This window comes from Strongylocentrotus purpuratus, unplaced genomic scaffold (assembly GCF_000002235.5).
Source record: "Strongylocentrotus purpuratus isolate Spur 01 unplaced genomic scaffold, Spur_5.0 spur5_contig_832, whole genome shotgun sequence".
Taxonomy (NCBI): Eukaryota; Metazoa; Echinodermata; class Echinoidea; order Camarodonta; family Strongylocentrotidae; genus Strongylocentrotus; species Strongylocentrotus purpuratus.
This window is the reverse complement of record NW_022145538.1, coordinates 387,504-531,682: the sequence shown is the minus strand read 5'-3', so window position 1 is coordinate 531,682 and position 144,179 is coordinate 387,504. Positions and strand designations below refer to the sequence as shown.

The 144,179-nt window shown below is 36.4% G+C and overlaps 3 protein-coding genes across 6 annotated transcripts; 2 read left to right on the top strand and 1 right to left on the bottom strand.

Moving 5' to 3' along the window:
- Positions 1 to 13,511: 13,511 nt before the first annotated feature.
- Positions 13,512 to 24,790, top strand: LOC100889187. 4 transcript variants are annotated; one of them, XM_011666631.2, is made up of 15 exons: positions 13,512 to 14,132; positions 14,785 to 14,832; positions 16,055 to 16,123; positions 16,569 to 16,613; positions 17,788 to 17,871; positions 18,527 to 18,634; positions 19,245 to 19,521; positions 19,942 to 20,218; positions 20,602 to 20,838; positions 21,159 to 21,235; positions 21,475 to 21,582; positions 22,080 to 22,282; positions 22,753 to 22,821; positions 23,478 to 23,573; positions 24,206 to 24,790. In XM_011666631.2, the coding sequence occupies exons 1-15, from the start codon at positions 13,912 to 13,914 to the stop codon at positions 24,486 to 24,488; spliced, it is 2,202 nt and encodes a 733-aa protein (XP_011664933.1). In that variant the 5' UTR covers positions 13,512 to 13,911; the 3' UTR covers positions 24,489 to 24,790. The 4 variants fall into 4 exon arrangements, with proteins under 4 accessions (XP_011664933.1, XP_011664932.1, XP_030839858.1 ...); XM_011666630.2 differs by having other exon boundaries at positions 16,566 to 16,613; XM_030983998.1 differs by lacking the exon at positions 17,788 to 17,871.
- Positions 24,791 to 26,345: 1,555 nt separating this feature from the next.
- Positions 26,346 to 31,054, bottom strand: LOC105438610. The gene is made up of 4 exons (XM_011666632.2): positions 30,974 to 31,054; positions 28,584 to 29,012; positions 27,913 to 28,140; positions 26,346 to 27,318 (listed from the first exon to the last, which is right to left on the bottom strand). The coding sequence occupies exons 1-4, from the start codon at positions 31,052 to 31,054 to the stop codon at positions 27,046 to 27,048; spliced, it is 1,011 nt and encodes a 336-aa protein (XP_011664934.1). The 3' UTR covers positions 26,346 to 27,045.
- Position 31,055: 1 nt separating this feature from the next.
- Positions 31,056 to 137,177, top strand: LOC574636 (sorbin and SH3 domain-containing protein 1). Its single transcript, XM_030984031.1, has 28 exons — positions 31,056 to 31,067; positions 43,802 to 43,953; positions 44,609 to 44,706; positions 60,988 to 61,053; positions 62,588 to 62,689; positions 65,585 to 65,683; positions 68,752 to 68,951; positions 69,436 to 69,826; positions 71,680 to 71,754; positions 74,643 to 74,833; positions 75,468 to 75,543; positions 76,615 to 76,653; positions 79,074 to 79,133; positions 80,862 to 80,886; positions 81,715 to 81,826; positions 82,668 to 82,708; positions 83,255 to 83,394; positions 94,959 to 95,273; positions 115,687 to 115,760; positions 116,829 to 117,035; positions 120,710 to 120,762; positions 121,966 to 122,080; positions 122,848 to 122,967; positions 123,225 to 123,342; positions 124,488 to 124,816; positions 125,839 to 125,876; positions 127,811 to 127,977; positions 132,914 to 137,177. Coding segments are annotated over exons 1-28 (3,417 nt in total). The 3' UTR covers positions 132,916 to 137,177.
- Positions 137,178 to 144,179: the final 7,002 nt, after the last annotated feature.

The following is a 144,179-nucleotide window of genomic DNA, read 5'->3' as shown; positions in this document are numbered from 1 at the left end:
TTTCTTTGCTCTTATCAAACTACATTGTTCAGGGTCTGGAATTGGTTGGTATTGTTAATAATTACAAAAACATATTGCGATGCGTCACAACTTGGAAGTTCTGGAAGGAGATTTCAACAAAATGGCAGCTTCCTTGGGGAGCAGACAACGTCTTAAATATGGCAAAGTACGGTCTCTTGATTATACTCGCAAGACGATTTTATTTAGCCTACAGCAATGCTTTTTATCTAACAAATGAAACATTTTTTTACTCTCTATCTCATGATAATGCTTCACAGCCGAGAGGTTAATTCCCCTTTAATAACAATAACATGTATTTCAAATATGATGGCATTAGCAAACCTTTTCAGGGGACATTTCATGATAAATCTTCCGAACTAACATAAAAAGAATGAAAAAGCTCACAAATGTTTTTTCATCATAAAGGTATAGACCAGTTTTGGAAACGCTGCCCTCTCAGCTCTTATTACCAATCATGTGAAAGAATATGTTTTGACTAATACGTGATGACACAAATTTTGCCGAGAAACCGCCTAATAATTGATATATTTAGTAAATTATCATATCATTCCTGCCTGGATAGATATCGCGAGTGCGAATCGCGAATGAATGGATATTTTGCACCCAAAACCCTTGAACCGCAATTTTACCACTACCGGTCTATATCTTTAACCAAAACTCAACCATCTCTTTAAATTGCTCTCCCGTTATGCTCCTAAGGCATGTCCCCTCAGCTCAGTGACATTTCATCCATGGATGGATCAGATTAACACCAGCTTTTAAAGTTTATACACCTTCTCCTTCTCCTATATCCTGATTGAAAGAGAAGGCAATGACCTCAGATGACCTTTAGGTGAATATAGGCTTTGCCATTCAACCATCCTGCTGTGCTTGCATACATCAGTATGATATATCATGTGTCATACTTTGTAAACTAAGAGAAGTTGGATACCTGAACAATTACAACATTCATGATGATTATTTTCACAGGAAAAAAAATGTAATTATGATATATCAATATTCAGGGTTGTGATTCATCTTCAGGAATATTTTGTATAGATAAAATCACAACAGGGAAAATAAATCTTGAGATATTTGGGATGAATAATAATAATACTTCAGCATTTGTAATGCCCCATCGATCTAGTAACCATTCTGAGGCGCAGAGGGAGATTATTACCCTGGCTTTAGCATGGCTCCTAATTCCTTGTTCGGGAAATGAGGAGGAGCGGGTTCTGTGTAATTTGATTTTTTTTTCTTTAAATGAATGCATGTAATTTGTTCTCTTGGGTTATACTTTCAAAATATATTTAAAAGGTAATTTATCTGCTAGTACATGTATGTCATAAGAAAATTGAAGTTAGCAATGACTCATATTCTTTTGTACTACCAATATTGTAATGAAGGTAATACATGTATGTTGTGCCTCCCATTCAATCTCTTGCCATCTTTCTAGTACCGGTATGTCTGATTTCCTCTGGTCATTTTACTCTGACCATCCAGCGAGAGTAGGGGTGTCAAGTTTAACACTGTGGGCTTGTCATCTGGACAATGTGAAGAATGCTATCAGTAGCTGTGTGTCCCTTCTAGTCCCATCAGATCTCGGTTAATTAGATCTATCACACTGGTCCTACGTGTTCATGTGGTCAACCAATGGTGGGGGGGGGGGGGGGGAGGGGTCGTCATGGCCCTCAATGTTACTATTTTGTTTAAAATCTGATATAAAAAAAAATCAGATAAATCTGTTATGTGTGTGTGTGTGTACCAGGGGGTGTTTCACAAAGATCCTAAGTTGAACTTAAATCTAAGTTGGACTTAAAAATTATGGAGAGCTATAATGTAGTCTTGAAATAAAAATATATTCAAAAACGAAAATTCAAATATTTTAGACTTTTTTTTATAAATTCCTCATCAAGAACATGAAATCTCCTTGATAATAGAAAATATGAATGACTTGAATCAACATTTGATGCATTTTAAAATAACTTTTACAAAATATTTTCATAGATGCTAACAGCTTTTCTTAATTGTTAAGACCAACTTAGAGATAAGTTCAACTTAGGATCTGTGTGAAACACCCCAGGATTCCTTAATCTTATTAAAAGTCTGCAAATTAAGAATAGATACAGATGATGACATTTTCTGTTAGGAGCAGTTTGTAGTTGAAACACTAGACATCTGGACTACAAGTATATCTTCCTTCATTTCATTTCATCTCATTTTATTTTATTTCAACACGGATTACTTGCTTCAGCCAATGGCTGTTCTTCTGCAAGTCCGTGCATACATAATAAAAATCACATACAAAATATATACGGCACAATTCAAAATAAGACGCAATACAAATTGGTAAAATAGAGTGCATAAAACTGCTTGCACATACATTTGGCTTGAGGTATTATAGTGTGATGGATTAATTGGGATGGTAACAAGATGATCTCATCTTGGAGAGGTATCTATGCTAATGAGCTTCACAGAGAGGGATGTGATCCGATTAGGATGGTAGCATAATAAACAGAGTGAAGTATCTCTCCCGGCCTGGCCAGCCAAAGTCAAGACCATACTGCAGGTTTGTTTGGATAGATTTGTAAATGTTATTAACCCTTCTGCTGCTACAAAGTTTACAAATATCCACAGCCAAAATGTGATAAGACAAAATATTATTAGGCATATTTGTTGCTTATGTTAGGAAGAAAGTATACCATGATATCCAATTTTATAATTTATAAGCCCTAATTTGGAGTTCAAAATGGAAACGAAGCTTACATGTAAATACTTAGTCGTAGGTCACAAGATAGTACATGTAGGCCTATTATGTATTGGGTATGTTACTGTATACAATGTTATTTAGATTTTTAGAAATGTCTACATATACAATATATATATATATATATGTCAATCTTCCATATATTTGTATTTATATGGCACCAAAAACCTTCTTTTTTGTCTATTTTATCTGAAAATGTTAGCATGGATTTTCTAAGACATTTATATTGATAATAGTTTGATTTAAAGCTTATCTGTACTAGTTTATAGGAGGGATTAGACCACTCTGCAAGGTCACTGGACAGGTGGATATCTCATCAACTCAGCTCTCAATTAACATGAGAAAAAGAGGATTATGGGGGACCAATTCAGTTCAGTTCAGTTCAGTTCAGTTCATTTATTTCAATCATAAAACCATAACATAATATATATACAAAAGTAACATGAAACAATCATAATCTTATAATATTGGAATTAAGAAATTGGAGACTAAAAAGGAAGTTTGAAAAACTTGTAAGTAAAATAGTCCCCTGACATAAATAATAAATAACGAGATTACATGGTTGTATACGTTACGACAATAATAACAATATATAAATAATATACTACACATTATAGATACACACACACACACACGCACACACATGCATGGTACATTGCAAGAAAAAGAAAGAGTTAAGGGAAATAAGAAGAGACCAACTGTCTCTTCAATAGAACTTTAAAGGATGATATAGTTGTGCATAATGTTAGCTTATCAGTTAAATCATTCCAAATCCGGGGACCATTATGTCTAAAAGAGTAAAGCATTAACTGGGTAGAGACCTTTGGATAATGATATTTGATACAGGAACGAGTATTATACGAATGAACAGATTTATTAAGGATAAACATTTGACAAACTCTTTTAGGTACATAATTATTATAAACATTATACATCATAATAGCACTTTGAATTTTATGTATATCATAAATATTGAGTGTTCTTAAGCGAAAAAACAGGGGACGTGAAATGGTCACCGATTAGGCATTGTTTTCTATATAGAGGGAGCAAGTAGCTACAAGTAGTACAGTAGGACTTTAAAGCAATGTTTTAGGATGATGTACAAACTGAAAGAAGGATATTGAGGAAACCGATACATACATTTGAGAAAGTTGAACCTTGAGGAATACTCTTGTATTTTAGATACGCATGGGAAAGTGACAATGATAAATGGCAGAGGGAATGATTGAATTCAAGTTCATGTAGATGTAACTGAAAAGCGCATGCCTTAATTAAATTTGTGCTGGTAAACACAAGTTTTAGAATAAGATACTGACAAAATGGGTAAAACAGATCAGGACTATGATGCATTTTAAATCTATCAAATGTGAAAAGTGCATTATTAACCCTCTGCCTATGTGAACCTGAAGATCCCTGTATTATGTCTATGGGAATGAGATGATTTAGAAGTAAATGGATTAAGTGTGATTGTATACATTAAATAGTACTTGCATTTACGTAAACTCATTGATCTGAAATATGTCACCTTTACACCCCTTAGATAGAACTTTTCGGGGTTATATTTTGAAGTCTCATTTTTAGCCTGTTTTTCATTCTTAATTTAAATTGCAATATGAACATCGAAATTCAAGGAAAGTTTCTCAAAATATATTTCTCTGAAACATGGGTGTCGATCCTTACGTAATACCTATTGTTCAGGGGGGATGAATGGATAGATCATCCCCCCTGAACAATAGGTATCAATTACAGATCGACACCTATGCTCTGAAAGTACATAAAATGTCAGTTTTATCAGGAGATCTATGCCTGTACTAATTAGACATGAAATTATAGATATTCTCAAAATACCTGTAAACCACAAAGTTTTGTTTCTATGAAATTTATGATTTTCTTTCTTCAGAATACTTGAATAAATATAAAACTTTTGCATGGATAAAACTTGCATAAATCTATTTGTGTGTAACAGCTTCTAGAAAACTTTGAACCGAAATGTCACTGAATCACGCAATGAAATTTTTACCTTTTTTCAAAAACTTCTTGATGCCAAAGCACACATTAATGAAATAAGTTACTAGTTTTATGAGAGATTTTTTAACTATAAAATGTGACGGATGTGTATGATCAGTTATGAGAGAAAAAGAAAGTTCTTGTACGGTACAATGTATAGAAGATGTAGGTCGTATACACTTGAATCATGGACCCTACAGCTACTGTATAGGCTAGATGAGAGATGAAAGAGAAAGAGAAAATGTCTGGATGAACAATCACAGCATGAGATCAAAGATAGAAATAGATCACCTACCACTCATCATCACTATCCTCATATGTCATCCATGTTTTACTCATTAACAACAGGCATATATGAGGATATCCCTCCCCCATTAACTAGTCTATATATTCAGCCTCTTAGAGGATGCAGGATACATGTACTTGTGATCATGAATGTACGCTGTACATATACATGCTACATAATTACACATACATTTTCATGTACAGCTAGATATTTATTACCTTTAGTATTTGATGTACTATTGAATTTCTCTCTTGTAAGTTGTTGCATTTCAATTGCTACGATGCTCTCTGTTGAAAAAGTTAGTAATTGGGGAAACATCTTGCAAGATTTAAATCTGTCAAGAAAATATATGAGTTATTTCTGTTTTTCTCCAAAGTGCCTTCTCCCTTGAGCCTTGGGAAAATACTCAAAATACATTATGAATAGCATGTACATGTACACTGTATAATTATACAGTAGTTCCTCTAAAAGAAGAGACCCACCTCAGTTATACATTTTGACAAATTATCATTTTATTCATTTTATGTCTTGAAAACAGTTATCTAGTAGTGTTTTATTTTTCTTTAAAGCCCCACTGCACTACTTATAGCTACTCACATCCTCTATAAAGCAAACAATGCCTAATTGGTGACCATGATTGGTCCCCCATGATCCTCTTTTTCTTATGTTAATTGAGAGCTGATTTGATGAGATAACTACCTGTTGGTGACCATGCAGGGAGGTCTAATCCTTCCTGGCCAAACTAGTGCAGACAGGCTTTAATAAATGTAACAAAATATCTGTGACATTTATACTTTAGGATCAAGACCTGTAGATTTACCAATATCAAAGAGGCCTGTAATCATAGACTATATACATGTACACACCTCTTTAGTCTTGGACACTGAGATGAAAAGTCTTCATCTGCTTTAGATTGCAATGAACCAGCATATAGCATTCATGTGTATTTGATTGTGTGTATATTTACAGGAATAATCAGTGTTGTGTTAAAAGTTTGAAACTTCTGCTTACCATCACAACTGTCTGTGTATACATCCAGTGTTTGTGCAAATTCTATAGTTTGTGTTTGAAGAAGTATTTATAGATTAAGTGATTATGGTAGTTTGGATTTAAGAACTGATTTGGAAAAGCTCCACTCTGTAACCTGTAAGTATTTGAACACCATCTTGAAGCTATTCATCTATATAGTCTCACCTCCCTGATTCTATTCAGCCAATTTGTATTTATTCAATGTAGAAATTATAAGGCATGTCTTCTTCTTCTTCGTTTGGCTATTAGTCAAATTTGACTATTGTTGCCAATTTCATCACATCTCTTTCTCTTAATATCTTGGTACTTTTTCTTTCTTTTTCCAATCTCATTTTACTATATAGTCATAGTCTACCCAGTGTTATGTTTCAATACAAAAAGGGAATCATTTTCAAATTAAACCACGATCCGCACACAGTTCTAACTCACCTGTCCTTGTTTTATGGCATCAGATGAAAACAGGAAAATCATATGAAAATAGAGAAAACAATTACAGTCATTGAGCAATGTCAGATGTGTTGATTGGTGCTATTAATTCCAGTATGAAATAATTGATAGAAAACCTTTTGAGCTTTTTAAATTTTTTCCTTTTCAAAGCTCTTTGTAAAGAGAAGCACATAGCCTTCTTATTTTATCATTATTTATTCCTTGGGCAAAACATTCAGATGTGTACAAAGCATTTTGAGGTAAAATACAAGGTTCATTAAATGAATTCATATAAAATATGAAGAATAAAAGAGCCATCATTAAAAGCTTGTTGAGGCTTGGCAGGTTGACAGTCCCAAGAATGATCAAGTTTAATAAGATTGATATTTTGGCGGAGAAGAAAAAACAGGTCAAACAAAGTTGTTGGGGTATATTGAGTTTGAAAATTGAATTTAAAAAAATGATAAAATAATGATAACCTACAAGGCCAAATAAAAAAACAAACATGTTTAGCGTCCTGTTTTTTTGAAAATTAAGAAGGAGGAGGCCCTTTTTTTTTTCTTTCAAAATGGCCACTCAAAATGGCCGCTCGGTACATTTTTCTGGACAGTCTGGCTATTTTTCAAGATGGCCGTCGGTATTTATTTATTAATTTTTTAAAATCAGAAATAGATCATTTTAGCAGTATGTTTTTTTTCATCTGTCAAAGGCACACTGTCCTACTTGTAGCTACTTGCTCCCTCTATAAAGAAAACTTCCCCAATCGTTGCCTGTTGGTCCCCCATGATCCTCTTGTTCTTATGTTAAATGAGAGCTGAGTTAATGAGATAGCCACCTGTCACAGTGACCTCGCTGGCTCGCTGGGCGGTCTAATCCCTTCTTGCTGAAGTAGTACAGCCTACCTTTAATTCATCAAAGAAAAAAAAAAGAAAAAAATTATTTAAAAAAATTATTTAATTTTTTTTTTTTAAAAATAGGAGGCCGCCCCCCAAATAGGTAGCAGACGGGGACGCTAAACATGTATATTTTTTTACTTGGCCTAACAGGTATAATTTAAGCTGTCTTTTAAATGAATTTAGAGACAAAGAGGGGAAGGAATTTCATGCAACACTTCAACAAATGGTGATTTTTTTTTTTAGATGAGTGGATGTTACTTTTCATTCAGAAAATTTCATTATGCTACGAGTATTATAATTATGAACTTGATGGTTCAAAGAAAATATGTTCATCAAATAAGGAGGAAGACAACAAGAGAAATAGCGATGCATACCCTATGGTTCTCGATAACACTCCAATGATCGTATCACTTGTTGATAAAAATCAGGAGAACGCACAGCTTTAGGGGAAGCAGATCAAACTCAAGCAGGACAACGGAAGATTTGGAAGAAATCACTTTTAAGTGAGAGAGTTGAATTACCAGTAAGTCTCTGCATGAATTACAGGGGGGATAATCCTGGACTTTATTGCCAATTTAATGATCTTCTTGAGTAAACAAAGTTTAAGATGACCACTATATGCTAATTTTCACAATCTTCCCAAAGAAATAAGTCCTATATGATTATAGAGCATGCATCACCTAAGGGATAATCCTAAAATTGTGTAACCATTCTAGTAATCTCCTTGAGTAAACAAGTATAAAGTAGGCCCATTTACACATGTACATCTTAATTCTTAATCACCATTTTGATTTTTTTTTTACACTCCTGGAAAAAAACCCATGGTGAGTAGTGCGCATATGTGCTAGCACGGAAGCTAGGAGAGTCACTAAAGCAAAAATCGTTATCTTACTGAAGTTTGCATTTACACTCCAGAAATCGATGAAATTGTGGCAGGTGTTTGAAAATACCACACTCCAAGAGGTGGATTTTTCAATTTCCATTTTTTGTATGAATGTTTGCCCGTAGTTGCTATGCAACGACACACCAAAACATTGATGTGATATAGGTTTTTTCCAGTATTGTAAATGATATTTATTTTTATTTTTTGCTATGCAACTTCCAGTGAAACACCTGAACATGAGAAAAATCAATGATCTTTTTTTTTTAGTGTATTAAACTAAATGCAGCTTTAACCACTATTATGCTAATTCCTTTCTACTTATCTGAATCAGATTATCTCGATCAGATTTAAAATAACAAATCCCAGAAGATATAATCCTAAGAACAGATTGCTTTACAAAAGCATAATGACTTAACGTGGGTAAAGTTGGTTTTATTTTATAACTGTATTGTTTATGGGTTTATCAGATAGTCTTGTGTGCAATCGCTACAGCATACATTTACCGTAGCTGCCATTTTCCAAAGACTTTCACGGACCGGTTTCTCTCATTTTTCTGCTTCTGTTAAAAACTACTGTAATTAACGGTGTATAAACCGCACCTTTTTGCCACCGAAAAAAATTCAAAGTCGGGGGTGCGGTTTATACAGGGTACACCAAAAAGTTTCGATTTATGCCCCTCCATCTGGCGCTATGCCTGGCAATGTCTCCCAGCTCAGTAGTCGGTGTGTTGAATCACCACTAGGAAACTAGAACAACACTCAAATTTGTCTGTCAACTTGGTTTGAAAGTAATCTTTCTGATAGATCTCAATATGTAGTTTATAATAATAATTCCTACACATGGTGTACCACAAGGTTCTATACTAGGTCCTCTACTGTTTTTTAATTTACATTAAGGATCTTACACATTCAGCTGCACCTCGCAGTTAAATGTAAGGCCTTCCCACGTGGGTTTTATTTAACACAGACCTTCTTTTTTTTCTTTTTTTTTAGGGCGAAAAAGAGGGTTGGGGTTAATACACAAGGGAGGTTTATACGTTAATTACGGTACTTTAGGCCAAATAAAAAAAAAAGGTGTGTTTTTCGTCCCCGCGTGTCTCCTTTCTGGCCGCTGCTATTTACTATTCAGAAAAAGAGCCCCCCCCCAAAAAAAAAGCCCCAAAAGCACCCCCATAAAAACTTTTTTGAAAAAAAAGTGTAACAAATAATTTTGTCATACATTGCATCAGTATACTCACATACTACAATATCTGTGAATAAATAGACTTGGCTAGCTAGTATAATTAGCATGGCAGCCATCTTGGAAAAAACAGCAAAATTATAAAAAGTAATGCCCTGCCTCCTCTTAAAAAAAATTCTAGACGTGAAACACGTTATATTTGTTATTTGGCCTAGTATCAGGGTGGACTTCCTCTTTAATTTGAATATATTGAGGTCTAGACATTGATTTTGTAACTGTGTCTGTATTATAAATTGGTAATAAGGAATGGGTAATTATTTAGTCTTTTCAACAGCCTGTGTCTTTATAGCTGCAAAAAAAAAAAAAGACTTACAGTACATGTTACGTATGAATAGTCTGTCTAGGTTCATTGCACAGACATTGTATGATCATCTTGTCTGCAGTAGCATCGTTTCAGTTGATACCATTGATTTGGTTAAGTAAGGTCTGGAAGTAAAGACTATAAGAGGGACTGGTTCTCACTTGCTGGTCCCAATGTTTTGGAGGCATTTGCATTCTTAAGATTCCAGCCACCCATGCGTTTCACCCCCAAGTAAAGCATCACAATAGACCCTGTGGGTCAAACACACACTACATGCACGTACTCCGGCGCACACACACAAAACGCACCATCTCCACTTTACTATACAACAGCTGTGTTTTTGTGTATACCCCACGCTTTCTATTCTATATGCACTCAACACACACAGCCACACATTGATACTCCGTATTATGTACACACGGATTGCTCGCTCTCCCCGAGAGTAAATGGATTCTACAACGCCAATTTCACCTGGTTTGTGCTAGCTAGCTATCAAGGCCTCCGCACATGTATTTGGAGTCATCCTTTTTACTTTGTACCTCCCACTCTTTAACCAGTACGTCGTCGCACACAACTGCTATAGGCTTCCGTGCATGCTTTGCCAGACTCGTTAGATTTCAAACCAACATTTCTACATCAGCATCTCAGTCCAACTGATTTTGCAGCAAATTTTGTCTCTTTATTCAGGATTTATTTGTATAATTTGGATATATCCCATCAAAAGGCCTCAGAGAGGTGTATCTGTATACGAAGGTAAATATGAGCTTTTCATCAGTGATTTGAATCTGTGGACCGGTTGAGCTGTGGTATAGTAGCAACAAGTCTTTGATTCTAGGTCAACGTTCGTTGGTTCGTTCGTTGAGATAATTTGACAGTGGGGTTAATTTTGATGTCATGGATTCATTTGGAGTGGTGTTGTGTGTGATGAGTGATTACCCTTAGCTTTAATTGCTATATTTACTTTCATGTCTCTGTGCGAACACTGAATTTCTTTCAAAAGAATTATCATTGGTCCTTTAATACTTTATAGGCCTCATGAACTGTAAGAGTTTTGTTTTGTACATGTAAACTCCACTCTAACTTTTCTTAGGGAGGGTGATCAGAATGACTTTTTAGGGCTACTGAGTGTGCTGGAACCCTGTGGATAACACTCGTACAATTCATGAGATTCATGAGGTCTAACCATAAACAGTATGAATCTCATACCTGATCTTTTAAACGCTAAAGAGTAACGATAGGTATTTTTCACACACATCAAACACATAAATCATACGGAGCAAAACATAAAAATCGTTCAAATACTCAATTTTTATATAGCGCTCGAAAATAATAATCTTGAATACTTCAAATGACCGTAATAAATCTAGTTTGAACCTGACCATAAAGGGCAAAACAAGATCAACTGCCGAAAAAGTTGGTTCCGATTAAGCCTGGAAAGTGGAAACCTGTATGATATTGGTGGGATTTGACTTTTATTTGGGGTAAAAAAAAATTACTTATAATAGTGCAGTTGCAATTTCAAGGCAATGCTATATAACAAACATTGTGATATTGTTGAAATATGAATAACTGGTAGTGTTGATTGTTCAACATTTTTAACACATCTTTTTTTATTTCGTTTTTTTTTATTGAGCTTCATGTTGTACAATCATTAGAATGTTTTATTTGATTTCAGTTGAAGTATATACAAATACAAATACAAATCAGAAATACAGCACAGATGCAAATCATTATACCAGTACATGGAATGAACTTCAAGGGTAACTATTCAAGGGTACCATAAAAGACAAAAGCTTTCTCGTTGAGATAGACCCCTTATGAAAACAATGTGAAAGTGCTTGAAAGCAAGAGAAGAGTACGGCTCAACATATTTAATTATTATCTATATAAAAGGCTTCCAAGTGGTACAATAAATCAGTGTATGTAATATCTTTAGCGCAGTACCCGGATGACAGATCAAAATAGTTTCTCGTATTGCTCTGTCATCTGGGAACTTCAACCGTCGGTACAATATTGCTTGATTATCAAATTTTGTTAATTTGTTAGTCAACCTGATATAGATAATAATAATAATATTATTGTATTGTTTTGTTTTCATATGATACAAGACAAAGAAATAGCTCGAGCAATATTTTCTGGTATCACACTCAAAGCCATCCAATAAAACATTTCCTTACATGAATATGCCAAACAAACAACAATTTAAAGGTGTGGTAACACATAGAATAATATTTATAAAAAAAATAAAGACCTTAGCAACCTACCGGTAAACAAACTTTGGAAACAAACATTACAACTTTAGACTAAAAATTCAGAAAATAGAAGGAATTTTTTAATTTTCTCTTAAAACTATGGTAAAAAACATTTTGAAAATGATTGAACCTGCTGTTTTATTTGCACACATAAATAGAAATCAGTCAAATGCTTGATATGTTTCTTTCAATGAAAGTATGGTTGACACACACAATACATATATATTCAAATCACCCAGTGGATAGTTAAAGCAAATAATGGGTTGGTGGTTTATAGAAGTAGTCTTTTTGATGGGATGGAGCAGTCTTTCTCTCTTGTTACCTCAATAGAGGAGCTCTAGAGAGCTAATGGTCCATGGTAATTGGGGTATGTTTGTAGGCTGATTTGGAGTAAACATCTCTCAATATATGACTGACGTTCATTCAGATTTATACTTGCAAGTCCTCTTGATACTACAAGTAATTTATGTCTGCTGAGAGCCAGAGGAGTGTTAACTCATATCCTTAACCCATAGTTAAAGGCATCATTTAACAATGTTAAATCTAACGTTTAACAATTTTAAATCTGAGATTCATGGCCCTAAGTGTTATCAGTGTCTGTGATAAATTATGGTGTAATATTGAAGCCCTAAAAAAATTGCGCTTCAAAATGATCATGAAGTGCCTCAAAAAAATGGAAATCTTTGAGTGACTGGTTAACCATACTCATTTCCCCCAATATAGTGTCATAAAAACCGATGGGACAACGAAAAAAGCAATTTCGATTTTCAATCATAAATATCTTGATAATCAGACAGTATATCAGCTTGTAAAAGTATGAGCTAAATCCAGGATTTTGTTTCAGAATCTGAGGCAATGTTATCGAGTCTCTTTAAGACCCTTCTGATCTTCGGGGAAACAATATTTTCTATTTATTTGTGTAATTTGGCAAGTCCAAACCATTTCCCCTACAAGTTAATGACCTACATGTATTAGCTTTGTTAGTAAATAAGCACATCAACACAGCCAAGCATTCCTCTCAGTTTCACAATTTTTTTTTTTACTTTCCACTGACTACTGTATATAGCCTACATGTACTGACCTACATGTACTAAAAATAGCGCCATTCAGAAAAAAAAGAGCTTTATTTTCCTAGTGTTTGGTATACCTCTTTGTGAAAGAAACATTCCTAAAATTGGCTTTCCCTGTATGCATTCTGTGATTCCAAAAGTGCTATGAATACCTATTGTGAATTTAAATCGCTTGGCATCTATCAATGCCCTTCTCTTATTCCCTTCTCTCTCATTCTCTCTCTTCCTTTATCAATCCCTGTTTTCATTCCTTTTAAAGGCATCGTTTAACAATGTTAAAGGTAAAGACCAGTATTGGTAACGCCCCAATTTCAAAAAATGAAATGGAAGCTCTCATTACCAATCATGTGAAAGAATATGTTTTGACTAATACATGATGATAAAAAATTTGCCGGGAAACCGCCTACTAATTGATATATTTGGTAAATTAGAACTCTCTCGTGGTCCGGTGAGAGAGTTCCGACGGTTAGATTTCGAATTGTTTTAGGCTCTGAAATTTACCGCTCTGCCTCCCTCTCGTGGCCGCTAAATGCGCAGGCAAGCAGCATTATTATTATCGATCCACGGTATTTCAGTGTACACACTTTGTTGCCTCCCTATCGTTCGCGTTCATCAGCTGTTGTTCATTGATTATATCGTCGTTGCTCGCACTCTGGTTCTACTTTTGCCATAAGTATACTATCTCGATTTATTTAGAGAGTGACATTTTAACGGTTTTAAACGACTGGCTTTTCGACTGGCTTTTCGATATAAACATGGAAGGGAAGAAACGGGGACCGAAGCCTGCTTCTCCAGCGACGAGGAAGGCTCGCGCGGTAGCATCACAGGCTAAGTATCTGAGGAACCGTGTGCCACCGGCAGGCGGCCCCGGGTGGCGTGCTTTCAAGGTCCGGATTGAGACGTTCAACAAGTGGCGCACGGCACAACACGAGATGAAGTTGACCCACACTGACTTTGCAAATCATCTTCTTCAATTGTGAGTTAAATTATTTGCAGCTGCATGTGTACCATTTAAAAAAAAAACTATGTTTGTTGATTTAGATGATAGACTAGATCTACTCTAGGCCTAGCTACTAGTAGTCTACTAGTAGTAGAGGTCTACTTGAAGTTGAAGGCTTGGAATGGAACATGTTAGAAGTTGAAAAATGTTTGATTAAAATTGTCTGTTCAGAACTTCTATTCTAGATTAACTTAGATCTAGTATACTAGTCTAAGACGAAATTAAAATTAACAACAATCCCACTATGGTGATGACTGATGTGACTTGTCTACTTGTCATATGCGTTGTGAGGAGAATTCAAAATTATTGACTAAAGTAAAGAGAGCATGATGCATTGCTAACTAGTCGTGGCAATGGCGTGTAGCGGTACATTCATAGCTGTTCTTCGCACGGCAGTGCCTATCCATGAGTGGCATGACCTGGTTAGTTTAATCCAATTATAATTAATGTTAGTGTAAGTAACATTGTGATATGATTTCACAGTTTACGAGACTGTATTCTGGAATTTGAAATAAAGTTCACGTAGCGAATATTTATATTAGTGTTCATGCCATCGTCTTTGATCATTATTTAAAAGTTTTTGACCCTGACAGTGACAGTGCAATAATTTTTAATTTTTTTTTAACAGGCATGAATCCAGATCATCAACTCCTGATCATCATAGGCAGAAGAAGAGGTAAGTGCATGGCAATTTTTTTTAATGTGGACATATGGAAACACAGTTTCAACAAAAACTTGGCCCCCAAAAAAAGAGTGCATGTAAAAGTAGAATTGTAGAGTAATTATTAGGAAATAACGCACACTTTATCTTGCTTGCTTGTAAGTTGTATATTGATTTACTATCTAGATTATTTCTTCTTTTTTTAATCCAAACTGAGAGGAAACTTAATTTTCTGAAATTGAGATCAATGTATTAAATCTCAAATTACTATTAAACATTTTCAAGCCATGAAGGGCCATCTGCGCATATTATGTCCGAGATGCGTAAACATATTAATACGTCACAATTAGACACCTTCAAAATACAAATCCATACATGTTTGTAATAAACATGCGTATGAATTTGTGCATCTACATGCTGCATTGAATATCGGCTCCATGGAGGGGTAATATTAAGGATATATTGACTGCTTTGAGAGGCATAGTGGTTTCTATAGGGTCAAGGGAAACTCACAACCTGCTATGACCCCAAGGCGCTTGCGCCGCGGGGTCATAGCAGGTTGTGAGTTTCCCGAGACCCTATAGAAACAACTATGCCTCGAATATTAAAAGCAGTCAATATATATTTTATATACCGAAAAAAAGGAAAATGTTGACCTCACCCATTTAGGTTTCCATCTCATCGCACAAAAGAAACTTATACGGTAACACGTAAACCAAAATGGGGATCGCAGCAAAATGACGTCACGTTTCACAGCCATGGAAAAAGTGCTATGAAAAATGGATATAAACCGGTAGAGCCGGGAAAAATGACTATGAATTTCAATTAGCGGGCATGGTTGGGGATCGCAGCAAAATGACGTCACGTTTCACAGCCATGGAAAAAGTGCTATGAAAAATGGATATAAACCGGTAGAGCCGGGAAAAATGACTATGAATTTCCATTAGCGGGCATGGTTAAGAACATGACTGCATTTTCAACCAATCAGAAGACAGGATTAGTAAAGAATCTTAAAATGAGGTATATAATGTCTGATATATATTGACTCGCAAATACACATTTGTAGAGCTGTATAATACATGATACGATGGTAATATCATAACAGTAATGTCGCTACATGAAAGACAAACCTGAAACGAAAACAAATACTTGTTTTATTGAATCAGAAAACTGGTCTGTATGTGTAATTATGTGAAATGTTTGATTAAAAGAATAATTTTTAATTATTATTTTATAGACAAGGAGTTCCTTTGCTTGCGTCAACCCCATCCCACCGAGGTGCAAGAGTGCCTTTACATTCAGACAGGTATTTACCAATTACATGTACATCTCAATTTAGAAAGTTGTTATGGCAAGCCTAGATTCGTATCAGCAAACAACAGTTTGCCAATTTTCTGTTTTGATTCAATCTCCTTTTTGGAATATTGGGTTTCGTAATTCTTTTCAGTATTGGTTGCATATTATCAATTAAGCAATGATACTTGGAACATAAGATAATTTTTAACTAATAGTTCAGAATGCTAGTAAACAGAATATGTGTTGTCAAATTTGGATGTAATTGCGTGGCACTACCAATTAAGATATAACATGAAAGTAAAATAAACAATATTTCTGTTAACATATGAGTGAAAGTGCAGGAGGTATTCTTTTTTCACACATTTACTCACCCTCCCATTAGCTTCATAATGTTTGTAACTTGTCATTTTATCTTCTGTTTTCAAATTCACCTTCATATTCATTATCTTAAGCAGTTCATCTGATGTAGCCTCTTTAGCATCAACGATACACCCGGACAAGTAAGTTTGAAACTTTTAACTTTGAATATTTATGTTTTTAACATTTGTGAAATCAAATTGTATTAAACACTGAAATGCCCTCATAAGTTGCAATTCTCAACAAAGAATTGTACTTGTAGGCACTCACAAACTGCAGGGCATAAGTACTCCCGTAATTCAAAATTGTTGACAGACAAGTAACATTTTATGAAAAGGTAAATTCGGTTCCCCAACCAAGCAACTTAAAATTTCTTTTGACTACAAGAGTAAAATGCACATAGTCAAGTGAATTGTTTACAGAGGAAAGTCCAATTTGAACATCCGTTAATGATCTTTTGTATTACAGGACAGGTGAGAAGAAAAAAAGTGTGAGCTTTTGGCAACTATTATGTAAATACATTCCATTAAAACATAGAGAAAACTGTCTAGAAACATCTGTAGATTAATAATAAATAGAATATAGTAGCTCAGTGGCCTCCTGTAAAAAATGGCCAACCTTTATAAAATGGCCAGAACGTGCCTTCACTACAGAGAGAAAACAAATTTTTTGGGCCCAATCTTAATAGTTAACCTGTATACAGTGGCCACTTTTCTGGTTTCTTTGGGTTGTCACTATACACAGGTATTATATATATGCATCACTGGATCTTGTCCAAGAGTGTGGACTGTCTTGTAGCTGAACAATGATATGCTTTGAGGGTATAAGAGCAAGTACTTATTATGTGTTACCTAATCCAGAGCTAATCCTATTGTACTTCCTATTCGTTGATAAATACTAAACAAAAGGCTGCCTACAATTTCAGAGGCATTATTGATTTTCTGTTGTAAACACCAGGCAGTTTATCAATGGGTCACTGTGATTAAGCAGCTACACAATGATGTGATGTATTATCCAGAAACGGAATATAAATAAATTTGCCTGAAATATTAACTCATATACAAATCCTAGGCAAACATATGCTGCATGAAATTGAAACAAAGAAATTCAGTTGTAACAATTGAAGCATTAAATCATGTCAATGTTTGTGTACTTTTCTGCTGAAAAAAAAACAACAGTTTTTTTGGTAATGGTTTTTCAATTATTTGCAGTCTATTTTAAGAGCCGTCAACCATTTCATTCACTCCAGAACTTTTTGAAATTGTAAGAATTTTATTCCAAGTAAATGAAATGTTTTTTTTGGGGGGTCCCAAATAGGTCAGAAGAGAATGCTCCTGGAACAGTCAGCTCAGTACAGCAGGCTACAGTTTCAATTCCCCAAGTTATGGCTGAAGATTTAGAGTAAGTTTTGTTTCTTTTTAACATTTTTAACCCCAATCAGGATAACCTATGTTAACCTAAACACTTCAAGTTCAATTCATGTCAGTAAATATTAGTGTCGCTTTCAAGCTGCACAACTTTTCACTGGATTTGCAGGACACATGCAATAAAATGGTGAGCTTGAAAACGACAAGAGGAGAAATAGCTGATGTAAAGAAGAGAAATAGACAATTAAATTATCCCATTTGAACATCAGAAATAATTATCTTTCTATCGGTGGCACTCTGATGAAACAGGCAGCTTGAATTCAGTTGGAGGGGGGGGGGAGGATAAATATCCATGAAAATGGTCTAAGGTCTGTATCTTGTGAGCGCCAATCAACATAATCAGCTAGCAAGCAGTTGCGCAATAATTCTTCACCTCCTGCCGATGCTTGCACACAGTGATTAAATTCCCCAGCAGTTTGAATGTTACGTAGGGGAAGAAGTGATTTCACTGTTGTTTACATAAGGGAAATTCTATCTGAATTTTGATCCACAAGTTTTAGTCCAGGCTTATCTCAAACCTGGGATTAATCCAAATTTATTTGCCAATTTTAAAGCCACGACCATAGCTCAAGCTTCAATCTGCTTAGTGCATTGCGCTAAACTATGTTTTTGTTAATAATTTCATACAGCCTCAGTGTGAGTTTCATGGAGAAGGGAGATTTTGTATTTCCTCATGAAAAGGAGGAAGAGGATGCCATCGATGATGACTTTGATCCAGAGTTCCGCCTACAAAGAAGGTATGTTTGCATATTTTATCTACTTGAATTCACAGTATTATTATGTAACCCAATGAAATGGTTAGTCAGAAATGCTTTCAAAGACATGGCAGCCTTATGTGTTTATTAAAATCGTTCATGTTCATGCAAAGTCTAAATCATTGAATTGTTTAGAAATGAATATCAATCATATTAGATAAGTCTCCACACAAAATGTGTCAATATTCTAAATATTGTGGGGGCAAAATAATTATTTGTTGTGTTATCTAGCTTGGTCTACATTCTGCCTTGTTTCTAGATGATATTGACAAAAAAGGAAATATATTATCTTGTAGTTGGAACAGAAACTTCAGTTGGTTGATTAGGCAATTAAATTTGAATTGCCCTCGACAATATGGCAAGTGCTTGTGCTAAGCCTCGTATGGGGCAATCTGTTTTTTTAACATGATCATCTATAGCTTCCTCCAAACAGCATAAAGCATTATTTATTGTGGAAGAACTATCTTCTTCTTTTAGTTGGCAAATTGATAAAAACAAACTGTTATGAAAAGTGTAATATGCGTTTTACAGGCTATTTTTTACTGAATTCATTGTGATGAGTATCTTTTTCATTTTTTGTTTGTTTTGGCAGAGAACAATTCACAAGAGATCTCCTAATCGTAGGGGAAGAAGAGGAAGAGGTGTTAGGAGACGAGACGGACGGACAGGACGAGCCAGAGGACTTCACCCGATCAGGTCTCCACAAAAAGATTGGTGTAGAAGAGGCAGCAGAGGCTGATCTCTTCATCATCACTGGGAAGAGGCTGAAGGCCCTTGCCCAGGAGGCAAACCCTGTGTGCCAGCAGTGCCAGGCAGCTGTATATCTAACTCTTCGGCCAGCTAATGGTACAGCCGCCCACATAACATGGGTATGTTCATTTTCTTAACATTAATACTATTGTACTGAATTAAAGGGACTTGGCTACTGTACAAGCCAGTGCCGTAGCGTAGTCAGGCAGATCGTAGGGGGGGTCACACCTTATTATTATTTTTTTTTTCTCCAACAAATGTTCCCTTTTGTTTTCTATTCTATTGTCTTTCATTGACACAAGTATTTGTTTAAATGACTGGGGAAAGTCCAGAATAAGGCCAAAATCTCAAAGCCTGGGTAAATCAAAGTAACATTGGCGAAAATTGGGACGTTTGTTATGAATAAAGTTAAGAAATAAAATTTCTCCAACCTGGCCTTGAATAAACGTTTTCTGTTTATGAAAACAACATATGTAATTTTCCCCCTCCCTTTGAATCCAAACATATCTTCAACCCATATTCTTTATCCCTATGTATAGGTGTGTCCTGAAGGCCACCAGAGGGGATTCTGCTCCCAGGAAATGAGTGGCAGGAGCCATGTGGGAGACATGATGATGTCTTCAGCGATTCTCCTCTCCGGGAACAATTTTGATAAAATTCAAAAACTTGCAACATTTGCAAGGTTGAATTTTTTGTCGAAAACAACCTTCCAGCAGCAGCAGGCTAATTATATAATCCCAGCTATAGAGAGCCATTGGGAGAGAGTACAAAAAGAAACTCGTGAGAAACACCACGCTTCCCCCGTTGTTGTGTGTGGTAAGTGAGCTTTAATTATCAATTTGCATTAGGCAAATAACATTCTAATGATAAACAAAGAAAAGCATTGCAATCAGTTTATATTGATTTCTCCACCCAGGTAATGTAATTAAGCCACTATCAAATTTGGTTGACATTAATTAATTGTTATTGGCCTTGGCCATTGCTAATTTCAAGAATTGTATAGTGACTCATAATGAAGACTTGGAGTTGGGTTTACTTTAAAAAATTGATAAATTGGGATGACTTTGTGAATTTATTTATTGTTATTTGATTTCTGAATTTTAACCGGTTTCGTAATTTTTTTTTTACAGTTATATCTTTCGGCACATGCAAGGTTGAGATATTTAACACATGGCTATGCTTTTGTTTTCCTCAACCAGGCGATGCAAGGAACGACAGCCCTGGGCATTGCGCCCAGTACTGCACATACACCTTCATGGAGCACACAACCAACGATGTGCTCCATGTTGGTTTTGTCGACAAGCGACAGACGGCCTCCAAAAGCCCTAATATGGAGCTGAAGGGATTCAAGGATGGACTCGAAGCTATGACAGAGAACGGCCTGACAGTCAAGGAGGTAGTCACCGATGCCCATCCCTCCATAGCAAAGAACATGAGTATGTATATTATTATTATTATTATTTTATACACAAATTACACAGTGATTATTTTTACAAGGAAATGACATGATAAAAGATTGAACTTTGGAAACTGCATTTTAGATTTACTTCATATGTAGAGAAATCAGTAAAGATAAATGACAGAATGTGTATATCTATCTACGCATACTTACAAGTATTTAGTAATATTTTTTCCTAACACATAATAAATACAGAATGTACTAAATTAAGAAATCTAGCAAGAACATGCTACATATATTTTGTCTTTAATAAAAAATGTTATAATTTTTGCTATTTTTTCCATTTCTGTTCCGTAGGAGAGACCAGACCGGACATTGTTCATTCATGGGATGTCTGGCATGGTTCGAAGAACCTCAGCAAGAAGCTGGCGAAGGTAAACTATATATTTTTTTAGTTCCTATCAACCTTTTCAAATGCACAAGTAATTTTGAAAATAAAGTTTTTACAAATTTGTTTTGTTCTTCCTCAGAATATAAGATGATGTTTTTTTTGTGTGTTTGTTCATAAAGGGTTGGAAGCTCAATTACTCATCGCTTGTGACAATTAAATAGTTTATGAATGTGTTTTCCTTTCTGAAAATATGTATCGCAACTTTTGTTTTTTCTTTTGAAGGCCTCAACAAAGGCAGCAAGAAGGCCATTGGTGTACTGGGTCAAGCACATCATTCGCCATTTCTGGTACTGCTCAAAAACATGTGGAGGGAGTGTTACTAAATTCAAGGTTAGATTCTTTAATATCCTTTGACAAATGTAAGAAGTTTATACATATGATAGTGGCCTAGGTTAATTTTTCAGTATTTATTGTGTATGCATACATTTTCAAACGTGATTCTTTGAACCCTGCAGAGAAACAGACATTTTACTGATCCGTTTGATTAGTTTGTGGTCCATAGGATGCACTTCCTCTTTTGTACTCTCATTGAATGGAGTTATTTACAATAGCGTGTTGGAGTAACAAAAAATAGATAGTGCTATTTGGCTTTCATAGTTTGGTAAACAATTAGCATTGTTGTACATTTTTTAATGACCTATTGACCTACTTTTGTTTAGAAAATTATGTTTCTACATCATAATTAACCTCCTTGTCAAAAATGAAATTAAAAAAACATTAAATATTTGTACAGAGAACACAAGGACACTGCAATCTTAAAGTATTGCCCACGGTAAAGACAGCATTTGAATAGTTATTCCAACAAAATATTTCTTGTTTTGATACAGGCAATGTGGCATGGTCTCACCCATCATGTAACAAATACACACTCGTGGAAAGCTGGTCTTGGTGGATCTACTGAGTGTGAACACGGTGAGCTGGATGAGCGCGAAGAGTGGCTGGGACGTGGGAGTGAAGCACACAAGGCTCTTGTGCAAGTGTGCTACGACAAGCGCTTTATCAACAACTTCCACCACTACATCAACTTCCGGTAAGTATCCTTCTTGAAAATAAAAACACTGCACTGTAACTATTATTTAAATTTATTCATTATGTGGTCTGTAATATGTTGCATTCATCATATAGATTATCTTTTGAGTTTAGTATAATGAAGCGACAAAGGGACACAATATGACAATTGTAAATAGTAGTGTATGATTTTGAATTTGATTATGATTTTATATTATTTTGGTTATTTCTTTTTTTATTATTCCAGTATGTAATCACAAATGTTTATTTGGTTCATTATATTTTGGAGAAGTTGTGTAGCTTTAGGAAACATGATGAGTGAAAAAGGTGACTGGTATACCGGTATGTCATATCTAGTGGGATGTTTGAGTTTTAGGGTATGTCTATTAATGTAATCAAATAAATGCTAGTTCACATCGATTATAAAATGATACATTTGATTGAATGGGATGTTATCATTACACAGTTTCTGTTTTCACATTTTAATTTTAGCCACACAAGCATGCTGGAGAGCCTTCACAACCACATCTTGATGTATGCCTCCAAGAGGTTTTCTTTCCAGTGAGTATTGTTCTTCATCGTATTACATGATATACTGCCTCATGTTTTTATGCCTCTTTTCAACGACAGGCATTTCATTTTTCAAACTGTTTTTGTTCTGGTTTTTGCTAATTTTTATACAGTATTGTGCGATTAACAGGATCATTTCAAACCTGGTGTACATATCAGGGAGATTACACTTTTGAGGTCAAATGTCAAATGAAATTGGTATAGGAAGATTAATTGCAAATATATTCCCATCAAACTTTGTCTTTGTTTCTATCTTGATGAGCCTACGCACTAGATTTAAATTGGGGACCATGTCCGTCGCATGAACAATTCATACATTTATAGTTATAACAAATTTATCAATATCCATACTCTTTTTTTTCTAATGACATTCTTTTATATTATTCTATTTTAGGTTTGTATTATTAGCTTTGTATAATTTCAAAAAAAATGTGTCTCAACAGACTTGTAATAATAATTTCTTCACCTTAGTTGCCGGAAGTAGCTTGAACAGTTTATTCCAAAGAGATATTTTCATTCTCACCTTGTGAGAACTAAATTGTTTGTATTCTGTCACATTATATGCATACAGGAGAAAATAAACTTACAGTTTTGCAATTACTGCATGTGTCAGATTCAGTTATTCTACTTATTTGTCTATACAATAGGTATCCCGCATACAGAGCCAGGAATCTACTTGCTGTGATTGATTTCATGGCCCACAAGGACCGACCAGACCAGTTGGATAAAGAAGGCAACCCAAAGTAAGTAATCCGTATTTGGTACTGATAACAGTCTCTGTTGAAAATTGATAGATACATGGATAAGGGATATTCCTGCAAAGCACCAGTATCCCACTATGCCCATAGGCATCAACAATCAGGGGGTGTTGAATTTCATGCACCCTTCACATCTGAAAGAATTTTCCCCACTTCTCATGTATGATATGTGAAATTTATGTGGTTAGCTATGCATCAAAACACCTAATCTCCCACTCTCAGTCACATCACTCCCTTGCAATATCTGCCCCCTCACTTTTTATTATGAGGCTTATAATGAAATATGATTATAATCTAACCCATAAATGTATGCTGTGTAATGCCGACCCATTCCATTATGCAGGAGTGCCATCATTGGGCTAAACCACTTGCATACGCATGATAATACTACACATTTTCAACTCTGAATTGAACAATTTGTGCCTGGTATAATTTAGCAAAACTCTGCACTTGTATGTAAAAAATCAAAATGTCATTTTTTATACCTTTCAGTCCTAAGTCTGTTAAACACATTATGTGAATGTAAAAGGCCCATTTCTTCAAAAATATAAAAATACTGTAATTTGCAATAAGTTAATCACATTTATTCATTTCTGTTGTCATTTTTTTCCATTCAGGTATGTGGCAGTCTGGTCCAAACATGGAGGTGACTACGTGGCTAGGAAGCGTAAGGTGCCCAAGACCTACACGTATGTTGGCGACATCATGAGGGACATCTTCGCAAGAAGGACAGCCGATGACCAGCCAATGTTTCGGCAGGCACTTCTAAGACTAGACGACCCCAGACGGTTTCAGCCCCGCCTTGCTCCATTCCCGCCCCCTCCAGTTGCAGACATCCTGGCCAGGAGAGCAGGGAGAATGGAACTCACAGAAAGTGAGGCAGAAAGTGAGGTAGACTGATGGACCAAACGACCCAAGACGGCTGTAGCCGGGTCTTGGTTAAGATTTTGTCATTCTCCACATTTACTTGTACCATAATGCTTGTCCATAAACAGTAGCATAAGATTATTTCAAAATGCATGTTTGATGATTTGTATACAAGGTGTCGTTTTATATTCTTTAAGATTATTTTGTGACAATTTAATACACTTTTAAGTTGGCTTATGTTTTCGGGTTGTCCGTACGTCCCGTTCTCGTGATCGCGTTATCTCAAGAACCGATTGATGGATTCTTGCCAAACTTAGTTCATGTATGTATCTTGCAGAGCCAATGAATTGTTTAGATTTTGGGGTCATGAAGTCAAAGGTCACAGGACTCATAATGTATGCATAAATAGCTGGTGATCACATCATTAGAACCGATGGAGGAATTACCATCAAACTCTGGACATGATGTACGTATCTTGCAAAGCCAATGAAGTGAATATATTTTAGGTTCATGAGGTCAAAGGTCAGAGGGTCATACATGTTTATGAGAAATCGCTTGTAATCACAATATTTTGAGAACCTTGAATTTGACAAATTGCTTCTTTTTTTGTTTGTAAAATTGCTCTATGACGGAGGCATCATTTTCGACTGCGCAGTCGAAGTTCAATATAGTTTTCATTCCTTCAATTTGTTAACTATTTAAATGGTTTTTTTTTTTAAACTATTGATTATCTTCATTTTGTGAGCTATTGATCATCGAATAATCTATTTTTTAAATATAGCTTGACACATTTCGAATTAAGGAGCTTCCAACATGTGGTATTTTCCATGATATTTTGTTGAATGTGTTGTGTTGGACTCTCACAAACCTCCAGTTAAAGATAAAGACTAGTTATGGTCATGCAAGTGCATTGTGAAAGAAACGTTGTGGAAGCGATCAGAAAAGGTTGATCATCTAACATATAAGTATTGGTGTGTACTGCAAGGTTCTGGAATCATCAAAATGATAAGAAATTTGGTCCAGTCTTCGTAAAGTTAAAAGCACTGTACACAGAAAGATGTTTATGGGACTACGCACACTTGCGTTTATCTCTCACATAACAATAGATAAACTAATTTACCAAATATATCAATTAGTAGGCGGTTTCCTGGCAATATTGTTATCATCATGTCTAATTCAAAACATATTCTTTCACATGATTGGTAATAAGAGCTTCTATTTCATTTTTTGAAATTGGGGCATTTCCAATACTGGTCTTTATCTTTAATGTACTTCTGAAGCGTAAAATAGTTAATGTACCTAATACACATTGTCCTTATAAGTATTTGTGTTAAAGGAAAATAAATAAGTATGCTGTTTGATTGTGTAATTAGAGCAATATCTAGCATTTGAATTAACTTTGCTATGGATAAATGAATTCACTTTGACTCATATTGACTGGGTATCCAACTTCTTACATAACACATTTATTTTTATAATTAGCAATACATGCACATTCACAACTGTATTTACATAATGAAGTGGACACTTTTAGAAGTAAAGAAATGTAATAAGTAGTGAATTTTTTATCAGCTTCTGTTTTTAGTAAAATATATATTTCTTGTCCAAGTTCCAAAGTGCTACTTTCGTAATACAACTGTCAACAGACAAATCCAATAAATAAGCATACGTCAATTGAGCTTTCATTTTGAACTTTCCATTGTATAATGAACAAAGGTGCTGTTTTCTACATTTTTGTAACCAGAAGAATTTGTAATATGAAAGAACATGTGCTTAACAAGTTGACTTTAAAGTTTCAAAAATTACTGTTTCTCAGAAATTTGACTTCTTATGCGTCACAATGTATATACATGTATCTTACATATTAATATCCATACATGTATAATAATGCAAAATGTAGAATTACTTGAAGATAGCTACATAAACATCAAGGTGTGAAAAAGTACAACAAACTTATCGGATAGAGCTTTCATTTTGAACTTTCCATTGTATAATTTACAAAGATGCTGTTTTTCACATTGTAACCAGGAGAATTTGATTGGTATTATATATAAAGGAGTAATACGAAAGAAACTGTGATTAAAAACTAGACGTTCAAGTTAAAAAATTACTGTTTCTCAGAAATTTGTCATTTCATGTGCCACTTACATTTTAATTTCAATATACATGTATAATAATGAAAAATGTAGAAATACTTGAAGTTAGCTTCATAAACATCAAGGTGTGAAAAAGTACGACAAACTTATATAACAAATGCTTAATACACTTTTATGTCAGTTCATGTTTGGAACAAGACATTATAAAAAGTGAACATAAACATTAGAAAGTGTATAACAAACTTGTGTAATATATACAGGTATGAAACAGGTTTATGTGGGTAAGACAGCGAACAGTATAAGTACCAACACATACAAATTTGGTTTCTCCAACAAGGCAAGACAAATAGGCAACATATCAGTTGTTATATTTAAATTTATGTTGTATACTACAATAAAAAATCTGCTTTTGAACTACCAGTATAAGTATGTCTATGGCTAGAGCAAAGTAACAGACCAGTTATCCCGATATGAAGTGTGCCACTTTAGAAATGTCAAACAAACCTCCCAGGGATGTACCCTGTGTATATACCTGTGGCACTAGGGTACATCCCTCGGATCTCTGACACACAACAGCTTGGGATAACCCGTCTGTTGCCTTGCCCTAGCCGTCCATGTTGCCAGAAGACAAAACATCTATATGCTGCATGGCGCATGGCTCGATTTTCCTCTCCTGGCTCCTGTGGCTCCTCTTCCAAATTATAAGCGTCATTCCACATGGCCCGTTGGATCAGAAGGGCCACTTCATCGACGATGAGCTGGAAGATCTACATGAACCAATGACAAAGACAAATATTGAATAAGTGATAATATCCAAGTGGAATAACATTTTTCTGTATTTAGGTGAGATCGGAAACAAATATAACCCAAGTTTATTCAATATTTCTATACATGATCAACACAGTAAGAAATGAAGTATGAAATATAACACAATAATAAATATAACACACTTTTAACATTCATGATTTTCATTCCCTATCATGAGGCTCCATTAATGCACCTACATGTAATATAATGACTTTTCAAGGTAAATTATTTATAATGGAGCAGTCAACCTTTTTCATAACATTGAATTGCAAACTCTATTCAGTACATTGTGCTGCATGACATGGTTTCCCATGCCTTGTATTTTGGGTTCATAGCTAGCAGGATTATTTAAACTGGTTTGGGGGAGCTCTGTATCACGTATTGGTTTTGATTCCCCAATTAATTTCTTTTTTATTTATAAATGTTATTCAAATCAGTGACAGGTTGAATCACAGGGCTTAGATTTCACGAGTTGAATTCACATTGTAATCCGAGTTAGAGCAATGATCATAATTATTATTGATTGCTAAATATGTGAAAACTGATATCCTTACCGCATGCTGACTTCGGCAGTCCTCGGGACGTTGCCCACAGCATAGCCTTTCTACATCTGTAGGCATGTCTCTACATCGTCCACATCTGCACCAAGGTAGATCAGCCTGGGGCGGGGGCACGTAGTCTGGTGGTGGGTAGAGGAGGTCGAACACCATCCCAGGACGTCTCTTCACGTTTATCAGGAGTAGATCCTGAATCTCCTTATAAGTCATTTTTGAAATGTCTTCCTGTATAACAGAAAAAGGAAGCTTCTTACAACTTATATTTCATGGAAATGTTTCAATGAATTACTAAGTGAATTGTACTATTTGTCAAAAATTTGTTTTCTTGGCTTCAAATATTTTCTACGACTACCCCCTGCCCCACCGCTGAAACAATTTTTTTTCTGAAGATATAACCCCCCCCCCCCCCCTTGAAAAAAGCCTGAGTACGCCACTGCATATCACAAAATCGCAAATAGTACAGAAAATAATATGGCCTCTTATATCAGTAAGTGGAGGAGATGAGCTATTTATTGCCCAAATAGTATTTGATGTCTTAGATCTATATTGGAAAAACAAAACATACAAATTATCGATCTGTACCCCAAACACATACCCTGATGATGGGGGGGGGGGGGGGGGCATAATTCCTTTTATTTCTCTGTATTACACAGTGTAAGCATGCCTACCGTCAACCTGGTCTCCCTCGCATCCCGGAGTGCTTGAATACGTTCCCTATCATTCGTCTGAGTTCGGCCTGATGTGGCCATCCCAGCAACAGTGCTGGCACCACGTCCAGCCCGTTTGCCACGATTGCCACGTTTGGCCCCGCGTTTGGCTTGCTGTGTGGCTCCCTGTCTTTGGGGTTCCGAGTCGTCGTTCGACTCAACTTCCCGTCCTCGACCTCGTCCTCGTCCACGTCCTCGTCCTCGTCCTCGTCCTCGTCCTCGACCTCTCTTCTGGCTCTGTGTGCCTGCTCCAGATCCAGCGATGGCAGCCCGAGACGTAGAGGGGAGATCCTCGTTGGCGTTGCGTCGTCTCTTCGCAATTGTCGGTCTTTCCTCGGCAGAGCTAGAGACGTCCACGACCACGTCCGATGAACTTGACCGCAAATATTCCTACCATATTATAAGCAAAACAAAGAAAATATAAAACACAATTAACATCATAGGCAATAGTGCCTTATAATTATAAAGAGTCTAGATGTTGTACCTGTAAGTAAGGAGCCTAGATCTAGATCACTACGAATCTGATTATAATTTAATGTGTTTCATCAGTGAGATTAAAAAAAACAAAAAACAATTCGGAATTTTTTATTAATTCATCACTTTATTAGGCAAATTCCGCGGCCAACAAAAAGGAGAAAGCTAAAAGAAAACGGGAACAAAAGTCATTGTTGTTATATGTTTCCCCTATAGGCTAGACCATGCATACCCAAATTGCGGGGTGTCAGATACGAGCTCGCATTTACAATTATGAATCTACGGAGGACATACTGTGTATGATCGAATCTCTTTGGTTGTAGTAGTTGTCGTTGTTTATTAGTCGTTAAAAATATCCAGTTATCCATGCATTATCATTTTGTGAAGGTTCTATGATGTATTGGATATTCTATACGAGGTACAAGCGGGGTACAAGTAGCCTATACCAGGGTCGGCGGGACTAGCCGCGATCCGAAAAGTTTTTCTTGCAAACAGTTAGTCTTTTATCAAAGACTCCCGCGCTATATTATGCACAATTAGGTGAGCGAAATAATCCGACTCGCCGACAGCTCTAAATGCAACTACCACGGCCTCTAATCCATACAGAGCCTTGACTAAAGGCTAATATGCACACACCACTACACGTGTGTAAAAACCACTGATCTTTGGGTAGAGATCAGTGGTAAAAACCCAGTACACACACACACACACACACACATTCACCACCACGATCCGCTCCGCTAGCCTCCCTCCGCTCAAGTTGCGATTCTCAGAACGACCTGTACATTGTTTACTTAGCTACCCAAGAACGGCGGAACATAAACTCTAGGCATAAACTCCTTGGAATTAGTCAACCGGTCAAGTACATGAATTGGTCATATCATAGCTCAGATGATGGCGATAGCAATCACATTGTTGAAATACTAGTATCTGACCTATTATCAATGTCAGTCATGTATATCATAATTATAAGTCCTATATTGAATCTATAGAAAATGTAGACTTTATGTACGTGACTCGGTGCTCTGATTGTACAGCCTCCCCCCCCCCCCCCCCCCCCCCCACCCCACCACCGCTCTCATCAACGGTAACAATTAGGCTCATTTTGCTAAATTACTTTTGTAGGCAGAACTGCCTCGATCGGCTCTGTTGATTGACCATCGACTGCATGCTAGAGTAAAAATGCAAGAGAGATGGTAATCACACTCGCACTGAAAAAGTTTACATGCACCTAAGCTGTTCATGAAATATAACGTCAGCAACATTTCTACTCTGGCAAAAATCGGTCAATATCTGGGGAGAATCAACTTTCAGTTTATTGAAGACATGCGTGCTTGACCATGCATTTATCCTCGTTTAGGATGTTTGGTAACTATAGCTGGAGTTGAACGATCGAGAGATTCTGCCACTTGAAATTAGGGAAAACTTTATAACTATATAACTATAAAAGAGCAGTACATTCATAAATACTGACAAGTGCAGTCTCTCATAGTACTAAGCGGAGAAGAAATAAATAAATACATAACCCAAATCCAACTACAAAAAACACTGTGTAAAATTAAGTCCCCCAATTCGAGATAACAAAAATAAATAACTTCTTACATAATGATACAGCGCCAGGTTTCTAATCATAAACATGCAGGCTAACGCCAACGGGATGAAGTAAGAGTAAATTAGTATTTGTAATTGGTCATCTAGTCAAGTCACATCGGATGACATTCATTAGTGAGCAATTAGACATCTATATTTCATCGACACAAAATATAGGAACGAAACGGCACAAGAAAGGCGCAAGCAGCATATAGATGCTAAAGCGCAGTGGATGAACGTTGATGATTGCAATCAAAATGTAGTTCAAGTTGTATACACTATCTTACCTCTCTCACATGGCGATCGTATGCCTCGTCAACGTCGGTTCCCTCGTCTGAAGAGAAGGTATATACATAATCTGAATCCATGATGGGTCAGAAAGTATAACGATGTCAGTGAATTAGCGTAAAAACGAACGGCAATATTATGCAATAATAAATACAGGTGTCAGTGATAAAAGCTAGAAGATGGTGATGAACATGTGGCATCTAGTCTAGTTCATGGTCAGCATACCCCTTCAGTGATTTAGAGACAAGAAAGTAACATGTAGATGGTGGCATATATTGTACAGTCATCAGACCCATTTCACCACTTTGCTCGTATGATATGTTATATAATTATATATTATAGGCCTATTTCATGTATTAGTGCAATCTCACCTAGCTGTATTCATTTGTATGAAACCATCAACATGGCACATGATAAACATTGTGCGTTTTATTGCAGTATTAGTAGTAAAAAATAAAGACACGGCCAAAAGGGGACTAAAGTATAGAAGACTAGTCTCACCAAGCATGGACCCTCGATGCACCAAGTGACATTCAGCGAATGGTCGAATCGCTCGGTTACGTAACGAAACTCCAATGAGGGTTCGCGGTTTCACCCCATCCCAGATGAACGTTCCTTGCAATATTCGTGTACACAGTCATGACAGTGTATGGTCTTCCTGGGCATACAATACCTTTCAACATTACGCTAGATGTCATCGTTGAAAAAACAAGGAAAAAAACAGGTATAAATGACATCTCCCTGAACATACTAACACACGACCGCTGTGCCGTTGATACCATTACTGGATGAAGAGGCTCATATCATCTTTTCACCTCATACATTACGTTTTGTGATCGGTCAGGGGAGGGTATGGAGGGGCTGCAGATAGCCCCCCAAAAATTACCGTCTTCCTCATTTTCTAACTAGATTTCAATCGCCTTGAACAAAAATAGATGCATACAGTCATGAATACATATATTTGTGTGAATCACTAACAAGACAAAGTTTAATCCCTGTTTAGGAGTTTGTCTGAACATGCCATTTTTCGGCAAGGGCTGCAAATGAAGAATAAAGAGAAGAAGGAACTTGAGAGAAGGAGAAAAGAGGAAGAAGAAGAAGAAGAAGAAGAAGAACTAGACAAAGAAGGAAAAAGGGAGAAAATGATGAAGAAGAAGGAGGAAATGAACAAGAAGAAGAAGAAAAAGGAGAAGTAGAAGAAGAAGAGGAAGAGGGAGAAAATGAAGAAGAAGGAGGAGAAAAAAGTAGGAGGAAGAGGAGAAGAAGAAGAAGAACTAGACAAAGAAGGAAAAAGGGAGAAAATGATGAAGAAGAAGGAGGAAATGAACAAGAAGAAGAAGAAAAAGGAGAAGTAGAAGAAGAAGAGGAAGAGGGAGAAAATGAAGAAGAAGGAGGAGAAAAAAGTAGGAGGAAGAGGAGAAGAAGAAGAATGAAGAAAAAACAAAAGGAGAACAAGAAAAAGAGGGCATAACGAGTCCCGATAAAGACCTTCGATGGTGACGACAAGTTGACGTTTCCCTTGAAATATTATTGTAAATGTATACATAAGAAACGACGCAGCATCGGATTGGAGCGTTTTTTAATTCTGTGATCATTGTTGTTCTTCTACGCACATACATGTTTATCCCGTCATGTTTCTAATTCCCGTTGAATTTGTCAAAATTATCTAAACGCCCCGCCCCCCCCCCCAAACTTCCTTATACAAGCGTGACCCCGTGTACGCACTAAAAAAATGAGAATAATCAAGATGGGCTCGTCTATTTTACGCCCAGTATACAACCACTGTCTTCATTCTTTGTAGGAGATTGATCTAAACTGGGAATACGCGAGTCTTGAAACACGTCATCACAGGATGGAAACAAATATAAAAAAATAATCCATGATCAACAGTATTTGCCCCAAACAGGAAATTATAAATCGAAACCCCTCATAAAAAGTACCGCAATTCAAGTTTGCAATGAGCGTTCATTTAAATGTTATTACTTTATGACCGTTCATTAATTTTGTACAGCTTGTTTTCTCCCCTTTTCATTGATATTTTATCGTGAAATTACATCTAAATAAATTATGTTGTAAAGTCAAACGCAACATGTTTTAAAATTCAGAGATATTGTGAACAGAATATCCTCCTTTTGTTTGGAGAATAAAAAGTGTTCTGAACGATATTCAGTCTGTCATCTCATTTGGAAGATGACATGCGGGATGACAGTGGTGTAGCGTGGTCGGACTAATTGGGGGCACCTTATGTATTTATTTGTTTTTTTCAAAAAATATCCCCTATGGTCTCTATTTTTTTCCTCCAAATTATTGGTGGGGGGGGGGGGTCCCTCTCGCTAGCCACTGCGGGATGACATGTGTTTTTTCTCTGATTTTGAGGTGTTGCAGTAGCATTTGTGTATGTTGTTATATGAATATTTTGTTTTTTATTGACTCATTGAGGAATTATCACTACATTTTGACTCGTACACAAAAAAGTCACAGATTATTGCAAAAACTTTCGCAATTCAAATTTTAGCTTTCACATCTCTCCTTTATACTTTATATATGTTCATACAGTTTGTATCATTGCAAAGCTTATATAAAAAATGAATTAATCGTTTGTTTGGACAATAAACAATGCTGTTTGTACTTTGTACTGTAATTGGAGTGGATATTGTGTGAACTTTCTTTGCTTTTCCTTTCAATGTAATTTCCCTCTTTTGCTTTTATAAAATGGATAAATGGTTTATTCGGGCTTTATGTTTTTAGTACACACAGAAATTGGTATTTTGAATCTCAAATACTTGATAAGTATACACCATAAGCGTACCATTACGGATTATCCAGAGGAAGTGGGGGGGGGGGGGGGGGGGGGAGGGATTGCGCTGAGGTCTTTTCGCCTGGGCCAATTCCCCATTTTATAATGATATTGCAATCAACCTGAAGAACAATGAATACAAATTTAATACATAAGGTTTATGCATGAAGAAAAGGATATAGTTTTGCCAGTAAATCGTTAAAAAAATTCTACTTGTAGCGATTGTTCTGAATAATTTCAGTTTTCGGCACTCTTCAACACCAAAGTGACAACGCAGCACAATTATTTAATCGTGTTTTCATGCAGTTATAGTTCGTCTAGCTGAGAGCAAGGTGCTACCCACCCGTCACTTTTTCATTTCCGATTGAATATGACAAAATTACGCCCCCCCCCCCCCCACCAACAGGCTCAATCATGCACCCCCAAAAAAAGGAATTATAAAAATGGGCTCTATATCACCTGATAGCTTGTTTGTTAGGAGGGTGATCTACTTGAACGCGTCATCACAATTTATAATCACATCACATCACATCCATAATTAGCATTATTTTCCAAATTAGTATAGTAAAAAGGATATACACAGGGAACATACCATTACGGGTTGTCGGAAGGGGGGGGGGGTGCTGCGGTCTATTACGGCGGGCAAATTATCGTCCACTAGATTTCAAACGCCTTGAAGAAAATATAGAAGAAGAAGGAGGAAATGAACAAGAAGAACAAAAGTAGGAGGAGGAGGAGAAGAAGAAGAAACAAAATGAGAAAAAGAAAATGAGGGCATAACGGGTCCCGATAATGTCCTTCGATGGTGACGACAATATGACGTCCTAAAGTAACAACCCAGCACGATTCGAGCGTTTTTTAATTCTGTGATCATGTTGTTGATTCTCCTCACATACATGTTTATCCCGCCATGTTTCTAATTCCCGTTGAATTTGTCAAAATTATCTAAACGCCCCGCCCCCCCCCCCCCAACTTCCTTATAAACGCCAGACTCCGTGTACGCACTAAAAAAAAAGGGGAATAATCAAAATGGGCTCGTCTATAATTATTATACGCCCAGTATACAACCACTGTCTTCAAAGTTTGTTTGTAGGAGATGGATCTAAACTGGGAATACGCGAGCCTTGGAACACGTCAGCACATGATAGTAAAACAAAAAAATAAACAATCCATGAACAACAGTATTTACCCAAAACAGGATATTATAATATATAGGACCCCTCACAAAGGTACCGCAATTCAAGTTTGTTATTACTTTATAACCGTTTATTAATTTCGTAAAGTTTGTTTTCTCCCCTTTTCATTGATATTTTTTCGTGGAATTACATCTAAATATGTTGTATAAAGTTAGTCATACGCAACATGTTGCAAAATTCATCGATATTGTCAACAGAATATCCTCCTTTTGTTGGGAGAATAAAAAGTGTTCTGAACGATATTCAGTCTGTCATGCATTATTGCCAATGGCGTAATCATCTCATTTGGAAGGTGACATGCGGGATGACAGTGGCAGAGCGTGGTCGGACTAATTGAGGGGGCACGCAAAATTATGTATTTCTTTGTTGTTTCGAAAAATATATCCTTATGGTTTCTTTTGGTTTTTCGAAATTATCTGGGGGTTGCCCCCCCCCCCTCCCCCACGCTACGCCGTTGCGGGATGACATGTGTCCTGCAGATTTTGAGGTGTTGCAATAAACTTTTTGTATGTGCATGGTTATAGGAATATATATTGTTTTATTAACTCATTGAGGAATGTTAATTACATTTGATTCTTACACAGATTTTTGCAAATAGTTTCGCAATTCAAATTTTAGCTTTCACATCTCTCCTATACATACGACTTTATACTGTAATTGAAGTGGATATTGTGTGAAATTTCTTTGTTTATCCTTTCAATGTAGTTCCCCTTTTACTTGTTATAAAATGGAGCAATGGTATTTTTCAGAGCGTTATGTTTTTAGTACACACAGAATTTGATACTTTGAATCTCAAATATCATAATAATATACACCATAATTATAAGCCATTACGGATTATCCAGAGGAAGGTGGGGGAGGGGAGGGGGGGATGTGCTGAGGTCTTTTCGCCTGGGCCAATTCCCCATTTTATAACGATATTGCAATCAACCTGAACAAAAGTGAATACAAAATTAATACATAAGGTTTATGCATGAAGAAAAGAGTTTGCCAGTAAATCGTTAAAATTTTTTACTTGTATAGCGGTTGTTTCTGAATAATGTCAGTTTTCAGTTTTCGGCACTCTTCAACACCAAAGTGACAACGCAGCACAATTTAATCGTGTTTTCATGCAGTTATAGTTCGTCTAGCTGAGAGCAAGGTGCTACTCACCCGTCACTTTTTCATTTCCGATTGAATATGTCAAAACTTTCATAATTACATCACATCCATAATCAGCATTATTTTCACAATTATAATAAAAATGACACTATAACATAGGGAACATACTATTACGGGTTGACGGGGGGGGGGGGGGAGGGGGAGTTGGTGCTGCGGTCTTTTGCCTCATTACGGGCAAACTATCGTCTACTGGATTTCAATCGCCTATGAACAAAAATATTGTTATATAGAAGAAGAAGAAATAGAAGAAGAAGAAATAGAAGAAGAAGAAATAGAAGAAGAAGAAGAAAAAGAAGAAGAAGGAGAAGGAGAAGGAGAAAAAGAAAAAGGAGAAAAAGAAGAAGAAAAAGAAGAAGAAGAAGAAGAAGAAGAAGAAGGAGAATTAGGAGAAGAAGAAGAAGAAGAAGAAAGTACAAGAGTATAGGAGCTAGAGGAGGAGAAGGAAATCAAGAAAAACACCGATAAGAACCTCGATGGTATATATAACTCGATGGTAACGATAATATAGACAACGTAATTTTACGATGCACCTCCACCCCCCCCCCCCCCCCCCCCACCCCCCCACCCCCCCCCCACCCCTTCCTATTCAGTGCGGCGCGACCGATCGGCATGACGGTTGGGCTAAGGAGGAAAACGCGCGAAATTATAGGTGCACAATTTTGACAAAATACAAGGGGGGATTACTCAACAGGTACACGGGCACGTTGAGGGGCTAAAATAGCCAGACACACTCATTTGGGTGAGAGATCATCGTACACAATGTGTCGTGTGTATTTCGTAATGGACAATTTGTAATGTATTTAGCGACAAATACGATGGATGATCTAGAAATTTACGAGAAATTGCGCCGAAATTGAATTATTCTGCAGATCGCAGAACGTTTACATGAATTTTGTTTATCATGTTTGGTCTTTCTATACCTCTTTGTTGGCCGAGTTAGCCCCTTGCTGTGATTTGATTTTGACGGGGATCGGCTGGTAAAGTGGTATCACTACTAGTGGAATCCTATCCTACCGATTTTCAATGCTAAATTATGATTTGTTTGCACGGACAAAAAATACACGAAACACAGGTAAGTCCCTTTTCGTCAAATGCTTAGCCTAGTACTACTGGTTTAATATTGTAAAGTTGTAGAATTTAGTGAACGAACTGACACGGCTCAGATCTCAACTGTGATGGTGAATGCAGACAGCCCATGCGCGGGCCGGGCAATCCGTCCATACATGTACAGCTGAGGCCGACGCAACAACAGGGTTGATCACTGGCAGCTACCGCAGTCACTTTGCTAGTATACAAACCCAATGTATATTTCAACTCGTAATCGATTATCAAATCTCGCCATTGCAAGCAGACGACAGACATTAGCGCATGCGCAGTATAGTTACTCCTGATAGATGGCGCTGTTTGAATTTTAAAATTGTTCACCGAACGGCAAGCGACTGAACCGTTCATTCGGCCATTTCAACATTGAGCATTTGGGCATATATTTCTGCTTTTTTGAGAATTTAGGTTGAAGTATTGCCATCTAAACCTCTGAAGACAATATTCAAACAATATTGAATGGATATTTCGCACCCAAAACCTTTGAACTGCAATTTTACCATTACTGGTCTTTACCTTTAAATCTGAGATGCATGGCCCTACGTGTTATCAGTGTCTGTGATATGGTGTTATATTGAAGCCCTAAAAAATGATCATGAAGTGCCTCAAAAAAGTCAAAAAAACCTTTGAGTGACCGGTTTTTCCATACTCGTTTTCCCCAATAGACTGTAGTGTTACAAAACCGTTAATGTTTTTAAAGGATCTAAGAGAAAGTTAATAGCGGATCCCTTTAAACTCTTTCTTCCGGCATGTCAAATCCCATTGCTTCTGCATTATTGGCAGTTGCATTATCGCTGTTTTTCGTGGGGGACTTTCAGCGCATTTCTTTTCTGTATAACATTACAGCCATATTGTACTGCCTAGAGGGCTTTCAGTATTCAATCCCTTTGATCATAACAAAGTTACAGGTAGCTTGGCCTTGGCATGGGAATAAGATTTCTTCCTCATTTTTTTTAGAGGGGGTTGGAATTAAAGAGTGATACAGACCTTCACATACTATATTAATGTAGATTTCATGATATGGGGTCCATTTACACAGCCCCAAAACTATTGAAAAAACTATTGTTGTTGCTTATTACTGTCATTTACACTATACTAGCAAAACCCATAAGATAAATCTCTTTTTGGCGTGAGTTGTGCGCATGCGCCACTTGTCGCTGCTACACATGCATAAGCACGGAAGCGAGGAGAGTCGCTTAAAACCGGAATGCATGATTTCACTGCTGTTTTTGAGAGCGAGCATTTAGACTGCAAAACTCAGTGAATTCTTTGTCAGCATTAAAAACTAACACTCCAGACATGTTTTTGTTGTTGTGTGTGTGTGCTTTAAATATGGATAGTTATTTTGCAATCAACGAAAAACACGTGACTGTGACGAAACCCCAGGGTTTTTGCTTGGAGTGTATTATATGCAGCCACTGAATATCATTTTTATGTGTATGGTATAGAATGTTACATAGAGAAAATTATAATATTTTTTTGCTGTATATAGATTTAATAAAAATAATTTTCTCATCTGGTAGAGTAGTGTGATCCACAATCATTATACTTTGTTTGAATGCAGACAGCTGGGAGTTGATTACAATCGATAATTGAGTGAGTTCCGTCTTCCTCAAGTTGGAAGCGACATTGAACATTTTACAGCCTTGTAAAGTGTCCTTACCCTAGGTTATTGAATTATATTTGCATAGATTCATCTATACCTCGTCTGTCATGTGTGCAGATTCACTTGCTAATGCTATACAAAATGAATTTCTCATAATTTCTACTGTATTTTTAATGTACAAAAACATTTTGCGATTGGAATTCTATTATCAGCCATCTGTGTACATACAATGTACATGTATATAATTTTGTCTGTATTATAATGTACATGAACATTTTGTGATTGGAATCGCATACATGTATTCAGTAATCATGTACATGTATGTTTGTAAACTCTCAGCGTGTCCACACACAAAACAATTTATCGCGAAACTCTATAACGATACGTCGTATAAAGAATCATCGTATAAATTCCAGGATGTCCACACACAAGAAACGTCGTCACTAAAGAATCATCGTATAAAATGCCCCCTGTCCACACACAACATTTTCAGTGATTCTTTATAGAGTTTCGCGATAGTGATAAGAGGTCTGGTCTCATTTCGCTCGAGGTCACGTTAAGCCCCGCCCAGTTAGTTACACTAGTTACACTCCCCCAGGGGGTCCCCCTGTCCACACACAACATTTCCGTGATTAGGCGTGATTCTTTATTGAGTTTCAGTTCGAAACGATGCCCAAACCTGCGTTTCGTTAGACTAGTTTCGTTATACGACGTATCGTTAGTGAGCGTCCACACCTACAATTTTGGTCGTAAAACTATCGCGAAACGGTATCACTATCGCGAAACGGTATAGCTAATCATGATTAGTCACGGAAAATGTTGTGTGTGGACAGGGGGATAATGATATACATGTACATGTATATCATTTATATTTTTTACACAGATATTGATAAGGAGGTCACATATTACATGTAGAGCGCTCTCCTAGCTCCCTACCCTGCTCCCATTTGTATCCAGTGCCCTTGAGCTGTCTATTTCTTGATTTTGTCCTCTATTCATCTCCCTCCCCCTACTTTAGTTTGTGTCACTCTAGCTCATTCTTCAGTTCTCCACCTCTATTATTCTTTATATATGGGTGCGTTCAAGCGATGTTTTGAAGCTAGAATCACAAATCAAAACGCTGTTTAAAAACACAGTTACTGCGGGAGTGTTGTTCAAGCGCATCTTTTTCAGTGTTTCATCTTTTCATTTAGAAACACTTTATTTTTACGACCCACAAAAAAACAGAAAACAAATCGCTTGAAATCTCTTGAACGCAACAGTGTTTTAAACTAAATGTTTTTGAAAACCGTGTTTCTAGGGTGAAAAAGTGTCTCTTGAGCATGTACATGTACGTACTTCTACTTTGCTTAGTATTTATCTTGATTCTCAATCACCTGTTTAATTTCTTGTCTGAGTAGGGTGAGCCTCTGACCATACCTCTCCTACAGCCTTTTCACACACAGCTAAAATTCATCGTGTCCAGAGATGATTAGTATAAACATGTTTAACTTAACAGTTTTAAACATGTTTATAGAAAATTTTCCCAGTGTGAACATCGTTTATACGATGTTGGGATAGATACGAAGTCGCGATGCATACGCCCCTAAAAGCAGGCTGCAGATACGAAGTTCGTATCTAGAGAGCTTGAAATTTTGTGTGTGAAAGGTTATTCTTGTTTAAACGTGTTTCAGACGTGTTTAAACTGGATGGAGCGTGCACTTTGATTGATATGACATGACCTTCAATGCGCAATGGCACTACTGCGCATTTTACGAGCAGTAGTTAATCACGAAACGATTAACGATCGCACCGAAATTTCTGTGTGTGAAAGGCTCGTGATTAGTTTAAACACGTTTCAAACACGTTTATACTAATCATGTTTATAGAATTTTAGCTGTGTGTGAAAAGGCTACTAGTCCTACATGTACCTCAGCTTCTTTCTCTTTTAGAGCTCTGAGCATTAACCTTACCGCATCCTTCTGCCATTTTCACATCCACCCTCTTTCTCCATCAATCCTTATACCGGTACCCATCTAGGGATTCCCATCTAAGTCCAGCCCTGCATTTGTTGCCAATAAATCAAGACCTCTTGTCATCCGTAGCCAAACTCTGTCCTGTCATCAAATGGAATTCCATATTTCAGTTATGATAGCCTTTAGAAACCAAACAAATCAAGACGTATTATATGAGACTGACAGAAATTGAATTCCTTGGGGATGACTGAATACAGTGGGCAATGAATGTGACCTTTGGCTTTGCACCAAGCAAGAATTTACAAATGTAGGACGCTTTGTGGTATAGTTTTGAAGTATTTTTCTCTATAATTCTGTTTATTTAAATGAATTTATAAATAGTATGTATGAACTATGGATTAGAATTTACATTTTGATTTAATTTAGACGTGTAAAGTTACATAAATTTGTACACGTGTATCAATTATTTATTAGAATTGATTTTAAAAAAATAATTTTCACAAGTACATGTAGTAGGTTTCCATACTTTCCATTTGCATGTATACACACTTTTACACAGGGGCAGCATTTTGGGGAGGGATGGGGGTAGCTGTGTGTTTGTGTACCCCAGTTACCCATGCTTATTCTCCTTTTATTTTTCCTTTATTTTCTCCTTTTTTCCCCTCATACTGTATGATGAGTTGCTTTATTAAAACTTCTCTGAACAGTATCAAGTAAAGTTCTATAGCACCAGGAATTGTATATTTATTACTTGGTTTAACAATTCTATCCAAATTAAATCAAATAAACATCCTATTGGAAATTTTAATTGTGAACCTACATGTATTCATTCTGTTAAAGGTATAGACCAGTTTTGGAAGGCCCCCTTTCAAAAAATGAAATGGAAGCTCTTATTACCAATCATGTGAAAGAATATGTTTTGACTAATGCGTGATGATACAAATTTTGCTGGGAAGCCGCCTACTAATTGATAAATTTGGTAAATTATTTTATCTATCCGGACTGGATAGATATAGGGTAGTCCCATATACATCTTTCTGTGTACAGTGCTTGTAACTTTACCAAGACTGGGCCAAATTTCTTATCATTTTGATGATTCCAGAACCTTGCAGTATTTATATGCTAGATGATCATAGATCAACCTTTACTGATCATTTCCACAACGTTTCTTTCACTATGCAATTGCATGACCAGAACTGGTCTATATCTTTAAAGGAGCTACACAAAGAAAATTCACTAACAACTGATAATTAGAACAAATTGCATATGGATAGAAAGATTTTCTCTTGAAAAACAAGAATAATTTGCTGAGATATCATATAGATATCATGGAAAGGCGTAAAATGCAATTTTTCAAGACCCTTCTTAGACCACCAAGCGCCCCGAACGTAAGCCAGACACACGAGTGTAGCGAGCTCTGAATAGTGACGTCACACACTGGACAAACAGCTCAGTGCTGTGTAGCAGTCTGCAGCTAGCCAGCCCTGTCCCGTATGTGACATCACAAATATTGACGCCCTATAAAGGACCGCTGATTAAGGCAGAAAATCTGGATCTCAAAACTAACATTTTTGAGAGTTGATTACTGCAGGCCCCAAACATATTGTGAAGAAAAGAGTTGTTGTATTTGATCAGCAAGGCTTCCCCTTCGCAATGATATGAGTTTTGCATCAATTCAAAATACTTTTGATTCTTCGTGTGTCTACTTTAAAGGCCAACTATGCAATATTTTATTCAATATGAAGTTCATGTACAGTACATGTATGTCAGCTTTAATAGACCAGTACACTTGTCTAGGTATTTTAGAACAGTAAACAAATGATGTTGTCAAGCAATGAATGTTAGTGATGGATCAGTTATGACAGGGTTCTGCATTCCTCTATTCTCCAGGGTTTCCAGTCCAACCAAATATGTGATATCGTTGAGCAGATTTTTTAATAGAATTTTTCATAGTAGAAGCCAAAAGGGGAAAAAGTAAGTGCAGCCCTATGTCAGGATTAGTTTATAAGACAGGTGCAAGCAATTGCTCTGAGTGTATTGAAATGAAATGTAGTGGAATTTCTCCATTTCAATTTGATTAGGGGAGGGGAATACATGTATTGTGTACATGTATGGTGATTGTTGTTTTTAAAAGGAAATGCCTGTTTCACAGAAAGAGAAAAAAGGGAAAATGGTCTAACTTTTTTTATTCTAGTTTTTGTCATACAGATGATGGATTTTATAATATTTGCCTTATTTGGTAACATGTAATTTATATTTTTATTGTATGTAAGTGATTGTGTTACTGGGTATACATTTAAATGTACATTAAATATTTCATTTTGGTTCTTTTATGAATAAAAACCTGGTGATTCTTTTAATCATTTGAAATGAGATCAATTACTTTGAATATGCACAAAGGGCAAGGTTATCACAGCCAGTAGTATATCTAACACAGAATTTACCCTTAATAAAGTATGTATGTTACACAAAAATTCCTTGTACCACATTGTAGTTATCATAGGATACATGTAGATACCAAATACAAGAATAATCCATACCGGTTTCAACAGAGTTGTCATGGAGCTAATCAAGATCTGAACTGGGATATTAAAAAAAAAATTGTTTTGCACAAGGCAGTCCTTCCTCCAATTGGTGCATATTGTGTTGTGAAAAATTGCATGTGTGACAAATGAGCAACTGTGCAGAAAGGCAAAGAAAGTAATAAATTGTTAAAGATGGTGTATATGCCCCTTCCCTACTTAAAAGACCAATCAAAAAGAAAGAAAAAAGTAATTACAGTGTACATTTGATTAATCTTATTGTTTGTGATTCTCTATTTTGTACGATGTGGGGAAGCAATGATGATCCACATAATTGGTTTGATGCATTGAAATAATTATTTGTTTAAATTGTATTTTACTTCAGTTCTCATCTTCTTTGTCTACATGCCAGGCCCCTTGGAAGGTATAACAATACACAACTTTCAGAACTTATTTGTTTATGAATATCTATTTTTTCTTTTTTCTCAGATCAATCCTGGTAGCAAGGCTTCGAGAGCACAGCTTCATGTTGGTGACATTGTAGAGACAGTGAATGGTGTCAGGACAGGGGATCTACCTGTTTCTCAAGCACAGAAACTATTACATAACAATTCAAATGATCTACAACTCAGAATACACAGGTATGATACATATATAAGAATTGTTCTTTGGTTTAATGGCAGCGAAAAAATGTACAGGCATAGATAGTAATTTACTGTAAAAGTTCTGCAAAGTTCTCAAATTGATATTTTACATTATAGTTTCTTCATTTACTGTATCATGCACAATTATGCTGCTTTTACAGTAGCTCATGGTTCTTAAAGAGCCCTCTGGAATAAAAAGTCCTTGGAGAAAATATCAATAATTTAAAAAAAAAAATTGATTAAATATTATCACTTCAAAGTCTATAAGAGCTCTTGCTAACAGAGTATTCTTTTAACACTGATTTTATGGCAGAAATTAATTCTATTTCCTAAGAAAGCATCATAATACCTCATTGGTTTTTAATTTGAGTAAACCTGAATACGTTCTTGTTTAGCACCAGAAGAGCGTTCAATCTGTATGTTAAAATTATTCATGTGATTATTCTGTAAATACAAGGTGGCTGTGACATGTTAGTGGTTGGTATTATGTTGGTTGTTTCATACTTAAGACTCATCATGTTATTAGCTGCTACTGTATATTGCTTGCTTCAGTAACATCTGCCCTTAAGAATGTGAAATTGCTTCCTTACATTATCATGACCTTTAGATGTACGTTGCTCTCATCTTCCCATGTGTTTATATTTACTTGCAGAAGTCAGTCATCAGTGAACGGATCGTACCATCCGAATGGGAAGATGTCTTCTCAGTCCAGTCTCATCGTCACAAATGACTCGGGGTTCTCTGGAACAGGTGAGATATTAACTCAAAGACTTTCTCCCTCTCTAAAATTGCGCAAGATCCTCCAGGTCTTCCTCAAAAACCATCCTCTCTCCATCATCTTCTGTCGTGAACGTAAAAGTGCCGATCCAAGTTTCTCTCCTACGTGCATTCTGTCCTTTACTTTTCTTTGTGAACCTTTCAGATAGATTTGGTATGGTTTAGATCGTGGAAAATTTTGCATCCTATTAAATGTTACAAGTACCTACCCACATGCTTTTAAAACACCCAAACCAATCAAGCACAAAGCCCAGCTGCCTCCAGATGGTATGGAAGATCTTATCAAAGCAGGAGTATAGATGATTTAGATTTTACATCTATACAATTGTCGAACTTAAAAGCAATCCACTAGAACAATTACAATGGATAGAAATGTAATGTATTGAGCATACAAAGATCATGTGTTTACTAAACACAGTAAATGGTCTTCTGTTTCAGTGCTTTTGACACGTTTTCCTCTTTGTAGTGCTCACTCTTCCGTCTCTATCATATGAGTTGTATATGGTGTAAATACTGTCTGTAGTCTGTCTGTAGCTTTGGGGGGATTATCTTCACATTCTAGATGACAACAGATTAGTTCGGAAGCCATCTCAAGATGATGTCATCCACCTCGATGGTGTAACCTTGCAAGGGTTTGACCCAGGAAGTGTTTCCGTTGTACGCACCACCACCACCAAGGTCACCAAGACGACAAGGAGTCGCTCCCCCTCGCCTGTCAGGGTACGCCATCTCTCAAGCGAGGGGTCACCACGTCTTGCCCGCGCTGGGTCAACACCCGCCCGTATCCGCATGCGAGTGGTTCCATCCGGTCATGACTCGGAGTCGGAACCAGGCGAGATCATCATGCCTACTTTCGCTTCAGGCTTGTCGTATTCCTCACCCACCAAGAAAGGTCAGTGGTCATGCATCAAGAGATTCTCACCTCAGCCCATGACCTTTGACTCTTGACCTCCTGAAGAGTTTGTTCTTAGATCCCCCCTCTGCATTCATGGCTGTTTGTTATTTTTCTTCAAACCATCACTTGTATAGTTTGCTTTTCTTTGTCTTGTTAGCTCTCTCTTCCGGCTGCTGTGTTATATAACAAAACAAAAAAGGTGCATGTCTCTTGACCCTGTTGCTGTTTGATCAAAGAATGATATGACCTTTGCTCTTTTCAAATGAACTCACCTTTCACCTTTCAAACCAAGCAAGATTTTGTTGTTCACCCTAGCTTGGGAGCATTCTCCATACTTGCATTGCTGATGAAGTGACACCCTACCAAATAAGCAGAATTATTTTCTCACTGTTCTTCTGTGTGCCCTCACATTCACTTGGCTCAAGCTTACTTTATAGGAATCAAAGCTTCAATATCGACACCACTGCATCTCTATCTCTTTCAATAAGCTGTATAATTTCACTTTGTTTCACAAAACAAAAGCTTTCTGTTTTGTTTCAGGAGAGCAAAGTTGTTTGTATTTTTTCTTGTAAAAGCTATAGACTAAGGTACAGGCTATTGCAATCTATGTAAGATGTGAATTTGTTGTACTGTCTTGGCTCAGCGAAATGATTTCCAATCATCACACACTTGCTACACTGCTCACTGCTCTCTACATGTGCTGTACACATAGATTACGTCTTACAGATCTTGGTCGCATTGCACTCCTGGGGCCCATTTCACAAAATCTTTTTTCAATGACAAATGACAAAAATGAGTGACAAATCTGCTGATAACCAATTAGAAGCAAGGATTTCAGCAGCTTATTGAAAAACTGTTATTTGTCACCGATGACAAGTTTTGTGAAAGGCCTCCTGTTGTAAGCTGTGTCCCATTTGGGTATCTTAGGCTGCAGCATTGGTTACCTTCATCCCAAAACATGTTTTATATTATCTTTTGAGCTTGTGCTCCATTGATCTATTTAATAAGTGATTACCGGTATGAAATTGGTCACACAGTAGTTTCATGAATCTAATCCAGGTTTCAAATGGTTAAAGAACGGAAGATTGGAAATACTGGTTTTAGCTTTAGAAGGCAAATCATTTGGATGATCATTGTTTTTTGAAGATGGGTGGTTGATATGTCACATGACTGTTGTTTCTGTCACATGACTTTTGTTTCTGTCACATGACTTTGCTCATGTCATATGACACTCATGACCCTTTCAAGCCATGTTTAGGATTATAGGGATAGGAAATACACTAAACCTCATGCTATAGCTTGATCTCAATACATACATATATCATGACATTTCTTGATGCTTAAAGACATCAACACTGTATAAAAGATCGGAAGTTTACCCATGCTTTATAGCTACAGGTATATGCTGTAAAGTTCGGGAGAAATGGAAGAGAAACAAAAACAACAAAAAATGCTAATTTTTTTTCTTCTTCCCCAAATTCATTTTTTAAAATTTGTTTTCTGCATTCAAAAGATATTTTAAAAAACATGAGACATGGGATCTATACTAAGAACTCCCCCCTGCTGCACCCCCCCCCCCGAATTTACCTGGAAGGAAAGAAGGAATGTGTATATATAACTCTAAACACTTTGTACTTGCTGAGTTGCACTGTTGAAATCATTATTCATAACTTTAGCCAAGGATGAATCTTTGCTAGGCTGTTGATGTGGGTACATGTAACTAACTGTGTTTGTCATCAATCACACAAATGAGATATGGTAGATTAGATTATGAGCTTATTCTGGAAGAAAATTACATAGCGGTGAGATGGAAGAGCCCTTATTTAGTTTGTTTATTAGATTATAGTATAGAGTAGAGGAATGTTATGCCATGTCAAGTTATAAGACTTAACTTAAAGACTCATGGGAAATGCATCACACAATGTCTCCAACAGGTTTAAAGAGATACTACATTTCAATGAAATCATTAGTTGGAATCATTATATAGGTAATAAGTCCTTCAAAATAATATAATTCATATAAGCTTCCTATTCCAGTATAGACGAACACATTTGCTTTATTAAAGCAACAAACACAACATTCTTTAGATATCGAAGGCCACACTCTTCATTGATGTGCAACTCATACATGTAGCACATCATACAGTAATATTTTTAACTTTGCTGGGAAAAATGTGAAAAAAATTAACTTAATATTTACAGTAATATAGAATACATGAAGGTATTATTCCTCAAATTTTATACCAAATTTGTAATGTAAGTCAAATTATATATCTGTTATTTTATTTTGAATTTGGTGACTGATTAATTTGTTTTCGTGCAAAGTCATGTTGGCAGGCATACTTGTATCTCTTTTGTTCACCTTCAGTTCTCAAGGTTTCCTTCTGTAAAAAGTGCAAGAACAATAATTGCTTGATTTCAAACACACCTAAAAATTAGCTGTAGTCTTGTTAGGACTCTATTTTATCTTTCTCAACACAACTAAAACCCTTTATTTTTCAACTGAGAGCAATTTGAAAGACTCGCAAATGGGTATAATGCTTTGGTTACCATAGAAATAAGTGTATTGTGTTTTACGCTAATCCAGAGTATCCAGAAGAGCTGCTTATGCACAACACACTTGTAACAGAGGTAGATTATAGCATGCCATTTGTGATACACTTAGACACTTCATTCACTGTAAACATACTTTAATATAATAGTGTTTTTTTCTCTCATCTTTATGTAATGTATATTAAAGAGCCAAAATAACATGCATTAGTGGTCATACATGTACTTGTATTTTTAACATTACAGAGAAAAAACGAAATTGAATATGATCTTAGATAGTCCCCCAAAGATGAGTACATACATGTAAACATACAGTTTGTGAACATTGTAATTTCAATGAATTTTGTAAGGTGGTAACAGTTTTGATTTATTTACTTCAATTCAATTTCATTAACAACGTTTCAAGACTGCAGTCCAAGAACATGTAATGCCATGTTTTACATCATTAATACTCAATTTATTTATATACTGTACAGAAATAGATAAAGTAGATTGATAAAATCATCTTCTTCTTTTTTTTAGATACAAATACAGCGCGCAATAGCCGTGCAATGACATGAAATCTCTCCCCAGTACATCTAGGAATGCTTGATATCATGCATGTTTTCACCATCAACTCATTTCACTTTTTCATCAAATTCATTGCTTTCACCTGATAACTAAAAGCAATAGAGACCAGCCTGACATGCTTGTTGCTACGAATGGAATGAAAGAAACAGCACATGTGTGTTTTGAGTACCTTTCTAGTTTCTACACTTTGCTGACAAAAGAAAACAAATTACATCTCCCCTCCCTGAGTTTGAGTTAGAAACTGCCTTAAAAAATAAAATTTGGACAATAGCAATGTTATATATGATGGCCATTAAAAAGGGCTACTATTTTAATAATCCAGCAAGTACTTTGATTTACTTCTGTGGCTCTGAAGCCTGAAACTATTTTGATTAATTCCATTTATAAAACTTCTTTTAATTTCAAATAAAGTGTTGGTAATTGAAAAACAATGCATACACTAGTAATTTCATCTTGTACTTTTTAAAAAATAGGAATATACATACTGTACATGTTTCCCGGATGAAGTTTCAAATTGATAAAAACTTTACAAAGAATTCATGAGACCAACCAAATTGATCTGGCACAGCATGAGTTCCAACAAATTGATAGAATATCTTGAATTTTGTTCTTTGTTTCCTTCTGTCAAATATAGTATAGTCCCTTGAATGGATTTAGTGACCAGATTATGATAATAAATATGATAGTTGTAATAATGATATGATAAAAAATGATGATGATGATGATGATGAAGATAATGATGATAATGATGATGATAATGATGATGATAATGATGATGATGATGATGATGATAATGATGATGATAATGATGATAAAGATGATGATGATAAAAGCAGTGCTTGTAGTTTGTGGATCCCATAGAAGAACAAAAATGATTTCAAATCCATATTATTGATTCTGGCAAAGTTTAGATTTATATCTTTTCAAAATGAGGATTTTACATTGCTATCACAATTTGTTTTATGCCACACTTTTTTGTGTTTATGGGAACAGACTAAAACTCAAAAATTGCCATTATTCATGCTTAACAATAAAGGAAAAATACAATACAATACATCCACAAAGGGACATACATATTTGTAGGATTAATCCAAAAAATGGTATTGAATAAAAAGAACTCTAAATTGGTTGAAGTTCAGTGAGCCGAAGAGTCTATACATTTGAAAAGCAATATGAGCAGGGTTAGTTGTATCGTTTCACTCCTGGGCTTTATGGTTAGAAACTTTTTTGGAAGCTAGCTGTTAGGATCTCATACATGTTTTGTGTTAATCCTGGCACGATGTATATGAGCGAACTTAGTGTCACATTAGAGAGCAAAGGAAAGGAGGTTGTTCATTCAACCTCAACCATAAAGAAAGGTAGTTATTGACATTTTTTAATCATTTCATTCATAAGATTTCACATTTGTTTACAATGCACTTCTGTGTTGACAGTCTAGAGTAGTGCTCTTATGTGCTACTGTCACATGTCACACTCTGTTTCTCTGAACTTCTGAAGTCACTTTACATGCACCTTTTGCTTCAAGTAGCTGCATACATAATATCTATTTCAGAAGGAGAACAGATATTTCAGCACTATTAAAGTATTAAGTCAAAGAACCCTTGTACGTTTTGGGTTATTTCTGTCATACTTGTGTTTGTGTCAGCATTATTATTGATTGTGTTTGTGTATTGACTTGTGTGCAGCATTTTTATTGCTTCGTTGAATTGGAATTTGTTTACAAACTTACAGTGATTGACCTAAGATTACTTCCCATGAAATAATTTTTAAAACATTGACATTTGATTCTTTGAATGTGATGTTGTTTTATTTTATTTTCAAAGATTGATTACAGCATTGCCATTTGTTATGTTATTATATAATCGGCCATGTAAGGTAATAATGTTCATTTGCATATCAAACTATCATTGTTTCTTGTATTTTATTTGAATCGGCCAATCAGGGTACTATAACAATTGCTGTTGACCAACCAGACAGTGTCTGTATTTCTTGTGTTTTATTTGACTTGACCAATCAGGGTATCCAATTTCTGGCCGTCCACCTGTCGTACCACGAATCAAGTTCTATGGTGGTATTTTGCAAGCTTTGAATCTTTGTTAGATGTTAACCCTTCCCTCCAAACCAAACCACTAGACCCATTCACATGATAGTTGAGATACAATACAATCTTCTGTTAGGTTCACAAAAGATCCTGTAAATTTAAGTTTAGCTTGCAGATTTGAACTTAAAGCTTTAGTCCTGTGATGTGCAACATTTTTAACTTCCAGATTTTGCAAGCATTTTTTAAACACAGCTCCATGTAGTTCAAAACTACAATCAGTAGTTCTTCGCCTGGCTGGCAGATGGGCGTTAGCTCGAATTTCAGGTAAAAAATGAAGCATTAAGCAGAAGGGTGTTGGCATTAAATCGCCTCAAACTTTTATAAAACTGACTTATTTCCACAAAAAATTGTGGTCCTGCTCTACTATAACATTTCTATTAGTCTTTTAAGTTTTAAAGCAATTTTTGGGACAGAAAGCAGTTTAAATATAAAACAAATCTTTAAATGCAAATAATTCGAAAAGTAGCTTTCGAGTCGCTCGCGCGCTAAGGCCCTTCTGACAGCCGGCCAACGAGTTGTTCAGTACCATGTAGACCATGGACCTTTGTTTACAAGTTTGAGGTTTCACAAACTTAAAGTTAAACTCTTGATAATCCAGTGTGAACATAGCCATTAAAAAGATTATTGATTTTGATCTTGGTTGTACAATGGTCATGTGAATGGGATCATAGATAATCAAAATTATATCCATTCCAAGATATCTATTTATCAACTTCTTATTTATCCCCGATGGATTTTGCAAATGAAATGAAATGCATTCCCCGCTTTTAGTGCATAAATGATCTCAAGGCTGATATAATATTCTTGTAATTCTAATGTTATGGATGGAGGTAGAGAAACTTTGACCATACCTTCCCAGAACTCTGTATCTCCATTTCCAGAATCTAGCCTCTTCTTAATTTCCTTTTTTTTAATGAACTGCTTTATGATGGATGCTGATTTCTTTTTCTTTTTAATTATTTTCCTCCACTCTTCTCTTTTGATTATCCTATATTTATATGCACTTAATGATCTTTTGATAATTACTCTTTCCTTTTGATATGAGGAATTAATATATATGCACATTTATGTATTATTGTTTGATTTAGCTCAGACAATGATTAAGCTACCACCACTGAAGAATACTAGACCTACACCCCTTTATAGTGTGACTAGTAAACCCCCTCTGCCTTTTATTAAATCCTCTTCACTACCAGTGAATACTCCCCCATATAATATTCCAACACCTCCATCATCTTCATCATCACCACCATCATCTCATTCTGGTGAATGTCCATCCATTAGGTATTTAGATAGTCCTGGTAGAGTTAATCCAGAATCTTCTTTAACTGATGCAGAGCAACTATCCAAATCACCCCCACCATCTTCATCATCCACATCAATGATCAATCCATCTCAGCAATTGCCATGGCAACCGTCTCTGTGTGAACCATCATCTAGTTGTGTAGCTCAACATCCCTCATCAGAACATGGTAGAACACATACCACCAAGCATATGTCCTCGGTTTCATTATCTCTTCAACATTCCAATTCAACACCAAAACCAGAATCATCATCTTGCATCCCAAGTACGACTTCAACACCCCCAGCATTGCCACCTTTGTCTTTAGAACATTTACTTCCTTCCATTAACCAATCTCTCAATGAATCCTCTCTATTAACATCATCTTCCTCATTATCTTCATCATCATCATCCTCATCCTCCTCTCAGCCTTCTCAACCACATCTTTCAGGGGTACATAACACTCCTGTCCATCCCCAATCACTCTTATCTTTACCTGATTCTCCACAAGTAACGTCAGCACCCTCACCATCCTCATCACTGACTGTACAAGATGCATCATTGTCACATCCTTCTCCACCACCCTCTCTCTTTCACCAAACACAATTCAAATCCAGTCCACAAACAGCATCCTCATCCTCCACTCTATCACCATGGATACCATCCTCCTCCTCTTCTACCACATCTCATATATTACCCTCCTCTTCATTGTATCTGACATCTCCCTCACCCCCTGTTCCTTCATCATTATCTACACCACTATCATCATCACCGGCACTTCCACCATCATCATCATTATCGACACCTCCATCATCATCACCAGCACTTCCACCATCATCATCACCATCATCTTCCATGCCACTAGCACCACCATCCTCCCTATCTATCCTCTCACCTGCATTTTCCCTTCCTTTTTCTCCTCCACCATCCTCATTGCCACTTTCATCCTTCCTGTCATCATCGTCATCATCATCCTCCTCCTCATCATCCTTGACCTTGTTGTCGCCCACCTCCTCTCTGTCATCATCGATGTGGGGCCTAGGTGAGAGTAAAGATGAAGAATGCATGAGAGGAGAAGACCCATTTGCATCCAGAGATGGGAAGGTTTATACATCATCCTACTATGTTTGTATGTTCATCACCATTTCATTTCTCCCATCTATACCTTTCTGCACTGAACATTGTTAGCCGCCTGTCATAAGGCTGTTACTTCTGTTTACAGCTCATGGCTGTTATAGCCTTCTTGCAGGCAGCCAGTGAGTGACAACATTCTATTTTTTGTTTTTTTGTTGAGGCAGAAGAAATCCAACAACCTTTAAACAGCTTTCTAATAGCATTGAATTCATTTTTACTTCTTGTAGCAGAATGATAAGACATATGCAATTGTTCAGTCACCTTTTTTAGTCTACTAGAGCCTTTTCCCCCCTTTTCCTTTCATTTCATTATTCCATTTCTTATTCAAAGGAGTACCTTATCTTCTACCAGAGTCTAGAGACCTTACACCATTGTATTCTAAAGAGATTTTACGCTTGCTTTTGTGTGTGTGTTTTTCCAGAGATGAAGACCCAATATACTCGCAACACCCTTTAACTTTCTGAAATAGATATTATTTTTGACAACTTGATCCTGAACAAAGTATTATTACTGGATGTGCAATATCTGAACTCGATGTAGATGATACCAAATCAATGGAGTATAATTAAAATTTATTGGTGAAAAAAGTAAGCAGTGAATACAGACCAATTAATACATTAAAAGAATTCTATGTAAAAGCAGGTACTGAAAATCAGATACATTTGATTATAGGAATATAGGATGATATCAACAAATTACTTTGTTAATGATGTGAATCATACGCTACAAAGCATGATCGACAGCCTTGACTGGGTCATATTAGTTAAATTAATTTATTGTGCACTATCAAGGGTTGTAATGGAGATGTACATGTTGTAGTTTTATGAGTTTAGAAGCAGGGGTACAGAGGAATTATTAAATCACAGTACAGTTGTAGAAGTATTGAGTTTACTTTGTGCCATCTGCAGATATCCAGAAGGCATTTATTCTGTATATTATTTCATAAGTTAATGATGTTCTGATTCTTCAGAGAGGGAATGACTTAATGTTTTATAGCCTCTTGAAACATAGAACGAAATTTCAATGACATATATCCAAGCAAGTACTTGATGCAGAAGTATATAAAATCATTTATATGTCAGACAGATAAATATTATTTTAGCCATCATTGCATTTAATTCTATAGAAGAGCTGTTACCAATATATTTAATTGAGTGTTAGCCATTTTCGAAACAATTGTTTCTTCATGCTCGTTCAAAACATTTTTTTTAGAGTGTACAAAAAACTTTTTGTTATAGATAGCAGTACATTGTCAATGTTCTTGTAATGGAGACATTCATCTTAAAATAATGTATGAATTTATTTCATGTCCATTGTTCCATCATCTCATATCCTTTGGTAAGAACTTGTATGTTGGACTATCCTCAAAAGTGATTAAAAATGTATTTGAGAATTTTACTGACATTTCTTTCACTTCTATCTCGCTCTCCCTTTTTCTGCCCCCTCCCCGTCTGGGCAGCCCCAAACAAAGACACCTCGTCTGGCTGGCGCCCCATCCCCTTCTCTGCTCCCCCTGTCCCCCCTCCCCCAGGGGATGTAACTGACACGGAGGAGCCTCCTCCTCGAGTCCCCCCTAAACCCAAGTCGGTCAAGACCAACATTTGGCTGTCAGCCAACCAGCCAAGTCAGGAGCAGGGTAATACCATTTCACTTGTTAGGGGTGTTTCCTCCTGTCATGTCGGCATGGACTCCTCTGTGTTTTGAAAGTGAAAATGTTTCTTGCATGATGTCATATAGAGATTAGATTATTGGTCTCCGTTAGATCCTTCTGTCATCTAACCTAGATGTTAACTGATCAGCATGTAGCAACAGAAGCTAGAAAGATTGGATTCTGTCTGTCTGTATGATTAAAGCACTAACAAATTATGTTGTGTAGCGTCCTCTGCAGTGAAACTCAACTATCCCTTTATAGCACTAACAAAACATTATTTACATACATGTACATTGTCTGCTGAGAGCCAGAAGGGCATTAACTGATATTCTTGACAAATATATACGTAACTAATGCCCTTATAGCTTTAAACAGACGTGTACATGTCACTAATCATTGTGCAGTTGTACATATCTCTTGTAGCAGTAGTAAGTGTCGGATACATCACTTTGTCTATAAACGTACCTTTGAGAGCGAGAAGGACATTACTATATATGTCCACATATTGAATTTTGGCTCTCAACAGATACTTTGTTGGTTGTTTAGTTGTCACATTCAGATACTGTGTAGAATTACAAATATATTTCATTTTTCCACTTCTCAATATATATGTATATGATATACATGTACTATACATCAATGTTTAGAAACTAAATCAAGAAACCAAAATGGTGTTATAGCAGAGACGTATTTGAAAGAAAATGGTAGATTTTGTGTTTCAAGAACTTGTAGTAGTTTTACTCTTGGCCATAATGAACTAATAGCTTTTGAAGGGCTAAAGACAAAATATAATTTCTTTGCATTCTAAGGACAACATTTTAGGAGTGTGATGTATCGTTGGCAAGAAAGTGAAATTTCTAGCTTTGGAAGCGTACGCACATTTACATTTTGTTGAAATCTTGAACAAGTAAACAAAACAAACCCAGCAAGAGTTCATGAAAATAGTCATGCAATTCTGCTATGTTGATTTCGAATTGCACCTTTCCGATGATGTGCTTTTACCATACATCTCTCACCCCTAGACTCAGATGGCTTGTGCAATTCAATTATCTAATTTCGTTGAAGTGACATTTCAATTGAGTTGCTCTACATTAATCGTATTAGATCATGTTCACTTGTTTGAGGGAGTGGCAACCTTTCCATCCTGGCTATGAGTGGGACTGCATGAATGTTTTGCTGGTGTTATATACATTTGGAATCATGTTAAAGGCATCGTTTAACAATGTTAAAACTGAGATGCATGGCCGTACATGTTATCAGTGTCTGTGATATGGTGCAATATTGAAGCCCTTAACAAATCGCACTTCCAAATGATAATGAAGTGCCTCAAGAAAGTAAAAATCTTTGAGTGACCGGTTTTTACCATACTCGTTTTCTCCAATAGACTGTAGTGTTATGAAAATCGTATGGCAAAAGCAAAATTTGGTTTTGATTTTTCAATCATAAATATCTTGATAATCAGACAGACGGTCGGCTTGTAAAAGTCATGGAGTTCTTGACTGACCTAACGGTTTATAATTATGATTGCAGCATGAGCTAAATCCATGATTTTGTTACAGAATCTGAGGCAATGTTACTGAGTCACTTTAATGCATGATATGAAACTCAGGTGGCATGCATGACTTAAGTGTGTAATGTCTGTGAGTTGAGAAATCAATTTACTAACTCTACATTAATGTTATTAAATATTTGAACTGCTAAAGACTTTCCATCCGAGTCATGAGTTTGCATGTATGTATACAGTATGAATATTTTTGTACTTGTGTGAAGCACATTTGGAATGGTGTTAAAGGCAAAGTCTATTATTATTACAAATCTTATACAAACCAGATGGTGTGTATGATCTAATTATCTATCAAACTGTTGTTACATACAGAGCTCAATATTGGTTCCAGACTTTACATGTATGGAGTGGTATGTTACGATCAGTGTAAATGGAAGCATCATTGATTTACAATGTATAAATCTCTGATTTCCAGCTGAAAGGCATCAAGGGGTACATCATTTTGGCTTTGAGGATTCAAAGACAATATAGAGTGCTATTTTCTTTTTCAAAAAGAAACTTTGTGAACTAAGCCTTTAAAACTTCTAAACTAGTTCTATCAACTGCTCAGCTCATTTATCCTCCTCTTGATATACCAATTGTGATTTAATCAGTTTAATCACACTGTGCGATTGAGAATTATCTCCTCCTGACTCTCACTCTCTATAGGCCTGTCCTCATCAGCTCGAGGTTGCCAAATATCCTCCTATATGATCTATCCTGATCGCAAATTATCAGGTTAATTTGCGTCTTCGTCAGCCCAAAGTTGCAATTAGCGGGATATTTGGTCGAGATAATCATCCCAAGATATCTTGGGCTAGTTTGCAAAATATCCCGCTACTTGTCCGGTGCGTTTTCACCATCCCGAAGACTCGCACTATGCGTGAACGCTGAGCAAAATATCTTGAGCTAATTGCTTGAGCTCGAGATTCAAGTTTCGAGGTCGAGTCTCGAGCTGATGAAGAGGCGATTTTGTAACTTAGGGATTATTTCCCAAATCGGGAATAGCGGGCTATTTGACAATCTGGAGCTGATGAAGACAGGCTTTCTCTCTCTATCAGCGTGATCTTCGACTGGTATCTCTCTACCTGAAGAGATAGTGATATGTTTTTCTTAGCTCGAGTGTCTAAGCTATAGGCTAAATGTCAAGTTAATTTGGTATACCATGAAGCCGAACAACTCACCGCTGACGATTGAAACATTATCTCACGTGGGACCAGCGGGACAACTGCCGCGCTTCACCGCTGTGATTTCCCTTTCAGTGTTTGGTTTTGACTTCTACATGGTGGTGACTCTTGCATTACTTTCCTACCACATCATGAAGAGTGTCATCTTCTATTTTAGTCTCACAGTTTCATCCTGTCAGGTTCTCTCTCTCTCTCTCTCTCTCTCTCTCTCTCTCTCTCTCTCTCTTTCTCTCTCTCTCTTTCTCTCTCTCTCTCTCTCTCTTTCTCTCTCTCTTTCTCTCATTAACCCCTTCACTCTCTCCCTCCCTTGCATCCCTCGCGCCATTCAAACACACAGCATCTGTTAAGAACCTCAAGGGTGTAACTAGTATATACTTTGACAGAATTTGATGCGAATGTTGACTCTCAACATACAATATTGGACTTTCAATTTTTTGTAACTCCACAATTATTTTTTATCCAAAGAAAAAGAGGAAAATTCAGTTCAAGGTTAAAATCATCTGAGAAAATTAAGAGCACATGTATTTGTAGCTCGTGATTCAGATTTGTGTTGCATAATTGCATAATTTTCTCTGGACTGAGGTGCGTTTGGTATATCACTAATCTAATCAACTGTAACTATTGTACTTAAATCAATCAAGCATTACCCAGTCAGTCAAATTGTTGATATGCAGTCATTGGAGTGTGGTATATTTTATATCAAAAGAACTAATTGTTAATGTTTTATTGAAAATGATATGTGTGTCACTGGAAATTTTGAGCATACAAAAGTATATTATTCATTCTTTAGATGTGCAATTCTTCAGTGAGGATCCTACATGTATTATTTTCAATTTATTTATAACTTGTGAACTATATATTCCGAGCAGAAAGGGCAGTTTTAGTCAGGATGATTTAAAAGAAAATTCTGTGAATGAGTTGATAAACCAAGATGCGCGATGGCTCAGTGGTCTTTGGTTCAAAACCAAGTTGATGTATTTGTGCCTTTTGGTAAGGCATTAATGCTCATCCCCAAATCCCTCGGATAGAAGAGGACTTAAAGCCGTCTGTCTTGGGTTAACATCAAACGTCATCAAAGCACTAAATTTACTCAGTTATTCTAATTAAAAACTAATTGTTAGTTCTTGTTAAGAAGATTTACGGTAAATGAGCTTTGTTGATGCATGAAGCCGTCGGTCCTCTGGTTCCTTACTAACAAGCTTTTATGCTTTCTTAGCAGTCAGATAAAATAAACACCACTAACAAATGTCGATCTTTAGAAGATATGAAATGAGAAGCCTTTCAGATGTAAACTGTTGCTTGAATGAATTATGAATTAAATATTTTCCAATTAAAAAATAAACTCAAAATCCACTCTTGAACATGGTCTACGATGTTTTTCAATGATAGGTAATATTTATGTAACACATGGTCTGGAGCAAATATTTAATCACTGTTAATTTTTTACAATATTCCTTCTACCACATACCAGGCATACAATATATGTAGATTAGTAGAAATCATTAACCTTGCAAACGAATAATAAATAGACCTGGGACCCGTTTCACAAAGCCTTCTTGCAATAACAAACGACAAAAATCAGTGACAAATCTGCTGATAACCAATCGGAAGCAAGGATTTCGGTAGCTTATAACAAAAACTGTCATTTGTCACTGATGAAAAGTTTTGTGAAACGGGCCCCAGCATGTTGACATGTCTAAGTAAGACGTGAGTGAATCTATGGTGTAGTTGATAGCACAGAGGAGCCATGAAGTGACATGATTTTCTTCTTGATTTGTTATCTCTGACCCTACACCTCCTCCTAGCTTTCAATGTCATCATTGTACAGACTGACTACATACCAATCATGTTTTACATAGCTCCTCCCTGACATGTGTAGCCCACACTCAAAAGATCCTTAAAGGGGCTCCTCGAGGCTCACACTCACTATTCTTTTTCCGTTCGAGAACTAAATTGTAATTTTTCATATTTTATGTAGCTCTTGTCACATGTCCAACACATACAAGAGGGTCTTAAAGGGGCAAGTCATATGTTGTTCTTTTTTAGGCAATAAACCTGTGGGGATTGAGTTTATTTGCAGCAAGTACCGGTAATGGTATAAGGCCAAAAAACAAAAATGAAGTGTTTCCTGTCCCTGCCCGCTTCCTTTTTTAAAATACTATTTACTATTCATTTGTTTTGTCATACATTGCATCAGTATACTCAAATAGCACAATATCTGTGAATAGACAGGCTTGGCCGGCTATAATTAGCATGGCAGCCATCTTGGAAAAAATAGCAAAAACTTGCATAAGCATAAGTTTGTTTTTCTTAGAAACTTAAAAAGGACTACCAGTAGACAAACAATGTTTTACTTGGTTCTTGCAAATGTACCGTACTACACTCTCAAAAGACCATTAGAGGTGCTTTACATTGATCTACATGTACATTCCTCCTAGTTGTAGTTTAGGCAAACAATTGTTTAAAGATTGCACTGTTTGTTACATGTAAATGATCATAATCATTGCCCTTGATAATGATTAGAACGAAAAATTGAAGAAAAACAAAACAAGCATTTTTCTCATACCTCATGTTACTCCTGTAGAAACTGTCTGTGTTTATCCTCCATTTACAGTGTATGTTACTAATTTAGCAATATAGATGTAGATTCATAGTACATTTGTATAGTACAACTATCAGTTACCAATAAATGCACCCCTGTAACATTGCGACACCCCAAATTGTATGCGGAGGTAGTTCATTTGAAGAGGGTTTATCCATTAAATGGTATATTGCCTTGGCATTTATTCCATTAAGTAGTAATTAATAAGGTTAAATTCAAATTAAAAATAATTGTATCAAATACTAACTTCACATCTAATGTAGACAGAAGAGTAGCGTGGCTCAGACTTTCATATACTTTCATGTATCTAAAAAATACTATCTTTTCTCTCTATTATACTGCTCATTTCAATCATATGCTATGAGGAGGTACAGTATCTCTGACATCTCCACATAAACTCCTGACAGCTAGTTACAATTCAACATGCCACTGGCAGATTGTTGTTTGCGTGCACGTTTGTGCCACAAAGCAAATGTTTAACTCGCTTCTAAGGTTTTGACATCTCTTTACACCGTTTGCCGGTTTTTAACATCACAGGGATTTCTCTTTATCGACTAATAGAAAAAAGAAGACTGAGTGTGGTATCTGATAAATATATATTTTCCAAGTTACAGGGCCTTTGATGCTTCTGCTGCCCTCCTGCTGCCCTTCTGCCAGCCGCACAACAAAGTGATAAATGGAAATCAATTTGTCCAACTTATCTTAAAGACTAACGTTTCATTCTTTCTTTCTTTTTTCAGGTTCACCCACGTCCCCTCCAATGAGTCCAACCAATGGGTTTCAAATGAGTCCATCAAAGCAAAAAGGTAGGATGTCAACTAAATTGTTGCAACTTATTATGCTCTCCAGCTTTTCCTCCTTTGTAAAGTTTTGGCACTCTCCTTTCAAAGTTATATTTTCTCTCAAATATCTATTGTTATTGAAATGCAATTGATTATGAAAGGTTGACTGCATTTTGTGCATGGTTGATGCATTTTGAATATGATGAAATGCTTGCTGTTTTCGAACTGGATAGTACTTTATTATGTTGCTATATGTTTTGTTTTCTGCACCTACCTTGTGCTACCTTGTGCTTTTATTTCCTTTTGCAAGGAACTCCAACTTATTTTACTGATCATATTTCTGGTTTATATTGTCCTTTGTATGGTTTTGAATTTCTTTCTGTATGATTTTACTTGTACTGCACTATTCTATTGCTTTTTCTTTCCTCTTTCCCTTTTCTCTTTTTGATCATTCTCACCCAAACTATGCTGTATGCACCTGTTTTCAACCCTATTTTTTCTATCTCTTTTGCTCTTTTTATTTTGAAGAATAAACGTTTTACTGGTTACCATGACAATTTTTTTTTTTCTTCAATTGAACTATTGTATGTTTTTCAAAGTGCAATATATACTTAACTTTTCTGACTGTGCTTTTATTCTTTTTTTACAACTTAATTGTTCCGAAACATGTGATAGTAAATATGTAGTGCACTTCTCAATTCTGCAATGTTTACTAAAATAAAGCACTCTCTTTGTGATTTTTAAGTCTATTAAGCCTTTAGAAATCTTCTTTTTCCATTGCTGCACTCAACATTTGTTATTTGCTCGATCCATTCTATCTAATTTCCTCTCTCTGCTTTAAAGGTCATCTTTTGACCGCAAGGGAGCGGGCAATCAGCAAGCAATCAGCGAACATTTGTCAAAGTATTATGAACAAATCTTGCTTTGAGTAGTGTAGAATAGAAAGATATTTTTCTTAATGAAGGATCATAAATACTTCTATTGAGGCATGCTAGTAAATGATAAATGTTACAAAACTTTAGCATTAAACAAATATTGGTTTATGCTAAACATTGCCTTTGCAATATAGCTACGGTACTTCAGATTTTGTTCTTCAGTCAGCCCTTCCCCTCCCCTTCCCCTTCCCCTCCCCTTCCCCTTTCCCTTCCCCTCCCCTTCCTCTTCCCCTTCCCCTTCTCTTCCCCCTCCCTCCCCTTCCCTCCCCTTGCCATCCCCTTCCCCTCCCCTTGCCATCCTTTTCCCACCCCTACCCTCCCCCTTCCCTCCCCCTTCCCTCCCCCTTCACACCCCTGTATAAACAGAAAGAAAAAAGTCAAGGCAAGAGACATGGATGTATTTTCCAAATGGTTTTTAGCATTGTAGTACTGCAGTATTAACATTATCAATCTTCAGTGTTTCAGGGACTATTCATTTGCTCTGAGTGATTTAATGCACATATGTCTTGCAGATTATATGAGGAATGCTTTAATAGATGTATACCTCACAAAAGTACCCCTTTGTTGCAAAAGTGATATAAGTCTCTCTTGCACCAAACTGAATCTACTTTGCATGATAACAGGATGGGTTCTTACTGACATGACGACGGGCTTTCTGCCCAAGTCACGTGGTGCTGCCCTCTTTGAACGAAGAAAGAAGATGCAAGAAGAACGTGAACAAGGAGGTACCCTTATATTCCAAATATCCACGTCTGTATCAGCTATATCATGGATACAAATAAAATGCTTTCTAGCCGTTGTAACCTTCCTATACTTATCATTTTATCTAGCTAAGAAGATCTTAAGCTCAGCAACATAGTATAGTCTTTAGTAATTGCTTGCTAGTAAGATACATCATCTCTGAGAGCTAAAAGGGCATTGCACATTTTAAAAAAAAAGCTATTTAATGCCCTTTTGGCTCCCAACAGATGATGTGAATTGGAAAGTTCAGAAATTGTCCGTTTCAAGAACACCATTAGTTGTTGCCTCAATTCATTTTCTTAAATTGGGGCAATGATTTAAATGACAGAGTACAACTTCTAAGTAAAGGATACTTTCTAATACATATCCATTGTAAATATAACTCAAAACCCAGAAGCACAATCTCCCTCTCTGACTTTCTTTAAAGTTATAAATTTATAATGCTACATTGCTAAAATAAAACAGATGGTACTGTAAAGTCCTATCCATTTTTTAGATAATGAAAGCCATTCAAACTTTGGCAGCAGATTGTATCCTAACAAATTTCAAAATTCAATCACGGTTTATCCTTTTGCCTTATAAATTTGAGTGCATTTTTGTGACCAAATTTCTGAACATTTCATACATGGGTGATATTAACTGATGTGAGGTCAGTAACAAATATGCAATGGTATTTGCTGTGGTGTTAATCTATATTTCATTTCAAAGGTGATGGGCTTTCATATTTTTCTTAAAGGAATAGACCTCCACGTCAATGTTTATTTCTTACGTGACTGATTTCTTTTCCTTTGGCTATAATGTTTTATATTTCATGATATGTCTTTTTTATATATAGGATTTCCCGGTCAAATTCGCGAGTTTGTCATTCAAATTAATTTGTCTTGCGTTCAAATTCGACGGTTTTAGTGCAGTCAGGTATATCTCTGGTTTCTATTCCCTTTTCTAGTTTTCAAATCTATGGAATTTTCGTTAGAATCTACGTATGTTTCATTCAAATTAATGAACAATGTGCTTCTTTTGCTATTTGGTCATTCGATTTGGCGCAACACGATTTCTGACAACGCGGCGGTGTACTTCTAGCATTCTAATTCATTTGTAGCATTCAAATTAGCACTTTGTGCACTTAAATTGATGGTCAATATACATTTCTCGTTTATTACACACTTTTTATAGCTCGTTCTTTTTCTTTCAAGATTGTTTTTTCATGTGTATTTCATCATATTTCATTTTCTTGAATTTATACACTTATACTTATTAGATTTATCTGATATTCATCAGCATTTAAGTTTGATTGTTAAGAAGAAAAAAACGACTTGCATCTATACGGACCTGATGGTCTCAGTATATTTGTAAATGTTCATGTAAGGAAGTTGTTTGTCTTATGTTTCATCATAAATTTATCATAATTTCATCATGGAAGAAGGGTACAATATTGTGACTGGGGTAGGGACTAGAGTCAACAATTTGAACATGATTTATTATATTTAGCCATGTCTTTATCCATCGATCTGCTGGCGGGCAAGTAAACTATGAAACTCTTTAAGAAAAACAGAGGGGTGTGCTGGGTATAAGAGACGATGTGAATTATGTTTGTAAAATTCTGAGTCTGTAGTAAAAAGGGGCGATTGAGGGTACCCCCACCTTTCCCGGGTATATGAACATGTCCGTGCAGAAATGCCATATCCCTTGATTTCGCCCCTTCTTTACTTTATGTCTGACTACACCCATCTGCATTGTCCTAAAAATTAATAAATGGAATAACAGCTTAGACCCCAATGGCAATTCATGCATTTTAACTGCATTATTTAAAAACTGTAAAAGTTTGTTGCAATTCTTCCCCCTAACATTCCGAACTTGAATACAAATATTACGAATACGAATGACAGGTGTTAATTTGAATGATAAAAATTACGCTTCGACAAGTGAATATTAATTTGAATGCTAGTTGAGCAGTTTTTAAATTGAATGACAGATCTATGAAACCCTTCGACCAAAATCCTAAATTGAATACAAAAACTGGAAAATTGAATGATAATTGGCATGGCAAAGCCGATCTGCGCTAACTTAAATGCAAAGTAAATGAATTCAAATGACAAACACGCGAATTTGGCCGGGAAATCCTATACTAATGATAGTTATCTTGCATGATTTATTTTTTAGGAATGGTTTGTTTGTTTGTTTGTGTGTATTGTCTTTTTGTCTAGTATAATGACATGCAAACATATTCGGTTTTAACAGAACTACTAACTTTACATCATATTTGATCTCTTATTTATTGCATATACAATGTATGTATGTGTTAGTACTTTATTATTTATGCATGTACATATGCATGGACGGAATGTTCATTGGTATATCACGCATGTTGTATTAAATCTTTGTATGAGGAACTGATGCATTTGCATGATAGACTACATCATTAAAAAAATATATTATTCCCTTGTTATAACAATTCTTTTTATTTAATTTAAAAAAAAATGTATTGTGTATATTTCACTACACACAAAAATTACCACGATGATATGATATGAAGAAATTCATTGCAGGGAAATGTACTTGCACCTATAATGTTGTTTCTTATTGATTGATTGACATATTGAAACCTAGGATTTAAATCTTTGGATTCATGTCATTGTTTAAACACTTTAGCAGAAAAGGTTGTTATTCATTCGTTGTTATTAAACTTGGTAGCTGAACAAGAATGACTTAATAAAAACATATTCTTGTTGTTTTCATTGTAATTCTGCTCATTTTTCTCCTATGTTTCTCCCACCACCCACTTTCACTGGCTAGGAGTTCCGAAAAAATATTCTTGTTTTCATTGTAATTCTGCTCATTTTCGTCCTATGTTTCTCCTTCCACCCGCTTTCATTGGCTAGGAGTTCCGCCGCCTTCTGTGATGGATATCCCCACCAACAACAACAACCAACGCAAAGATGAAGATGAATTCTGGCCACCGCCTCCCCCTCCTGATGAAAGTAAGGAATGGGGCCCCCCTCCACCCCCTCCGCCTAAGCCTAAGCCCAAGGCCCACAGGCCCGTGGCAGCACCCATGCCCAAGCCACAGGCAACTGAGGCACCGCCAGTAATACCTCCGCCTCCTCTATCACCACCACCGCCTCCTCTATCACCGCGGCAACAACAGAGTCGTCCAGAAGCCCCCAACCGCAAGGTTATTCCCCCGCCGCGAAAATTTGGTTTCAAGCCGTTCAAACACAATGCTCCTGAAGAGGAGTACGAAGCAAAGCCATCTCAAGCTGGTATGATACGTTTTCAATGTTCTGATATGAGATGACAATCCTCATCCTCCCAAACCCTCCTGCCGTTGGTTGGTTGCCTGCCTTACTGCCGTGATAATCCTCCTTCTCCTCCATACCCCCTCAACTCCATCCTCCAATCAAAGCATGGCGAACGAACGTACGTACGTACGCGATTGATGATTCATGCATGGCCGTCGATATCTCGCTATCATTCTAATGCTGTCCAAATGAACATACTATATAGTCAGGGGGTGTTTCATAAAGCTGTTCGTAAAGTTACGAATGACTTTACGAATGACTTGTATATGAAAAGCCAAATGGGATGCTCAATCTTTATTAACTGCATCAACTAAAGTCGAACTGTGCAGATGTACATGTAGATTAACATTTCTGTTATAACAAACATTTTTAATGCGAAGCATATTTTTTGCCATAATTTAATTGAGGTTATTGGAAATATCAGAAAAAAACTTTGGGCATCCTATCTGGCACTTCATATACAAGTCGTTCGTAAAGTCATGCGTAACTTTATGAACAGCTTTATGAAACACCCCCCAGGTTGTATTAACAGTCAAATTAAATTTCATAGAAGTAGAACAAAAATTAGGTATTGTATGACCGGGGAGAGAGAGACAATCAAATGGATTAAAACATTTCAGCGGTAAAGGAAACTGAGAAAGATACACATTTCTATGACTATTGATAATCATGCATCTCCATACAGGATTATTGATTTTCATAATGTGTTTATTCACTAAACAATCCTGTAACTAAATGTTATTCCGCATACTTTGCCAATTATTTTTGTTCATAATTAATTCCCTTCAAATTGTTTTAAAAAGTACACAAAATTAATAATTTCTGCTCTGCGAAAGAAATATTCTTATTTTTAAAATCAGTTTATGTGCAACAGGAGCTTCCTGAAAATCACCATTCTAAGTAAAAATTGAAATCAGTGGATGAACAGTTTTGTTCAAATTGCACTTTTGTTTTCTTTCTGAAAGTGACATTTTTAGATTAAAGGGAAGAGCCAAAGATGACAATTTTAATGACTGACTGGTTGTAGATGGAAAACATAAAAGTATTGTCTTTTTTTATGTCAGAATGGAGGAATTTCTTCAATTGATTCTATGAATTGCAACAGACTGCTGTTAGTTTAGATGGGATAGAACCCACTCTGCAAAATACCTTTGAATATTGATAAAGCAACTCGTACATGTAATAATAATAATGATAATTACATTTATAGAGCGCTTTATAGGGTGCTTTATACAGGTGTTTCTAAGCGCACAGATGGTTTTGTCTAACTCAGTATAATTATTCAACATGTTCAATACCTTAAAAGCAACAAAATAAATAAATGCATTGGAAACTATATCATGTAATTCCAAATTTCATGCATGTTTCACACAGACATCATATATATTCCCTGAACAAAATATTTTCAATCCAAGGATACTATCACTTTTTGAAGTTTGCTGAGATTCATATTCAGAATGCCAAGTCTTGTTGTAACTACACTACACAGCTATCCTCAATAACACAGTATTATCAACCATGCCTATATAGTACTTCATGATTCTTTCACATCTATATTCACAAACATGAAGTGTTTTTTTTGTCCTATATTTACTTGATGAAACCTTCATTTTTTTGTTTATATTCTCATGCATGTCTGGAATCAGATATTTATTCACATACATTTAAATATATATTCAGTTGTGGAGAAGATTGTTGTGGTGTCACATTGTTATAAGTAAATGTACATTTTTTCAGGTTATATAATAATAATAATAATAATAATAATAATAGGCATTTGTATAGCGCCGTCTATCTAGACAATGCTATTCCGAGGCGCACAAGAAAAATAGAAAGAATGAGAAAGTATATCAGCAAAATAGGTAACCTAGTTTTGTTAATGAGGACTTATGATGCTTCCCAGTTCCTTATTATTTTCACTTTGTGTGTATTTGAATGTTTGCACTTCAAATATATAAAACAAAACATTTACATCAAATAAGAAGTTTTTAAACGCAAGGGGTGGGTGTATTTGCCTTTGTGGTGGATCGATACAAACTAAGACAAGAGAAATTACTTGAATTAAGCGATTGGCTACTGATTTGATTCATTCCCATAAGCTTTGTACATGAAAGACCCTGTTCCTGTAGTTAATGGGTTATTGTGATTCCATATACCTGTAAGATAACACCTGGACATTTTGAAGTGAGCACCATTGAAGTTGTATTACCTGTTACCTGCCTTACACAAAATCTACACAATTTATTCTTTCAAGGCATGAGCTGTTTGTACAGACTAATAAGACCTCGATGCGTAGGCTTTCAAAAATGATAGAGAAACCTACCTTATGATTCTCTTTAGAGAAATTCTGTCCTTCAAAAATGCAAGCGTCGGATGAGAATGAAGGATATTGGTTACATTATTACAATTTATTTTTAATTGTTAACATATTTTTGTTCTACAGTGCAAATATGCATGTTTGAAGTTATATGAAATTACCAAAGCCTGTGCATGCATGCAGACTAAAAAGCACTTTGGTCCCAGTGCATATGATTTTGTGTATGGCTGGTATAGAAAACGAAATATTGCATATTTCATCTGTAATGAGCCAAAAGGGCAATGATTTTTCAATGCTGAGTGATGGACTAATGCCCTTATGGTTTTCAATAGGTGATATCTAATCCGCTTTCTTAATCCACTGCATAATTTTTTTTTTATTGGACATTTTTAATGATTTTTTGGTTGATAATTACACTTTCGCTTTCAAGGTATATGGCCGCCCTCCGAAGGTGGCGTGTCGGTTGACCGAGTTCCTGATCAGATGGCCCCGCCTCCGCCCCCGCTGAGGAAGGATGAAGGCATTGCTCCTGTCTGGACACCAGGTGGTGGCCCATCGGTCAAGAAAGAATTCAAGCCGGTCAAACTAGATCTCTCCAACAGGCCTAAGATCAGCTCTGTCAATCCACCGGTAGGAGTCGGATTTGAACACTAAAAGCCTTGCTCATATAAAAAATAAAACAATAAAAAACAAATTAAAACAAAATCAATGAAAAACTTTGTATTACTTTTAAGGACCTAAAATAAAACGCTTTAGTACACCAATAAAAACAGCTCAAGTAGTAGATTTCACTTTAATGATATGTAGAAAATGTTTTTGATTAATAAAATATTTCTTTAAAAAACATTAAAGGAATACCTTGAATACCAAAATAATGTAATTAACTAAAAAGGATATAATAATCTTTTACTAGTGATCTTTGAAAGGTCAAAGAACATTCCAATGGGTTAATTATTACTGTTGTGCTGCTGTCTTGTGCGTTTTAGATCCATGATACGTTAAGACAGATAATTGTTAACCGAAGGATTTTAGGCCTTCTGTGATGTTTTATTTCACAAAAGGGTTTCAGATTCATCTTCCAGCTCTAATAACTTTATTTTCTTCTCTCACACAGACCTACTCATCACCTGCTGCTCATACATGGAGCCCTTCCAATCAGGGGGTTACCTCCCCTCACCCCCCTATCACCCCTCAATCCAATCAACCACAGTACACACAACCCATGGCTGTAGACACCCTCCCAGACCCCTCCCACATACTCTCCCCTGGGTATGTTTCACCCCGCTCCCCAAGCCAACAACCCCACCCCCCTCCACCACCTCAGTTTGCTGGGGAGGGGCCTGCCTCTCCCCGCCCTCCAGTCTCAAGAGCTGTGCCTGTGAGCCCCGCTGGGGCAGTGCCTTATCAACCAGGGGGGCAAGTGCCGGTTGAAGGAATGTCCAATGGGTATGGCTTTCTACCAGCCAGTGCTGTGTTGTCTGGATCACCAGGTGCTATTCAATCAGGTGAGCTCCCTCCCTCCTTCTTGAGCGCACAGTACTTTAATACTCTCCTTTAGTAGGCATTAATATAATACTGGTGGAAGGTATGTCTGGGAATGCCTACCAGACAGCTGGGGAGTGTTTTCACAAAGACTAAGATAGACTTTAAGTTGGACTAAAGTATGGCAGGCTGTTCATGCCACTATTTTCTCTCATCGTTTACCGGCATTGATTTCTCAAGGAACGTACCAATCAAGGTCACAAATCTAGAGAATTTACATTTTTTGAAAGTTCATTATTGAAGGAAAAAATATTATCTAAAGATCATAATTGAGAGACCAATAGAGAGAGCAACCAGTGGCATGAATGGCTTGTCATAGTTAAGTCCAACTTGAAGTTGATCTTAGTCTTTGTGAAACACCCACCTGTTCAACCTTTTGGCTGCTTTGCATTGAGAGTTAAAAGAGCATGAAGAATGGGACAGGAAAGGAGAAAGTGAATGTAGGAGGATAGTAAGATCAGGGGGGTGTTTCACAAAGCCTTTTTTTCAATGACAAATGACAAAAATCAGTGACAAATCTGCTGATAACCAATCAGAAGCAAGGATTTCAGTAGCTTATAACAAAAACTGTCATTTGTCACTGATGACAATTTTCGTGAAACACCCCCAGATTTCAAATCAAAGAAAGGGATGGAGAAAAGGATAAAGTTAGGAAAGGAGAAGTTAGGAAAAGAAATAACTTTAAAAAAGAGAACAATGGACTGTTGCATATAAATAGTAGCACAAAACATAGATAATGCAAAGGTAGCTTTGTAAGGAAAAAAAAGGTTAACAATTTGAATTATATACAAAAGGTAAAGGTTCTGCTAAAATGCATAGACAGACGCTCAAATTTATTTGAACAGATACATGTAGTAAAAATAACACTTTAATACTTTTAAATACAATAATAATATATGTGGCTTTTAGATCAAGTAACTCTTATTATTACTGTGGGGTTGTTGTTGTTGTTGTTGTTGTTGTTGTTTTTTTTTTTTGGGGGGGGGGTAATAATAGTTCAAAAATTCTTCACAAACGTCAGATTCTTAAATTTAAAAAAATGGCATGACTTCATTGTGTGTTGCATGGGAAATGTTTATGCTATTCACTGGATTGATATCATGCGTATTAAAGTCATGCATTCAAAATTGTCTGTGGGTTGCAAAATTAGGGAAAATAATGATTGAAATGTAGATAAAAAAAGAAAGAAGTCAAGACAATGAAATGGCATGAAATGGCATTGTTATGGAACAAAAACACCGTTGAATCTGTTTCTAAATCTCTAAAAGAAGAAGTGGCCCCCTGTGAATATATTTTCCTTCATCATACAAGGTACAATGCCTTTGATTATTAGCTGAAATTGTCAAATTGCAGTAATTACAAAATAATGATTTGGAGAGCATTTCAAATAAAAAAAAGCATGCAATAAAACATAATATATAATATATATAAAACAAATGCATTTCAGATATAGATTAACTTTAGATTGCATATTTGTAGATGATATTAATTTGCATAGATGTACATGTATGACTTCTTTCTTGGAAAGAGCATTCTGTATAGCTGTCTGAGAACCAATGCATACTTGCCTGAACTTACTTGTAATTACATTTCATACTTAGATATATATTATATTCTTTGTTTTTGTAATTTTTAATAATCCTGTATATTTAATCCAGTGCATTTGATGATATATTAATATTAACTCCTAATAATTCCATCCTTCTTCCATCTTTCTCATTTGTGCATCTCTAATTTCCCTTCATTTACACCACCAACTTTCATTTGCCAATTATAACCAACTTGATACCGGTAATGGTTGCCTGTGGGGGTGTAGATTTGTTGACATGGGGTCAACAGCCAGGCCCCGCCCTGTCTACGTCGACCAATGGCAATTCCACGATCATCCTTGGTGAGACGTTGAATGTTGAAATTTCTGTCTGTCCATGTGGCATTAAAGAAGAAAAAGATTAGCAAAGCTTAACGCAGAGCAATTTCCACCACTTTTTGTTTTTATATTTGTAATAGCACACACATCGAAAAATAATTCTTACAACTTTCCACTAAAATTAGATACATGTAGTTTCATTTGTTGCTGCGAGTGTTTTGTTTTTATTTTTCATGTAGGAAAGTTGAAGTGTCTGTAGATAGAAAAAGAAAGTTTTTGTAGACTGTAGACATTGGCCCGGATTCACAAAGGAGGTTTAACTTAACCCATGGTCTAAACTAAGGCTGTGCACAACAGTGTAATGAGGTACCCAAGTACACTCCCAGGCTTACAAGCGAATACTCGAATATTCGGACGCCATGTTTTTTTTGAATTTTTTTGAAATTTTTGATTTTTTTGATTTTTTTTGCCACTAGTGCAGTATCCCAGTATCGCCGAAAACGCATGCAATTTTACTTCGAGTTGCAGTTGAAGGCGCAGATTTAATAATAATAATAACAGTATAAAACAATGCTGTTTTAAAAACCAAAGATGGCAGAATAATCCATTGTCCTCCGAGTCCAAAAAGAAATCTGGACATTTGGTCTCAGTTTCTGAGTGGTGAGTTTGACAGTGCTTGAGTTGGGAAACATTTTTACCGATGGTACCATGCCAGCGGCCGCCGCTCTCCCTGGCACAGGTGTTTTTTTTTGTGTTTTTTTGCAGCCGAATATTCGGGTACGAGAAATCGTACCAGAGTAGTTGTCAACCGTGCGGGGTACTCGGGCATTCGACTACCCATCGCAGCCTTAGTCTAAACCCTCACTTACATACCCCATGGTTTAAAAATTAGCGCAAAATAAGCATACCTTGCCTTGCGCGCATCTAAATATTGGACCTCTGACTATGTAAATGAAGATTTAAACCATGGGATAGATTTAAACCTCCTTCATGAATTTGGGCCAATATGTTTGATTGAGGTTTTGTGTCCATGTTCATATTCCCTGTATTTTAAAAATGTTCTTATTTCCTCATAAGGTTTTTTTTTACCTGTCATATTTCTGTATGTAACTATGCCTTGCAGTAACTCCCAAATGACTACAGTAGTCACTTTTTTAAACATACCGTGTGAGTCAAAAAAAGTTTACATCTAGAAAATTGCTAATTATTTTTAAAATCATCTATGAACAGTAAATTATTATACATCTTATGAAAGAGTGTTTTATCCCAAATCATTTGGTACCATTTTTGTGTGGTATGTGTTCACGCTTGGATAAACAGGTGGCATTGTTTGCGAGAGTGCAAAATCGACTTGCGCCAAAGTGATGCCTTCCGTATGTATTATGTTGGGATTAGCGGAGTGAGAAAATGGTTTGAATATATCAATTGTAATGCATTGCATATGTTTTTTGCAAAGGGCAGTGTCACACACACCCACACACATGCGCACAAATGTTCGTTGATATTTGATATTCGATATTTAATATGCGTGGCATGATTAATTTTGTTAGGGGTGTAATTTGGATCTACAAAGACCGAATTAATACCCAAATCCCAATTCAAAGATCACATAGGCAACTTTGGCGCAAGTCGATTTTTGCACTCTTGCAAACAATGTCTCCTGTTCATCCTAGGGTGAACACATATCACACAAAAATGGTACCAAATGATTTGGGATAAAACACTCTTTCATGAGACATATAACAGTTTAATGTTCATCGATGATTTTCTAAATAATTAGCAATTTTCTAGGTGTAAACTTTTTTGGACTCACTCTGTATATGCTCCCTATTGCTCCCCCTCAGCCCCTCATATGACAAATAATATTGAAAAAACTCTTAGAACGTCAAAATGTTAGCAGGGGCCCATTGCATTTGTGCCCCTAAAAAGTTAATGTGGAGCCCTGCTTATAGAGCAGTGTCAGTAGACTTCATCAAAATGTATGCACAGAATGCTGGCAATCTGATTCTGTGTATTAAACTACAACACAATGGAACCATGTTGTCTCAGAACTTTCCTGTTTGAATATTGAATATAATTTTCCCAAAACACCCCCCCCCCCCCTTCGATACGTCAATGGTTTCTTTGACTTTGTGTACATTATTTTCTACCATTGTTATCTATCCAACCTCAAGTTTTGGTTGCTTCAAAGAAATAACTGCTACCAGTAATCAGTTCACCCCTAAACCTCTCACCCTCCCCCCCCCCCCCATTTCTTTAACAATCATAATCATTGTAATGAAAATCCATCTTCATGAATGTCATAAGAATATTAACACATTAGGAACAATCATTCCATGTTTTTACACCCATTTCATTCATGTTATATTAGAAGGAATTCTGATTATGCCTGCTTTAACGATGCCCCTCCATCCACATGCATGTTCATGAAATAGTTAAAGATTCATTATCATATGTGTCATACTGCCTTGCATGCCACCTGATCTATGTTCACCATGTCTTGTAAATTTATTAGATTAAATTACTCACAATTTACAAAAAATAATTTGTTATCCATTTGAAAGAATATGAGCTTGAAATTATAAAGGTGTGCAGTTGAATTTTAAAAATATAAGAAAGAATTGTTTGAAAAGAAGGGACAGAAGTGGGCAAGATAAAATGTGAAATATGCATTGTCTAAAGATGATCGAAAATAAATGTATATCATCCAAATTCATTTAAGACTACGCAGAAAATGTCAACATTTCCATGTAATTGTACGTCATATATCTTCATTTGTTTTTTAGTTAAACACTAGATGTATCTTGAGGCAGATGTTTATATGTTTTATCATCTAGCAATTTTGTTTCATCGCTTGTACATAATCTGTGTCATATGTTCTTCTAAACATAAAATGTTTCCTCCATTTATAGATCCATCAAACCTTCCTCCCGGTGCACTGTTCCAGAAACAGACAATAGAGGGCGATGTAGTGCACACCGATACTTTCTACCCAGTACAAGGTGTGACAAGGAAAACGTCAACTGTGGTGAAACATGAAGCACCAAACTACGAGGGTATCGGCCCGAGGGACAAAGATGGCTTACCGCTCGGTCTAAGACAGGTTTGTCCATTGCTTGATTATTCTTCTTCTTCGCTATAAGTACAGGCCACTGTCGGGTGTATTCTCGTACTGATGTAGGTGCAGGTGTATATACTGTGCAGGTGTATGTACTGTGTCTCAATAAAAGGTCTACAATGAACTATGTGCAGCTGAAAAGACATCCGTAGCTTAACGGAGCTGGATCTTGAGTACCTCTCTCTTAAACCTTGGCAGAGAGGTACAGGTGACGGCGGCCTGCAGTAGTGAGTTCCAGAGCCTGGTGTTATCTGGAAAGAAGCTCCTTTGAAGAACTTATGTCCGAGCATATGGCACTTGGAGTTTCTGGTCATGGCCTGCTTGCTTCCTGTCTTTGCCAGATATTCGTTCGTTTATTAATTTCATTTTCATAACAAACACAGCAAAAGCAAATAAACATACAATTATATATATATACTACTAAGGCAGAGAATGTTCAGTTTATACGATAGCTTCAAATGAAATAGGAGAACAAAGGAAAACAATTATATGGTTCTCAACAGACAATGTTTGTAATTGAATTGACTAACATTATTATCTTGCTGTTGATGTAGCTATAGAGCCAGCAATGGGTTTTATGGTTAACCTCCTTTCTTTCATGTTCCTTTATTTATTGTAGCATGTAAAAGAAGACAACAGACACGACTGGTACAAGGAAATGTTCAAGTCTATTCATAAACAAGACAGAGATGAAGGTAAGATATCCCATGCATCGTCCTCTCTTAAATGTCTCTTATTCCTATCCCATACCTAGTAATCCCCTTCCGAGATCCTACATCTATTTCTAGGGTGCTCCAGCATTTGGTCTGGTGACCTAGTGTTGTACATTTATTTGCAGCATGGTATCCAATAGCATTCCAACCATGTCAGACATTATCCCCACCTCCCCCCTTCTTACTCTATGTTACCACCCTCAGTCGCACTCGGCCAGTTCACTTTGTTATGCCTCCACCAACTAAAGGTCATTTCCTATACTGAATTAAGGGTGGAGGCATATAGGAGATAAAGTCACATCTGTCTTGTTTCTTATTTTTGTTACTTAATAAATCACTAAATGCTGAGCACCTGGCGTTTTCCTTTTTACACTGATGTTTTCTTAAATAAGAATGCAAAAGGCAGTTTAATTTAAAGCATGGTCTGGTATTGTTATAGAATGAGTTGCACAATGCTTTTTCATTTGAAATAAAATATCACTGTTATGGCATTGCACCAAGGTTTGACAACACCAACACTTTTTAAATTTTTGAATTTGTTCAGCAAAAGTTTGATTTTCTAATGAGTTTTAAAAGTAATTAGACAGAAAGCATGTGATATTAATTTATATATTAATAATTTGCAACCCACCATTGAATTTAAAGCTAAAAGCCAAGTAAGGAATATTATGCCCTTTCATAAAATTGTAACATGACTCTAGTTAAATGTTGTGTGTGAGGTACATGTAATACAACATGTTATTCAGCAGTTCACATAACTGGTGTATTTGTAGGTAAAATAATTAAAAGTATATTCCATGATGTCATGCTATACATTTATCTTGATAGATTTATAATACAAATGAATGAGCAAACGGGTGTATTTACAAAATACTATCTGATACCAAAATGATACACATACTTGTAGAGAATGATGGTATCGGTGTAAAGTAGCTACCAGTTATTGATAATTTTGTACCAAGATTTAACTTAGTCAACTAGTAAAGTATTCTCATCCTTCCATATTGTTGCCATCTACCTCCCTTCTCCTTTCATCTATTTTATTTCTTCCAGATGATAGTGATGATATTTCAATCTCACAGAATGTAGAAGGTTATACAAATATTTTATAGTTGGAGTCATTTTTAGCTTTACCATAATCCATCAGCTTCATGTTTGTCCATGTGGTCTAACACAAGCAGCTTTCCATACATCTCATGGCAATTCATTTGTCCCTGTCATTGGTGAATCTATTGTAAATTATTCAGTTTCTCAATGTGAGATCTTGTTTACATGTTGTACTATTAATTTCCTAATAATATATTTGAATATGAAATAAAAAAGAGTTGTTGATTTGTGCAGCCATTTTTGGAAATTGAAAAAGTATTTTTTGAAAATTCATTTAGACATCAATTGCAAAATTCATGTAACTTGTACAAATATACATCTCTTTAAAGTTGAAGAAAAAATTATACACGGGATGCTGTAATTTTGAAATATAAAATGTTGTTTATACCATCACCATACAGAAGCCATCACGAGGCCCCTGGCCTGCGTGGACGGCATAAGTCAAAATGTTGTGATCCAGAGGAGCTTTGTTTAGTAGCCTAATAAGAATAGAAGAATTTACCGGTAGATAGGATTTAAGATATCGACTACATTGTATAATAACCCTTGATGATACCAAGTTTTGACTGAAGACAATTCTTTTTCTCCCATTCATTTTGTATTCACCATTCATACGGAATACAATAATGTTCACTCAAACTTGCTCCGTATATAAATCAAAAGATAATGGTAAGTGAGTTATACCCATTCAGTGTTACATTAGTTAATGATTGAAGGCTGTATATCTATAGATGCTTGTATTGATAGTTAAACTGACTGGAAATATTGTGTTGTAGAGTCTTTGGACCAAAATATAAATCATGATTTTTACTTTTTCAAATTATAATTGCAACTCATTTTTAATTTTAAAAAAGGCAAATTCCTCATTATGGAAATGTATGTGTTTAATAAATGGCAAAATTTCACTCAACACATTTACAAATAAGTGGCGACTATTTTGCTTGTCACTCTCCAATATTTCAGAATGGATTGCATGGAAACCAAGAAGAAGAAAAAATTACCCAAAATGTTGAATAGATGAGAAGTACTGCAAAATTGAAGAATATAGCATTGATCATTATGATGAGTGCAATACAAAAAGGCTTTGGTATAGCATTCATCAATAGTACCTATATTGCAATAAATCAAAGCTGTTAAGCATCCTTCTTCCAGGCAGTTGAGCTAATCACATGGAGTAAAGTCTTTTTGCCAGGCATCCAATTCCTTTCCTTGATCAATACTAGCTTGCTTTCTTCAGCATCTTGAGTTAATTGTAGAAAAACTGAATCATTGAATGGTATATTCAATCATTGAATCATTGAATGGTATATTCTTTATCAATTGTATTTCAAGTAAAATTTGAACATGAAAACTAAAGCTAAATTAGCAAGATGTGTAGATATTAACCCTGGAGTAAATTGCTGTGATCTAAACTCCCCTGGTGGTGACGGAAAAGGTTCTTGCAGCCTCTTTTTTAAATTTTTCTCTTGACATATTTCTAGTTTTTAAAATTGCTTCAAAAATAATTGTTTAAATTATTTAAAACTTACGTTTTTTTAAAGGCCTTTGGGTTAAGCTTTTGATCAAATTAATCCTAAGCAAGAAAACATGTTTCATTTAAGATTGCACATATGGCTGTGTTATGGTTTGTGTTTGTTTCTGTGAATCTTGTGCTTGTTACTTGTGCATTCATTTTGTGTTGGTGTGACCCCTCTACCATGAACTATTACAAAATTTCTCCTCTTTTTTTATTTCTTCATTTATTTCAAGTTTTTGGAATGATTGTAGGCTTTCAGTTCCCCCTTTGGTACCTTCTCTTTTGCATATTTGTTTAACAAATTGTTTTGATGTTGTTTTTTAAAAACTGCTAAGCTTTATGTTCTGTTTGGCAAAAGTTCATTGATATCTGACGCCATATCTAAACCATGTTCGGGTTCATTTAATACAGCTGGTAAATCAATATTGCTTAATATAAAATGATTTTTAATTTTCATGGCATTGGTAGCATAGATTTCAAGATAAAAATAGAGATAAATATGCAGATAGTAGACCTTATTTTATCTATTTATAAGTAATTATTTGATTGTGAGCTGTGGACTTTCCTCAATCCGGAAATGATTGCGGACATAATATAATTTTGTTTCTTCATTTTCAAATCAAATGACCCATTTTCTAATTACACCAATTTCACCATTGTATTAAGACTAAAGTTAAAAACATATGGACATTCCTCAATTCCAATGTCAATTCCAATCTCACTAGACCTTCCATAAATAAATTAATGAATCTAACTTTTTTTATGATTTATAATTAAAAGAAAGCACTTTCTTGCACTAAAGGCATGAATTATGTTCCCTTCTTGTAGTGGAGCTAGATTATATTGGTGGCTTGCTTCATGCTTTTGTTTTATTTCCCTTTGTATGTAGATGACAGCTCTGATAGCGTGTTTATGAGTGAGAGTGATGTAATGCATGCACCTGCCAAAGGTGAGATCAGTGTGCAATGTTTAGATTAGTAGTTTAGATTGTAGCATACCGTAGCTTTGTTCTTTTGAAGCCCCACTGCACCACTTACAGCTACTTGCGCCCTCTATATATCAAACAATGCCTAATCGGTGACTGAACATTGGTCCCCCCATGATCCTCTTTTTCTTATGTTAATTGAGAGCTGATTTGATGAGATAACCACCTGTCAGTGACCATGCAGGGAGGTCTAATCCCTCCTGGCTAAACTAGTGCAGTGGGGCTTTAATAGTCACCTGGCATACCTCAGTCTACTGATTGGATTTATGGAAGTGTCAACATTTAAGTTATGTTTTAACAAAATAATAATAAATAAATAAAAATAAATATTGATGTCATTGGGTCACGGAATGAAAAGTTTTTTTTTTGTTCGGCACCACAATTTTTTGGTATTCTCATGTACCGGTATTAAAAAGATAACAATGAATTGTTCAGAATAAAGAGAGGATATTTGGCATTCCATAACCAGGCAGACACATTCTATGCACTCACATGTGGGTGGGGTTAAAGCCTGGCCTTTATAAACCTTTATCTGTATTATGTGCATTTGGAAATTGATGATACTTACAAGTAGAAAGGTAGATGAATTTGTACCACAAACTATTCTTTAATGTTTAATAATAATGCTCATAATAATGATATCAGGTATTTAGGAGTGCTAACAAACAAAAGGTACAATAACGCTTACAAAATTACAGAACGAGAAACATAAAGTACACACTCAGCAGACTAATAAAAATAGGTAATTTACAAATTGTTTTCTCAAGATATGTTTCAAAATGTTGTGGTTAAATGCCCTACAGGATATTTGTTTTGAACAACTTTTTGTTAGATTATAGTTTGCTGTTTTATACCCTTCTAACAAGCCTTATCTGCTCTCTGGTGATGGGCATGCATGACCTTTGGCCCTATCTGCATGTTTGGTGAATGCATATTCTTAACCAGTTGATGCATATTCATAACCAGTGGATGCACATTTATAGCTAGTGATGCACGTTTATAACTAGTGATGCACATTTATAACTAGTGTTGCACATTTATTACTAGTGATGCACATTTATAACCAGGGATCTATATTCATAACGAATGGATGTATATTCATAACCAGTGGATGCACATTTTTAAGTAGTGATATATATTCATAACCGATAGATGTAAATTCGTAACCGGTGGATGCACATCTATAACTAGTGATGTGTATTCATTATTAGTGGAAAAACTCTATTTATCACCATACTTGTGAAATGTTGACTACCGGTAACCAAATTCTTGATGAAACTGATTTTACTTTAAGTCAGGCTATTGTCATAAGCAAGTCCGAATTGAAAGTACAAATTTACCAAATTGTGACCGGGATTTGATTATATCTAATATGTTGTATGTTCATTTACTCACATTATTTAAAGCATTTGCTTTGATGATTGGGTTGATGATGCTTCTAAATTGATATGTTGCAAAAGTTTTGTAAATAAAATGATATACGTGAAAAAATATCTTACCCCTCCAATTTACCAAATGATAATCTTGTCCATTTTGGAGGAAAATTAATGGATGGACATTGCAGTCTAGCTTGACAAGACAATAAAGATTCAATGTAGGCTACTTCAAATTAAACATAATTGAGAATCAGGAAAACCTTGCTCATTTTAAAATATTAATAAAGCTTTTTTTTAATCCCCTATCACATGGCAGATGACTGGAAGAAAGAAGATCCTAGGTGAGTCGTATTCCTTGAAGAACTTGACTCTTCAATCTCTACATTTTCATCTTCATTATGCATAATTTTTACAGTCTATGAATGATTTTAATGAAATCAAATCAGCCGGGAATCAATTAAGGTACTGTCAGAGTTTTTTATTCTAATATTAGTAACAGTGCTCTTGTAAATTGTATTTAAGAAAACAAAACAGTGACAAATTTTTAGGTATGTGTGTTGTTATTGATAATGAAAAGGGCCATTCTATATATATAGTGCAAAAGTAGTAAAATCCTACACATGTACTGTGTCCTCATGTGTATAAGAAGATGATAACTTCAAGATTTTGTTGTTGTAAATCTTACTCAACTTTCATTTATCAAATCCATTAGAACCTCATTAATGAAATATTTTTATTTAAAATCATCAAACTATACAAATAATACATTAGTAAGATGCAACAAACTTCCCTTCTCCCATCAATGATGGGCGAACTATCTTTCATCACATGGTTTACTTTTGACCAATCGTAGCGCAAGATTCTTTGTATGTGGAATATAATAAGAATCACCCACACAAGGTACCTTTGGAACACGCCCAAGGCGATAGCTGCGGGTGTTTGGACTGTTTTGAAGGTACTGAGTGTGGGTAATTTTAGTAATGCCCAAACAAAATGATGTGTATTTTTTGTTCTCTAAGATTATGTTTTATTTGTTTTATAATATGATTTTACTAATGACCGGTCATTAGCATTTGATAATGACCTGTCACGTGTATGCCCTCAACCAATCATTTGACTAGGATCCACGTCATCATCTTATATTGACTGTTACTGTTGTGTTTCCTCAGGAATAATGAACCAGAGACAGTGGTGAAGAACACACCTTCATATCGTGTACAGCCGGGTAGAATACAGAACTTTGTACCAGGAAAGTCAGCCCTAGCAGCTCATGAGAAAAGTGTAAGTAGCTCTAAGCTCTAAAGGTTTGCATCTAAATGTATTATCTTTTTCCATATTTGTTCATGTAATTAAACACATCAATGTAGTTTTTGTGTTACCCACTGTAATCACTTTAATGAGTCATATAACTCATGGGGAGTGTTTCACAAAGACTAAGTTGGACTTAACTATGGCAGGCCATTTATGCCACTGGTTGCTCTCACCATTATGATCTTTAGATAAAAGATTTGTGACCATGATTTGTACATCCCTTGAGAGACCAATGCCAGTAGATGGTGAGAGCAAACAGTGGGATGAACAGCCTGTCATATTTAAGTCCAACTTAAAGTTGATCTTAGTCTTTGTAAAACACTCCCCAGGTTTCCTATGTGAGCCAGTGGGTTCTCTATTACATCCCAGTCGCACCTACAAGACTGACATCACACCAACAACAGACCAAAGAAACTAATGACATTACCCCGGATGGAAAGAATCGGTTGGTCTTGTAAACCAGGGGGTGACACCATCAAGACTGACCTAACCCCAATAACAGACCAAAGAAATATATGACATTACCTCGAATGGAAAGAATCGGTTGGTCTTGTAAACCAGGGGGGTCACACCATCAAGACTGACATCACACCAACAATAGACCAAAGAAACACATGACATTACCCCGGATGGAAAGAATCGGTTGGTCTTGTGCTGTTGGTTTGGCGGTGTGACTAAGGCATTAAAGCCTATGGAATATAGAGAATTCAGTAGTCAATGGCTGAATGTTACCCACTTAATGTGAGCAAGGCTTGCACATTCAGAAGACCTGCTTTCTTTAATACATGAAACTTTTTCTTTATTTTTCTAGGTCCAAGCAAAGAAAGATGGTCTACTTTATTATGAAGGAGGGTAAGTATTGTTTTTTTCACTCTGTTTCAATCTGGCATCTTCTTTAGAATGAAAATATTTACACATATTATTACATGAAGGCTACTAAAATGAAGCAATTGCCAGCTACATTTCTGTCTGTCATTTGCAACAATATTGGACGAGTCAAAGAAGAGTCTAATATTGTCTTAGTGAAAGTAATATATTCTTCATCTTGTATCACACGAAAACATAGCCATACAATTTATTATTATTATCTGTATTAATCTGACTAGCGAATTAACAAAATTTGACTTACCTCAGTAAATATGGCTTTGTTTTTGTGTCATATCATTATGATATCAATAGTTGAAGTTCTTGGATGACTGAGCAATACAAAGACTATATTGGTCGGTCATCCAGGTACTGCGCTAAAGATATTGAATACACTAATTTATTGTAGCACTCGGAAGCCTTATATGGATAATAATAATTGAGATTTGCTGTGCATCGTATGGAAAGGTTTTATATCTTCCTCTAATCTGTAACCGTAAACAAAGCACAAACTGCTTTTCTTTGCCTGACTAGCCGGCGTGGATCTGCTCCTGGCTCAGGCTCGGGCTATGCTTCTGATGATGAAGCTAGGAAGGGCTATCATACCTTCGTCAAATCTGGTGAGCTGCCCAATACATCTGGTTTCGGCTTCGGTGCTCCAAAGGCTCGTAGAGGTAAGCAAATAACCACACCCAGTAATATATTTCCCTCTGAATCCTGACATGAACTTTCAAAGCCAACCCAGCTTACCGTGTTGCTCTCACAATGTTGCTTACTTGCTTAAGTCGGGTCAACTGCCCGAGCTGTGATGGCCAATGTAAGTTTCTTGTGTTTACGGGCTTGGCTTTAATTTTTGTATCTACAAACAATTTTATGTTGTACTCCATTTCTTTCGGAGAACTTTTTTTTTTTTTTTTTTTTTTTTTTTTTAAATATGAAAGCTGATTTAGATTATGGCAGTACCAGGTTTTTTGTGAAATAATTCAACCATTATGAAAAAATGCTATTCTGGTAAGAAAAGTGGCAGTATGACAGGGTGGACTGTATCAACAACCTTTAGAAGGTCAAACATTTCTGCATGTGCATTTCTAGCAAGTGAACGTCAGGAGAGATATACATTACACAGTCATGGGTGAAAGCTGTTTGAAGAGGCTGCGTGCCGCGCTGCCATTATTTGTTTTCAGATTGAATGAAAGTGCTCTTTGGCAATGTGAACTGGATATGAGGATAACCACTTGGCAGGCCTAGGTCTGTTAACATGCGCTCAGGCTTCAGGATACTATGTGATCTTGTCGTTTGGGGAAAGGAATTTTAAGTTTCCTGTAGTGGAGAAAGAGCAAGTTGTTCAAAGTAAATTAAAAGATGAGTTCCAATAATTAAAGAAGAAGGCAAACAGTATAGTTCTGCAGTGAAAAGCTGTTACCTGAAAGATTCATTTGAATAATTTTGTTTTCTAAAGTAGCACATTGGAGGTTGATGTATATTTTTAAAAAAAAAGAATAGATAGAAATTGTAAATTTTTAGAATTAGTCAAAGAATATTTTTTTAAGTCAAAATGAAACAAATTCTAATAGAAGAGAGCTTTACGAAGAACTAATTGTTCTACCTATTTCAAATTGCTAACAATAAGTCTTTGTTTTTTTTTGTCTTTTCCAGTTAGAATCATGAACAGAAAATGTTCGTAGTTTTTCAGGCTCATCAGCGCCTTTGATTAGGCAACTAGATATTGGCGCTTTATAAAAACCTGGATTGGATTGGATTGTGATTATAAACATTGACAAATGATTAAACAAGTATGAAATAACTGATATAACTATTAGATCAGTTTAGAAGATAAAATCAAGATTCTAACACAAATCGTGAAAAACATTAGTAGGTTATTAAGAATATTGAAATGGATATTGAAATAAGTTGAAGTTCATGTATATAAATTAAATGTCAAGTCAAAGAATAGGAGTAACACTTAATAATAATAATAATAGTGAACATTTATAATGCGCCATGTCTGTCAAAAATGACGCTCCTGGTGCAGTTGTGTGGAAATTGTATAATTGTTGGCATATGACCATCAAGTAATTCAAGAAAGAAAGTAAAATAAGTTAAAGTTTAACATTCTTCAGGAGATATAGATACTTTAGATTATGAACAACGATGATTCCATGAGAGGTTTTTTTAATCCAGTTTGTCAGAGTGATTATTGCCTGTCTACCCCATGTGTGTAGAGCATGTTTAGATAAAGCATGAGATTACCTATTGCATAGTCTTGTTCTGCCTTAACTGTCTTCTTAATCTTCCAACAACTTTTTTTTAATGTAATGCTTCCTGGGAGAAATTTCAATTTTTTAAAACGTATTTGTGGCTTACACCCAGTAAAAAAGATTGATTGATCGATCTGTATTGAAAAACAAGTCAGAAAAAATCTTGGAACCAGCAGGATTTGAACCTGCCATCTACTGCTTGCCGGGCAGCGACTCTACCACCAGGCCATCACTGGTTCATGGCATGGTCAGGATGAAGTAGAAACTTGCCTTTTATTTTCTCTTGAGATTACAAGACAATGGAAATGACTTGAAGGGTACCAATCACCTTCAAAACAATTTGTGTGTAGCTAGAGTGTATACAACCACTTGAATGACAGCAACTTTACCTGACATTATATACATGTACATGTAAGTTGATGATTTTGTATTAGGAGTATGACGGAAAGGAGAAGTATAATATAGGACCGTGGCTATGGAACCCAAGTTCATGAGCATGTTTGGGTGCATCTACTAGTCTACTCCAGTGTTACATTAATGGTTTAATACTAAGAGTGTTTTTCAACTTGCAATATTTGTTTGAAGCAGAAATAAAAGCTCATATATTTTTACTGTAGTAAACATGTACATGTATCTACGGAGAACCCTTAGAGCAAGATGTATCTTTAATTAAAAAGAAAAAACACAAATCAACCTTAGGTTTTGCGATTCCAATATTGTATTGTATTACCTATAGACTTGATATTTCAATTATATAATGTGCAGTCATATTTGCATAAGTGATGCACTAGGCTATGGAATATTTACTTATGTGATTCTTGAAAGCCTTTATGATCTTCTACAAGCAATTGAATTATTGTGCTTTGTGAGTAAAACTATGAGGTGAGGATGAATTACTACATTGTGTGACACCTGAATAAAATTCATAGTAGGTACTAGTTTAATAGTGCTGAAAGATATTTCCGTGGATAAAATGTACCAGTAGTTAAAAACACAAGTGAATATCGTTTAAGTGAGCAAGTATAAATTGTTGGAATGGTATAGATTAAGCAAAAGTATGCTGTTGGGTTATTTGTGAAAATTGTTAATTAATATTAGACCATATTTCATCTTAGAAAGTACAGTACCATGAACTCTTCAAATATTATAATGAATAGATTACTTTAAAAAAATTTAGTTCTTGAATAAAAGTTGGTTCTCTTTATCATTAGACCCGCTTAGAGAATGTGTTTTCAAAATTTGTTATTTCTGTTTTTTAATAATTCTCAATTTCTTTTGTAAAGCACATCATAATCACATATATCGTTCTCAATAGACAGACAAGTGTTATCACCCTTATATAACCTTTCTAATCTACACTATGACAAGCATTGTTTTTTTTGTACTCACTGTTGATCTCTTTTCATGACACCATCTATGTTTTAAAAAAATGTCATATTAGTAATAGTAGCCGATAAATGAAATTCAGATTTTGAATTAGATATTATGCCATCTATTCAGTGATAAGATTGAAGAGGAATTACATTTCAATGAACAGTTATGCATTAATTTGCTGCCATCATGCTTATTCATCCCTTTAAATGAGTCATTTCGTAAATATACATATAATCCATATTGTAAGTACTAATTCTATATAGGACTGTTGTTAACACGTTGTTAACATTATTCAATATTAAAACATTTATGAGGCACTGCTTTATAGATTCCATGCACTTATGAGATTTAATTGTAGTAAAAGTAACCCATGCCATTCATGAATTGACCCTAGTATTTAGATCATGCATACCTATCTCGCTTTCAATTCAATATAACATCACTATTAATCTTAACATATGTTTTTACCACTTCTTTTACTCTCACACATGCAGCCACGGATATTTCTTTTCCTACTAACAGCTCCCCAAATCTCCAAATGCATGTGGTAGGAAATCAGAAAGTAGTAGATGGTGTATCAGGTTTCCTTAGTCCCACATATAGTTCCGCTGTGTGTGTGAAAGGGTGCAGTGATTACATAGGTAGTAGAGTGGACAGTTCGCAGGTTTGGGGTGAAGTTAAAACTCCGACGTGCATGTCTACATCCTCAGCCCTAGCAGAAAGTGTCTGCAGTGATGTAGCTCAGAAAGACATTGTTGAGTGCTTGCCTTACCAGAATGAAGTGGAAGCAGGTTCATCAGAAAGGTTCAGAATGATTGCAGAGACTACTTTGATATCCTCATATTGTTCTGTGGAGTGTAGTGCCTTCAATGAAACCAGGATCATAACAATTCCTGCTGTGTTTAGGAAACCTCGTCTTGATGTTGGGGGCAGCCCTATTCCACATCCAATGCCAGTGATGCCAACGAATCAAGATAATGATGAGGAGGACGACAAAGCTCCTTACAGAGGCCCATCGCGACCAAGTCGTATCCAGTACCGCATCGATAGCAGTAGAGAGAAGGTCAAACACAAGAGATCGTCCTCTGCCCCTAGGTCTGGTAGTAGCATTGCTGACGGAGATGGACAGAGTAGGAAACCAATCTACCAACGGTCTGCAACATCCTCTGGATCTACTCCAGGAGTTGTCCGCTCTCCTGCAGCAGACCAGGAGTCCTATCATAAGTACGCTGCTGGTCTTCAACAAGCCTCACAGCGCACCAAGAGCTACCAGAACCTGGTCAACTTCTACTCCAACCTCAACAAGCACATGGATGAAAGTGAGAAGAAAAAGGGTGACACCCTGGCAGAGAAGTACTTACCAAGCAATAGGCAACTGGAGAAGTTCTACAGCACTCTTCATCTCTACATGGAGATGGAGATGGCAGCTGAACACGGACAGACCTTCGTCAATGAGAACTTCGATGAACTGCGCTGGTCTGTGGACAAGGAGAGAGACTTCAAGAAGAGAGAGCTCAATATAGATGATCTCCACAGTTTCTACACCAAGCTGCATTGCGGTCTGAATGTTGACAAGAAGAGTGAAGAAAAACTGGAGAAGTTGAAGAACAAGGTGTATGCTGAGAAGATTAAACAGGTGTCTCGGAAAGAAAAAGATGTTGGTAAGCTGCAAGAGCATTATGAAGGAATTTTTAGTGGAAGGAGTACACCTGCACCTAAAAGTCCTGTGCGAAAGGCTGTCTCACTGCCTGCTACCCCTGTTAGACACAGGACACCTATACCATGGGAGGAGGAAGCTGTTACTGAACACCAGGAAAGACTCTCTGAACCAGAGCCATTAGCGGATCTTGATGACAAACCAGCAGTTCAAAAAGTCCATTCATTGGACATGGAGACAGAGGTTGTACCAACAAAGACAGAGAGCACAGAGTCACGCCCACCATTTACCAGGTTTCTTAGTGAGCCAAACTGGAGGAGTAAACTAGCCAAGAAGTACAAGCAGTCGGTATATGAAGAAGATCTTTTGCTTATGCCTGCCCTGCTGAATGATGCGCGTCAGTGGGAACAATTTTCCTCTAGTGAGAATGAAAAGCTCCATGACAAAGACTCAAATTTTGAGTTTGTATCACCTGCTGAAGTGGAGGTTTCTCATTCTTATTGGAACGATAGTAGTTCGCCTATTCCAGTCCGAAGCACCAAGGAAGAACCCAATAAAAGTACCTCTCACCAAAGAACATACAGAAAGAAACATCTTGGTCGTCAAAAGTCACAGGAATCAGAAGCCACTGTTAAAGGAAATTCCAGTCAAAGGCCCTATCATCAGTCAAGCTCCTTTGAGCAAGATTCAAGTCCTCTAACCTTGAGGTCCAAGCCAATGAACACTGCAGAAGTGAAGCCCTTTCAGTGGTCTGAAGATCAGTCGGACTCCTCAAGTACAACACTACCAAATTTTGGCAGTCCAATAAATGTTCCACAGTCAACTTCACTGAATTCTAACAATAGTGATAGTAGGGAGCACAGAGACTTTAATCCTAGACCTCGACCATTCAGTAGTTCTCCTTCAGTCAGATCCAACATTGAGACAGTTAGTACTCTCTCGTCACTATCGTCATCCCCTGTTGTCAACACCAAAGAAAATACTGACTCACCAACCCCTACAATGGAATCATTAGACTTCACAGATGAACCAGTGCATTCTCCCACCCTTGACAGAGCAAGACTGAACCTTCCAATCAGGTCTTTGAGTGTGCCAGAAAGAATCCCGGCTGTAGTTGTTCACACTCCAAGTTCTGAAGAGGATGAATGGCTGGAGACCTATGACCAGGTGAAGAATGCATGGGAGGAATCTATATCAGCATTTGAAGCAAGAAAACAGGACAGGGAATGTGACAATGGTAGCAGCCAGGCTGACGGCTCTGTCCACAGTATTGGTGGGGCAGAAGGGGCAGAGACATCTAACCTAAGTCATTGGAACATGGATGACGACCTCCTAACCCGTTCTCTTCCTCGAAACTTCAAGTTAAATTATAAAAAGGGCCGTGACAAACTGCTGAGGCAGGACAACAAGGCCAAAACTGAGGGTGAGTCGTGGGAAGTCTTCACAGAGCCTCAGGAAGATGAACTGTACAAGACAACCCCGACTACACCTGGGCCATTTGATGGAACAAAACCTCTTGAGACAGCTATCAAGATACCCAGAAAGTTGATGAAAGCAAAGCATGTTGAGGAGACAATGACACGATCTACTGACAAAGAAAGGGTGATGAAAGAAAAAAGTGTTCAAGAATCTTTAAGAAGCTTGACTATGTTAGACCCAGAGCCTAGACCAGTTAAAAGATCAACATCTTTGACAGGAAGAACCCTTAAAGCCAAAGATCATACAAAGGAATCAATACAATCCAATGATGTAACCATGAGCAAGACTTTGCCACATCAGTCAGCCAAGTATGATGACAATGAAAGCCAAAGAGAGAAGATGTTATGGAGAAGTCATGCTGAGAAAGGGCCGCCACCTCCATACAATCCTAATTGGACCAGCAAAGATCGTCACTCTTCAGCAAGGTCATCGCCTTTACCCAGACAACAGAGGAGGTCTGTGAAATCGCATGTGCCTGTGAAGGAGGAGTTAAAGGAATGGGTTCATGCAACCAGGAAGAGCACTCAGAGCCGAACTAATCCAAGAAAGTCTCAGAACAAGCCCCTTGAGCGGAAAGTGAGGAAGTATAAGGAAGCTGCAGGAACTTTCTCCCGGCCACCTTCCTATGAGAAGGGAATAAGACGTAGCCAATCTTTGTCAGCGAAAGGCTCTTTGCTTGGATATCCCATTCGAAGTGCACAGTCCCATGAAGAGATGAACATGTCAGGACTGCCACCAAAAGCAGCATCAAGAGATGGAAGGGTTCCTGGTCGAAGAGGAAGCCAACCTATGGAACAAGTGCCTAAGGTATCTAGCAGCAGCAGCAGCTTAACAGATGGGATCCATCATCCAACCAGCAGAAACATCACTAATCTAACTTCATCCGAACGAAATAAAGAGCATCATCGTCAGGAAACACCTAACAGAGGAAGACAGGAAGTAAAGCAAGGGCCTGCTATGAACAAAGAGGACAGATACGATTCCAGGTTTACTGGGCAAGGTTCTCACTCCCATTATTTAAGTGTAGAGAGTAACAAAATGCTAAACAGCCCACAAAAGCAACGTCGACATAACCCCCAAAACATGATGCCAGAAGATCAGGTTTCAACAACGGACACCAACATGGGGATAAACAGGGATTCCTGGTCAGTGTCTGAGCTGTCTTCCCCATCTTTTTCAATAGCTGACAGCGACCTGCTACCCCCAAAGAATGTTACCAAGTCAACCAAATGGCAACACTTTGAAGCTTCAGGTCAACATGGACAAGTCTCTGACACTTACAGTCCAAGCTTGTCTAGCAGCCGGGAGGTCCAGTCTCGCCCTTCCTTTGGAGTGGCCACAAGTCGCCAGTTGCCACCGTTTTACACCAGTAGGGAGAGTGAAGAGTATAGCCACTCACCAAGCGTAGGGTCTCTGTCATCCCAACAGTCACAGAGAAACTGTGTTGTGGACGATGATACCGGTGAGGCGTACTACCGATCTGCATCCTGCAACCCTCCTCCTCCACTCAGTGATGCCTTTGATGATGATGATGACCCCTATGACGACCCTTATCTCTACCCAGGTATTTCTTTGCGCTGTAGTTTGTGGTTTTCTCCCTCTTACTGGATGAAGGGAAACCTTGTGCAGTGAAAATGCTTCCTGTCAGCTTCTGTTTGGATTACATTGTTAGTGAGAGTTCTGCCTATCTCAGATAGAATTATAAACATCAGAGCCTGCAATGTAATTATTGTATTTTGGGATGAAGAAATGAAGACTTAAAGTGAGTGTTTGGGATTGATTTTGATTTAGATAATGTCCTACATTGTATAAAAGATACAAATCATGGCCTTCGATTGTAAGCCCTTTGAAGAAAGAAAACGATTTGAATGAAAAACAGAAGCTGACTATTCTTGTCATTCCAAAACAATATATTTCAATATTTGCATGATGTTCTGCTGCAGTAGTCACACCAACTGAGTGATGTGAGTTGAAACGGGAAAACAGCTCTTGCCAGCCATTCACTGCTTTCAGCAATCCAAGTCAATCTTTGGTTCGCACAAACTCTCTACCTGCTTGATGTTGATTTGTTTGAACATGCCAACTATTTTGTGAAAGGTTATCGTTGTGGAGAAATACGGGAATAACTTCTCTGTCTCTTTTCTGCTTTTGCACTTGAAATCATTTGTTCTGTACCTGTCCAAGACTACATGTACACATGTATAACTAGTCATCTTCACATGTATAGCTAGTCCTCTTCTGTGGTCTGTTATAGTCTCTAAGTTTTCATTCATTTGTCTTAATTGTGACTTTTGTCCACACACTTTAATAGCAACCCTTTCTTCTTTCAAAATTCTGTAACCACTATGTAAATTCTTCACTTGTGTTAATGTCTTGAAAGAAAAGGTGCATCCTTAATCACTTCTAAAGCATTTTTTTCATCCTGCCTTCCTTCTTAAATGAATGACCGTTTCCCATCACTTGCAGACTTAATACTAGTGCCTGCTGAGTGCCAGAAGGGTGTTATTTCATTAATATGAGTTCAATAAGGCCTTTGTTGTTCTCAGCAGACAATATTTTGCCCTAGAGAAGTTCATAAAAGTGCATACCGATTTATGCTAAGCAGTAGTAAAGTAGCAAATTGTAAGGATTGATAAATCATTAACGGAACTAATACAACTGGAAAATAATCTTTAAGATGTTATGCTGCCTGCCAAATAGGCATTGCTGCATTGACTTTCTGGGAACGTTGGAATCATGAATTTAAATTGAGTTGTCTGTTGAGTGTCAGAAGGGCTTTGACTCTGATAAAGTCTATGAGTGTCCACCCTTCTGGTTCTCAACAGAATAAAAAAGCACATCACTTTAGAAATCTACTATTTTTCTGTGCATTTTAAAAATTAGTATATCCACCTGATATTTAGTTCATGTAAACCTTATCTTGCATGACTTTCTGTGTTCCCTTCACTGCATGTAGTCACTCTGATGTAGTCGCTCAGATAGTCACTCTGATGTAGTCACTCTGATTAGTCACTCTGATGTAGTCACTCTGATTAGTCAATCTGATAGTCGCTATGATAATCACGCTGATAACCACGCTGAACCAGACAGAATGAATCTATTCAGTAACACATTTAATGGAATATACAGTGACCATTCATTCGTCCTGACATTGAAAATATTTGAAATGATGAACTCCTCTAGCTCTCAAATCCATTGCATAATGATTGACCATCCATATTGAAACCTAGTGTTAATAATAATAATAATGATAATAATAATAGAGTAAACTTATAGAGCGCACACACCGTCCATCATAATCTTTATGAAAGAGAAGGAATAGATATCCCATGCTAAACCCGATGCAGTGAAAAAATGGAATGATCTACAATGTACATGTACTACAAATAATTACTACATTGTGATTCTAATTATTAGTGCCTATGACAAAAAGGTTAACATGATTGTAGCAAGTTGTCACCTAAGCTGGAATAGCATTAAATCCTATCATTCTACACATAGTCAACATCTTTCTGACTCATTAATGATGATATCATTCTAAAGCATCTATATGCACTTTACGTGAAGTTAGAAAGGTGTACACCATCACCGAAACACTTGTAGCATTTTTCAATATATTTATATAAGTTTTTTTAAGTGGATAAAAGGGTAATGGAAGATTATTGAAAAAAAGTGCATGAACTATACAAAAATCACCTTTTGCTAGAAGCCTTCAAAACTCAATGTCATTTTCACTCTTTTAGAGTTGTGCACTTTTTCCTTGGAGTCGTTGACTTTGAATCATCTCCAATAAAGATCAAACTGCTTTTTATTATCATTTAAGGCTGTTTTCGCCTTCATGATTTCTATTTTAAATATCCTCTGCTGCAACTTCTTTATAAATTATGCATGGCTGTATTTAGCAATAATAAATCATGCAACATTTGCACAACTCAATTTTAACTTTGTCTTGTCGATCAAATACAATAACTGTTGAATTAGTCAATGATTTCTCATTATGCTGACTACTGAGAGAAATCTTAATTGTTTTTATTAAGATTTGAGTCTCACAAGAGAAATACATGTAGGGTTATTATAAATATTCATTTAGCCTAAAGCACTAGCAGTACAGTGTACTTCTATTGTGCAACTGTTCACTAACAAAAGATTTAAAGGAAATACAAAATCATTTACCCCTTATTCATATTTATATGTATGTACATGTATGTTATTGAATGTTTAATTTTTAATGGGTGAGTATTTGGAATTTGTGAAAAAAACACACGTGTCGTGATGCAGGTAGTAGCATTTGTCTTTTTTGTCTTAGTGGCAAATTGTCTTTTATATCTCACGTTACATGTATTTCTCTGTGAAAATACACCATACTTCCAAGCAGTTTTAATGTTTCTGTCTTTTTAATCGCCCTTTTTAAAAAAAAACATTTTTTCAATGATTATATTTTAATTGTTTTTATTATATTTGTATTATATTTGTGAAATGTGCATATTAAGAATTTTGATAAACTTGTGGTTTTAAATGCTTTGTGAATGTAAAGTGTTGTGCATGATATTTTTTGGCATATATTGCATGTGCATGCTGTTTTTTCTCAGTTGACTTATGTCATTTTATCCTTTCATTCTTATTTTCTGACAAAAGGAATCAATGTTTTGCATTTTGCGTGATTTGCATTTTGCATTTTGGGATGAAAATGATTTGCGATCAAACCCCCTTTCATTTGAAATTTATTTGCTTTTGCTTAAACATCTTTCATGAAATATTCCAAAGTATTTTTAGTAAAAAACAATCCAGATTATCAGATGATCATAATCCTCATTACTTTGCTCATTTTACATTAGCATACCACATACAGATCATTATGTCTAATGAACATTTAGACCGTTATCATTTTTTTCCAAATCATTTATAGATAATCACACAGTTGTCAACATATACCACAAGACCAACATTTGTAGAAATCTTCTCGATGATATTTCATACACAAGTCCTGAACCAAAATGATATTTGGGGAATCTGAAGATGATTTTTTTTTTTTTTTTTTTGAACTCTGCAGTTTATGGTTGCTTCGTCTTTAAAAAAATCCAGAGCCTATCAAGTATTTTGATAAGGAGGAATATTGCAGGAACAAAAACAGCTTTTTATTAAGATTATCATTAGAATCATTATAGGAAGCGCGATTGCTTACCCTAATAAAGACAGTATCACTGCGAAAATCCAAAAAGGGGAAGTTTTCCTCTTTTGATGAAGGTTTCATAAAAGTGTTATACATTTGATACAGGGTAGAAATTGACAAGTAGCCCATGACTGTGAAATCGTGCGATCGCTCTCCGTTATTAAAATGATCATCCATAAGCTTTAACCTACACATGTACTAAATAGTAGTCAGACATCATGCATTTTATATAATTGTCTTGTGATCATGACTGTATAGACCATGTCCCCCATATTTTGGTACTAATCTACCCCCTAACAGAGACCAAGACATCCACAGCAGGCCCAATTCAGCCTTCATTACAACCTCCATCAAATCAACAACCTCCTACAACAACATCATCACTATCCTCTCCCTCGCCCTCGTTGTCCCCCGCCCTGCACGGCGGCGCCCCGCCTCCCATCACGGGAAGTGGGTTTGCCGACGGGGTGGTTCTGAGGACAGGGTTGACACGGAGCGCCTCCCTCTCACGGACGACGGGGTTGCCGAAGAGGAGGCAGCGGTATAGCGAGGGAAGCGGGCTGACTGCTGCTCAGAGACTTGGGATAAAGACCCCGCCCCCAGCAAGATTATCAGGTGCATGCTTCATTTCATTCTCCTTGGAACACCTTACCCCTCCCCCTTCCCCCTCCCCTCTCCCCCATTCGCATCTAAATAACTCTACCCACCTATTAATGGCATTATCCCTCCATATTCCCCCATCCATTGATTTGATGACTGATTTTCAGCCCCCATAAGACTAACTGTAGGGTCCTATTTGTCAGGTCCTCCATGTGCGTATGATTGCTCTGCCATTTGAACATCCTTGTACATCCAAATAATTGTTATTCTTCAAAGGGCTTTAAACAATCCAATCCTTGAGGCATGAACAAATATATAACAAAATATAAAAAATTGTAACCCCCCCAAAAAACAAAAACAAAAACAAAAACAAAAAAACAAAGAAAAAAATTATTGTTGGTATATTTTGTATATTGAATAAAGAGAACATAAATTAATGAAGAGTGAATTAGAGAAATGACAAACTTGTCTCCTGAAAGACAAGTTGTTAGAATATCTCAAATAAACTTGCATTATGTTCATTGTTGAAAGCAAGGTTATTGTGAATGATTGCTGTGAATAGCTATTTCATTCTTCAAGCGTTCACTTAAAGGGAAACATTCACAATAAAAGCAATTAGAATTGTAGTTGTTTTTATTTTAAAGAAATAGAAAGGATGCCCAAGGACCCTAAAGATATCTGATTAAAATCATCTAAAATTGTTTTACTTGGTGCTGCACAAAGTTTAAAAGTGGCAAGTGTAAATATTTTTTCAAGGATTCTGATCCCAGACCAGTTGATCAACTGCCCATGATTTATCCGTTAGACCACGATTGATTTTTTGGAGGGGGAGGGGGGGGGGGGCTCTCTTATAATTGATCATCTTCCACCTGCCATTTCATTTCACCCTTTCCCAATTTTTCCTTTTGAAAGTTCCCATGCAACTCATTTGATTCCTTTCTTATTTTATTTTGCATCAACTTCAGGAATATTCCTAACAGAGCTCAAATATATCAATCAGCTTTCATGAAGATACAGGATGTGTGCATAAAAGTGAAAGTATTAATTCACTACATTCTATCATTTTGATATAGAACATATTCAAATTACATTAAAACCACTGAGCTTCAAATTGAGTCCTATAGTTTTCAGCATCATACTGCATATACAAATCATGATTTAAATTAAGACATTCATACATTAGTTTCATGAATACGTCAAGCTCTGTTATACGTTAGAGATCATTCCATTTTTATGCTCCATCTTGTACCTTCATTTAAAGCTAAAGGGAGAAGGAACAAAAAAAGAAAAAGGAAAGAAAAGGATAGATGCCAAATTTGCAAAAAAGCTGAATATACTGCATGTTATAATTTGATTTCATTCATTCAATTCCATTTCTGCATGTTTTAATTTGCTTCTTCTTTTGCAGGCTGAGAGTTTGTTTGTTATTTGTTCATTTTGATGCATTTTGTTTGCCATAATTTTATGATTTCTTTAATTTGATATGCTACATGTTTTTAAATGTTCAATGAATTATGCGCTGCTTTATTCTTTTCTATGATTTCAAGTGAAATTTGATATTATTTGTGTTTTTTGTATATTCGTGTGAACTGTTTTCTATTGGATGGGTGCATTCAATATTTCAAACATATATTTTTCCTAGGATGTTTGCCCAAATGATTTTTGTTTAACTATTACAATATCTTGTTTTATTCCTTTTCTTGTCTTCTATTTCATTTTATATCCATTTTGTGAAATGAAACGTTGCTCACTTTCGTTGGATATAGAAATTGTTTTCATTTCCAGATAACAGTGCTTAATACAGAAGTATGATATAGATTTTTAAGATGTTTTTTCCCCATTTATTTTGTTACTTTCATATTCAAGACATTTTTCTCAATGATTGTTTGTTATTGTATGTGTGCATGTGTGCGTGAATTAAGTAAAACTCAACTAATTCAATAATACATATGATTACCATAATTATTAAGGTGGAAGAGTTAGAATTTATTAATAGGGCAGCAGTTAAAGAAGAAGTATTCACAAAAAGTGCACCAAATCCATCCTCAGTCAAAGTCCATCTCAGTTAGACATGATTTCAGCCATGTATATCTCTGTTACTGATTATTTTTCAACTTACAAAAAAATTAGCTTGCAGTAAACTTTAAGACAATCTCTCTATGTATTGAGAGATATTATCTGCTGCCATCTTGTGTCAGGATGAAAGTGTATTGACCCCCAACTGTTATGATGATCTGTGAGGGTTTTGCTGCAATGAAAGTGGTAAACTCATCAATCTTCACCAATCCACATCGAAAATATAATCCCAAGCTAAACCAAAGTTTCAATCACACATATGAAGTTGGCTGCTGCAGGGAAAGTAAAACACTCATATTTTGACCTATTTGAGATATAAACCCAGACTTAACAGAACTGTTTATACCTCAATCACACAATTAAAATGGAATTGAGGAAAGAACTATAATACTAGACAGGTTCACTGTCCCCCCAAATGGTGAAAAATCAATGTGTTGGGATTCCTTTAGGTCCCATGCACTAAAATTCCTGAAAGATCGCTCTATTCCATGATCATGTGTCTCGTTTCTGTGTCTTTATATGGACTAGCAAGTCTGTTGACATGTATTGAAGAAGAAGAAAAAGAAGAAGTGTGAAGTTGGTTTGATGGTGTAACTGAGTGTGAACAGCACTCCTGAATTGGTGCTGCTGCTGCAATGAAAGTGGTATACGGTACTCAAGTGATGACCCATGACTATCAGCCTTTTCACACACAGCTAAAATTCTATAAACATGACTAGTATAAACGTGTTTCGAACGTGTTTAAACTAATCACGAGCCTTTCACACACAGAAATTTCGGTGCGATCGTTAATTGTTTCGTGATTAACTACTGCTCGTAAAATGCGCAGTAGTGCCATTGCGCATTGAAGGTCATGTCATGTCAATCAAAGCGCACGCTCCATCCAGTTTAAACACGTTTAAACAAGAATTTCCTTTCACACACAAAATGTCAAGCTCTCTAGATACGAACTTCGTATCTGCAGCCTGCTTTTAGGGGCGTATGGATCGCGACTTTGTATCTATCCCAACATCGTATAAACGATGTTCACACTGGGAAATTTTGTCTATAAACATGTTTAAAATTTTACGATGATTCTAATCATCACTAGATACGATGAATTTTAGCTGTGTGTGAAAAGGCTGTATGACTACGGCCCCTGCAAATATGAACAGATGGTTCAAATTGTATACAGTAAAGGAAATTGAAAATGTGAAGCCCCTTTTTTCCAACTCCCCCCTTCCCCTCGAAAATAGCTAAATGTTAAGCTCCTTCCATGAAAATGTTGTTAGAAATTATAAATCATTTCAAAACACAAACTATTTTCAGAATGATCAGATGTTGTTTTAAGGTAGAGGTATTAAGCAATGTTTATCATGTTAGCAGTAATCAGCCATGCAGGGAAAAATATTTGATTTTTTTTTTTTTTTTTTTTTTTTTTGGGGGGGGGCTACTTTTCAAGCTTGCTTGCATGAAAATTACACTCTTTAATTTGTTTTGCATTGAACTCTATGCAAATTTGGGGGGGCTCTTTTATGACTTTCGAGGGCTCTTTTTGGCTTTTCGGGGGCTTATTGGTCCCGAGCCCTGTGTATTTTTCCCCTGCAGTTATGTGCCAGTGTATCCCTTAGCCAACCTTAACCTTGATGAATCCCCTTGCATGTCAATATAGCCCACACCTACCAGATAACAAGTGAAATTATTTAATGAAAGATCTGCGTTGGTTAGTGTTGAGAGATCTGGAAAGAGCATTATAACTCTCAACCGCTCACGCCTTGATTAAAAATGACAATGCTGATCAGCTGTACAGCTAGATAGTACAGCCCCAGGTTGAGATATTGCGCTAGGATTACTACCAAGGGTTGGCCAATTTAGAAGGAAAATCAAGCGCTACAACCACTGAAGACGACAGAAGCTTTATGAGCCAATAATCTTGCATTTGGGGATAGCAAATTTTGTGGAAACTCGGCAGGAGAATTGCTTTCTGTATTCAGGTTTGGGAGCTTATTACTCTTTGATACTTCAAAGGGGGTAGTTCCCCTTCCTCTCTTTCCCTTATCCGTGGACTTGTCGGAAACAATTAGCAAGCGTTATTTGAGGTATATCAGGACCATAGTGAGGATAGCTTGAGGAGTGCTTAATAGTGCGGCAAGTTACATAACAGATTTTGGTGCGGTTTAATGTTTGTTGGTGTCACTTTATAAGCCAGAGACCTCTGAAAAAAATCTACCAGCATTGAAAGAACGGCAGCCAAAACCTCTTCTGATTTTCTTAACCAACTGGTGTAATTATGATTGATACAGCTCATAATCTTTGCAATTAATTGGGCTTAATTGATGAAGAAGCCAGTGCCATTGTACCCTTTCCTTCGCTATAGACCCATCTATTGAAATTGTTGTTGGGTTAAGTACATAGCAGAGGATCTATTTCATGGAATAATTCATTCATGTCTATTTGAGGAGATACATTCACCATTCTTCATGCATTCCGCCATCTGGGACTCGCATGTCAACTTTCAAGGTAATTCTCTCTTGTTCTTCTACATGAACTTATTAATTGCTTCTCTCCTGTTGTTTGATGTTAATTTAATTAATACACCTGGTATATGTATTTAAGCTTAGGCAATATAGTGCTGTGATAGTAACTCAAGAGGAAAAGGAAATGTTTTTCACAGAGCTGTGTGCATGTAGAGGCATACATGTAACTAGCTGAGAGTACTACTTGTATCTTATTTTCTCTCAGTTTTAGCAAAAAGAAGTTTGGAACTCTTGTGATTGTAATTTTGAGTTAAAACCTGAAAGCTCAGAAAAAGGAAATGGTTGATGGCTTAAAATGCAGTACAAAAATAACATAAAATCAAGCTCTTGAAATACTCAAGAGATTATTTGGAGATCTTCAATGTAAGTAAATGTCTTTTTTACGCTATTGAAAAGTAAATTAATCTTGACCCCATTAATTTAGTATTATATACATTTCCTGGTAAAGTTTGTCATAGCTATAGGGGCAAAGTTAGGGTTGAATATGGGTTTTGGGTCACATTTAAGTTTAGGATAGGTGTACAATCGTTTTTTGGTCCAGGGTTAAAAGTATGATGGTACTATAAGGAATACTTAGGCTTGCAGAGGCTTGCCACATCTCTCCCTTTATCACTCTGAAACTGACCTCATGAAGCCCTTGTTGCCAGGCTTTGAGTGTGACTGCACCCATGGTTTAGTGTATTTGAAGCACATGGCTTGCTGTCATTGTTCAGCATGTATGACTGTTGTATCAATCATCAGCCCGTCTATCTGAGCTTATATGGGTCTGACAGGGGTCTCTTCAGTGCATAGCCTAGTGGGGTGCCATCATCTTAACAAGACTTCACTTCTCACATGGTCTGTGTTGAGTCAGAAGAGCAGTAAGGGCTCTGAACAGACGATATTAAAGGGATAGTTCTTTCTTGTTTCAGCTGCTACAAAAAAGTGCATTTACAGTGACTTGCAGGTGCACCTGCAGAGAGAGAGGGAGGATAGAGGACTCTCGGTAATCTTTCTTGAGGGTTTGTAGTCCTGAAAAGGACTGTTTGGCATAGTCTTGAAAAGATTGTTGGTTATCTTTCTTAGCTTATAGTTCTAAGGAGAACTGTAGCGCTTGGAGAGGATGAGTGGCGGGATTGGCTCGATGTTTTGAACAGGTTGACTATCCGTCGTCAGGAGTGCATTGGACATCAAGAAAAACATATCCCTAAAATGCTATGTATTGGATCATCATCTTAAATTACATTTCTAGTTTCTACACGATAATTTAGGTGCCCCCCCCCCCCATCCTCAATAAAATTTAAAAAAGATAAATGAAACAATTAAAACAGATATTGACCCAATATTTTCTCAAATAACATTTGCTCTGGTGACATTCATTCAGGGTCGTATTTTGTAAAAGTTTTAAGGTGATGGTTTTAATAGAGGAGAAATTTGATTTTACATGTGGGTTTGGTTTAGATTTGGGATTAAAATAAGAGGGTGTTTGGTCAGGATTAAATTAGGTATTTGGTGAGTGTAAAAAAATTGACCATTGTTCATCAGAGCATGTGCCACATAGAACATGGTGGTGTTTCACAAAGATCCTAAGTTGAACTTATCTTTAAGTTGAACTTAACAATTACGGAAATCCGTTGGCATCTTTGAAAACATTTTGTAAAAGTTATTTTAAAAGGCATAAAATCGTCACTGTTTTCACAAAGTGACGGTAGTGAAAAAAAATTGCATTCACTTTGCGTGACGATTTTCCTCACTACCGTCACTTCGTGAAAACAAGGACGAAATGATGATTCAAATCATACATATTTTCTATTATCAAAGAGATTTCATGTTCTTGATGTGGAGTTTATGAAAAGTCTAAAATACTTAAATTTTTGCTTTTTAATATATTTTGTTTTAAGGCTACAAATGGCTCTCCTATTTTTAAAGTCCCACTTAGAGTTAAGTTTGACTTAGGATCTTTGTAAAACAGCCCCTAGCCAGATAGAAGGTTCATAACGTAAATAGGCTATCAGTGCTTATGTTGGTGATGTAGGGGTCTCTCCAGTTCATTGCCTAGTAGGGGGCAATCTTCTTTTGATGAGTGGTACCATCTGATGTAGGTAGCATTGACCATCTTTGTAGACCATCTATCATGTCAAGAGTTCAGTGACACAAAGACGTAACTCCATATTTTGCCTAAATGAGTATTTGATATCAAAATGTGGGCTTTCCAGGAAACACAAGACTTAACTCCACCCAACACCCCATTGAAGTCAATGGCTAGTGAAACATAGCCTTAACTCCTTAAGGCCCAAGTGCTCGTGACACATACCGGTAAACAACTTTTTCTCAAAATGGAGTTACGTCTTTGTGTCACTGACCCCTCGATGTACATTATTAGGAATAGAAATGGATGGCGAAATGATTGATAATTTATTTTAACTGACTGCTAAGAAAGCAAAATAATATGTGCTAGGAGATTAGCATGAAATGAATTTATGACTTTTAATCCTATTGTAGGGACCTGTTAATTGTGGACTAATGTCTCACTAGAGGGCACTAACCCATCTCCTTGGTTTTGAACCCAGGACCTCTAGGGTAATCAAGACCACTCAACCATCGCATTCAAGGTGCAAGCAATTAATTTTTTATTTTTTTTTACAAGAAGGAAGATGGGCTTTAATCCAATGCTGAATATATTTGGAATTGATTAAATCCAGTTTTTTTCAGTTTCCAACAGTTTATAATTTATTCATTTTGATTTACATGTAAACTTTCCTTAAAGAATTAGGCCTTTAAAAAAAAGTTGTATTGCCCTTCGTGACCGACCCTAGAATCTTGAAATCTACCGTCGGCTTTTCTTTCACTGTTTTTTAGAGGAAAAAAAATATTAAAGCATTCAAGACTGAGAAAATAAGCCGAAAGAGGGAGAAGAAAAAAAAGGGGAAAAAGGTTGGAGAAAAAAAAATTCTAACTGACCGACCCATGTTTTGGCACCTAAAGGGCTTGGCCTTATTTAAACTTCAGCTTCTTTTGTATCGCAAAACCTCATTTCATGTTGGTGGTGTTCTATTGATTTGTTCCTTGATTATGCAACAGTTTCATATCTACCATAGAAAGCATTCTAAGATTGTGGGAAGTTATAGTTATAATATTACCATTAGGCCATTAAACAAAATATGTATGTTTAGCGTCCCCGCCCGCTTCCCTTTGGGGGGGCCGCCTCCTATTTTTTATTTTTTTATTTTTTTATTTTTTTTTAAAGAAAAAATAACATGAAAACACTGCTAAAATGGATCTATTTCTGATTTAAAAAAAAAAAAAAAAATGTTGGCTGCCATCTTGAAAAATAGCTCGACTGTCGGGGAAATGTACCGAGGGACCATTTTGAGCAACAAAAAAAGAAGAAAAAGGGCCTCCTCCTTCCTATTTTTCAAAAAAGCAGGATGCTAGACACGTTTTTTTTTTATTTGGCCTTAAGGAATTGATAGCTGAGACACTTGTCATCTCAAAAGGAAATGGATCAAATTGGCTCATTTTTGTTGAATTATTTTCCCATTGTAAGAGGTGTTTTCCTTCCTAAGAGAGACCTTTGGAGGTATCACTGCCATGTGTGAAAAGAGTTTCAATTATGCCATCAATGCTATAGAGAACTTGGCATAAAAGTGGGTTATCAATTTGTAGTCTGAAGTCTACAGACTACTATATTGTTCCATTGTTAGTTGTAGGGGTGTGTACGCTCAAGTTCATGCGAGGGACTCTAGCCTGGACTTTAGTTCCCTTTTAAATAGCTTAGCTACACACCATGATTATGTACTATGTAATGGAGGTGAAGTTTATCCAATTATGTTGTAATGGCTTGATTGAAGAGTGGTTTATTCATTTCAGAGGCTTGTAAGCTGAGCTTTAGATGAAGGCCACTCGTAATTACCGCTTGCTTTCTTGTGCCTCTCCTGCTACTCTCTTGCGACCAACATGTATTCCATTGGTTGTACAGCTAGGGCAACTATGTGATACAAACTTTGTTTTTCCTAGATACTTAAAGTAGTGCAGACAGTTGGCAATCAAAACATTTGATAGAAGTTGCTATTGTAGAAATAATAGTTACAGTATTCAGTTAAGATACATGTATGAATACATGGTATTTACCAAGAACAAGAATACATATCTTAGTTTTTAAACGATCAAATTAGGTCAAGGACCCCACTTTAAATACATTGAGTACATGTATGTGTTTGCCTAGCTTGATAATTAAGTAATGTTCTACTGTGCACATATTCTTTACTCATTCTAAAAACCTGGCACTATTTCAATTGATTTAATGAATAAAATATAAATTGAGTTTTATTTTGTTGTGCAAATCATTGCAGTTTTGTACTGTAGGACCAGGACATCAAAGATATACTTTGGAAGAGAAGTTCATTTTATTTTATTTTTTTATGATAGTATATTCAGATTGGATTGGAAGGACAAAAACCATCCAAATGTCAGAAACTTGAAGATTCTCTAGATTTAGCAATAATAGAAACTGCTGTGCATAAAAGTGCATCGAGAGTGCACTTCAAATATGACAAAATGGATCGGATAACAAACAATGCCTGAGTGAAAGTATTCCCCTGTGTGCTGCCACATCCATCCCCATCGGACTGGTAACCATATTTCAACCTCGTGGTGCTGCATACCTCTGCATTAGAGTTCAAGTGAGAAAAGGTCACCAACACATGTCCTCAAGAGTCCTTACTTCTTAAGCAGAATGCACCAAATCATGTTAGCTGAGTGCTGCATTTAGACACATTTATGTGCAGCATTTACAGCATTTAGAGGAGGAAAATTGATGGGAACATGTTCCACAACGTTTGATTTATCTTCATACCACTGTAGTGTGGCATGTTTTCTTATGGTTGTCCTGGTTGGATAAATCATTTTGTCTTGTTTTCTGATGGATATTAACAACCATGTTTCTTGAATGTGTGAAAATTATGATGATTATTTAATTGGAAACAAAGGCAATGTTTTGTTAGTTTCATCTGATCGCTGCTCAAGATGGAATTCTTCAGTGGAAACACGTCATTCTCTTTCCTAATGGATATCGTCTTGCAAAATCATGAGCTTATATGCTCCAAAGTGTGTCATATGTCTTCCGGTTTTGAGATGTATATTTGGAGGAAAAGTAGATTATGGTGTTCATCTTTTAGCTGTTTAACAGAACTTGTGCATCATCTAGACAAGTCATTTTTGCAGAATAATTTCTCCTGTTTATAAAAATGCTGTAAAGTGCAATCATGTGCTTCTTGAGTATGCTGGATACTTTTTATTATTCGCAGTTTGATTATTTGGAAGATTTTTTTATTTTGTTATCTTTGGTGGTAGAAAGCATGAAGCCAATTTTGTGGTTCTGTCACTGACTTCCTCTCCGAAGGACTTTTTCATTTCCTCTCTCACTATACCACAATAAAGAGCTTTGCTGCTCAGCCTGCATGGAAGAAAGATGGATGCATGGTGGAATCTCTTTTATCAGATTTCGGATATTTGCTCCAGATTCATGTCACTGGCAGTGAACTTTTCAAATGGCAAGAGGTTATGTGTGTCTCTATCAAGGCTCTTTACAAGGAGAACATTGTTTTCTTGAGATTTCTTAGGTATTGAAATGTGGAAGGAGATAATGCCGATCTTTTCCTGTTCTTTTGTTATTGTTTAGAGTACTTGAAGGGGATTTTCATCTTTTAAGTTGTCCTTTTTTTTTAATATATGAAGATTGCAGACTCCATGTTCTGTCATTTCATACATTGAGAACCATATCAATTATATCTTTCCCCTTTGCTCAGTTCATTTCAATTTTCTATAATTTCTGTTATTTCTTTGTCTCTTCTTTTTGTAAGTATCTGCTATTGTTAGGTTTGATTTAGTCCCCCACATGTACTCTCTCTCTCTCTCTCTCTCTCTCTCTCTCTCTCTCTTTCTGTCTCTCCCTCCCCCTCTCATCCCCCTCTGCCTCTCATAACTCGTCTCTTCTTGATTTTCCTCTATTACAATGTCTCTCTAGTTTTCACTGTCTCTCTCTCTCTATCTCTGTCTGTCTCATATCTTTCTCTATCTATCCCAAGTATTGGGTCTCACCTTTTGTCATTCCTTCTCCCCTTTTCCTCTTATTTTTCTATTATCGTGTTATATGTATGCAGCTCATGTCTCACAATGCTATGTCAATATTGCCTTGCTGTCTCATCCTCTCCGAGTCCTCTCTCGTTCTTACCAACTCAAATTGATGCCACTTTGAGAAACGGGGTGAAGGCCAGACTGCATTTGGAAACCATCTAAGCTTTAATGCCTTACTCCTCAGCCATTTGCCAAAGTGCATATTTTCATTTCATGAACTGAGTAGCTATAAGAGAGAAGGCAATATCATTCCTTCATGCTGAATATTGCATGCTAGTTGCAAACTCACTTAAGGAAAGTGCGGCATCATTTGATAGCTTCAGGTTGTGTTTTAGTAACTCAAAATGACAGTGATATCAAGTGTCCAGAAGCTTGAAGTACACTTGAAAAGGATGGCTGTTTGGGGATGGGCATGTTTATATTGCTATTAGATTATTATCTTTCTATATAAGAGGGGTGTCATACAGATTTTCTTTACAAATTATACAAATTGTTCTATTTATCCCTCTTTAGTTGGTCTTTGTTCATTTCAAATACTTAGTATAGGACGGTTCAGCAATACAGCTTATAAATGAAACACACATACATAATTGAATAATATGTTATTAAAGATCAAACATAATCGGTGTATTTTCTTTTGTGATATTGATTTTTATGAAGCCACACCCTTTTTCTAAGATACATCATGACCAGAACTATTCTTCATATCCTTTGACATATGACTTATTGATGAGTTCATAGTGATATAATAACATAGGTATCTTGACTTTCTTTGACTTTCTTTTACTTTCATTTTCACGCAAGCTTATCAAGTTATTACTGCACGCTTCCAATAAGAGCAGTCAATTCACTGTATGTCCGCTTGGGAGTATTGTTCTTATCCCCCTGTTATTGAAAAACCCTCAATATGCTGGTTAAGATACACCAAGGCAGTCTCCACCTAAATGTTTGTGTTATATTTACATTATAAATTTGATGATTAATGATACAACTGTTCTGAGAATTGCAATAACTTGAAATAGAGTGTCTATCAATTCCCTGGAGAGCGTAATGTGTTTTGATATCTTGTTATCACTTATCAGATGTAAGCATTTCAATATTTGAGGATTTGATTTATTAGTTTTGATTTTGATATCTCACATGGTGCTTGCTTTTCTTGGTTAACTCTGATCTGAGCTACCTTATACATTTTCAAATATTGAGTAGTATCTTTGAGGTGTACTCTGATTCCCTCATGACTTTGGACTAAATTTTTGCGCTAGCATATAAATGCTGACTCGTCCCTTTAAGGCATATGATGAGTGGAGGGGCCCATCCCTGGGCGCTAATGACTGCTGATAGTTAAACACTGATGAGATGACCCATGTTATAGGAATGTTCCTTGCCTATGTGATACTGTCATCTCCCAGACGATCGCTGGCTCTGATCATAGTCGGAGAGGATTTATTTAGATGTGCCGTGTCTTACTGTATTAGTGCCATGCCTGCATCAGGCTTGCAGGCGTGGGATAAGTGTCGCTGAAATCATTTTTTGATTCTGTTCATATCATACGTGGATAAATCATGTTTTGGTGATGTGTACTGTGCAACTATCAGCGATATCTGTCTATGGTGTTGGATTACTGTAATTACCTTGTGGTCTTTTGCTTTTGCTATTGATAGCAAATTCTCAGACATTCCAAGTTTTGTGAAATTTGTTTGACGGTTTACATGTGTTAGGACAAAGAGAATAAAAATACCTTTTCTATTGGTGGAAACGTGATGTTAGGACTGTGATACTACTTGAAGAAGACATTCAAAAGTAATATAGCCTGATGTAGAATTTAATATTTTGACCCCATTATAAACCTGTCATGTATTATCATTCTCAGATGATACAAGTGAAACTGTTTAGCAGTCGGTCATAACTACCCTAAATGTCTCGCTGACTCTTCAGTCCAATTGCTTATTGAAAGATGTGTTTATACACCAATCTCAAGGTTATCCTAAAGGAATTTAGAATGTGGGGGCAGTCTTTACTTCACCCATAGCAACCCGATGCTGACCCGCTGACCTGTTGGAATGCTTGTATCGATGTCCAATGATCACAGTTGCAGGCCATGGACCATTGTTGTTGTTTTTGTCCGCACATTTTGTCATTGCAATCCCTTCATTAGCCTGTCGGGCCGTGGTGCATACACTTTCAGCCAATCGACATTCCAACGTCCATTGGACGCCCTGAGGAGTAAACTCATTTGAACGCTCTCTGGATCTCAACCCACGGAAGCTCATCTGCAGCTGATTTCTATCGAAGCAGAGGATGATATTCACCCAAGCCTTCCGGCAGTTCTCGCCCAACAAGAAAAGTCTGTTTCATAACAACCCATCATTTGAGATGGTGCAGTACCCCCAGCGCCGCTCCAGCACGGAGGATCTCACCAAGGTAACGGCCGCCAAACCCCCCAGCGGCCGGACCAAGAGGAAAGTCATGCGAAGAACCAATACCGATCCAGGACCCCTCTCCGCTGATATCTTAACCATTCTGTTGGAGCAGATACCTCAGTGTCCCCCTCTTGGCTCTCTTTCTAAAAAGTCTGATCGTAATTCAGAATCGTCGACTTATAGAGCTCCTGCACCATTCCCAGTACCTGATTCTAGTGAACCAGCATCATCATCTGTAGCTACATCTACAGCACAAAGCTCTAATGGCATGACCAATGATGATGTCACAGAACCCGCCAAAGATCCAGTTGCTCCTCCTTTGCAGAAAACTAAATCACAAGTTGACTTACAAAGTTTGACAAAGCAGACAGGAAGCATGCCTGGACCTATCACAGCCCACGCGACATCGTTATCAACTCCGGCAGCTATGTCATCTTCTGTTTCAACATTACAATGTAAAGCGGGCAAGTCTGTAACCCCACCCGTTGCCATACCGATGTCATCACCCCCTCAGGCCTCGTATCACAGGCAATTGTCCTCGTCGCTTCCAGATGATTGTGATATGAGATTACGATCTTCATCGCTAGGGTCTTCTCCTTCCAAACCCTCATCTCAACACTTTGCGTTATCATTAAGCCAAACAACACCCTCGCCTACAATGAGGACTGCTACACCATCTTCACATTCGCGGCTTTCCCCGGCATATGGACCCTCCGCTAACTCGTTGTCATGGCAACAGACTCCTAGCAGACCTCAAGTGATTGTAGCATCTCAGTACTCCTCCTCATCAACTCCTCAGTCGATATGGAATCAATACACACCAGGTAGTTCATCATTATACTCTAGCACATCATCACCTGCATCATCGTATACATCATCTCTGTCATCATCATTCTCACCATCATCATGGTCATCGTCTTCGTTCTCGACTCCCACCACTACGACAGTGTCATCTTCACCATCATCTTACCACACAGTCCAGACACCAAAAAAGTGGAAACCGGCGACCTTCAAACCTCCTCCCAGAACTTCATCCATCAAGAAACATGGTATTTCATTTCATTTTCATTTTTGTGCCTGGAAATGCAGTTCTATGACTATTAAAAATATATGGCATCATTATTCTGATATCCAATCAAGCTAAAGAAAATTTGTTTAAAAAATAAAATCATGATTATTTGTTAATGTATCATTTTATTTCAATATTCATACCCCCTCAAATGATCAAATTTTCAGAATGAATATCTTCCATTCATTAATATTGAAACTATAATTTTATGAACTCTTATCGTCACATAGTGTGACTGTTGAAAATAACCATGAAATTGCTGGATTTTCAAGTAATTGTAGGCTTTGCATGGCGGTGCTGCTAGTAAAAAAAAATTGCTTTTTTGGTTCACAGGATGTAAGAATATTAGCCTTATAGAATACAGATAGTCACAGGAAGTTGTCTTTTTTAGATGCTTCAAATGTTTCTCTGCATTTTACTGTTTAAATGTTCAACAGAGATGAATTCTGACTATTATCCTAATTCCTGGTATGTAGAAATTTTAGTGAATCACCTATGAAAGAAATTAATTTAAAAACTTTACTTTATCTTTCACAAAGAGCAGTGGTGAAGAAAACATATCTTTCGACTTTAATGGAGCTTAAAATATGCCTATGAATTTGGGAACAGATAACATTTCATTTTCTAAATATTATTTCTAAATTGATAGCACCTGAGTATGTCTCATTAGTTCCTTCTAAGTTTTGAGTTGTTTACTCCATCGATCAAAGTAAACAGCATTAGGGTGAATCAAGACGAACTTTGCGTTCATTAAAGCAGAATCAACGTTCCTTACCATCTCCCATCGTATCCAATTTAAAACTCATTCCCCATGACATGACCAATATCCTACTTTATTTCTACCGCTCGTTCGTTCCTAACTCTTGATCTATAAATAGAGCTACCTTTTACGTGCGATGCATGCCTGAGTCTTTGACGGCCATGGTCGTTCTGCTATATGGCCGATGTGGTTATTTGGTATTTGGGAGGCTGTGATATTGTTGTTATGGGTCATTGATACACTTTTATCCTAGCCTCCTACTGTTTGTGAGGTATTTGAATGAATACCAAGCCATGGCAATGACTTACTTCAAGAATTCTATTTATGATAGGCCCGTTCTCACATAACAATTATTGCGATTTGGATCACGATGCAAAGATCGATTTTTTTGGGGGGCAACCATTCACACACACAGAATTATTGCTCGACAGCAAGAACGTCCGAACTGCGCATACGTGAATCTCGACGATGTATGCAGGCTTGGAATCCTGGGATTAAATAAATTGATTTTTATTCTCAATACCATTCACACATACAGCGCCCGGCAAACTCGCAATTATTCTGAAAAATTGCAAGACTTAGTGCGAATTGGATCACAATGCGAATCGTGAAGATAAGTGAAATTATTCTATCCACACACTCAAAAATAAAAATCAATTTTTAAATCTCACTTTTTCCTGTCGGTGTGAATGCCCCTAAAACAAACTAATAATTTTCAAAAACAAATTTCAAAGAATTTTTGGGGAAATACTTTCTCCTGTTCGCTGCCCTTGCTTTAAATTCTTCCATAGAAATTGCTAATTTTTGTAAGGATTCCGGTCTTTGTCTTCATAAATAAAACTTTATTTATGACTTATGACTTGGGATATTAGATCATCTTTTCGCCGATTTGTTCTGGTTTTGATGTGGATCCCAAACCAATGATAGAAATCTTTCTCTCTCAATGCAAACATTCCTTTTTGAAGTTGTTTTGGTCAATTACTTTTTCATTGACTTGTCTTCTCATTCGTCCACTCACTATTCTAATTTTTGTTTAAGTTCTTCGTCTGTTAGATATAATTTATCTTTTTAGCTCATTATCCTAATCTTTTTCTTCTTTTTTTCTTCAGGGATCACACATCAAGCTCTAGAAAATCTAATTCATAAAAATTAACTTATTGTTACTGCAGAAACTCCACTACTGTTTTCCTCTGTATCGATCCACTTTCAAAACATGCTTTTTTGAATTCCTGCCAATTTGCTAAGGAATGATCATGACATTCCTGTGTCAACTACAAGGCCACTGTAAGGTGTATTTTCATAGCATAGTCAATGCAAGAATTGTAAATTGACTTGTATCATATGACTGGTTTGAAACAAGTAAGGTATTTTGTTTAGCTCAGCCAAGTTACTATTGAAAACAATTATAATATTCCGCTTTTCATACAGCGCCCAATACATCATTACAACGATGTGTCTCAGCGCTTTACAGATATATTGAAGGATGGGTACCTTATATCTGTGCTCAAAATACACTTGAGATATTATGATGTACTCTTTTGCCAATCTCTTATGACCTTTCAAAAGATATTTGAATACTACTACAACATAGGTGATAGCAGTATCCATTTACTTCTCCTAGCCACTATCCAGATATATAATTTTTTAATAGTTGAGATGTCCATGTAGATATTGATTTCTCTCATTCGTTCAATCAAATGTTTGCCTGGTAATAAGGGCATTCAAGGGTGCAATCCTAAGCATGCTTGTAATTAGAAATATAATTGCGAACACCCTTTTGATGGACACATATTTGTAAATGGCTATGCACAGTTCATTGGCATCTGGCTGTGAATTGTATTCACCCTAGTTGTAGATAAATTGCTAGAGATGCTGTAATAAACATACAAAACTAGTCTTGTCTATTGCCTAGAGATATTGAATATGATTACGCACCTGTCTGTAAGTCTTGTACCTTGATGTTAGTTGCTGATATAATATGGGTAGCAGGTGCCGTTAGATAAAAACTATTTATATTCAAAGTATCATTCAATTGAATATAAAAAAAATTCTAATCAGAATGGTGTTATCTTGGTTGGCTAAGGTTATCAATCATGAATCTCGTGATCTGAGAGTGCATTAAGAGGAATGGACAAACAAGTTCAATGCACCTGTATTCTGTTTCTGTAAAGTCCTTATTTCTCATTGGTTAGTTCCCTTGTGAGCTTAGTTTCATAAATATGGCCCAGATTTTAAGGTTGTAACTCTGTAAACATTTCTGAGGAAATTTCTCGTAAAACATGATTGTGAAGACTTTCAAGAAATCTGGGACCTGTTTCACAAAGCCCTTCTTCATTGACAAAAATCAGTGACAAATCTGCTGATAAACAATCAGAATCAAGGATTTCAGTAGCTTATAACAAAAACTGTCATTTGTCACTGATGACAAGTTTTGTGAAATGGGGTCAAGCTCAAAGACAATTTCAATGCACTATGGGTATTGCTTATAGAAATCATATTTGTTCATTTCAATATGTAATGTGTGAGGCTCTCTGAATTCCCCTCAAGTTAATTTCTTAATAGTCTCTGTAATAATGTTTTCAATATTACCAGACAAAGCAGGAATATCATCAAAAGAATAACATACACAAATCCATTTACAGTTATTATTTTGAAATAGTCTTCATTTCTTCTTACCAAATTTGGCATCATGATGTGACAAGGGAGGTAGAATTCATCCCCTGTAATTAGTACGATGAAGACAAGTGTCATCATGTTTGGTATCCATCTTCAGACTAGATCAAGAAGCTGATGCAATGGACCATAGATAATGAGTTATTAATGACCTAGTGAGGACAGATGGGTACTATCACCTCCTTTTAGAGTAATATTTGCCAGTTTTCTCATGAAGATGTCTCAGATGAGCAGTTTGCCACTCTTGAGATGATGGGTAGGTGTACAAGATAGTTCAGCCCATCTGGGGGGCATTTCATGAACTTGTCATCAGTGACAAATGACATTTTTTGTTACAAACTTCTGAAGTCCTTGCTTCTGATTGGTTATCAGCAGATTTGTCATTGATTTTTGTAATTTGTCATTGAAAAAAGGCTTTGTGAATGGGTCCCCGATTCTTCCTCTTCACATCACCTTCAATACATAATGTAAACAGTGTATCTGTGATATCAAAATCTCTTTTCAGTTTTTAGATACACACACAATATTAAGAATACTGAATTAAGAGAAAAGAGCTAGACTGGATCTAAGTTGAATTTGCTGAACCAGTTACAAATGTACAATATCTCTATGATAAACCTTTCCAATCCAATCCAAATGATATTTGATATAGCGTCTTTTTCTTGCGGTAACAAAGCACTGAACACACCACTCCTATTCAAAATTAAATTAAAGTTTTTAGAATTAAATTAAGTTATTTTTTTGAGCTGACAAATATGGTATCGGCTCTTTGTCTTTTTTGTCTCAATTTGAAGAAAAAAAAAAATGGTAACATAGAAGGACAGCTTGAGTTATATCTACTTTATTTTCATGATAATATTAGCTTGAACTTGTGTGCTCTAGTTTGAAATGATAGTATTGAGAAGATATCTGGACAATTTAGTCAAGTTTGCTTTGGGAATTACACTATTATAGTTTATTTTGATTTTGATTTCCACACAATATTTTTTTTCTGTTTGAAGATGAGCTTGAAGGCAATATTGTTTTATCTGCCTTTGAGCATAAGCAAGGTGTATGCCTCTATCAGTATATATATATATATATATATATATATGCCTCTCCATGCTGATGGCATTTGGAAGCATTCAATACTGAAAGCAAGAGAAAGAGATGCATGGATGTAACTATACCTTGTAGGCATAGGTACAGGAGTGATACAGGAGTGATACGGGAGTGATGAGAGATAACAGATGGTACTGAAGGTCATTGGCATATCTGTCTTATCTCTCTCTTTCTCTCTCACTCACACACACACACACATACATACACACACTCACCCTATCTCTCTCACCCACTCACCCTCTCTATCTCTATATCTGTCTCTATCTATCTCTCTCTCTCTCTCTCTCTCTCCCCCATCCCCTCCCTATCTTTATATCTCTCTCACACACATCCTCTGTCCCCCTCTCCCTCAATCTTTCTGTCACCCACTTCTTTCCTCTCTCTCTCTCTCTCTCTCTCTCTCTCTCTCTCTCTCACACACACACTCCCACTCCCCTCTCTATCTCTCTCACACACACACCCACTTCCCCATCCATCTCTCTATATATCTCTCTCTTTTCTATGATTTTCTGAGAGCTTGACAGAAAATATCCAGTTTTTGTAGTAAAGACAGCATCGTTTACATAATTGTGTGTGACTTTTATTTATTTATGTCAAGTTATTTTTGAGTTAATATGTTAGTATCATATCATATATATATATATTATAAGCTATAAATCAAGTAAAATACATCTAGTTGAACTTAAATTATTGACCGTAATTGAATTGAGATTATATATGTCTCACAGCTTGAGTGACCTGAAATCATTTTGATGGTGGTCTAAGGTTATATCACAAATATATTTCAAGATTATTGCTTTGATAGGAAGTGATCTCTTCTTACAAAAGTGGTCTTTAGAAGGTCTCTGGTCTCTGAAGTCTTCAGTTAAAACTTAAACTAAAAGATAATATGATTACATGTTCAACAAGGAGACATATCAATTGTCCAGATGGTCGTTTGGAAACATAATATGTGGAAGATAGTGTACCGTATATAAAGCGGGACTGCACTACTTGTAGCTACTTGCGCCCTCTATACAGCCAACAATGCCTAAGCGGTACCTGTTGATCCCCATGATACCCTTTTTCTTATGTTAATTGAGAGCTGATTTGATGAGATAACCACGTGTCAGTGACCACGCAGGGAGGTCTAATCCCTCCTGGCCAAACCACTGCAGATAGGCTTTTAAAAGGTATAAAATATATAAAGTGCAGGTGCAGGAAGAATTGTAGTGCTCTCTGTGACACCTCTATAATTAATGAAAAACCTCAATGTTTGCTCTGATATATTCTCCAGATGTCTCTATAAATAATCCAGTCTACTTCTTTTTCTTATATTTTCCTATTTTCTGTTATTTAATTATATGTACATTAACGTTGTTGTTCTGTATTTATTTCAAGATATTAAGCTGGAGAGTACAAGTATAAACATTTGTTTTCACTACTTTATTCTGTGTGTGGTTTGTGCATGTGTATGTTCTATTTTGTGATGTTTGTTTTATGTCAATCAATTTTATCAGATTTTTTTATTTACAATGTCTGTTTGTTTTAAAAAAAGGAATTAAGGGCTAATTTTCTTTTCTTTTTAATTCAGGTCAAAACGTCCAGCTAGCTAGCTTCGTAGCTAGCTGCACAGGACAATAAAACACTCTCTTTGGTGTAAGGGTATTAACTGAAAGTTTGTATTTACAAGAATTATTTTCTTATTTTTGTTGCGTAGCATCTTCTAACACCAAGCCTGTAGTGCAAGACAGCCGGTATGATTACATGAATCAGCTCCCATCAGCTGATGTTGTAAGTTATTAATCCATTGCCTACTGGAACCGAGTGGTTCCTGTATTATGCCTATGGGAATACAGTAGTCAAAGGGTTAACCTGTTAACTCCTGAATTCTCTCATTCCCATAGCTTAAAGGTAATACAAAGTTTTGGTATGGGGTAATGAATTTGGTTCAAATGAACATACTGGAAGCATATGCAATCCTACAGTATTCAGTGATCGTTGTCGCGGTTAAAATCGAGTCTAAAGTGATGTAATTGTAAATAATAAACTCTTTATGTTGTATAGCGCCCTCTCAAGGTCAAGATTTAATTTAGCTGTAAAACAATGTTATTTGACTAAAATCGACCGATTTGATATAACCGTTTGGAATATATATATCCGATCTGCATATTCTGAGATTTTTATGGTCGCACCTACCATCGTCTGGCCATAGGCGCTATTTCAAATTTATCAAAATTTACCGGGAGCACTGGTAAATTTTTATATTCAATTATATTCAAATTTTCTCGAAAGCAGAAGTGTTTTAGGGGCTAAATTTTTTAGTGCTTATAATACATCCATAGGGGCATCGAAATATATCAAAATTGTAAAGAATCACTATCCAGCCAATTTTCTAAATTTACCAAAACTTTGTAATACCTTTAATACAGGGATCACCCGGTTCCAGTAGACAAAGGGTTAAATGTTGAATATCCTCCTTATTAATAGACATTGCCAATAGCAGTTTTCTTTAGATTGTTGAAAGTTTTTAATGTTGTATACTTGTGAATAAGTCTGTTCTTAAATGTTAGATATAACCTTGCTGATTTTAAAGTAAATTGCTGAGGATTGTTATTTTGTGCATGACCGCAATAGTTTGCCATCTTTTCTTACAATACTTGTTTTCTTTCATTTGGGAACACAAAGAAAATGTATACTGCTCTTTTTAATTATTTTATTTCTTGTAATGCTTCAGACTGATGTATTTTCCTGAGGGTTTGGGGGGGGGGGTTGATTTTGATTCAACTGTGCATGGGTTATTTGTCATTAATAAGTTAACTTTGGAATAATATTTTCTTCATCTCTTTGTGACACTTACAGAGGCAGATCAGTGAGAAGAAACCTCGTCAAGTCCGAGAACCAGACGCCTCCTACAACAAAAGCCTTCCTGAGTACCTTCCTATCAAGTCCCCATCCATCTCAGACGATCGTTTCGATGATTTTGATTTCTCACCGCCCGTCACTGTCACAGCAACCAAACAGGAGGTACTTCCCAAAGTTGAACGTACTCCCTCTCTAGAATACAAGGTGGGGATTTTGAAATATTTAGGCACGGGCATGGAACATGGACGATCCAGCTAGCACGGTCATGCAGTGGTGGTGGTGGTGGTGCTTTTCACTTCAAGCAAATTAAAATGATTGCATTCAGCCTGCCTAAAAACTATGAACAAGCAAGCTGAGAGAAAGAAAGGCATTTACTCAATCTAAAAGTTTACAAGATCTCCGTGTATGAGTTATCACCCTTCAGGGCAGGCACTCAGTAAATGATACGAGAGTGAAGCCTTTCTTTTCTCTTGTTTTGCGCCCCAAAAAACTTTTCTGTTTCTTTTAATTTTGCACGGCCCGGTGTGACGTTACAAATTATGAAATAAAGATAAAGAAATAATTAGCTTTTGAAGAAATTTCAACAATTTTGGAGGTTGAATACAATCTAGATATTACTATTCTTACTTAGATTTAGATTGATGTCGTTAGTTGTTTTGGAAAGATAGACTTTGATGTAGCAGTTCAGAGATAAATACAAACAGAAAGATAGAAGGAAAGAGAAAGACCAAGATAGAAATGTAGAGCTAGATTTGCATAGATAGAAACAAAATATTTTTAGATGAAATATATAAAGATGGGTAGAAGATCAACATCTAATTAAAGATATATGTAGATGTAGAGATAGATAAAGATGTTTAGGATAGAGAGTGAGCTCACCAAGCAGTAGATCATGGGAATTACAGCAGGCCCTAATTTTTAAAATCTAATATCTCAAGTATAGGCGACTCTTGTTGTAATGAGAGAATGAAATGTCCTCAGTACCAAAATCATCTGACCTATTACCCCTTTTACATTTGATACAGGTCACACATATCCCTCATTCATGATAATAATGGTTAACTAAACATCCAAAGATTTCAAATTTTTAGCATGTTTTGATGTGATTCCCCCTTTAACTCTTGCCGTGCCAAGCCATTTTGGTTTTCAAACAAAAACATTTGCAGTGTTTTTTTTTCTTTAAAAAAAAAAGTTTGTGGAAAATGAATTGATCTCATAGCCTTACTACATTCACAAGTAATCCAAAATAGTTGTTTATAAATCATTTACGGTTACTGACTTACTTTTTGAAGATCGAGTAACTGGGACTAATTGAAGCAGTTCTTGAGCATCTAATGCAGTAACATTTTTTTAAAGGGCTCTAGGATCTTATCACATTGTGAACATTGCTGTGTGAGCGACACTTAAGGATCATCTTAATCAGTAGGCAATAGGAATGTGTGATTAGGTAGAACAGGTGGATGAACTAAAAGATAGATCTATTATCAAGGTAGGTGATCTACATGGATGGAAGGGGTGTATAGAGTTCAGACAATTAGGGGTACATTTAAAGAAGTGTAGCAAGATAGTATATCACTGGAAAGAAAAGGACTTAGGAAGATCTGAGGTGGTGTTGTGATGGACTCATTGGTCTTTTTATTGGTCCTTATGGTCAGTTCCCTCAACATAATATGCAGATCTAATTGAGACTAGTTAGCAGAAAACTTAATTACACACATACCTCCTATGATAGAAGAAAGAAGCTCAACTTGCCTTCATGAGGCCTGTTTTCATCAGCTCGAGATTGCCAAATAACCCGCTATTTTAACTATCTTGATCGCATATTATCCAGCTAATTTGCATCTTCATCAGCCCGCAGGTGCAATTGGTGGGATATTTGGTCGAGATAATCATCCCAAGATATCTTGGGCTAGTTTGCAAAATATCCCGCTGTTTGTCCGATGCATCTTCAACAGCCCGAAGATTCCCACTATGCGCGAATGCTGAGCAAAATTTCTCAAGCTCAAGTTTGGATGTTGAGTTTTGAGCTGATGAAGACATACATGTACCTAGTGAGATCTAGACTCTGTGCTGTTGCTCTTGGAGATACAGCTATCATCTGTGTTATCCTTTTCCCATAGACACGACTAAAAATGGGAGATTGTTTCAGCAATGAAATGAAGTGGATATCAATTCAAAAAATATAATAACAAATTTTTAACACATGTTACTATAACTATAAGCTGCAAAATTGATTTTGCCTGTAATAATTTTTAGTAGCCCATCTCCCCAATAAATGGAAAGGAATATATATTTTGGGGTTTCATAGAGAAACAGTTGAACTCAGTGGGAAGAAGATTTATAATGAAAGATGATTATGATATAACAATTAGGAAATACTCTAGTACTGATCTACATGTGTAAGTTGAAAGTCAGTCAACCATTAAAAACATTTTACAAGCCAATTCTTCCACAGAGGTAAGGAAGAACTAGTAGGGGATCCCTTTAAGTTGTATTCATCATTGTCATGTCCATCAATTGATTACGATGAGCCAAGGGAGGATGAACAGTTTAGATGTGATGGATGAGCTGATGAGTGAAAACAGGTGGACCTACTAAACAAGGTCTGGTTGACCTAGACTACATCAGTGACATACCTGGGAAACTCATCTATACTGCAGTACATGTATTCTCATACATGAGTAGACTACCGGTATACATTCTGTGCTGTGCTGTGCTGTGTTGTGTTGTGTCATAGACAATTTGCATTCATTGCTGTTGCTGTGAAAAGATGCTGTAAAATTGATTCTGAAATTGCAGCTGTTATCCTGCCAGTTGGGAGTTATGTTAGGCTTACCTATGACAAGCAAAGAGATGATCCATGTACAGATAGAAGGAGTCAGTATTACCACCTAATTGAGGTCATTGTGTTAAAAGCTGATGCAAGTCAACATACCTCTATCTCTTTCATCCCCCCCCCCTTCCCCTCACCCCCACCCCAAAGAAAAATATATAATAAGTTGTAAAAAGAAATAGAATAGGATGTTTAAAAACTCAGTAATTAATGGCATAGTAAAGCTAGCTCACAGTTCAATTATAAAGGATACATGTACCTAGTGTAACTTTTTTTTAAAGTCGTTATACATCAGTGCTCCACACAAATAACTTTTCTCTGGGTCTAGAGTATTATATCAAGGGTCCTAGTCTTGTAAGGGGGCTGGGGGAGTCCATTGTTAATATTTATTAACAAAATGGGGGGGGGGGATACTTGTGTTTACCAGACCCCTATTATTGCCAGGCCCTCTTTGCATAACATTCAAGATTTCATATTGATTAAGGTGGGCAATTGTAAATAGGATATTGCTATGTTGGGTAGGCCTTAGACAAGCTCCCATACCAAGTGTTTAGAATGCTTTACATGCATCATGTATCTCTAAAGGATAAACAACTGAGATACTTGATCACCCCACGTACTGGTCATCTTAACATACGATCCCAAGTTATTCTCTTGTTATTGTTGACTGTGTATAGCGAGACCCTCTGGAAAATGAGCAAAAGGTCACCCTGATCACTGACCATTAGGTTAGTATTGGACCTAAAAGGTCACCCTGATCACTGACCATTAGGATAGTATTGGCACTGAAAGGTCATGCCATTTGGTTTGGATTGCAGGGGAAGGGCAGGTGAAAATGCTATATGTTGAGATCCAGGGCCCGTTACCATTGATGGTAACGTTGCCATTAATGGTAACTACCATGGTAAATAACAGGGCTCAACAGCCAATCAAAATCAAGGTTTCCATGGAAGTTACCATTGATGGCAAGTTTTGTGCAACGGGCCCAGAAGCTGTCGTTTGTCTATCCATGCTATATCACGTTCTTTCACTTTCTCAATTTCAGCTGACGAGGGCCAGTGCCATAGCCGTATACCCCTTCACAGCACAAAGCAAAAAGTAAGTTTTCTAAATTCCTTCGATTGAAACTTTCTTGAGATTTACATATTTTCTGCTGAGAGCCAGAATGTCTCTCACCTGATGAAAGCAGAAATTCCATTTTTGAAAGCACATTGCCTCGCACAGTACTCATATAGTATGTGTATGTGCATATTAGCAATAGACCATTTCGTATTTAGCTTTGGTACAAATAACCCCCTGAATATCCACAGATCTTTAACACATACAGACGTCCCACTTTGTGCATTTTAGAACAAACAGTGCCAAAGTGATGGAGGTGCTTTGTGAATCACTCTTGCTAGCGCTCTTGACAAGAATACTTCCACCTGTGTATTATAGAATGTGCCGTCGGTACATAAATGAATCATGATTTCATAACTTTCATGAACATGTATCCAGTAATTGTCTCAGTGGGTTTTACAAGTTTTGTCCAAATGACCTTTATATGCTTATGCACGGGGTATATCTATAGTTGAACTGGCTTATTGACTTCAATGAATGGTGTAATAAGAATCACTGTGTAAAGTGCATTGAAACCCCCCCCCCCCCCCACTCAATGTAATTTAGGGTATGCATATGCTCGTTCCCTCTTTTTGAAAGCACCCCCTATCTGAGGACTGCCAATATTTCCAAACCCCCCTTTCGCGGGCATTTCGGGGGCTTTTCCTGCCTTGGAGACCCCCCTAAATCAGGAAAAATGCTCAATGTACCCCCCTAAATTCGGAATAATTTCTCAGGAGTCCAAAGAGATGAGAGAAAAAAAGAAAACACCCCCTTTTTAAAGAAATCTCCGGGTGAAAAGTCAAATACACCCCTTTTTTTTACAATTCTCGGGCCGGACTTTGTCGCACGAAAAGTACCCCTTTACCGGACATTTTGGCAACACGCATGCGGTCATTCCGACCTCTGAGTGGGGGGGCCGGGATTGAAACGCACACAATACACATGTGACTGTTATTATGATAATGATGCTCTGAATGATAGTATGGATCTTCATGAAAGTTTGCGATTTGATGATGACGATGATGATATGTCAGTGAAAGATGATGATGATGATGATGATGATGATGATGGTGGTGATGGTGATGGTGATGGTGGTGGTGGTGATGGTGATGGTGATGGTGATGATGATGATGATGATGATGATGATGATGATGATATGTCAGTGAAAATGTATGACAATGTTTCTGTCTGTTGTTATAGAGAGCTGAGTTTCAAGAAGGGTGATACCATTTACCTGACGAGGGAGATAGATAAGAACTGGGTGGAGGGAGAGCATCACGGCAATAAAGGCATCTTCCCAAGGACATATGTAGAGGTAAGATAGTGACAGAATTATATCTAAATGAATTTCATTCACATGTACTAGAAGGACTCATATTCAGATACAAAGAATTCTTTTCATCAAGTTGTGTTTCATTGTATGCAATTCACAAAAACAGAAAGACAAAAAAGATCAGAAAGAGAGTAATATAATGAAATGTACTGGTATACAAATTGATAAGCAAAATGACTCCATCAAAATTAAAAGGATGACGCAAAAAGAATATTCTTTAAAGATATAAGAAGACAGGAAATAGTTCTGAATTGAAGGAATGAAAGTATGAAAGATAAACAACAAAGAATATAGGATTGAACATTACATAAGATATTAAGGATGAAAAGATAAGTATATTTTAGGAGCAGACAACTCATAAGTAAAGCCAGAGTGACACAGAAAAGATAAAAGGAAACATGGACAAGTATTGAAAGAAGTGGTGTATAAAAACAATGAAATAGACAAAGAACAGCATATACAGTAGGCTTGCGGATGCACCATGTGACAGAGAGGGAGGATTGAGGTCGGTAATCAGTCCTGAAAAGGACTGTTGGTGTAGTCTTGAAAAAGACTGTTGGTTTTCTTTCTTGGCTTATACATGGTAGTTCTAAGGAGAACTATAGCGTTTGGAGAGGATGGGTGGCGGGAGGTGCTCGACTTTTCCAACAGGTTGACTATCTGTCGTCAGGAGTGAAAGAACAGCATGTCGGAAATGGAGAGGAGACACCTCATCTAACAAGAAATAATTTGGTTGTTTGATGTATTAGATTGTAACCAGTATTGAAGAAGCAAGGAATCTGCAAGTCAACGCACCAAGCGCAGAAGGAAAAGGCAGAGCTAAGTACAGATTCAAAGGAGAAACAGCCAATGAGCTTTCAGTCAATAAGGTGAGAATAAAAAATATGGTTACTATGGCAACAGATTAGAAAGTATATTGATATGTAGTTTAAAGTGATCGTCCAACCCATCCTGTAATTTCTTTCCTAAATGTAAATATACATTAAAATTTGAAATATCAAGTCGTAGATTATATATATGCGACTATGCTGGGATAAGCAAGAATTCAGCATATAACAAAGTGATATTATATATTTATTGATTGCTACTGTCCATCTCACTCTTTCTCTCTGTCTTGTATTTTTAGGGTGAGATTGTGGATCTGGTGAGGAAGATAGATAATAACTGGTGGGAGGTTCGTCATGGCAACAAGGCTGGCATTGTACCGGTGGCTTATCTGGATGTACTAAGAGAACCACAGCAAGGTATGCTGATCATATATTCCATTTTCTCTCGAAATAATGAATCAACTTGTAGGACTCGCCTGGAGTTCTATGTAATGTTAAACTAAAACAACTATCTCTCATTGGTAAATAATGGTCAAAGTTGGTCAACATTCTGGAAACGGCCTTCATATATCCAGCTGCAACAATCAATGTAATGAATGATTGTAATCTTTAAATCTTTCTTTGCCTACTTATCTATCTGAAAAAAAAGTTTAAACAAATATTCTTCCCTCATTTCTTTTTTAGATTTCCTGGGTATATGATTGCAAAATGTGATCTAAGAGTGTAGTTCAAGTTCTGATGAGATGTAGCATTCTCAATTCTGTGGTTGATTCCTAGTATTGATTGTTTCATTTCTGTTTTTGTCTATGGGCCTTCATGGCCAATCAAGGGGGATGTTGCATACATGTAGCTTGAATCCCAACCATATAGAGTTCAATCATCAGCATAAGTCATGTGACAGGTCATATGACCTTGGTCACATGACCATTGTTTACCAACATACCTGCCATTTTATACCAGGGCATGATGCATGCATCCTTTTTTGATCACACCCATTCCAGAATACTGACATTCAAGGTCAATGCACACCAGAATAGAGTACAGCATTGATGGTATGCATAGGAACAGGGTTGCATTTAGTCTGTTACTGTGTTCATCAACAATTTTGCTGTGGAATATTGACTTCATATACATTGTACATGTAGTAACATTAATAATAGTTTGTCATTGTGTCATTTATTCATTTGTTCAGCTATCTAATAAAGACAAATGAAAGTAATCTTAATATTAAGTGCCAGACTAGGCCCGTACCTCAAAAAACATGTAAATGTATAAATTCGTCGCTGTTTTCACGAAGTGACGGTAGTGAACAAAAATTGCATTCACTTTGCGTTACGATTTTCCTCACTACCGTCACTTCGTGAAAACAAGGACAAATTGTTGCCTTGTAAATAGGCATGAGATACATATACCAGTTAACTATAAATAAAGTGGACATCAAGCTTTGCTTCTTTCTTTTTTCTTTTGCTCTTTAATAATTAATTATCCATGCTACAGGTATGTATAAAGTTGAGAATGTTAAAATAATAGCAGTGATAATTTAAAATTGTTCTTCTAATCAGGGTTGTCATCACCCCAGCCAAAGTCTCCTGCCAGCTCTGGTGGTGGGCGTGGCCCTCTGAGCCCCAACCAGGCACCCCGGTCTCCCTCCATCCAGGCACACCGGTCCCCCTCAACCCAGGCACCCCGATCCCCCTCCACCCAGGCACCCCGATCCCCTTCAGCACCGGCAGATAATCTCTACCAACCCAGTAGTCCTTACCAGTCGGATACGCCTACACTTGGTAGACAGCAACCCTCCCACCAGAACAGGGCGGGGCAAGGATCGAGGAGTGGTGGTGGTGGTGGTGGTCAGAGGGGGATGCAACCAACAGGTGGCAGACCTGCTCAGGTGGGTATAATCTACACATCTTACCTGGTTGATACATCAAGGGGTCATTGACACAAAGACTTAACACCATTTTGGCCATTTTGAGAAAAAGTGGTTTATGTGTCACTGAGCATTTGGGCCTTAAGGAGTTACGTCTATGTTTCACTAGCCATTGACTTCAATAGGGTGTTGGGTGGAGTTAAGTCTTTGTGTTGTCTGAAAAGCTTACATTTTTCTGAACATTTTGATATCAAATACTCATTTTGGCAAAATATGGAGTTACGTCTTTGTGTCACTGAACCCTCAACATGTACTTGCTACCTACTGGAGGTAGAATCTAGGAGTGGTTTCAATTCCAATCTACCAGTCTACCAGTGATCTGGATTTGCACAATTTCATGCCACAGAGCAAACAAAAAAAGTTGCAAATCCCCAATTTTTTGCTGTAAAAATTGCTGCTGTCAATAGTTCACAAAAGTTTCTGGTTTTGCAGTATTCCATTTCACCTCTCATGTATAGTACCTGTAGTATCTCTAACAATGGAATCTCCCTGCCAACCATTATATATTCATGGATCTTGAAGCCCCACTGCACTACTTATAGCTACTTGCGCCCTCTATATAGCAAACAATGCCTAATCAGTGACCATTAGTCCACCATGATCCTCTTTTTCTTATGTTAAGTGAGAGCTGATTTTATGAGATAACCACATATCAAGTGACCTGGGCTTTAACTCTTTTGTAGAAATTTAACTAGTAAATAATTGAACTTTGCTTTTTCAATTCTAGAAGCAAATTATTTGATCGCTGTAATACTTTTGGACTAGATAATCACACATAGTCAATTCACACCTAACATTGCAAATCTGATTTCAATAATAGATTATTTCCAATAACTTATATTTTTATTTTTTTAAAGACATTGGGATATCCAACCAAGCCGCCCTAAATGTCCATGCATTGTTTGATAATTTGAGGTGATTTTTTTTCTCTCTGGAACCATTTCTATTTATTTGTTAATACTCATCTTTTATTATCCCTTTAGAATGCTGGCTTCCATCAAAAACGTCCCGATGGTGAAAGGTACGTATATGTTTCCATGCCAACCATTGAGTTCTATTACATTTTTGCCAATTTTACTCAATAATGGTGTCAATAATACAATCTGATATTTGTATAGCACTCATATCCACCATGCAAGGTACTCAAAGTGCTCCATTATTACTCCGGCTCCAGCCAAGTTTGATCAACATTCATGTAGAGTCAGTTGGTCTCGCTGTCTGATTTCTGATTTGGATTATTTCTAGGGTTAGGGTTATGGTTATGTATAGTGTTCAGTCATAGAGTTACAGGCCCGAATCCACTAAGAAGGTTTGTAGACAAACCTAGGAGTTTCAGACCAAGGTTTGTCTGAACCTTGGTCTGAAACGTATCTAAACGCGTCACATGACGCCGCACATAACCCTAGGTTTGTCGACAAACCTCCTTTGTGAATTCGGGCCAAAGTGTTCAGCATTGTGTTTCCTCAGAAAAAAAAGGATATTATAAAGCCATTTTTGACAACTGTACATGAAGCTTCACTCCTAGAAACCAAACTAACTTACTATCATGTACTAGTTTTACATGTATATTGTGGTAAAGGATAGGCATTCCCTTTGTGAAAGATATAGCAAAAATTCGCAGAAAAAGTTATACCCTTAAATACACCAACACAGATATGATAACAGGGTAATATGTTGTAGGTAGACAATATATGTTAATTCTACATAGCCCGACTTCTCATGGACTGTTTTGTTTTGTTTAAACTTCGCTGTTTGACTTAACATTTACTTTTAGGATTGTTTGGCAGATAGTACATATATATTCATAAATTTAGAAATAACTCTTGAGTGATGCCCAAACTTAAAATGTACCAATCACCTGATATAGTATAGCTAGAATGTATAAAATCAATGCTGTCAAACTGAACCTGGCATTCTATAGATTAAAGGTAATGCAAAGTTTTGGGAAATTTAGAAAATTGGATAGATAGTAATTCTTTAGAATTTTGATATATTTGGATGCCCCTGTGGATGTATTATAAGCACTACTTAATTTAGCCCCCTCAAACACTTCTGCTTTTGAGAAATTGAATAATCAAAATTTACTGGTGCTCTCGGTAAATTCCAAATATTTCAAATAGCGCCTTAGACCATTCCATGGTAGCTGCGACAATGAAAATCTCGGAATATGCCGTTCTGATATCAAACTGGAATAGAAAATTGGTTGATTGTAGTCAAGAAACATTGTTTTAAAGCTATAGTAATATCAGGCTCGAGAGCGAGCTATACAACATAAAGAGTTTATTATTTACAGTTTCATAACTTTAGACTCAATTTCAACCGCGACAACGATCACTGAATATTGTAGGATTGCATATGCTTCCAATATGTTCATTTGAACCAAATTCATGACCCCACACCAAAACTTTGTATTACCTTTAAGGTATAAGAAAAAATAAAGATTAATATTAAGCCCAGTGTATGGAACCCAAGTCCAAATTGGGTCCAGTATTCTTTGCAAGCATGTCTGCGTGCATCAACTAGTCTACTCTGCTCAACAAGTCATGCTTATGTATTCTGTCATGTCTCTTTATAGAAGTCAATTTGAAGCTCCTATTTGATGATAATTAATAGTTTGTTCTTGTAGATCTTATGCAGGCCCTCTCAAAGCACTTTACATATATATATTATTACCCTGGTCATTAGATTCAGGCTTACCCGCACACAACGTATGCACACTTTCCACTCCCTAGGGAGCATTCCAGCCAGGCGTCATTTTTCCAAGCACACACTTGCTCGTCTAATGAATACAGTACAGCGACATGGTACTCCTTGCATCAAGAGCAACACATCTTTGGGAGATTTTAGATTACCTTTGGATTATCTTCAAAGATTAAACTATTATTATCATTATCGTATTCATTATTGTCGTTGTTGTTTATTATTAATGTCATTATCATAATGATTGCATTGTAGATTCCGTGCAGTGTACAGCTACCAGCCTAGCAACGATGATGAGCTAGAGATCATGGAAGGAGAAACGGTGGTTGTCATGGAGAAATGTGATGATGGTTGGTATGTGGGATTCTCAGAAGCAACAGGACGATTCGGTACCTTCCCTGGGAACTACGTGCAGAGACTATGTAAGTCATAATCATTGTTTTCCAATGAAATCGCTCAGCTCAGTATAAATGTATTGTGTTTTTAAGACCAGGGGGTACTTCATAAAGCTGTGCTTTAAGTTACACATGACTTTACGAATGACTTAAATATCAAGAGCAAAATGAGATTCTCAAATCCTTTTAATTGCATAAGCTAAAGTTGAAATATGCAGATGTAGATCAACCTTATCAGTATTAACAAAATATTTTAATGCAAAGTGTATTATTGGCTACAATTTAATTGAGATTATGGGAAATACAGTCACACTTTGTTATAATGTCAGCAAAAACTTTGGGCATCCAATTTTGCTCTTCATATTCATATCATTTGTAAAGTCATTCCTAACTTTACGCCCCAGAAGGGCCGTCAATTGACACAGGTTGAACACCATTCAGCTTTCGACGGGCAATATGTGTGTGTATTTTTTTTGGGGGGGGGGGGGGGCAGAAATCAATGGTTCATTCCACATAGTCTTCTAATTTGTTCAGGTTTAAAATACAGGGGATATGGGCATGATGATGATGATGATGATGATGATGATGATGACGATGATGATGACGATGATGATGAGGATGAGGATGATGACGATGATGATGATGATGATGATGATGATGATGGTGGTGGTGATGGTAAAGATGATGGTGATTTTGATGGTGATGGTGATGATGATGATGATGGTGATGATAATGATGATAATGATGATGATGAAGATGTTGGTTTCTTTCCATGGATGTATATGAGGATGTTCGTAGTAATAGCGATATACTTCTTAATTGCTTGCAGCGAGGAGCCATTGCGGTCCTTCATCTCAGTGATTGATGTAGCAACCATGATGATAACTTTCAGTCTTTTCAAATGGCTCATTGAGTGTATGTTGTACATTGAGTGTATGTTGCACTCTCGTGTGAACTCAAACTATAAATCATGGGAAAAAGCTTCAGGAATTGGGTCTATTAGATCCCTATTATTCAGAGGGGATGAATGAATAGATCATCCCCCTGAACAATAGGTATTATCTAGACCATGATATTTAGGACTATAGATGATCATCATTTATTGCCTAGTAACCTTGGTACTAGTCCACAGTTGAGCTGGTGTAAAGAATGACTATTGATCAATGAATCACAATTAATGATGGTCGACGTGTGCCAGATGTCTGTGAAGCTTACACAATGTCGCTTCATACTTGTGTTGCGTGCCTTACCCACATCAAAGAAACATTTCACCCATTAAATCTCTTCTACAGCTGTGTCTGAAATTAGTTTATATTCTTGAAAATCCCTCAACCAAGCACATTGAATCGTACGTATTTTGTAGCACTTAAAATAGGTGACGTGTAACACATAAGCAATTACATATAAGAAAGAAAGTCATGACTTTTTAATGAGGGGAGGAGGGGGGGGGGTAGCAAACTGATAATATCATGTGAACACTGTGATAGGATGTGTACAAACATTTTGATTGTTACCCTGACAACTAGATCCTAGATGATTTCCGCTTTAAATTCATTCCCCCATAGTGGGGGCGGGATTTGGAGAGAGAGGGGGCAGAGGGACAGCTAGAAAGGGGAAGAGAGAGGGGGGGAAGAGAGACAAAAAAAGAGGTAGAGAGAGAAAAAAATAGAGAGGCAGAGAGAGGAGGAAGGAGGAGAGGTAGTACAAATCAGTGGATCAAGCTAAGGGGTTTAGGGGGTTTAAACCTCCCTCCCCCCCCCCCCCCCGAAAAAAAAGTAACCCCCCTCAAAAAAAAAATATATATTGGTCAGCACTTATTTCAAATTTTGGCCCCCCCTCCCCCCTTCTTGGAAAATCCTGGATCTGCCAGTGGGTCAACCCCCACCCTCACTCCCCCCTCACCCCCTCACCCCCCCCCCCCCCTTATAGCAAAAAACTAGATCTGCCCCTGCAAGGGCATAAACACAGATAGACGTGAGGGGCTGGTGACTCTGTCTCACCAGCTTCTGTCTCAGGAAGCTTGAACAAAAATCATGTCACATTATTGAATTAAGGCCTTTGTTGTTTTAAAGGCCCACTGCACTACTTGTAGCTACTCGCGCCCTCTATATAACAAACAATGCCTAATCGGTGACCATTGGTCCCCCATGATCCTCTTTGTCTTACGTTAACTGAGAGCTGAGTTGATGAGATAACCACCTGTCCAGTGACCTTGCAGAGCGGTCTAATCCCTCCCATAAACTAGTACAGATAAGCTTTAAAGTTGCTCAAGCGTGGGTATATAGAGGGCAGCACACGGACGTTCGCACAGGAGCGTAATATCCATTAGCTCAGTGTTATGTAGTGATAGCCAAGTTGTCTACTTCATGAACGACTATATACCCACACATGAACATCTTTAATAGGGTTTTGCTTGGCTGGACCCCACGCAGAAGCAGACCCTGATTTTTAAAAGTTCGCTCTATGTGGAGAACGTTTGCAAAATTAAGAAACACGTGCTGCAATCCAATCATAAAAGATTTGCATGGCTAAACTCCATGTACATCATCAGTAGCGTAGATCCTTACTTGATTAATACCTATTGTTCAGGGGAGCTAGTGATCTTTTCACTGATGTACATGGAGGTAGGGACATTACAGCATACATGAATTCAGAAAGATGAGTGCATGTGCACATTGCTCTTACAATGAAAATCAAATTTGAGCGTCGTTAGCTGCAAACAATGACCCTTTTGTTCAATCTTTGATTTTCTAAGAAAACTAGTTTCATTAAACTGATGAATAGATTTAAATGTGATACTTGTCTGATTCAAACTTAAATGATAATCATGAAAGTGTTCCGTAGCATGACAATAGCAGTACGGTAATAATAATGTATACTTTGCCCTGGCTCACCAACTTTTTTTTGCTTGCTTGCTTGTCAGTAATTTTAGGGTGTTACAATTAACCTCATGCCCCAAAATGTAATGACCTTCTAGGGGAATATGATATCTCCTCCTTCTCCTTTTCAGAATCATGGAACATTCCCTTTACAAGACCACTTTATTATTTTCATACATTTCTTTAAAACAAGATTATCGTATGATCATGGATCTTCTACTGTAGATGAGCATACATCATCCATGCTTGATATTTTATTTCTTTTTAGATATACAATCCCTGGACCACATCTTTGTAAGGCTCGTTTACACCCCTATTCATTCAAGGGACCCGTTTTACGAAGCCTTTTTTCAATGACATATCTGCTGATAACCAATCAGAAGCAAGGATTTCACTAGCTTATAACAAAAACTGTCATTTGTCACTCATGACAAGTTTTGTGAAATGGGGCCCAGATATATACATTCCTACTAATTTGAACAGCGTTTACTCATTTCATTTGTTTTAATATTTTATATTTTTATGATCAAAGGTTTTCTTTCATTGATAGTCCATGAACTGTTTGTGACCTCATTCATAGTCTTTTCTGTGTAATTGTGATGATTTATTTCCTACATATGACCACAATACACAATGACATTATGATGAATGTAGTGTGAAGTCGTTCCTACATACATGTAACATATGAATATTATTTATAACATGAAAGTGCATTGCAAGTGTTGAGAGTGAGAGAGAGAGAGAATGAGAGAGAGAGAGAGAGAGAGAGAGGATGAGAGAAAGAGAGAGAGTGTGTGCGTGTGTGTGTGTGAGAGAGAGAGAGAGAGAGAGTGTGTGTGTGTGTGTGTGTGTGTGAGAGAGAGAGAGAGGGGGAGTGAATTAGAGTGAAAGAGAGAGAGAAAGAGAGAGGTTGAAAAATTGAATAAATGAAATGAATATAGACACCGACCTCATCTTATTAGTGAAACCATTCATCTGTTAACCAGTATGATGTACTATGGAATATTATTTCTTCTCATTACCATATAAGATTGATGAGTGGTATTGCGGTCATGTATATGGAAATGGGCAAAAAGGGCTAATCGGCTTAACAAAACTGACCAAACATTTCACTGAACGTTTCTGTTAACCAAAATGGGTATGAATGAAATAATTAATTGCATTTGTGAAATGTGTCGGTGGAAGGTCAAGAGGGGGGAAGAGATGAGGTTTTTCAGAATTAAATGCTAATTGTGAGATGATGAATTATTAATGAATGCAGGTGTGTTATAGCATGCTTGTGTGCTGGATTTTTGTAATTATTTATTTATTTATATTTAGTTTTCAGGGGAGGAGAAATCATATATATTAGCTGGGTAGTCAATTCAATTTCAAGAGTCTCAACACTTTTTTGGGGCGATTAAAATAGTACAATGTTATGACAAAGCATTTATTCTTTATCTTCTCTTCCCTCATGTCTGCTATTCTCCCTTTTCTTTTTTCTGAGCCCATAGGGACATAAATTTTATTTTTGTGATATGCACTATATAAGAATGGCTTATTATTATTATTATTATTCAATATTGCCATTGACTACCATGCTTCAGAGAGCAATGAACTTCCAAGTGGCAGGCTCAAAACCTTATGGCAGAACTCACAAGACCTGGGGAGTGTTTCACAAAGATTAAGATCAACTTTAAGTTGGACTTAACTATGGCAGGCCGTTTATGCCACTGTTTACTCTCACCCTTTACTGGCATTGGTCTCTCAAGGGACGTACAAATCATAGTCACAAATCTAAAGAATTTACATTTTTTAATAGTTCGTTATTGAAGGAAAAAATATTATCTAAAGATCATAATTGAGATACCAATGGTGAGAGCAACCAGTGGCATGAATGGCCTGCCATAGTTAAGTCCAGCTTAAAGTTGATCTTAGTCTTTGTGAACACCCCCGTAAGGTTTGGAGAAAACCCAGCAGTATAAATTATGATTATGATTGACTATCATACGTCATTTAAGCATATTGTCTAATATATGTTTTTTCTTCTCTCTCCCTCTCGCTCTCTCTCTCCCTCTTGCTCTCTCTCTCCCTGTATCTTTTAGAACATGTCACAAAGAAAGAGCTCAACATCCTAGCAATCCTGAGACAAACAAGATGATGAAACAAGATTACAAGATGAATTTTGACAAGATGGAAGCCTTACCAACCACTGTAAAAGTATCATCATTGGATTGGTAGTCCATCATTATTTATTCATCGAGGCACATGGGCACCTTTCCAGTATCTAGATTGAAACTACATGATTGGGCAGATGAGACAAGAAATGAAACAAGTATTAACCCTTTGCTTGTGGGAACCTGGTGGTCCCTGTGTTAAGCCTATGGGACCTGTAAAATTCAGTAGTCAACGGCTTAAGCCATGACTCAACTACACTGGTTGTCTGATTCTTACATGTATGTACCATGCATGCATTGTTCCATACACACCACTCTGCTGTCCATACTGTGTGTATTGTCATGCCGTGTTTTAATCTACAGATAGATGAGACAAAAAATGAAACAAGTATTAAGCCATGACTCAACTACACTGTTTGTCTGATTCTTACATGTATGTACCATGCATGCATGCATTGTTCCATACACACCACTATGCTGTCCATACTGTGTGTATTGTCATGCCGTGTTTTAATCTACAGATAGATGAGACAAAAAATGAAACAAGTATTAAGCCATGACTCAACTACACTGTTTGTCTGATTCTTACATGTATGTACCATGCATGCATGCATTGTTCCATACACACCACTATGCTGTCCATACTGTGTGTATTGTCATGCCGTGTTTTAATCTACAGATAGATGAGACAAGAAATGAAACATGACTCGACTACACTGTTTGTCTGATTCTTACATGTATGTACCATGCATGCATTGTTCCATACACACCACTATGCTGTCCATACTGTGTGTATTTTCATGCCATGTTTTAATCTACAGATAGATGAGACAAGAAATGAAACATGACTCGACTACACTGTTTGTCTGATTCTTACATGTATGTACCATGCCTTCATACACCACTATGCTGTCCATACTGTGTGTATTGTCATGCTGTGTTTTAATCTATGGATGGATAGGTTAACTGAAAATGTACAATGTACATTTAGGTCCCATTTCATTAAACTTATTGTCAATACCAAGTTGCAACTCCTGTTATAAGCTACTGCAATTGTTGCATTTAATAGGCTGTGAGCAAAATTTGTTACAGGAATGTGATACTTGTTATTGATAAAAAGTTGAATAAATTAGGGCCCTATTGGACATGGGTGTTAAGTTATCAGACAATAATTTCATGAATAGATTCACATTGATATTTTGATCAATCATCGATTGGATTTATATTTTGTACAATTATGTACAGATTTTATTCTCAGCTTGTGGCATGTGTTTCTTTCAATGATTATTCTTAGATCACTTGCAATGAATTTCAAGATAAAAACTACACCAGGAAGGTGCATATTGTCTTTCTTATTATGCAGACATTAAAAACAGAGTTTGATGTATGCTGTAAAATGGAACATGGAACTTAAAAGATAAGGGGATTGAAGCAAAAAACTTGTAAGTTTTCTCAAAACAACCATAAATGTTAATGTGGTATGAAGGGTTAACTAATGGTGATCTAGGGATGGTTTCAAAGATACTAAGTGGATGAAAATTGATATAACATGGAATTAACTCTGAAATGTTTGATAAAATGGATGCTAAACTAGTAAAAGTACTAGGTACGTCTTGAAAAGAATGGCAGATAATGTGGACGGTGGTGTTAAGAACTTTTTTTACAAGAATTTTCAAATAATATAAAAAGAACATTGAATAAAAAGAGAAAAACTATTTTTTTTTGTGAACTGCATGATTGTGAAATATACAAGGGTGAGCATTTTATCTCATTTCTAAAGCTTTGTAATCTTAGAATCTTGTGTTTTTAGAAATCTCATAGCTTTAATGTGTGAACGATATTTTACAGAATAAGTTATATAATTATTTAGATGTTCTTCTTCTGTATATTGTATATTTATTTCAGAAGTTGATTTGTAACAAATAGCATGTATCAGGATGTAATGATCACAACATTTGCATCAGACACTCAATATGCTATTATTCTAGAATATTATTTCTTCTTTTTCTCATTTTTTATTTACTTTATTGTGCATGTTATATATATAAAGCAGTCAGATTCATATGTTTATATTTCATCCAGTGTAAGTTTGGTCTGTGTTGCTCTGTTATGTCAGGTAACTTCTTATTGTCCCTTGAATACTACACTACCTGTGTGGAGTTTAAAAATGTTCTATTTTATTGAGTTAACTGTTACATGGCATTCTGGATTCATTATTCCCAAGTTTGTAATTCAATGGAGAGAAAAAATAGCCAAAGGTGATAAAAAGGCAGTAGAAAAGACCACAGATGTAGAATTAAAGATTTGAGGAAGATATAGTCAGAGAGTAGATTATACGAGTGTACATTTGTACATTTGATTCCAAAATATACATTAAAATATAAGCATCTGAAACACTCTGTTATATTTTTTTCTCTTTCATTAAGATTACAAGATTGATCCCATAAAATTGCGAAAGATAAGGTTCACAAATTCATAAAACCAAAACCTATAGTGTATGTGCCTACGTGGTACTTTCTTCATAAGCCTTGTGATGTTGATTCACAGTATATAGTCAGTACTGTTTTAGTTTAATTCAGTAGTACCATACTTATCATAGTCTTGTAGTTCTATCTAAAAAAGAAAAAAATATTTTGATAGCTCATGTTGTTAAAAAATATACTTTTTACTTGAATCCCTATTCAGGTCCACAACATTCTAGTGAAACTCATGAACAAGAAAGGTACTCCTTTCCTTAATATTTTTAATTTTTTAATTTTAAATATTAGCACTGCCAATATTTAATGATTGTGATTTAATTCTTGGGTTATAATCATGAACATAGATATTTTGGAATTTGAACCTTCTAAATCATGTAAAGTTTATATCAAAATCAAATCACTGCAGAAAATGTTTGCAATTAAAATAACATCATTTTAAACTATGCAATGAGGTATCATTAAATTGCCATTTAAGAATAAAGTATTAATTCTTGATTTAGATTAGTAATAAATTATGTGTGTCTACAACCCCCCATGACGATTATCAATTGGACTGCATGTTTTTCTGTTTTCTACGCATGTCTTGATGATGTATTAAATTGTTCTTGGAATCCGTCAGGCATAATGGTGATTGGTTTGTTACTCAGCTCACTGCAGCAATGGAAGCATGAAGAAATAATCAGGATCTTGTCTTCATTCTCTGCTTTAAAATCAAAACTACTTGATCGCTAAAACTGTTCATGCTATATGATTACCTGCTGATATCAAACATAGTCTATGAAGACATTATTTTGTTCAAAATCAAATTGGAATAATTGACTTTTTATTGAAAATGACTTTACAGAGTTGAAGGCTCTAGGTTTTTGCAATTTTACCATCGTCTTTCTATGAAATTAAATTGTAAGTAATGCCCTGTTGTAAAAGAATTCTTTAAACATCTGTAGGTGCACATGTATTACCTTAGTATTTTGGAAAATCATACAGTCGGTGTAGGTTACTAAGGAGCTGTGTTACCATTGCTATTGATTTGTGATGTACAACCCCTTTCTGCGTATCGAGATGAAAGATGAAAGAAATTGTATAAACTTATATTAAATGCTTTTTGGGTGCATTATTTCTGTATCATTTGACTGGACATTATCCAGTAAAGAAGGGCTGTATACCTATGAAAGTGGGGCTATGGGAATGCACCTTTTCTGCTAAGCAGTAAACAAATGGTTTGTGAATGGAAATCTGATTGTGTAGACAAGCATTACTGGTATATAGTTATACTGCTATGCTGTGAGAAGAGGCTGTCTAACTACAATACAAAGAAGATCGGCAATGTGTATGTGCTCCTGTTAATGAAACCAGTAAACCATGTTGTGAGGGATTCCACATCCATGTTTTGTAGAGGCCCATCCTCACTGCCGTTTACATGTACTATGCCTGCAGTCACAGTAGTGTGAATATATTTTGAGCACCCCGGCCTCGATACTCTGTATAGATGTGTGTTGTCTCCATATTTAATTGTACTCTATTGTGATGTGATCAAAATTTAATTTATTCAAAAACAATGTACTAGTATGTCTATATGAGTGACTGCCTACAATGTACTAGTATGTCTATGTGAGTGACTGCCTACAATGTACTGGTATGTTTATGTGAGTGACTGCCTTGTAATTTCATAAAATTGTTAGAGAGAATGAGAGCAAGATGTTTTGCTTGAATGTTTTTAGAGTACTATGTATTATATTTCATATATAGAGTTTTATCATAGAGGAAGAAAATATGAAAGAAATGAGATTCAGTCATAGATTTACTTTGCAACCAGTAGTTAGTCACTATTTTTAATTTTTTGCTTTTTACATAAAGATTTGTCTGCATATTGCATGATGGTACATGTACAATATCTGTGAGTGTATTTTTCTTGCAAAAAAATGAACGATATTTATAGAATGTGTCTTTTAATGTTACCAATGTACTGATCCCCTCATTGCATGGTGTTTTTGATTAACCAAAATTTGCATAAAAATATATAAAAAAGAAAAGTGAAATATATATTTTGATGAAACTATTACTGGAAGATGTTTGCTAATTCAAGATATTCTTAAGTGCCTTTGTGGGAGATCATTCTGATGTGACAGATAGTGTTATAGGGTAATTATAAATATCAACTATATGTATTTTTGGATATCCATTTCTCAAATCTACTACTTTCACCCAGATCATTTGCTCTTTTCCAAGCAGTCACTCATTCAGAAATATTTGGAGGGCTATTAAGATGAAATAATAAAGCTTTTTAACATTACCCCATGCTTTTGAGATAAATAAATGTAAAGAAAGCTAGGCATCGCTAATAGGACTGCCTTTTTTCTCTCAATGATTTTATATTTATACTTAGGAAAATAAAGACCCCCATCAGAAACAATATCCTTTGCTGAGAAGGGTATTGAAATAATTAAAAATTAACCAACTGACTGTCACTATCAAGACCTGTATTACTGTGACATTTCAACTGCCAAGCTTTTAGAAATAGAAAAATTAGCAAACTAATTTGAATGTAAATACCTCATCTGATAATGAATAGTTTTATTTTTCTTCTAGAGTGATAAAGATAATGTATTTAACATGTGCCAGTCTGAAAGTCTTTGAAGCCCATTTTCTGCTGAAGGCATTTACATTCAGTGTGAATATCTCACCAGATAATGACTCATTTTATTTTTTTCTTGTTGAGTGAAAATGACTGATACTGGCACATGTTTTCATCGGGTGTGTTCACACTTGTGATATATTCTTTTATTTAATTAATTAAATGTGAACAGCCTATAAATGATGATGCATTATGAAATATTACTTTATGCTCAGTTTGGTATCACTTCTCATTCATTCAAGCTGAAGTGTTATTTTGTATTTATTTTTTAAATAATTATAGTTTGATATACATAGCTATGTGTCCTACATACATCAAGCTGCTACCATGTTTTTAGTATGTAGGAATTCATAACTCTGTCAGTTTGTTGCCATTTTATTTTTCATTTTTCTCCTTTATTTTGCCCACTATTTTACAAAAAGATTTATGAGTATATTTCTATACCACCTCTTGAATGTTATGGTGTACAGAGTTGAAGTTGATGTAATGGGGACTTTCCCACGGTTACAAACTTGTTGTGAACCTTGCACAAATTGTGCACAACCCCATTAAACAGTGCTTTGTTACATTACAAAGGGGCTGTGCCTGGCACTGGAGTGAGAAAGATATTTAGCATGCACCAGTCGGAATATTTATGAAGTCCTGTTTATGCTTTAGACGTTTTGTTTCCTTTCCTTTTTGTATAAATACATTTCTCGATATCTCAACATCTATCTTTGGATTTAATAAATAGGGTATTAAATATTTTCACTTTTTATACTTCAGTTCAAGATAAGGCCAGTACAAATTGACCTTGGTGGTTTTGTCAATAATGCAAGCTACTGATATGGGTGGCAGCTTAAATTTAATTTTCACTATGTATGGAGTCTATGGTGCACATTAACATATGATTTACTTCCCTGGAAGAAAAAAAGTTATTATTATTAGAAAACATCTCTTGCAATACCATCTGGGAGCACTGTTTGCATTGCCCCTTATTGAGCTGACTTCATTTCAATAATTTTTCTGTCTAAATCTGTTCTATAATGTTGCACTTAATAATTACAGAATGTGAAATTGAAAGTGACCGTGTGAGATAGGCTTATGACAAATGTATAAATGTGTTGCCATGGTTATATGATATACATTATTACTAACATAAATTCTCAACTGTGGTATAAAAATACCTGCATGAATTTTTAAATGAATGCTTGTGAAATAATTGTAGTGTTTTTTGTAATAAATGGTAGATTTTTTTTTGCTAGTAAAAATGGCACAAGAAGTTTTGGAGTCACAAAACCTTTAAGGTTTCTAAGGAAGGTTTCTTTGACTTTGTCAATTTATTTATGTTTTGTCTTGTGCTCTGCAAACTTGCAATAAAACCCTGACTAGAACACAGTTTGGACCAATTGTGTTATGCTGAGTGATTCTTATACTTTGCTTTAGAAATGAGTTGTTTTGTGCCTTTTCATGACAGAGAGAGGGGCTCGGGATGGGTGAGAAATAGAGAAACAGATTGATATAAAGATAAATAATAATAGTGTGAACTATGGCCCGAATTCACAAAGGAGGTTTGTTTTGTCGACAAACCTTGGTTTTCGTGCGTCATAGTTTCGACGCGTTTTTACAAACCAGGTTTGTAAAAAACGCGTAAAAACGCGTCATATGACGTACGAAACCAAGGTTTGTCGACAAACCTCCTTTGTGAATTCGGGCCATTGAGCGCACATACCGTCCAGGGACGCTCATGGTGCTAGCTCAGCAACAGTTCTATTTAATACATGTACAAGTAAACTAAATGTTTATTTGATAATAGAGTTATCGACTGATTGATGGAAGGGCGGATGGGTGGATGGATAAAATTATTGAGAGAGAAGGATACGGTAGAGAGGAGATATGAAAAAGATTATGGTGATAGAGAGGAAGAACATTATTTTGATGCAATGGGAATCCCTTTATAGCAATTATTTTATATAAATGTTCTGCGCTTCAAAAGTTATACAAGAATATTATGAGAACCAAGATTGAACTAAAATGTGAAAGGGGGGGGGGGGGGGGGAGAACAGTGCCAAAACGAAATTGAAAATAAAGATGAGAAAAAATGCTCCTGCCGCCCTCGATACAATGAATTGATCTCACAATCAGCTTTTCCTCTCGACAATCACGGAAAAGGATAATCGTCGAAATCGGATTTGAGTCCGGGTGGGACTGTACAGTCTTCCCGGAGGCTAAATGCTATTGGCAAAAACTGTATGGGATATGCGGTGTCCCATACAAAAAGAGAAGCATAATCTGGCATAAAAGCGAAAATTATAAGACATTTTGTACATCGAGAACCGCATTTATTAGGTTTCCTTTCTTTTTGCCTTAAAAGTGCCTTGTACTTTCAAATTTTGCTTTGTTTATTCGCTCTTCAAGGAGTTTTTTTTTCTTTAGAAAAATGCAGGTGCTTAAGGTTTTATATTTGGAATCTCTCTCTCTCTCTCTCTCTCTCTCTCTCTCTCTCTCTCTCTCTCTCTCTCTCTAACCCCCCCCCCCCTCTCCCTCCACCTCTCTCTCTCTCTCTCTCTCTATAAAAAAAAAACATTCACTAGATAATGAATGGCAGATGACACGGCTATTTCCTTCTTAACGAAATTTTAACTTTAAAAGCAAGTTTTTTTTATCCCATCATCTCTTCTATTTCAATCGCGCTCTCTCTCTCTCTATCTCTCTCTCTCTCCCTCCCCCTCTCTTTTCTCTCTTTCTATCTATTTATCTGATCTCTTTATTTTTGTTTCTCCCCCTCGAAATATCTATTTCATCCTCTCTCTCTCTCTCTCTCTCTCTCTCTCTCTTTATTTTTATTATTTGCTTTGAGCTTAGTGTGCTCCTGTATCACAAGCAAATATCAATTCGGATTGCTTTACAAATATTTCCAAACTGCACCTGGAGGCTGGTCCGAAGCAATTTCATATTGACACCATGATAAATCAAGCACCCTTTACAGATTCTCCTTCTTTAAATGATACATAACCACCGAGTATTATGTTAGCTTGTTTGTAGCTAACTGGAACTCTTGAGATGCGATTTTCAGAAAACATAATACACAGAGGTGCTGCCTCTAGTGGATCAGTCACCGATCTAATTCGTATGGGGTTAAAATTCATAACGCGATTCTCAAATCAAGACCATAAGTAAGGCAGTCTTTCAAAGTAACGTCACGAACTATATCTTGCTTCTGGACTGCTTTAACAACATGTTTCAATTTGGATAATGTTTAGATGTGTTTAGCCATTCACAGTAGCAATATGCTTACCTTGATTATAATGAGTATGTCCGTTATTTTATAAGAATAAGCCCCCAAAACATCATTGATTTCACAAGTCCTTCCAGACTTCCTCCTATTCGTTTCTATTTTTAGGAGAGAGAGAGACAGAGAGAGAGAGAGAGAGAGAGAGAGAGAGAGAGAGAGGGGGGGGGGGGAGAGAGAAGGAAACAAAGAAGGAAGGGGAAAAGGCTTTCTTTCTGATGATCCCCCTATCAACTTTTTCTCTTTTTTTCCTCGTTGTATAAGGGGCACCATGGAAGCCTTTTACCTTGAAGTAAGGCGAATTATTATGTTCTCTTGATAATTTATTAGTTCATGAGTTACTACTTGTTATATGTTATGCATTTAACAATGACATGATTTCAAGTATTCGAATTTATTTGAAGCTCTTGCAATATAGGTTAATTATAGGTCGATATAATGCATGTCCTGATTCAACCAAGTCGATGCGATAGTGCCCTTTGGTAAGGCATTAATCCTCATAACCAGGTCCCTCGGAGAGGACCTAAAGCCGTCGGCCGTCTGGTTGCTTACTTACGAGCATTTATGCTTTCTTAGCAGTCAGGTAAAATAACCACCACCACGTTCAAGTTCATCGCTTGGAGATGTTTGATTACTGGAGGTTGCTCAACAGTTATGTATTTTTATTTTTTGCTCATTCAGTTTCGGTATGATCATAGGGATATGGACGTGCTGTGGCGTGACAACATCGGGCTGAGCTCGTGTTGCTTGTTCCTATTCGGGAAAGATCATAACATTATGACGATAGTATTTTTACTCACCCAGAAGATCTGTTCAGTATTACTTTCCGAGGTTCCTGTGAAATGTTATATGCCCTGTCATGTATTCGTAACGGTAGTATTCATAAAATCCTTCTATCGAATAATGAAAATGACGACTGGGTAGGCAATAAGTTCTAGGGGCTTCGCTTCGTAAGTCGGGCTGTGGTTGTACAAAAAATGAGGGCGAATCGATTTTTTTTTTTTTTTTTTTTTTTTTTCCTCGTTGGAAAATGTTGACTTTTCTTGTCGACGCAAATAAGGTCGATGCGACCCGACCTTTCAAAAAGATAAATACTACGTTGGACACGGTGGCCGTGGGGCCGGTGGCCGAAGTGCGTTGGGTCGTCCGGCTAACTATATTACTAAGATTAACATAATTGTTTACATTTTGAAATCCCTGCCATGTTGATAATATGGGATAGGTGCATCATGTCTAGAGCATTCAAAACCTTAGAAGTGACGAGTTCCCAGAAATTTGCTTTATCGCATGCGAGTGTTTTAACGATGTTCATACCAGCGTCACTGAAGGCGAAATGTTAATATTATATTCAGCTCCCTCTTTTTTTTTTTTTCTTCTTCTTTTTTTACAATAATGATGTTATATCATTCAATAGAAATAATACTTTAAGACATAACAAAGTGGGTGGGAAGTATCAATTGACCCACTTATATATGCGATCGTGCATGTGTTTAAAGGGATAGTTGATGTTCTGTTTTCAGACTGCAAATACCTTCAAAGTGCATGATTATTGCTCTTATTCTTTATCTATGACATTTCCAGTGCCCTTTGTTGAGGACCTAAACTTGCTATGAAGGTAATTTTAGACCCCAAAATGTGTGAAATTTAGCCAATACGATCATACCAATTTAGCTCCACTTTAAAGAAAATACGGTGACCGTTAATTCACTAATTAATTAATAATAACAATACATTGGCCGGCTGGTTGGGTTTAATATAACCAACACGAAAAAGCCAACATCGGCATTGGCTGAAATATAACGTAAAAGGCGCTATTTCGTTTTTTCAACGGCTTTTTCAAATTATAAAATATTTGTGGTGGTACACAAATATTAGAAATCGTTATATTTATGGATATTTCAGCCGTCTCTGAACCGATTTCGATCAAACAAAGGTGATTTTGTCATTTCAATTGTATGTTTTTTCAAATTTGACAGTCAGTTTTTCATTATTTCACAAACAAATTATTTTGTGTAGCGCCCTCTGCAACAGAACTCAACTATCCCTTTAAGAATTAAGTATTTCGTTTTATTGTGGTTACAATCGATAACCTACCGTTTCCACATGTTTATAATTATGCTACATTGCCATCATAAATCAGCAATTAGATTTTCAATCAACCTGAATAGATGCTATAATCCCTATAGTAGGCTACATGACTATCCCCGTGAGAAACGTGCTTGATCTGTGATAAAGCAAGAACTAGCTGCAGATAATAATGATGATGGTGTCTTATTCAGTCATTCAGTGAATATTCGATATTTGACATTAATAGATTTTAAATCAACAGCAGTGTAACGTCATCATGTTGGCACCTGCACACCGAGAAAGAATACAAGCGGAAAAGCGCGGGGCGATTACGATATCCAACCATCTCCGTTTTCAGAAGAAAAAAAATTACTAATATAATGTAAATGGGTGAAGGACTAATCACAGAGCTGACAGTAGGCATTAAATTGATTTCTATATGTCTAATGGTCCATTGATTCCCCCGAGAGTTTGCACTGGTTCATTATCAAGTAGAGACGAATTTGTCTCCGACAATCTCTCTCTTTCTCTTTCTCTCTCTCTCTGATTTCAAATTCATGTATCTTGTTTGTTCGCGGAAGTGAGCGTTCGTTTTGCAGGTGACACGGGCATTGTGGTACGTGTTACCCGTTGTCTTCTCCCCTTTACTGCTGTCCCCCCCCGGCCGCCCGACCAGACTGGCGACCGGCCCGCGGGACAGCGGGGTAAATCTACGCTTGCTAGCTGTCATGCCTTCTACTCATC

What these genes read in the sequence shown, in the direction of transcription:
- LOC100889187 (XM_011666630.2), top strand. Translation starts at nt 13,912, where the DNA reads ATGGAAGGGAAGAAACGGGGACCGAAGCCTGCTTCTCCAGCGACGAGG. An exon ending in GAGTTCCGCCTACAAAGAAG is followed by an intron (nt 18,635 to 19,244) that starts GTATGTTTGCAT and finishes TTGTTTTGGCAG; the next exon opens with AGAACAATTCACAAGAGATC. An exon ending in CTCCATAGCAAAGAACATGA is followed by an intron (nt 20,839 to 21,158) that starts GTATGTATATTA and finishes TCTGTTCCGTAG; the next exon opens with GAGAGACCAGACCGGACATT.
- LOC105438610 (XM_011666632.2), bottom strand. Translation starts at nt 31,054, where the DNA reads ATGGATTCAGATTATGTATATACCTTCTCTTCAGACGAGGGAACCGAC. An exon ending in ACGATCGCCATGTGAGAGAG is followed by an intron (nt 29,013 to 30,973) that starts GTAAGATAGTGT and finishes ATAATATGGTAG; the next exon opens with GAATATTTGCGGTCAAGTTC. An exon ending in ACTGCCGAAGTCAGCATGCG is followed by an intron (nt 27,319 to 27,912) that starts GTAAGGATATCA and finishes TGGTTCATGTAG; the next exon opens with ATCTTCCAGCTCATCGTCGA.
- LOC574636 (XM_030984031.1), top strand. An exon ending in CTACAACTCAGAATACACAG is followed by an intron (nt 43,954 to 44,608) that starts GTATGATACATA and finishes ATTTACTTGCAG; the next exon opens with AAGTCAGTCATCAGTGAACG. An exon ending in TGCTCCAAAGGCTCGTAGAG is followed by an intron (nt 83,395 to 94,958) that starts GTAAGCAAATAA and finishes ACCCCCTAACAG; the next exon opens with AGACCAAGACATCCACAGCA.